Here is a 141,695-nt window from a genome sequence, read left to right as displayed (position 1 = left end):
TCCCCTGATCATTTTCATGGCCCTCCTCTGGACCCTCTCCATCAGCTCCATGTCCTTCCTGTATTGAGGGCTCCAGACCTGTACACAGCACTCCAGGTGAGGTCTCAGCAGAGCAATGTGCCAGAATCACCCCTCTGGATTTGCCAGTAGTGCATCTTTTGAGGGGTCCTGACCTGGATCTTCTTCTCATCTCTCACAGGCTTGTGTGTCAACACAGCCAATTCCTTAATGTATTCCCTGAGATACCCACCATACTGCTCTGCTCTAGTTTGAAGCCATTGTCCCTGGTCCTGTCCCTGCAGGCCTTTGCAAACAGTCTCTCTGCAGCCTTCCTGTAGCCCCCTTCAGGTACAGGCAGTCTGCTATTAGGTCTCCCTGGAGCCTTCTCCAAGCTGAACACCCCCAGTTCCCCCAGTCTGTCCTTGCAGCAAGGATGCTCATCTTCATGGCCCTCCTGCTTCAGACATTGTAAATGTTACATACTTCTTTCATTCTTCATTGCATCTATTCAACTACCTAAGCAATGTGGTGCATTAAATTAACGTTGCTGCCCTTGAAATAAGGACCTTGGTGTTCTAGATGTATCATGAGGCATAAAGCTTTTCCTTCCCTTACAACTCTTTCCACAAATACTGGCTTCAGAAGAAAACTTATTGCTGTGGCTTGAATTAGATTACACCCCACCCCACCTCCCCCCCCCCCCCCCCCCCCCCCCAGCCATTTATCTTTCAGGAAATCTGCCCCAGAGAGTAAATTTACCACTCTCAGAACTTGGAAGTAAACATGGAATTGCATTGCAAAAGAAACTAAATATAACAGTATAAAAGGCAATAAAGATGCATAGACTGTATTTACACACACATACATATAATGTAACAACAGCACAGGATCCCCCTGTACCTTTTGATTCAGCTCTTTCTAGCACAAGCCCTGTGAGGAGAGGCTAAGGAAGCTGGGGTTGCTTAGCCTGGAGAAAAGGAGGCTCAGGGGAGACCTTCTTGCTGTCTACAACTCCCTGAAGGGAGGTTGTAGCCAGGTGGGGGTTGGTCTCTTCTCCCAGGCAACCAGCACCAGAACAAGAGGACATAGTCTGAAGCTGTGCCAGGGGAAGTTTAGGCTGGAGGTGAGGAGAAAGTTCTTCCCAGAATGAGTAATTGGCCATTGGAATGTGCTGTCCAGGGAGGTGCTGGAGTCCCCATCCTTGGAGGTGCTCAAAAAGTGATTGTATGTGGCACTTGGAGCCATGGTTTAGTTGTCATGAGGTGCTGGATGATAGGTTGGACTTGATGATCTCTGGAGTCTTTTCCAACCTGATTGATTCTATGATTCTATGATTCTGTTTCTTGGGGACAAAGACAGCTACACAAACCACAAGCTCCCTCTTGGCTCCCCCTGTACCTTTAGAGGAGTAAAAGAAAGAGGCCCAAGGTCAGAAGGACTACAGCATAGCCTGAAAGTCAAAGCAGAGCAAGCAGCCCTGTAGTGAGAAAGCAAAGAGAGGAGAGCAAACAAACTCTGCTGCAAGGTAAAAGGCTTTCAATATTCCAATGGAATTATTTTAACCTATCTATTGCTACTGTTCTTCAGACCAGTTGAATAACATGGACTTAGATGGATTAGATAGAGCAAAACTAGAAATGGGGAGATTCAGATTGGACATCAGGAAGAAGCTGCTCCCCATGAGGGTGGTGAGAGCCTGGCACTGGCACAGGTTGCCCAGGGAGGTGGTGGCAGCCTCATCCCTGGAGGTTTTTCAGGCCATGCTCAGTGTGGCTGTGAGCAACTTGCTGCAGTGTGAGGTGTCCCTGGCCATGTCAGGGGGGTTGGAACGGGCTGATCCTTGAGGTCCCTTCCAACCCTGACAATTCTACAATCCACCTACTCCCAACTTCTCAGTCCTGTAGACCAATCTTAAATTCCAGTTAACAGAATTTCAGTGAACAGTGTTTTGATTTTCAACACTCATTCTTTTGGTTGGCTACCAAAAGAGAGTTTTCCACAGGAAATATATTCTGATTCTTTGGGTGGTTTGTTTTTTCACTAATTCAGAAGTTTTCCTCCCTCATTCAATCATTTCCTCCATCCATTCAATCACAAAAGTTTCCTCTAGCAACTTATGGATAAAAAAAAACACCGCCTCTAGAAGTCACAACTTTTGCTGTCAAAGTCAGGGCAATAACAGCCACACTAGCATCATTTTGTTGTGCTGTTGTCTTCTAAAGGGAAGGTTTTCCATTTCTGGTCAGAGGTGACTTCTTTCTATAAACAGAAACATTTTCACACTTCCAGTGCTTCAAACAGAAATCCTTTCTGTGTCAAAAGCCAGCCCAGAGAATTCCAGCCTGGAATCTGAATGTGTCAGAGTCCTAACAAAGCTTTCAAGGACTCTTGGTAATGAGGTTAAGGGGAAAAAAAAAAAAAACAAAGAAAGAACCCCAAATTTAGCACTGGCTCCCTAATTCAAACTCTGAGTGGAAAAGGCAGATACAGAAATAAGGAAGCCCTTGGAGGTCTCCAGTTCTGTGGTAGTTTTAGGCTATGCCTTTGAAATTTTTCACAGATCTTGAACAGAAAAGTAATAAAATGTAAATAAGTCACTAGTGGGTGTGAAAAGGGAAATAAAGACTAAACCTAGATGTCCCAACCTTCCCTTCCCTTCCCTTCCCTTCCCTTCCCTTCCCTTCCCTTCCCTTCCCTTCCCTTCCCTTCCCTTCCCTTCCCTTCCCTTCCCTTCCCTTCCCTTCCCTTCCCTTCCCTTCCCTTCCCTTCCCTTCCCTTCCCTTCCCTTCCCTTCCCTTCCCTTCCCTTCCCTTCCCTTCCCTTCCCTTCCCTTCCCTTCCCTTCCCAAACCTCCCCAAACCTCTCCTAACCTTTCCTCTCTGAACCTCTCCTCTCCAAACCTCTCCTCTCCGAACCTCTCCTCTCCTCTCCAAACCTCTCCTCTCCAAACTTCTCCTCTCTTAACCTGTCCTTTCTTCTCCAAACCTCTCCTCTCCAAACCTCTCCTCTCCGAACCTCTCCTCTCTGAACCTCTCCTCTCTTAACCTCTCCTTTCTTCTCCAAACCTCTCCTCTCCAAACCTCTCCTCTCCGAACCTCTCCTCTCTGAACCTATCCTCTCTTAACCTCTCCTTTCTTCTCCAAACCTCTCCTCTCCAAACCTCTCCTCTCCGAACCTCTCCTCTCTGAACCTCTCCTCTCCAAACCTCTCCTCTCTGAACCTCTCCTTTCCAAACCGCTCCTCTCCAAACTTCTTCTCTTCTCACTTCTTTGCTCTGGGAGATACTAACATGCTTCTGCTTGACCTTGGCTGCATTGTTTTGGTATTAGCATTCCTCTGCTCCTTTCTCCTTTCTTTTGTACAGGGAGATAGGGGAGGCAGAGCGGGAGAAGCTAGTAGCTTCCCCTGGTCTTTGACCAGGGGAGGTCCTTGTGCCATCTATTAACTCTAAACACCTGTAACTATTGTAACTCCTGGATGCTTTGTACACATTCATTGCATGCCATTGTAGAGTGTAGTTTTGGCTTGTAAGTACAGCTTTCTTCTGCTTCCAGCTGGGCTGGGTTGGCAAAGTTAATGCTGGGGGGGGAAATTTCAACCCACCACAAGTTTCTATATGCTAAAGGAGGGAATAATCCACTCGGATGTCCTTGAGGAGGTGTTGGGACTGCTGTTGAAATCCAGAAGGAATATGTTAGGAAACAGCCCTCCCACTGCTCCTATGCCCCATCCCTGAACACTTAGCAGAAAATGCTCTGCCCTGTTAAATGCCAGCTCCAGGGGATCCAGCACAGCCTCTGTCACAGCTCTGGCAGTCCCTGGTGATAGGCTGAGATCGGCACTGCGGGCGCCAGGCAGTGCATTCCCAGCAAATGGACTCTCCTGTGCCACTTTGTAGGGGGTGCTGATGGAAGGATGTGGAAGGTGACCTTCCTGAGCTTTGCCTTGGCAGGCAGCACCACAGTGGTGACTCATAAGTTCCAGCTCTGCAGGTGCTTTCATTGTGCTCCATTCCTGCCAGCCAACACTCCAATCAGGGGAACTAAAATCCAGTTCCCATTAAAATTAAGAGTAAAAGGCAGCAGCGAATTTCAGATGCTCTCAGGGAGTACTCTGGCCAATGTATAAGAAATTCTTCAGCCACCTCAGGCCCAATAATCCTGTGTTTGGAACTGCTTTTCACAGAAAATGGTCCTAAACCAAAACCATAGCTGGAACAAAATGGGATTTATACTACGAACTCCTTTAAAAGGTTTGTTTAGGGTCTTGTCTTAAAGATGCTTAATCTTTAAGACTCAACAGCAAGTACAAAAGCCTCAGAAAACAGAAGCAACAGTGTGCAGTAACCGGATTAGATGCATACTACCACGAATAGAATAGAATAGAATAGAATAGAATAGAATAGAATAGAATAGAATAGAATAGAATAGAATAGAATAGAATTAACCAGGTTGGAAGAGACCTTTGAGATCATCGTGTCCAACCTATCACCCAACACCATCTAATCAACTAAACCATGGCACCAAGCACCCCATCAAGTCTCTTCCTAAACACTTCCAGTGATGGTGACTCCACCACCTCCCTGGGCAGCACATTCCAATTGTCCAATCACTCTTTCTATGATGAATTTCTTCCTCACCTCAAGCCTAAACCTCCCCTGGCACAGCTTGAGACTGTGTCCTCTTGTTCTGCTGCTGCTTGCCTGGGAGAAGAGACCAACCCCCACCTGGCCACAACCTCCCTTCAGGGAGCTGGAGACAGCAAGAAGGTCTCCCCTGAGCCTCCTCTTCTCCAGGCTAAGCAACCCCAGCTCCCTCAGTCTCTCCTCACAGGGCTGTGCTCCAGACCCCTCCCCAGCTTTGTTGCCCTTCTCTGGACACCTTCCAGCATCTCAAGCTCTTTCTTGAATTGAGGAGCCCAGAACTGGACACAGGACTCAAGGTGTGGCCTAACCAGTGCAGCATACAGGGGCAGAATGACCTCCCTGCTCCTGCTGGCCACACTGGGTACTGGGTGATAGTAGGTTGAACATGAGCCAGGAGTGTGCCCAGGCAGCCAGGAGGGCCAATGGCATCCTGGCCTGCATCAGGAGCAGTGTGGCCAACAGGAGCAGGGAGGTCATTCTGCCCTGTGCTCAGCACTGGTTAGGCCACACCTTGAGTCCTGTGTCCAGTTCTGGGCTCCTCAGTTTAGGAAAGATGTTGAGATGCTGGAAGGTGTCCAGAGAAGGGCAACAAAGCTGGGGAGGGGTCTGGAGCACAGCCCTGTGAGGAGAGGCTGAGGGAGCTGGGGTTGCTTAGCCTGGAGAAGAGGAGGCTCAGGGGAGACCTTCTTGCTGTCTCCAACTCCCTGAAGGGAGGTTGTAGCCAGGTGGGGGTTGGTCTCTTCTCCCAGGCAAGCAGCAGCAGAACAAGAGGACACAGTCTCAAGCTGTGCCAGGGGAGGTTTAGGCTGGAGGTGAGGAATAAATTTTTTCCCAGACAGAGTGATTGGCCATTGGAATGTGCTGCCCAGGGAGGTGGTGGAGTCACCATCACTGGAGGTGTTTAAGAAGAGCCTGCATGAGGCACTTGGTGCCATGGTTTAGTTGATTAGATGGTGCTGCGGGATAGGTTGGACTTGATGATCTCAAAGACCTCTTCCAACCTGGTTAATTCTATTCTATTCTATTCTATTCTATTCTATTCTATTCTATTCTATTCTAGCCATAAGAACAGGAAGCTTTACTTCCAGGCATCTGCCTTGGTAAACAACCCTCCCATCCTGTGCCTAGGAACAGTTAATGATTTCAAATTCAGAGAAGAGACAGCTTCCAAGACTCTATCCCCATACAAGGATGCAGAGGGGTGAAAAAAACAGCTCTAGATCAGACCATCAGTGCTTTTGACATCAGTGAAATGTCTTCTCTGCTCAGTTAATTAAAGGTTTACTACTATCATTGTGCTTCCTTCATCATTCACCACACTTCATCGTGGGGGGCAGAACACACAAAACCCCACAGAGCACAAAATCCAGCAAGAGCCATATGGCCACAACAAGGAAAAAAGGATCTATATTGGATTTTTTAAGGTAGCATTAGAAGGACTATACAGGAGGTCTCTTCCAACACAGGAGGTCTCTTCCAACCTTGGTGATTGTGTGATTCTGTGCCTGGTGTAAGTTGTTAACATCTCGTCTTAGCTCATTTGTTTGCATGTGTTTTCATGTGCTGGAGCATGTCCAGAGAAGGGCCATGAGGATGAGCAGAGGGCTGGAGCTGCTCTGATGCGGAGACAGACTGAGGGAGTTGGGGCTGTTCAGTCTGGAGAGGAGAAGGCCTAATTGTGGCCTTCCAGTATCTGAAGGGGGCTAGAAGAAAGGTGGGGAGGAACTTTTGAGTGTTTCAGGGAGTGGTAGAACTGGGGGGGATGGAGCAAAACTAGAAATGGGTAGATTGAGATTGGATGTTAGGAAGAAGTTGTTCCCCAAGAGGGTGATGAGAGACTGGCACAGGTTGTCCCTGCCCATGGCAGGGGGGTTGGGACTGGGTGATCCTTGAGGTCCCTTCCTATGAGGAGAGGCTGAGGGAGCTGGGGTTGCTTAGCCTGGAGAAGAGAGTGGCTCAGAGGGGACCTTAATGCTCTCTACAACTACCTGAAGGGAGGCTGTAGCCAGGTGGGGATTGGTCTCTTCTCCCAGGCACCCAGCACCAGAACAAGAGGACACAGTCTCAAGCTGTGCCAGGGGAGGTTTAGGCTGGAGGTTAGGAAGAAATTCTTCCCAGCAAGAGAGATTGGCCATTGGAATGTGCTGCCCAGGGAGGTGGTGGAGTCACCATCACTGGAGGTGTTTAGGAAGAGCCTGGATGAGACACTCGGTGCATTTGTTTAGTTGATTAGATGGTGTTGGGTGATGAGTTGGACTTAATGATCTCTGAGGTCTTTTCTGACCTCTGAGGTGTTTTCCAACCTGGTTCATTCTATTCCATTCCATTCCATTCCATCCCATTCCATTCCATTCCATTCCATTCCATTCCATTCCATTCCATTCCATTCCTACCCTGACAATGCTATGGTTCTATAATATCACCATTTGGCCACTAAAAGGATGTCACTGAAGACTAAATAGGCTGAAGTCTAACAGTCATGGACTGGGCAGGTTTATTTCACATTCCTGTTTGTGTAGGATTCAAGAGACTTTTGCTTAGTGTTACAGGAATTGTGATTGTGTAACACTTTAGTGGAATAGGTCCCTAGATTGCATAATGCACATAAGCAGCAAAACCTTTCCCAGAAGACAGCACAAGTCCTACAGACAGTTTTAAGTTCTCACCTTCACCAGCTCCAATCAGAGTTCTGGCTGCCTCAGCTGAATAAAGATTTGGACCTCCTGGAGGTGAGGCCAGCCAAAGGCCACGAAGAAGACTGAGGGACTGGACCATCTTTCATACCTGATAAGGCTGGAGAGAGAGATCTTGAGGCCTGAAGAAGAGGAGGCTCAGGGGAGACCTTCTTGCTCTTTACAACTCCCTGAAAGGAGGTTGTAGCCAGGTGGGGGTTGGTCTCTTCTCCCAGGCAAGCAGCACCAGAACAAGAGGACACAGTCTCAAGCTGTGCCAGGGGAGGTTTAGGCTGGAGGTGAGGAGAAAGTTCTTCACTGAAAGAGTCATTAATTGGAATGTGCTGCCCAGGGAGGTGGTGGAGTCACCATCCCTGGAGGTGTTCAAGAGGGGATTGGACGTGGCACTTGGTGCCATGGTCTAGTCATGAGGTCTGTGGTGACAGGTTGGACTCGATGATATTTGAGGTCTCTTCCAACCTTAGTATACTGTGATACTGTGAAGAAGAGAAGGCTTCAGGGAGACCTAATAGCAGCCTGCCAGTACCTGAAGGGGGCTACAGGAAGGCTGCAGAGAGACTGTTTGCAAAGGCCTGCAAGGACAGGATGAGGAGCAATGACTTCAAACTAGAGCAGAGCAGATTGAGATTGGATGTTAGGAACAAGTTCTTCACTATGAGGGTGGTGGAACACTGGAAGAGGTTGCCCAGGGAGGTGGTTGAGGGTCCTTCCCTGGAGTTATTCAAGATGAGGCTGGATGAAGCCCTGGGCAACCTGATCTGTTGGGAATGTCCCTGCTGACTGTGAGGAGGTTGGACTGGATGAGCTTTGGAGGTCCCTTCATGCCCAGACCATTTTGTGATTCATTCTATGATTAACACAATAATCTGCAGCAACACACACACAAATCTGTAACTGCTATGTTCCTGTAGATAGAAAATGAACTTTGGCATTGTCATGGTTTTCCTTGTGTATCAGTAACTGTAGCTAGTTCCTATTGATCAGCCTCTAGTCAGTAGCTAATATGAGGAAATGAGGTCAAAGACAGCCACAGAAATGGAACAAACAAATCAGCTGCAGCATTAGCAGCCAGGTAGAATATCTGCAGCTGAAGTCATGCAAAGGACAAATCCTCTTCCTTTAGCATTCATTGTGCTCTTTTAAGAGGTAATCCTGGCATTGTGTGTGATTGCTTTGGTTCTCTACTCAGGAGTAGGACCTGTGTAAAATAAACCTTGTGAGAAAGCATAAACTATGCTAAACATAGAGGACACAGGCCAACATTTCTTACCCATTTTGTTCTTCACCTGAAGAATGCAAATACATTCACAAGCCATTGAGTAACTAAACCAACAAATGTACTTCTGCAGGTGAAGGATCATAGAATCACAGAACTGTCAGAGTTCGAAAGGACCTCAAGGATCATCCAGTTCCAACCCCCCTGCCATGGGCAGGGACACTGTGGCTTGGTTTTACACACTAACATGCACACATACATACTGAGACTACAGCTGGAGCTCTGTGTCCAGTTCTGGAGCCCCTAATTCAAGAAGGATCTGGAGGTGCTGGAAGGTGTCCAGAGAAGGGCCATGAGGATGAGCAGAAGGCTGGAGCTGCTCTCCTACGAGGAGAGACTGAGAGAGTTGGGACTGTTCAGTCTGGAGAAGAGAAAGCTCCAAGGAGACCTAATTGTGGCCTTCCAGGATGTGAAGGGGGCTCCAAGAAAGCTGGGGAGGGACTTTTGAGGGTATCAGGGAGTGATAGGACTGGGGGGGATGGAACAAAATTAAGCATGGGTAGATTCAGATTGGATGTCAGAAAGAAGTTGTTCCCCATGAGGGTGGTGAGAGACTGGCACAGGCTGCCCAGGGAGGTGGTGGCAGCCTCATGCCTGGAGGTTTTTGCAGCCAGGCTGGATGTGGCTGTGAGCAACCTGCTGTAGTGTGAGGTGTCCCTGCCCATGGCAGGGGGGTTGGAGCTGGCTGATCCTTGAGGTCCCTTCCCACCCTGACAGTTCTGTGATTCTATGATACAGCCTCACCAGTGTCAGGGAATGCAGGGATGGGGAAAAGACAATGAGAGGAAAACTGCATCTGAAAAGAGGTAACAGTGCTGTCTGTCTGTCAGGGACACACCAGGACTACAGACCAGACTGCACACAGGTCCAGATCTGTGCAGGGCTCAGCCCATGAACAGATATTTTGGCTCTCACTTGGTGAAGTGTGCACTGTGACTCTCCAGCTCCAGCTGAGACCTTTCAAGGATGGCTCTCTTGCCCTGTCTGAGCTACTGTCATTTGCTGCCTGATGGGAAATCAGCAGCAATGGCTATGTTTTGACCAGCAGGCAGACTGGGATGGAAATGAGATGAAGATGGCTAGGGTGACTTGGAGACCACCTGGATAAGCCAAAACTCCCTAATCACTCATTCAGACAGCTCAGGAGATAGGTCAAGACGTGAGAAAGCTGCCTGCAGGCAAGCTGTTCAACTGACAGCCTAACATGTGGGGTTGGCCAAATACCCGTGCTTTATCAACCAGCTCGGTGCACCCCTGCATCTGATACTCAACCTCACCCTAACAACACAGGCAGCTCCCCCAAGACCCACCTCACAACCTGCTTTCCTCCCTCCCTGCTGCTGTCTAAGCCAGTGGAAACAAAAGGATGCATTGTCTGAAGGGGTGTGCTGGGTGGCTGCATCACGACTTCCAGGAAAGCTGAACACCAAAAGAGAAAGCTGGGCCCTGTGTCAGCCTCCTGCAAGCACAGTGATCATTTACCACACAGAGGGCTGGGGGAACCTCTGTCACTTGTCAGCTGCTGCATAGTGGGGTTTGGTGTTTAGTATAAAATCGCAGAGCCCCAAATTTGTTTTGGTTGGAAAAGACCTCTAAGGTCACCAGGTCCAACCATTGACCTGACACCACCATGGACACCCCAAAGCGCCATGCCCAGACACTTCCAGGGATGATAACTCCACCACATTCCTGGGCAGCCAGCTCCATGTTTGACTACTCTCTCTGTAAAGAATTTTTTCCTAATACCCAGTCTAAACCTTCCATGGCACAGGTTGAGGCTATTTCCTCTCCTTCTATCACTTGATACCAGGGAGAAGAGCCTCAGCCCCTGTCTCATTGCAACATCCTTTCAGAGAGCTGCAGAGAGCAGTGAGATCTTCCCTCACTCTTTTCTTCTCCAAACTAAACAACTCCACTTCCTTCAGCTGCTATTCTCCAGGTCCTTCACCAGCTTCGTTGCCCTTCTTTGTTTGTCCATACAAACTGCAATTTATGTCAGACCATGCACCATGCAGTAAGGCATAGGTTAGAGCTGCACAAGAAATTGGAGGAAAGAAATCATCTTCAAGAGGTGGTGCCCAGGTGAACCTCATGGGCTACAACAAGAGCAAGTGCAGGGTTCTGCACCTGAGCCAGAACAATCCTCACTGTCAACACAGACTGGAGGAGGAGGTGATAGAAAGCAGCCCTGAGGGGGTGCTGATGGAGGAGAAGCTGAACAGGAGCAGGCAGTGTGAGCTTGCAGCACAGAAGGCTAATGGCAGCCAGGGCTGAATCCAAAGCAGCATTGCCAGCAGAGCCAGAGAGGTGATTCTGCCACTTTGCTCTGCTCTGCTCTGCTGATACCTCACCTGGAGACCTCACCTGGAGGGTCTGGAGCCCTCAATATAGAAAGGACATGGAGCTGATGGAGAGGGTCCAGAGGAGCCCATGAAAATCATCAGGGGGTTGGAGCAGCTCTGCTACAAAGACAGGCTGAGGGAGCTGGGGGTGTTCAGCCTGGAGAAGAGAAGACTCCAGGGAGACCTAAGAGCAGCCTGCCAGGACCTGAAGGGGGCTACAGGAAGGCTGCAGAGAGACTGTTTGCAAAGGTCTGCAGGGACAGGGACAGGGACAATGGCTATCTTAATGATAAAAACAGTGGTGGTGGTGGGGAAACAACAACAAAAACCCAAGCAACAAAATAAACAAACAAACAAAACCAACCCATCAGAACACCCTGGAAGCAGGACCAACTGGCACAGGCATGTAATGCTCTTGGGAAAAAAACCTCTGCTGTCCCTAAGAAAACCACACCTAGAGATAAAGATGATGTTGCAAAAGCCTGAAGATTACAGCAAATATTTTGGTTAAGAAATCAAAACAGCTGCAGTTACAGCAATTTATGTTTTCCTGCAGTTTGAAGAGGGTGTATGGAGTGGTTGAAAATGTGTTCAAGTACAGCAAATGTTTTGTATCAGTGCCCAAGTGTTCCTTTCAACAGCAACCAGTGACAAAAGTAGAAATGCTGGAGCCAGGCTCTGCTGGGTGATGCCCAATGCCAGCACAAGGGGCAGTGGTGGAAGCTGAGGCAGAGGAAGTTCCTTGGAAACAGGAGGAAACATTTTTTCCCTGTGAGGGTGACAGAGCCCTGGAACAGGCTGCCCAGGGCAGGCTGTGGAGTCTCCCTTTCTGGAGAGATATTAAAGACCCAGCTGGATGTGTTCCTGTGTGATCTGCTCTGTGTGCTCCTGCTCTGGCAGGGGGGTTGGACTGGATGAGCTTTCCAGATCCCTTCCAGACCCTGGCATTCTGTGATTCTGTGCAACGTCTGCAGAACTCTGCCTTTTCACATGGTGCACCTCTAACTTCATTGTTGTTGCCATCCCTTTCTGTTAACCAAGGATTCACTAACACCAGTTCCACGCAAACCCAGAAATGTTTCTGCTGGAGCACAAATTGTACTTGGTCTAACACTCCAAGTAGTGCAGTAGTGACGCTCCCAGTGCATGCAGAGTGAGTTGCTGTGCAAATGCCACGATTAAGATGTTCTGTATTTTATACAATCACAGAATTGTCAGGGTTGGAAGGGGCCCCAAGGATCAGCCAGTTCCAACCCCCCTGCCATGGGCAGGGACACCTCACACTACAACAGGTTGCTCACAGCCACATCCAGCCTGGCTGCAAAAACCTCCAGGCAGGAGGCTGCCACCACCTCCCTGGGCAACCTGTGCCAGTCTCTCACCACCCTCATGGGGAACAACTTCTTCCTAACATTCAATCTCAATCTACCCATGTTTAATTTTGCTCCATCCTCCTCAAGTCCTATCACTCCCTGACACCCTCAAAAGTCCCTCCCCAGCTGTCTTGTAGCCCCCTTCAGATACCGGAATGCCACAATTAGGTCTCCTCAGAGCCTTCTCTTCTCCAGACTGAACAACCCCAGCTCCCTCAGTCTGTGTCCATAGCAGAGCAGCTCCAGCCCTCTGCTCATCCTTGTGGCTCTTCTCTGGACACCTTCCAGCACTTCCAGATCCTTCCTGTGATAGGGCCTCCAGAACTGGACACAGCACTCCAGGTGTGGTCTCACCAGAGTAGAGTAGAAGGTGAGAATCACCTCCCTTGACCTGCTGGCCAGGAATGCTAACATGGCAACCTCTCGTCTTTGTATGGATTAAAGCTCAAATCACTGAAGATGGTGAATGAAAACAGCTATTGAGCTGGTTTTACATGAGAAAATTCGACCCCTAAGTGACTTCCTTCAGTTCTACCTCGTTGCCACCTCTGTCACTTTGGAAACTGTACCATTGTGAGCAAATATATCTGGTTGGTTGCTGGTGATGGACATATTTTGCTTGCTCAGATTTGCCCTGACATAGCAATGCCCTTTCCCAAAGGTGCAAATATCACATCACCAGAAAAGAGCAGTGTAAAGAGGGAGTATTTGCAGTTTTGCTCTGCACTGTCCTATTTGCCCCTCTGCCTGGTTATCAGAGCAGGAGCACAGAGCACAACAGCTATGGTTTGACCCAGATCATCCTTCCATGCATCACTTTGGTAGGACTATTTTATGCTCTCTGGCACCTGAGAAAAGGGAAAAAGGCAGACATCCCCCTGTTCTCTGGAGCTGTGAAAGGAGTCTGAAGCCAAAGAGAACCACTGTTGCTCTCCCTGAAGGGCCTTTCCCAGAGCCTCTCTCTAGTCATACCTGGTGTTTGCTGACTTTTAATTAGTTTGGCAGTTTACATCTGTCCAATGTCAACCAAATACTAGCTCACTTCCTCTTCTGCTGCATTTTCTAAGCCATCAAACTAAAGAAACTGCCTTAATATGCTTAGCTGCTGGGCCTCAACAACTGCAGACAGCCATGAGACAGAGATAAAGTAATGAAATATTTATGGTTAGATGTAGAAATGGCCTCCATGTCTACTGATTTCAGCTTTGTTTGCTTCCTATGGGCAAGTCAGGAATGCAGCTGCCTACCACACATGCCTACCACCTGTGGTTTTAGAATAGAATAGAGTAGAATAGAATAGAATACCGGGTTGGAAGAGACCTTCAAGATCATCCAACTCCATCTAATCAACTAAACCATAGCACCAAGCACCCCATCCAATCTCCTCCTAAACACTTCCAGGGATGGTGACCATCACCTCCCTGGGCAGCACATTCCAATGGCCAATCACTCTCTCTGTGAAGAATTTCTTCCTAACATCCAGCCTAAACCTCCCCTGGTGCAGCTTGAGACTGTGTCCTCTTGTTCTGGTGCTGGTTGTCTGGGAGAAGAGACCAACCCCCACCTGGCTACAACCTCCCTTCAGGGAGTTGGAAACAGCAAGAAGTTCTGCCCTGAGCCTCCTCTTCTCCAGGCTAAGCAACCCCAGCTCCCTCAGCCTCTCCTCACAGGGCTGTGCTCCAGACCCCTCCCCAGATTTGTTGCCCTTCTCTGGACACCTTCCCGCAGCACAACCTCCTTCCTAAACTGAGGAGCCCAGAACTGGACACAGGACTCAAAGTGTGACCTAAGCAGTGTTGAGTACAGGGGCAGAATGACCTCCCTGCTCCTGCTGGCCACACTGTTCCTGATGCAGGCCAGGATGCCCTTGGCCTTCTTGGCCACCTGGGCACACTGCTGGCTCATATTCAGCCTACTATCACCCAGTACCCCCAGGTCCCTTTCTGCCTGGCTGCTCTCCAGGCACTCTGTCCCCAGCCTGTAGCACTGCCTGGGGTTGTTGTGGCCGATGTGTAGAACCAAGTGTAGAAATGAATGCAGCAAAGAATGGAGGGATGCAACCCCCTTCCACCTGCCACCTCTGCTGTTTCCATACCCAGTACAACTCTGACAAAGAACACCTGAGTAACTTTTATTTAAGCATTTCAGGCTATTGTCTGAAGGCAGAATAGCAAATAATCCAGATAGGAGACTGCTTTTATCTTGCCATGGTCTCTGAGATTCAGCACATGCAGAGTCTGTGCTTTGTCCTTAAGCACAAAATAATACATGGATGCTTAGCTTGTTCATCAATCCAAGACAATTTTCTACTGACTTTCAGATTCAAAGCTTCCCTGGTTTTGCAGCACAAATTGGTTTCTGATGTACAGAGACAGAGATTCCACATTTCTTCCTCCTTTGTCTTCAATCAGTTCTAACAAGTACCTTGGTGTTAATTCTTCCTCAAGATTAACCTTTAATCCAGGGTTTCAGCTGTACAAGTTCATGCCTCATCTGGTATTTTCAATAGGGTTTTCTTATATATATTACACATATACTTCCTTAAACCTCCTTCAGTGTATCAATAGACAAGGAACACAACTTCACAGAAGCACAGAATGTTAGGGGCTGGAAGGCATCTTAAGGTCTCATCCAGTCCAGCCCCCTGCCAGAGCAGGAGCACCTACAGCAGGTCACACAGGAACACATCCAGGTGGGGTTTGAATATCTCCAGAGTGGGAGACTCCACAATCCCCCTGGGCAGCCTGCTCCAGGGTTCTGTCATCCTCACAGGGAAAAAAAGTTCCCCTGTTTCCATGGCACTTCCTCTGCCTCAGCTTCCACCACTGCCCCTTGTGCTGGCATTGGGCATCACCCAGCAGAGCCTGGCTCCAGCCTCTGGGCACTCACCCTGCACATCTTCATCAACATGAGTGAGGTCACCCTCAGGCTCCTCCTCTCCAAGCTACAGAGCCCTCAGCTCCCTCAGGCTCTCCTCACGAGGAAGATGTTCTGCTCCCCTCATCATTTTTGTGGCTCTGCTCTGGACTCTTCCGAGCAGTTTCCTGAGGTCCTTCTTGAACTGAGTGGCCCAGAACTGGATACAATATTCCAGATGAGGCCTCAGCAGGGCAGGGCAGGGCAGAGCAGAGGGGGAGGAGAACCTCTTTTGGTCTACTAACCACAGCCCTTCTAATCCACCCCAGAATGGCCTTGGTCTTCGTGGCCACGAGAGCACATTTCCTTGAAAGTGACTTTGATATTGAATGACTCATCTTGTTGAATCACAAAGGATAGTGTGGAGAGATTATTTTGAGGGGGGAACCTTGACAAGTCAAAGGACTTCACCTTCAGCCTTTCAGTGCATGCCTGTAAACGGCGAGTGCGCTCTCTCTGTGCAGACCCCGTGCATGCTCAGGGCTCCCTAGGGGCTTCCCAGTGAGATCATCCAGTCCTTGCTTACAAAATGAAGCAGCTTAATATTTTTTGAGAAGGCTTGCCTTTCAAAGCCTTTGGTGCTTGCTTGTTAAGTAACACATTGGTGTAATGCTATCCGTCCTGGGGATGGAATCAGGCAGACAGCATATGTCGCAGGACATCACAAAGCTTAGCGTGTCACTAATTGCATTGGCCTGCTTCTGTGAATCACAGATTATTCTCCTGCTCACAGAGCACAGCTGATTCCTGGAGGCAGCCCTTCCTGCAATGTGATACAATTGCAAGAGTTCACCGGGGGCAAAACTAAACCCCTCGTGATTTCACCGTCCAGGAAGACACAAAGCTCCCTCTTATCTTCTGCAGCTTGCACACAGAGACTTATTTCTTAACTCTTCCTTCCCTTACAGGGAGATAACAGAACAGTAATTGAAATTAAAAAAGCAGCTGACTGGCTCTGACTTGTCAGGGGGGTTCCTTTAATTCCATGAAGGAGTTTCTGCAGGATCCAATGGGAAATAGAACAGCAGCACAGAGACCGCAAACAAGTACAGGTCAGCCATCAGCTGACATGCCAAGGACCTTCACCCTGTGTCTCTGTGCTGAACTGCACCTTCTGAAAAGATGGATCCTAAGGCCATTCATCAAGAGCTTGTGCTGAAATACCTTGCATGCATGTAACTCATTGTGAGTTGGGAAGAGGGTCATAGCTCCTCTGCTGAGCCAGAGAAGCTGGCAAAAGAAACCTGTTCTACAGTGAGAGCGATCAGGGGACCTGAGCATCTCCCCTGTGAAGAGAGACTGAGAGCCCTGGGGCTGTTTAGTCTGGAGAAGAGAAGGCTGAGAGGGGATCTGATCAATGCCTATCAATAGCTGAGGGCTGAGGGCCAAGGGGAGGAGTCCAATCTCTTTTGGGTGGTGCACAGCAATAAGCCAAGGAAAAATGGAGACAAACTTGACCAGAGAAGGTTTCAGCTCAACATGAGGAGAAACTTCTTTGCAGTGAGAGTGCCAGAGCCCTGGAGCAGGCTGCCCAGAGAGGTTGTGGAGTGTCCTTCTCTGGAGCCTTTCCAACCCCACCTGGATGCATTCCTGTGCAGACTGCCCTGGGTGATGCTGCTCTGGCAGGGGGCTTGGACTGGATGATCTTTGGAGGTCCCTTCCAACCTCTAATCTGATCCTGTGTCACTGGGTGCTCATTAACCTGGGCCGTTTCTCATAAACAGGAGTGCTAAGAGAAGGAATGTAAACAGTCTGCCAGCTAACTCAGGACTGGGTGAAATGCTAAAGCAAATGCACCAGGAAAAGCAATCTCAAATGCCTTGCCTTAAACAAGCCATTAAGGTCCTGCCCAAATTCTCAAGTGCAAAGCCAGCACCTGGGACCAGAGCCCATTGAAGTTACCACAAGACCCTCACCCTGCTTCACTGACCTTTGTGTTAGGGTCTTTCCTATGCATCCACCTGCACACATGCATTTTCTTATGAGTAAAGCCAAGAGATCACTTCTGAATATGGAAAACTATGCCTCATAGTCTGCTTTTTACTGTTTTTGCTCTCCATGTAGCATTGTGAATATCATAGAGTCATAGAATTGTCAGGGTTGAAAGGGACCTCAAGGATCAGCCAGTTCCAGCCCCTCTGCCATAGGCAGGGACACCTCACACTACAGCAGGTTGCTCACAGCCACATCCAGCCTGGCCTTAAACACCTCCAGGGATGAGGCTGCCACCACCTCCCTGGGCAACCTGTGTCTCACCACCCTCCTGGGGAAGAACTTCTTCCTAACAGCCAATTTCAATCTACCCATTTCTATTTTTTTCCCATTCCCCCCAGTCCTATCACTCCGTGACACTGACAGAAATCCCTCCCCAGCTTTCTTGTAGCCCCCTTCAGATACTGGTAGGCCACAAGAAGGTTTCCTCGGAGGCTTCTCTTCTCCAGACTGAACAGCACTTTACGCACTAAAACTCCCTGGTGTCAGGAACAGAGTTAAAAAGTTATCAGCTAAACTCAAGCCCCTCCCCCCCCCTAATGACGGTTTCTCTCCAGCTGATTACTGCTCTAAGCTGCTCTGCTTCAAAGGCAAATCTCATTAGTGATCACTTAATGATCTCATTGATCATTACACACAGCCTTTTACTAAGCCTACAGGAACACCAGAAGGACAGATAAGAATGGAGCATTTCCCTCAAATGCATTTACAAAGCCTTCTATAGACTTGGTATAGAATATATCAAAAAGAAAGCAATATGCATGGACACAGCAAGCTGCACCTGATAAATTGTGCTTCCAGAATCACAGAAACATTCAGGTTGGAAAAGACCCTGGGAAGAATAAACTGCAGCAGTACAGGCTGGGAGGGGATCTGCTGGAGAGCAGCCCTGAGGGGAAGGAGCTGGGAGTGCTGGTGGACAACAAGTTCTGCATGGGACAGCAATGTGCCCTGGGGGCCAAGAAGGCCAATGGGGTCCTGGGGTACATTCAGAGGAGTGTGTCCAGCAGAGCCAGGGAGGTTCTCCTCCCCCTCTGCTCTGCCCTGGGGACACCTCACCTGGAATATTGCATCCAGTTCTGGGCTCCCCAGTTCAAGAGGGACAGGGATCTGCTGGAGACTCCAAGGGAGGGCTACAAGGATGCTGAAGGGACTGCAGCACTGCCTGGGGAGGAGAGGCTGAGAGCCCTGGGGCTGTGCAGTCTGGAGAGGAGAAGACTGAGAGGGATCTGATCAATGTCTATCGATAACTGAGGACTGGGGGTCAAGAGGGAGGGGACAGGCTCTGCTCAGTTGCATCCTGGGATGGGACAAGGAGCAATGGATATAAACTGGATATAAATGGATACAGCACAGGAGGGTCCACCTCAACATGAGGAGGAACTTCTTCACTGTGAGGGTCCCAGAGCCCTGGAACAGGCTGCCCAGAGAGGTTGTGGAATCTCCTTCTCTGGAGCCTTTCCAGCCCTTTCTTCATGTGTTGCTGTGTGACCTGTGCTGGATTTTATGGTCCTGCTCTTGCAGGGGGGTTGGACTTGATGATCTCCTGAGCTCCTTTCTAACCCCTAACATCCTGTGACCCATGTGCACAGTGGTTTTAAAGCACACTTGCCTGATTTGCCTTTTTGTTTGGTTTTTTTAAGGGTTTAATAACTAACCAGAAAAACACCAAAACAAACACAAAACAACCACCAATGAGGACATTACCTCACAAGAAAAAGTTTTAACAGGGTCATCTTTACACAATTAAAGGGCAACAGAGCTGGGGAGGGGTCTGGAGCACAGCCCTGTGAGGAGAGACTGAGGGAGCTGGGGTTGCTTAGCCTGGAGAAGAGGAGGCTCAGGGGAGACCTTCTTGCTTATTGAGGTTTAGGCTGGAGGTTAGGAAGAAGTTCTACACAGAGAGAGTGATTGGCCATTGGAATGTGCTGCCCAGGGAGGTGGTGGAGTCACCAACACTGGAGGTGCTTGGGAGGAGACTTGATAGGGTGCTTGGTGCCATGGTTTAGTTGATTAGGTGGTGTTGGATGATAGGTTGGACGCGATGATCTTGAAGGTCTCTTCCAACCTGGTTAATTCTATTCTATTCCATTCCATTCCATTCCATTCCATTCCATTCCATTCCATTCCATTCCATTGCAAATCCCTGCCCCTGTTTCTCTGAGCAAAGCTGTTGGTAAACTTCAGCTGCACTTGCCAGACATTAGGTCTGTATGAAGCTGGATTCCTCTGGCTGAATTTGCTGCTTGCTGAAAGGCAAATTGCTGAGCTCTGATCCATGTCAACAAAAAAGGTCCAACACCTTTGCTACATTTACAGCTTGCTAAATGCTGGCCTAAAAGCCCTCCTTATGGGGCTTAAAATTCCAAAAGCCATTGTCAGCCCCTTCCTGTATCTTATACTCAGTGTTCATTTGCTCAAGGTAGGAACAGCAACAAAACATCCTAACTGAAGGAAGGAAGGGGGGGAAAAAGGCAGGGATGGGTCAAGGAAATTGCTAAGAAGTGAACACAAGGGCTGCATCTAAATGTATAGAGCAACTTCTGCCTTGAGTGGGCTGCTTCTCCTGGGCAGAGAAGTAGAGAGACACTAACTGCAGTTTTCCAGTCTCAGTAAGGTGGCCACATACATACTTACAGTTCAGCTCAGGGGAAGCTGGACTCTTACTGTTCCCAGGCTGAGCCAGTAGATCATAGAATCAACCAGGTTGGAAAAGACCTCAGAGATCATCAAGCCCAACCTATCACCCAACACCTCATGACTACTAAACCATGACTCCAAGTGCCACATCCAATCCTTTGTTGAACACCTCCAAGGACAGGTACTCCACCACCTTCCTGGGCAGCACATTCCAATGGCCAATTACTCTTTTTAAGAAGAACTTTCTCCTCTCCTCCAGCCTAAACTTCCCCTGGTGCAGCTTGAGACTGTGTCCTCTCCTTCTGTCACAGGTTGCCTGGGAGAAGAGACCAGCCCCCACCTGGCTACAACCTCCCTTCAGGCTGTTGTAGACAGCAATAAGGTCTCCCCTGAGCCTCCTCTTCTCCAGGCAAAACACCCCCAGCCCCCTCAGCCTCTCCTTACAGGGCTTGTGCTCAATGTTTCTGCTGCCATGCTGAGCAAGCAAGCTGTCTCCCTGTAGAGACCTGCAACAAACCACGGGCAAAAGCATGAGAGGCTGTGTCTTGTTCCAAATCCTCTGCTTAATTGTTATCTCTGGGGTACAAGGTGGAGCAGTAAGTAGGAAAGAAGTGGGCAAGGGCTGATTTGCAAGGCAATAGTCAGAGTGATCCCACAACAGTTAGGGAATCACAAGGGCAAGAGATCAGTTGTGTTCTGATCCTGTAACAGCCTGGGAATGCTCTGAAAGGGACATCTGCTGAACTAAATCTTGGATTTAATTTTAATCCATGTGACTTCCTCTGCATTTATCTGGGGCTTTTGAACCGAGAGGAGAGCCTCCACGCTGACCAAAAAAGCAAGCACGTGATGTAGTCCATGGCTCTGTGTCCCTGTGCAACATGCACAGAGAGCAGCCTCTGGCTGGCTTGGAGACCTGACTCCCCAGACACAAGCCTGCAAAGCTGCTCTCAGGACATGGCTTCCTGCCAGAAACCTGAGTGTTGCTCCATGAACAAAGGGGAAACTGTCAGAATGCAAACCACTGAGTCACAGGATGGTCACAGTACCACAGTACAGTAGAGGTTGGAAGGGACCTCCAGAGATCATCCAGTTCAACCCCCCTGCCAGCGCAGCATCATCCAGGGCAGTCTGCACAGGAATGCATCCAGGTGGGGTTGGAAAGGCTCCAGAGGAGACTCCACAACCTCTATTGATAGCTATTGATAGACATTGATCAGATCCCTCTCAGCCTTCTCTTCTCCAGACTAAACAGCCCCAGGGCTCTCAGTCTCCCTTCACAGGGGAGATGCTCAAGTCCCCTAAGTATCCTCCTGGCTCTCCCTTGGACTCTCTCCAGCAGGTCTCTGTCTCTCTGGAACTGGGGCGCCCAGAACTGGACACAAGATTGCAGCTGTGGTCTGAGCAGGGTAGAGTAGAGGGGGAGGAGAACCTCTCTAGCCCTGCTGGCCACACTTTTCTTGCTGCACCCCAGGATCCCATTGGCTCTCTTGGCCACCAGGGCACATTGCTGTCCCATGCAGAACTTGCTGTCCACTAGGACACTGCAGATCCTCCCATGGAAAAGTCTCTTACAGAGTCAGACAACAAAGTATCTGACCTGAATGGATGTCTCTCCACCCAAGTTTTATACACACTTTAATACAGCCTGATTTTGATCAGTTTGCTCTCTCAGCCCCAAAACTTTCAGGAGTTGGACAGAAGCAAGGATGCTTAGAGGACTTGGGCATCTCCCCTGGGAGGAGAGACTGAGAGCCCTGGGGCTGTTTAGTCTGGAGAAGAGAAGGCTGAGAGGGATCTGATCAATGTCTATCAATAGCTGAGGGCTGGGGGTCAAGTGGAGGGGGCCAAGCTCTTTTGGGTGGTGCACAGCAATAAGCCAAGGAACAATGGAGACAAACTTGACCAGAGAAGGTTTCAGCTCAACATGAGGAGAAACTTCTTTAGAGTGAGGATGCAGAGCCCTGGAGCAGGCTGCCCAGAGAGGTTGTGGAGGTTCCTTCTGTGGAGCCTTTCCAACCCCACCTGGATGCATTCCTGTGTAGACTGCCCTGGGTGATCCTTCCTTGGCAGGGGGGTTGGACTGAATGATCTCTGGAGGTCCCTTCTAACCTCTGCTGTACTGAGATCCTGTGATACTTCAGGTGAAAGGCCTCATCCAACAAACTGATACACAGCCCCAGCTTGGCTGCATACAAGTCAGGTTGGACGTAGCAATTACGTATATTGAGCAAATATTTCCTGCCACCAACAGCTGTTGCAGGCCAAAAGGGCAGCAGAAATGGAGAGCTTAATCAGTAAAAAATCACCAAGAGAGACAGCTAAGGTTAAATCAGTTCAGGGCATTACCAACTTCATTCTTTTAACTGTGCAGGCACACATAAAGCATTTCCCATTTTGGGAAGCCCAGGAACTTGATTGTTCTCCTGCACACTGAGCAGACTCTGGCCAAAAGGAAGAAGTGCTTTTCCTTCAGAAGAAGGAACCTACCTCCTGATCTTGTAAAGAGCTGTAGTCAGATGTGTAATAGATGCCCCTGAGGGTAGCCTCTGTAAATCCCATTCTGGGTGTAACTACGCTCCCTGACAGACCCTAAAGTGTTCAGAGCAGTTCCAAGGTGAGGAATACTGCTACAGATTGAGATTGGATGTTAGGAAGAAGTTGTTCCCCATGAGGGTGGTGAGAGACTGGCACAGGTTGCCCAGGGAGGTGGTGGCAGCCTCATGCCTGGAGGTTTTTGCAGCCAGGCTGGATGTGGCTGTGAGCAACCTGATGTAGTGTGAGGTGTCCCTGGCCATGGCAGGGGAGGTGGAACTGGATGATCCTTGAGGTCCCTTCCAGCCCTGACAATTCTATGATTCTGTGAAGTGCCACCACTAAGGTCAGCCCCAGCAACTTGGCTCAAAATTTGGGATTTACACCAGTCCTGGTTAGAAGACACTTTGAGGGGGTTTTTGGTAGGACTTCTTTTAGATCTAAAGGCTGCTGGGAGTTGAAAACTCAGCTGTTGACACCTGGGACAGCATTGTGCCCTGGTGGCCAAGAGAGCCAATGGGATCCTGGGGTGCAGCAAGAAAAGTGTGGCCAGCAGGGCTAGGGAGGTTCTTCTTCCCCTCTGTTCTGCCATGCTCAGACCACAGCTGCAATCCTGTGTCCAGTTCTGGGCTCCCCAGTTCAAGAGAGACAGAGACCTGCTGGAGAGAGTCCAAGGGAGAGCCAGGAGGATGCTCAGGGGACTTGAGCATCTCCCCTGTGAAGAGAGACTGAGAGCCCTGGGGCTGTTCAGTCTGGAGAAGAGAAGGCTGAGAGGGGATCTGATCAATGTCTATCAATAGCTGAGGGCTGGAGATCAAGTGTAGGGGGCCAAGCTCTTTTGGGTGGTGCACAGCAATAAGCCAAGGACCAATGGAGACAAACTTGACCAGAGAAGGTTTCAGCTCAACATGAGGAGAAACTTCTTCAGAGTGAGGGTGGCAGAGCCCTGGAGCAGGCTGCCCAGAGAGGTTGTGGAGTCTCCTTCTCTGGAGCCTTTCCAACTCCCCCTAGATTCATTCCTGTGCAGACTGCCCTGGATGATGCTGCTCTGGCAGGGGGGTTGGACTGGATGATCTCTGGAGGTCCCTTCCAACCTCTAATGTTCTGTCTTACTGTGAAATGATTCATGTTGTGAGCCTATAATGCTCTGGCTCCTCGTCCTAGGGGAGAGAATTTTGCTCAAGGCAGCAAACAAGGCCCACAAACACTCATACAGAGAAAGTGATTCAGGTCTGCAAGCAGGTTTGTGCAGCACATACCAGAGACAGCTTCTCTACAGCAGTAGAAAGCTGTTCTCTAACACAGCTCACTCTGGTCCCATGTAAAGTGTAAAGCACAGCAACCCGGAATGGACTTTGTTCAAAGTCTAAACTAAGAGTATCACACAGTATCACTAATGTTGGAAGAGACCTCAAAGATCATCAAGTCCAACCTGTCTCCACAGACCTCATGACTAGACCATGGCACCAAGTGCCACATCCAATCCCCTCTTGAACACCTCCAGGGATGGTGACTCCACCACCTCCCTGGGCAGCACATTCCAAAGGCTAACAACTCTCTCTGGGAAGAACTTTCTCCTCACCTCCAGCCTAAACTTCCCCTGGTGCAGCTTGAGACTGTGTCCTCTGGTTCTGGTGCTGCTTGCCTGGGAGAAGAGACCAACCCCTTCCTGCTACAACCTCCTTTCAGGTAGTTGTAGAGGGCAATGAGGTCACCCCTGAGCCTCCTCTTCTCCAGGCTAAGCAACCCCAGCTCCCTCAGCCTCTCCTCACAGGGCTGTGCTCAAGGCCTCTCCCCAGCCTTGTTGCCCTTCTCTGGACACCTTCAAGTGTCTCAATGTCCTTCCTAAACTGAGGGGCCCAGAACTGGACACAGGACTCAAGGTGTGGCCTAACCAATGCAGTGTACAGGGGCACAATGACTTCCCTGCTCCTGCTGGCCACACTGTTCCTGATGCAGGCCAGGATGCCGTTGGCCTTCTTGGCCATCTGGGCACACTGCTGGCTCATGTGTAGCCTACTATCACCCAGTCCCCCCAGGTCCCTCTCTGTTTGGGAGCTCTCCAACCACTCTGTCCCCAGCCTGTAGCTCTGCATGGGGTTGCTGTGGCCAAAGTGCAGCACCTGGCACTTGGATTTGTTAAATGCCATCCCATTGGACTCTGTCCATCTGTCCAGTCTGTTGAGGTCCCTCTGCAGAGCCCTTCCATCCTCTAACTGACCAACATCTGCTCCTAACTTGGTGTCATCTGCAAACTACAAAAGGGGAGGGGGGGGGAAGGAAAAGAGAAAAGAATAGAAACCCACAATCCAAACCTCATCATCCATGGCAGATAAGAAACAGGGTATTCACAGAGCTCTAACTAATCATGTGCTTCCCTTATGCACAGAGTTTGCTCTTTCCCTTTCACTGATAAAGCATAAAATGATTGCTGATATTGTTTTGTGATGCTGATAAAGGCCTGGGGGTTGTATTTTCTTTTCTCTGGTTGTTTTAATTGCTGTACTTTAATTGCTGTATTTAATTCCTGTATTTTAATGAAACTGCAACTATTTCACAGAATTGTCAGGGCTGGGAGGGAACAGGAGGATCAGCCAGTTCCAACCCCCCTGCCATGGCCAGGGACACCTCACACTACAGCAGGTTGCTCACAGCCACATCCAGCCTGGCTGCAAAAACCTCCAGGGATGAGGCTGCCACCACCTCCCTGGGCAACCTGTGCCAGTCTCTCACCACCCTCATGGGGAACAACTTCTTCCTAACATCCCATCTGAATCTACCTAGTTCTAGTTTTGCTCCATCCCCACCCCCAGTCCTATCCTTCCACTCCCTGACACCCTAATTTAAGGCCTTGTTCTATGCAGGACTTCACCTTAGTCAAAAATAATCCAAGACAGACATTTCTTGGCTTGCTCCACATTAAACAAACCAAAAAAAAACCCTAACCAGACAAAACCCAAACCCCATCATCTGGCTTAGCTCCCTCGTTTCCAGATGATTATTGTTTTTATTATCATCATTGTTGTGGTGGTTGCTCTTGAGATTTATTGTTGTGGTGGTTATTATTATCCTTTTGTTTTCCAAACTGCACAGCATTTCTTGCCCTTGAACACAAGCTGAGGAACCTCCAGCCTGCAGTGTGCTGTGCCAGCCTGCAACCTCACGCAGCTTACTCGCTCTCAGGGAGAATGAATTCTCAGCTTTGTGCGTGCCTGTTTGGGGGCGGGGGGGTGGGGGGTGGCGTGGAGCCAGAGTCACGATGGGGAGTGGTTTGCATAGTAATTAAACAGTGGATAAGAGCCTTTCCCACCGAGGCTAGCGCCCAGAGGGAGTCCTGAGCCCTGAGGAGGAGGACCGGGAATCACTGCACCGGAGTGAGTTGTGTTTTAGCTTTGCTTGCTGCCACAGCCTGGCTCCTCTCTTTCCTCTTTCTTCTAACACAACTCTGCCCTCCTTGAGGCTGCTTCTCTGCCAGCTCCATGGGGGTTGTTAGCCTTGCCAGATTATGACACATCCAGAGCAAGTACTCAGAGGGCTTGATTCTCAGGGCTTGGTGGGTTTTGCTCAACAGAGGTCTCTGAGGAGCGCTGCTGTCACGGGCAGGGATAACCTTGGGCTCCGTGAGGCAGCTGGAAGTGTAACTCAAGTGCGCCGTCTCATTATAGACCTGCTTGGCTGCTGACAGGCAACTTTAAACTGCTCTGCTTAAGCCTTCTGTAGAATCACACACACTGCTGTACAGTCTTCAGTACAGACTTCAGAGGTTAGGAGCTGCTTTTGTAGAGGAAGAAGAAAAGGGCAGATCTCTAGGCTGTTGTTACAACAAGCTCCCGGTGCCAGCAGGCTGGAGTTACTGCAAGAATCAGGGTACAGGGCAGAGAGACACTCCACAAAGGGCAAGCAACCTCACCAGCACAGCAGCAGAAAGTTGGCAAGGGGAAGCTCCTGGCATTCTGCAGCAATTTTTAGCAAGTGCCAAAACGTTTTAGAGCAATATTCTGTTAGAGGTAAAGGCTGAGTGATATGCATCCACTTACATAACCAAGCCCAAGCTAGGCTAATGTCAGAGGAGCACCAAGCAGCTCCTCCAGGCCATTTTTGTGCTCTGTCCTGTCAGTTTTCCAAATTCCTGTCTTCTGCTTCACTAATGGATTAACATTCCCTGTCCTAATTCCCACAGCTATTGGGTAGAGGAAAAACTCCTGCATCAGCTTAGGCTGGATTAGGTTTAGGCTGGATGTGAGGAAGAAGTTCTTCCCAGAGAGAGAGATTGGCTGTTGGAATGTGCTGCCCAGGGAGGTGGTGGAGTCACCATCACTGGAGGTGTTTAAAACCAGAGTGGGTGAGGCTCTTGGTGCCATGGTTGAGTTGATCAGATGGTGCTGGGTGATAGGTTGGACTTGATGATCTCCAAGGTCTGTTCCAACCTGGTTAATTCTGTATTCTGTGCTCTGCTTCTATTCTCTCCATTTTATTTCTCAGTAAGTTTTTGCAGGGGTTTTTATGTTTCAGTTTGGTTGTTTGGCTGTTTGTGGTTAGTTTGGTTGCTTGCTTAGTTGGGTTTTGGTTGGTTAGTCAGTTTTTCTTGGTTTTGGGGTTATTTGTTTGGGGGTTTGGTTTGGTTGGGGGGTTTGTTGTTGGGGGGTTGTTTGTCTGTTTTTCCCATCTGGATGTGTTCCTGTGTGACCTGTGCTGGATTCCATGATCCTGCTCTAGCAGGGGGCTTGGACTCGAAGATCTCTGGAGGTCCCTTCCAACCCCTAACATCCTGTGATCCATGTGCACAGATAGTGGTTTTAAAGCACACTTGCCTGTTTTGTGAGCCTGCTTTCCTGTTGATTTTTGTCTTTCACTTCAAAGTGATACTTTGAAGAGCTGTTGAGGATTGGTTTGTCTTTTCCCCCTTTACATCCTAACTGCCATCGTTTGCCTGTTTGCATAATCCCCCTGCACACATTTCCTCTGCTAAAAGCCATCCTTTATTGTCTGCTCCTTTGAAACTGTCCCAGCAAGCAAACCATAGCCCTAAAGTATTTCCCCAGGATTTCTAAGCCCCTTAGAAGCATTTGTAAACACTTTCAATACTCAGAAGCTGCAACTTCAGCAAAGCAAAGGAAGAAAAGAGATAGGGCACTGGGCAAGTTTATTTCTCTTTGTTCTTCTGTTTTCTTCTCTTCTAAAGCAGAACCCACCTCTCCCTAAAAACATGGGCAACTTGTCAGCCCCTGGCTTGGACAGCAGCACTCTGAGCTGGGTTAGGAACTGGCTGGAGGCTGAGCCCAGAGAGTGGTGGTGAATGGTGCCACATCCAGCTGGCAGCCAGGCACTAGTGGTGTGCCCCAGGGATCAGTGCTGGGCCCCATCCTCTTTAATATCATTGATGATCTGGATGGGGAGATTGAGTCCATCATCAGTAAGTTTGCAAATGGCACCAAGCTGGGGGCAGGAGTTGATCTGTTAGAAGGTAGGAGAGATCTGCAGAGAGACCTTGCCAGGCTGGACAGATGGGCAGAGTCCAAGAGGATGGCATTGAACAAGTCCAAGTTCAGGTGTTGCACTTTGGCCACAACAACCCCATGCAGAGCTACAGGCTGGGGTCAGAGTGTCTGGAGAGCAGCCAGGCAGAGAGGGATTGGGGGGGGACTGGGTGATAGTAGGCTGAACATGAGCCAGGAGTGTGCCCAGATGGCCAAGATAGCCAAGGGCATCCTGGCCTGCATCAGGAATACTGTGGCCAGCAGGAGCAGGGAGGTCATTCTGCCCTGGACTCAGCACTGGTTAGGCCATACCTTGAGTCCTGTGTCCAGTTCTGGGCTCCTCAGTTTAGGAAAGATGTTGAGATGCTGGAAGGTGTCCAGAGAAGGGCAACAAATATGGGGAGGGGTCTGGAGCACAGCCCTGTGAGGAGAGGCTGAGGGAGCTGGGGTTGCTTAGCCTGGAGAAGAGGAGGCTCAGGGGAGACCTTATTGCTGTCTACCACTACCTGAAGGGAGGTTGTAGCCAGGTGGGGGTCTGAACACTGACTCCTCTGAAACTCCTCTGACATTACAAAGCAGAGAGAATACAGAATTAACCAGGCTGGAAAAGACCCTTGAGGTCATCAAGTCCAACCTATCACCCAACACCATTTCATAAACTAAACCATGGCACCAAGTGCCTCATCCAGTCTGGTTTTAAACACCTCCAGGGATGGTGACTCCACCACCTCCCTGGGCAGCACATCCCAATGGCCAATCTCTCTTTCTCAGAAGAATTTCTTCCTCACATCCAGCCCAAACCCACAGCTTGAGACTGTGTCCTCTTGTTCTGGTGCTGGGTGCCTGGGAGACCAACCCCCACCTGGCTACAACCTCCCTTCAGGGAGTTGTAGAGAGCAATGAGGTCACCCATGAGCCTCCTCTTCTCCAGGCTAAACAACCCCAGCTCCCTCAGCCTCTCCTCACAGGGCTGTGCTCCAGATCCCTCCCCAGCTTTGTTGCCCTTCTCTGGACACCTTCAAGTGTCTCAATGTCCTTCTTAAACTGAGGAGCCCAGAACTGGACACAGGACTCAAGGTGTGGCCTAACCAGTGCTGAGCACAGGGCACAATGACTTCCCTGCTCCTGCTGGCCACACCATTCCTGATCCAGGCCAGGATGCCATTGGCCTTCTTGGCCACCTGGGCACACTGCTGGCTCGTGTTCAGCTGCTGTCCACCAGTCTCCCCAGGTCCCATTCAGCTGCTGTCCACCAGTCCCCCCAGGTCCCTTTCTGCCTGGCTGCTCTCCAGCCACTCTGACCCCAGCCTGTAGCTCTGCATGGGGTTGCTGTGGCCAATGTGCAGAACCTGGCACTTGGATGTGTTCAATCTCATGCCCTTGGACTCTGCCCATCTGTCCAGCCTGGCAAGATCCCTCTGCAGAGCTCTTCCCACCCTCTAACAGATCAACTCCTGCCCCCAGCTTGGTGTCATCTGCAAACTTGCCGATGATGGACTCAATCCCTTTGTCCATCCCGTAAGTACATCCCATAAGATACCTAACATACCCTGCTTTTTTTTCCCAGGGAAAGTCTTAGTGTTACTTATATCCTGATAAAGAGCTTGGAACAAGCCAGTGGCTTTGCCAGGCAGAGCTGCCAACTTTCCTCACCAGGAAAGAGCCAGAAGAGGATCACCAGCCACCCAGGGCCTGATTCTTGCTGGCACAGGTGGATTTCACACCATCAAATCCTTTTCTCTCCAAAAAGGCCAACCTAGCACAATTCCTCTTCATAATTTCAGCCCTGCATTTAGGCAAAGTATAAACAGAGAGCCTTCAGCATGAATAATTTTTCACCTGAGGGGGAAAAAAAGATTAAGATATTCCTGCAGCAAGTGATTTGATCAGCTGCACCTTGCAAGGTGTGTACCTCTTGTGTAAAGAATTGCTCCAGCAACCCAAATGCTCCAAAGTGAAAGAACAGTTTAATCTTGTAAAAAAAAATAAACAGAGGTGTTCAACAGCTGAATCATCCCTTACTGGTCCTCAGAGGGACTTTTTCACCCTCCTTAGCAGCATCCACCCTTTTCACACACTTCAGCAAGCACTGACTTTGCTCCAGGAGTGCCCAAGTTCCAACATGCTCTTCCAGGGGCTGCTCAGAGGCCCCAAGATCACAGATGCAGCCCTGAGTTGGATTAGTGCTGGGAAAAGAAAGAGACCTCCCTCAAGGATCACACTTCAGTCTAGCGGCAATTCAAGTGAGGACAATGACACTAGGCAGCTTGTGCTATCACAGAAAACATCCACTTGGAAGAGACCTCCAAGCTCATCCAGTCCAACCTTCCACCAAGGCTCAACACTAAACCTTGTCCCTAAGCACCAGCTCCACACTCTGCTTGAACACCTCCAGGGAAGGTGACTCCAGCACTGCCCTGGGCAGAACATTCCAATGGCTGAGAGCCCTCTCTGGGAAGAAATATTTCCTAGCACCCAGCCTGAACCTCCCCTGCTGCAGCTTGGAACCATTTCCTCTGCTCCTGTCCCTTGACACCAAGGAGCAGAGGCTGCCCCCTCCTTGCTCCAACCTCCCTTCAGGGAACCGTAGGGAGCAATGAGGTCTCCCTCAGCCTCCTCTTCTCCACACTGACCACCCCCAGCTTCCTCAGCCCCTCCTCAAAGGCCAGGTGCTCCAGGCCCTTCTCCAGCATCATTGCCCTTCTCTGGACAGGCTCCAGCCTCTCAATGTCCTTCCTGGAGTGAGTGGCCCAGAGCTGAACACAGCACTCCAGGTGTGGCCTCAGCAGTGCTGAGCACAGGGGGATGGTCACCTCCTGTCCCTGCTGCCCACCCTGTTTCTGATCCAAGCCAGGATGCCATTTGCTTTCTTGGCCACCTGGGCACTGCTGGCTCAGATTTGATCAACTGCCAACCAGCACCAAACCAGAGAGGAGCACTGTTCCTCTACAAAGTCTGGCAGAGCACTGATGGTTATTTTCAGGGGGCAAAGAAACAGGTTGGGCAGGACTGCAGACTGGCTGGCAGCAAAATCAGTGTTGCCAGCAGAGCCAGAGAGGTGATTCTGCCACTTTGCTCTGCTCTGCTGAGAACTCACCTGCAGTACTGTGTGCAGTTCTGGAGCCCTCAGTATAGGAAGGACATGGAGCTGATGGAGAGGATACAGAGGAGGGCCATGAAAATGATCAGGGGGTTGGAGCAGCTCTGCTGTAATGACAGGCTGAGGGAACTGGGGGTGTTCAGCAAGGAGAAGAGAAGGCTCCAAGGGAGACCTAATAGCAGCCTGCCAGTTCCTGAAGGGGGCTACAGGAAGGCTGCAGAGAGACTGTTTGCAAAGGCCTGCAGGGACAGGACCAGGGACAATGGCTTCAAACTAGAGCAGAGCAGATTTAGATTGGATGTTAGGCACAAGTTCTTTACCATGAAGGTGGTAAGAACACTGGAACAGGTTGCCCAGGGAGGAGGTGACTGGATGAGCTTTGGAGGTCCCTTCCAGTGCAGACCATTCTATGATCCTGTATTTAACTCCCCCAGACAGATTTAATAGCATGAAGCAGGTGACTGAGTGATTGCAAGTCTGGGCACTAAAATTTTCCCACGAGTAACTTTTTCCAGGGCTTTTATGCCATGATTAAACCTTTGAGAAAATGGAAGTAAAGATTCCTCTGTCCCCTCCAATATAACCAAAACCACAACCTCAAACTTTCTGCGCCAGAAGTGTTTTTTTTTTTTAATCATTTAATCACTTTGAAAATGGTTTTGTTCCTCATGTCCTATTCCTTTACAAACCGGGGAGAAGGAGGCAAAGGAGGATAAGGAGAAAACCCAATGACCAGAGAAGGGCAAGGAGGCTGGGGAGAGGCCTTGAGCACAAGCCCTACGAGGAGAGGCTGAGGGAGCTGGGGTTGTTTAGCCTGGAGAAGAGGAGGCTCAGGGGAGACCTCCTTGCTCTCTACAGCTACCTCAAGGGTGGTAGTAGCCAGGAGGGAGTTAGTCTCTTCTCTCAGGCAACCAGCACCAGAACAAGAGAACACAGTCTCAAGCTGTGCCAGGGGAAGTTTAGGCTCGAGGTAAGGAGAAAGTTCTTCACAGAAAGAGAGATTGGCCATTGGAATGTGCTGCCCAGGGAGGTGGTGGAGTCACTGTCCCTGGAGGTGTTCAAGAGGGGATTGGAAGTGGCACTTGGTGCCATGGTCTAGTCATGAGGTCTGTGGCAACAGGTTGGACTTGAAGATCTTTGAGGTATCTTCCAACCTTGGTGATACTGTGATACAGTGTACAGTGACTTTCTTTGTATCTTGGTCAAACGCTATTCCAAATACAGGCATTTCTTTCCTTTGAAAAAAACCCAACAACCTGTGTGGAATTGTTTAGGAAGCACTACTCCTGACATTTAACAATGAACACAAATGAAAAACGCACCCCACAAACATTTACAGAACCACGCTTACAATAAAGCCATAGAGAGGCCTTTAAAATGCCAAACGCCTCGGGTGAACTCCTGGCGGGGTTGGGTTTGTTGGGTGGGGCTTGATTTGCTCACAGATGGAAGAAAAAAATCATAAGCTGAAGTGTGCACCACCCTGGCAAATATTTGATTATTCTTTATTGTGGCCAGTAGATGTTTGTTTACCTTTGCTATAGGCATTTCAAACAACAGTTTCCACTGCTTGCTTGACAGCAAGCCATGGTCTGCTCCACCAGCCAGAAAGGCTTCCTGATCTCTGGCCAAAATTCCCTTTTCTTTGCATCATTTTGCTCTTTTCCCATTCTACATGTCTTTGTATATAAAGTGACCCCACAGCAAGAATTCCACTCTTTCCAAGCACTCACCACCAGAAATGTTACACTTTGCTCATCTCCAGCCTGCTCTATATATAGCTGCCTGCTGCCTTCCTCACGACTCTACCAGGAAATCACAGAATCATAGAATGGTCCAGGCCGGAAGAGACCTCCAAAGCTCACCCAGTCCAACTTCCCCACGGTCAGCAGGGACCTCCCAAACAAGATCAGGTTGTTCAGGGCCTTCAATATCTCCAAGGACATGGAGTGTGTGTATGTGTGTGCCTGGTCACTGGTCTCCTTTTGGAGTCTGGGAATGAAGGTTGGCCAGAGATCTTAGAATGGTCCAGGCTGGAAGGGACCTCCAGAGGTCATTCAGTCTGACCTGCCTGCAGTTAGCAGGGACATCCCCAACTGGATCAGGTTGCCCAGGGCCTCACTCAGCCTCACCTTCAATATCTCCAGGGAAGGAGCTTCAACCACCTCCCTGGACAGCCTGTTCCAGTGTTCCAGCACCCTCATACTGAAGAACTTGTTCCTGATATCCAACAGGCTACTAGAACAGCAATAGAAGTACCCTGGACTTACTGCACCAGTCACATGTGGCTCTACTATCTCTGCTGCCACTAGCATGGTTAGCTCTTGTGAAAAGTTGTGGGCAGCTGAAAGGCGTTTAAAAAGCACAAGGACACCTGGAGTACTGTGAACAGCTCTGGAGACCTCAATATAGGAAGGACATGGAACTGATGGAGAGGGTCCAGAGGAGGGACACAAAAATCATCAGGGGCTTGGAGCAGCTCTGCTACAAGGCCAGGCTGAGGGAGCTGGGGGTGCTCAGCCTGGAGAAGAGAAGGCTCCAGGGAGACCAAAGAGCAGCCTGCCTGTACCTGAAGGGGGCTACAGGGAGGATGGAGAGAGACTGTTTGCAAAGACCTGCAGGGACAGGATGAGAGACTTCAAACTAGAGCAGAGCAGATTTAGATTGGATGTGAGGAAGAACAAGTTCTTTACTATGAGGGTGGTGGAACAGTGGAACAGCTTGCCCAGGGAGGTGGTGGAAGCCTGTTTTAGAGTCACAATAAAATGAAACAAAAGCTGAAAGAAAGGCCACGAGGATGATTAGAGGGCTGGAGCTCCTCTCCTACAAGGACAGACTAAGAGAGTTGGGGCTGTTCAGTCTGGAGAAGGCTCTGAGGAGACCTTCTTGTGGCCTTCCAGTATCTGAAGGGGACCTACAGAAAAGCTGGGGAGGGACTTTTGAGGGTGTCGGGGAGTGATAGGACTGGGGAGGAATGGAGCAAAACTAGAAGTGGGTTGTGGTAGGTTGAGAGAGGGCCTAGCTCTCCCTCCCCCACAGAGTAAGAAACCACAGCTAAACTCAGTTGGAGAAGCCAACTATATTTACAAGCATATATAGAAAGCAGGTTATATATAACACAATATATACAGTATTTACAAAATATATACAGAAATATACAGCAAAGAAAAATAACACAACAAAATTCCCTCCTCGAGGAGGGTTTCCCTCCCTGTAACCCCCTCTCTCCCCCCCTACCTCCCGTTTTTCCCAAAAAGGGGTTAGAGGGTGAAAGAAAGGCAGTTAGTAAGGAAAAGAGATGTTATTAAACTTCAAAAGCACATGCAGGATTAGTTTTGCTTATCTCAAGGTCAGCTCCAGCTAGTTTGCTGAGAAGCAGATCAGGCTGGCCTGGCAGAATAGGCTGAAACCCAAACTGAGAAAAAATTCCAACTGCCCTACAACTTAAAGTTGCGTTCTGCCCATCCACCAATGAAATTAGTTTAGAATATCATGTTTTCATTTTGATACAAAAACATTCAGCCAGAGTGTTCCCAACACTGCCTCTCTCTTAAAGGCACAGCCTCAAACGGTCACAATCCACCCCTTCTAAACAATTTCATTGGCTGTTCGTACTGTCCATCCAATCTGAAACAATATTTACAGTTCATAAGTAAAGTTCATGGTCCATTCCGGCTATACTCAGATGTAGATGATTCAGAAGTCCAAGCAAATAAAGAAGAATAATGGAAAACAGTTTGTCTCTCCGCAGACGAAGCGAAGAAAAGGGAAACAGGGACTCTCAGTTGACTCAGGGCTCTAGGGGTTCTCAGGGTTTGTGCACCGTAGATTCCTCATGGATTCTTCCTTTGGATGCGATGTAGCTGTACAACAGTCTGAAATTAAACTCTTTCAGCTAAAGTTAAATCTCTTTGTGGAATACACTGAATTTCGCCATTCTCCTGCATTACCCAATAAGTGTGACCCGGACCTTCTGCTGAAACCACCCCTCGGACAGGTTTAGCCTCTCCTGAGGGCGAAAATACCCAAACAGTTTTACCTAACAGATTCTTTTCTCTAACAACAGGAACTCTATCACCTTCTACTTTCTGTAGCAGATCTGAATGTGCCGGTCCAGCTCGGTTCACTGAACCTCTACTATTCACCAGCCAGGTTGCTTGTGCTAAATGTTTCTCCCAGTTTTTCAAAGATCCACCTCCCATGGCTTTGAGAGTGGTCTTCAACAAACCATTGTAGCGTTCAATCTTGCCTGCAGCTGGTGCATAGTAAGGAATATGGAAAATCCACTCAATGCCGTGCTCTTTTGCCCAGCTCTTTACAAGGTTGTTCTTGAAGTGAGTTCCGTTGTCTGACTCAATCCTCTCTGGAGTTCCGTGTCTCCACAGGATCTGTCTCTCCAGACCGAGAATGGTGTTGCATGCAGTTGCATGTGGAACTGGATAAGTTTCCAGCCATCCGGTGTTTGCCTCTACCATAGTAAGCACGTACTGCTTACCAGAACGAGAACGTGGTAGAGTGATGTAGTCAATCTGCCAAGCTTCACCATACCTGTACTTGGACCATCTGTCACCATACCACAAGGGCTTAATTCGCTTTGCCTGCTTAATAGCAGCACAAATGTCACAGTCATGGATGACTTGTGTGATAGCATCCATGGAAATGTCTATGGATCTGTCACGAGCCCACTGGTATGTTGCATCTCTGCCTTGATGTCCTGACGAATCGTGAGCCCACCGAGCTAAGAATATCTCACCTCGGTGTTTCCAGTCGAGATCAAGATCAGAGTCCTTGTCTACTTGGGAAACTCTTGCAGCTAAATCTGCCTGATGGTTGTGCTGCTGTTCCTCAGTAGCTTTGCTCTTAGGAATGTGAGCATCAATGTGTCTCACCTTCACTGGAATTCTCTCGACTCGATCGGCAATGTCTTGCCACAGGTCGGCTGCCCAGATGGGTTTTCCTTTCCTCTGCCAGCCATTCTTTTTCCAGTTCTTTAGCCAACCCCATAGAGCATTGGCTACCATCCATGAGTCGGTGTAGAGATAAAGCTTTGGCCATCTCTCACGTTCAGCTACGTCGAGAGCTAGTTGGACAGCTTTTACCTCTGCAAACTGACTGGATTCTCCTTCTCCATCCTTCGCCTCTGCAACTCGGCGTGTTGGACTCCACACTGCAGACTTCCACCTTTGCTTGTTCCCGACGAGACGACAGGAACCGTCTGTGAACAAAGCATACTTCTTCTCATCATCTGAAAGGTCATTGTAAGGAAGAGCTTCCTCAGCACGAGTTACTCTCTCCTCTGGAGGTTTAGCACAGTTGGTATCTTCAGGCCAACTTGAGATCACCTCCACCAGACCAGGTCTTTCAAGATTTCCCATTCGAGCTCTCTGTGTTATCAGAGCCATCCACTTAGACCAGGTGGAATCTGTAGCATGATGTGGTGTGGAACCTTTGCCTTTGAACATCCAATTCAAAACTGGCAATCTGGGAGCTAAGAGAAGTTGTGATTCAGTTCCAATCACTTCAGAAGCTGCTTTTACTCCTTCATAGGCAGCTAGAATCTCTTTCTCTGTTGGAGTGTAATTAGCCTCTGAACCTCTGTAACCTCGACTCCAGAAACCAAGAGGTCGTCCACGTGTCTCACCTGGAGCTTTTTGCCACAAGCACCAGGTTGGACCATTGTCACCTGCAGCCGTGTACAAAATGTTCTTTATGTCTGGACCATCTCGGACAGGTCCCAGACCCACTGCTTGAACTACCTCTTGCTTTATCTGGTCAAAGGCTGCTTGTTGTTCAGGTCCCCAGTGGAAACTGTTCCTCTTTCGAGTCACATCATACAGAGGTTTCACAATCTGACTGTATCCAGGAATGTGTAGTCTCCAAAATCCCACTATCCCCAAGAAACGTAGAGTTTCTTGCTTGTTCGTGGGATTTGCCATGGTAGAGACTCTGTTTACCACATCCACTGGAATGTGACAGCGTCCATCCTGCCACTGCACTCCCAGAAACTGGATCGCTGTGGTAGGCCCATTCACGGTCACATGGGTAGATTCAGATTGGATGTTAGGAAGAAGTTGTTCCCCATGTGGGTGGTGAGAGACTGGCACAGGTTGCCCAGGGAGGTGGTGGCAGCCTCATGCCTGGAGGTTTTTGCAGCCAGGCTGGATGTGGCTGTGAGCAACCTGCTGTAGTGTGAGGTGTCCCTGCCCATGGCAGAGGGGTTGGAACTGGCTGATCCTCCTGTTCCCTTCCAACCCTGACAATTCTGTGATTCTATGTTCTTAATATTTCTGAATATACAAATAAATGAGTAGAACAAGCCATCTTCTTGCAGCTCGAGAAGGAGGAACTGCAGGTTTAACTGTCCTTGCCCACATCTGAATACTGTGGCTGGAAAATACAGAAAGAAGACAAAAAAAAAAAAATAATAAGGAAATAAAAGTCAGGAGTGCCTCATGCAGGGGTTGCAAAGCACAACACGTAGCACCACGCAGCATGGCTCAGGGCAATGTCCTTTTGCATTGCCCCAGCACATCTTTAAAGAAGCGGCATATGGCTGTTAGGGTTTGAGGGTGGGACTTCCTAAACCCCACCCCACTGGTAAAAAACAAAAACAGGCTTAAGGAGTTGTTACTCCTCCCTAAAGCAAGGTGCTGCCTTCTCTTTCAGGGACCCAAGCATGCCGCAGTACAAGCTGACGTACTTCAACCTGCGAGGCCGAGCAGAAATCAGCCGCTACCTCTTTGAATATTCAGGCAAGAAGTATGAAGACCACAGGATAGAAATGGCTGACTGGCCCAAAATCAAACCAAGTAAGTGAGCCAGCAGTGTGCCCAGGTGGCCAAGAAGGCCAATGGCATCCTGGCCTGCAACAGGAATAGTGTGGCCAGCAGGAGGAGGGAAGTCATTGTGCCCTGTGCTTAGCACTGGTTAGGCCACACCTTGAGTCCTGTGTCCAGTTCTGGGCCCCTCAGGTTAAGAAGGACATTGAGACACTTGAAGGTGTCCAGAGCAGGGCAAGAAAGCTGGGGAGGGGTTTGGAGCACAGCCCTGTGAGGAGAGTCTGAGGGAGCTGGGGTTGCTTAGCTTGGAGAAGAGGAGGCTCAGGGGAGACCTTCTTGCTGTCTCCAACTCCCTGAAGGGAGGTTGTAGCCAGGTGGGGGTTGGTCTCTTCTCCCAGGCAAGCAGCACCAGAACAAGAGGACACAGTCTCAAGCTGTGCCAGGGGAGGTTTAGGCTTGAGGTGAGGAGAAAGTTCTTCCCAGAAAGAGAGATTGGCCATTGGGATGTGCTGCCCAGGGAGGTGGTGGAGTCCCTGTCCCTGGAGGTGTTCAAAAAAGGCCTGGATGTGGCACTTGAAGCCATGGTTTAGTGAGGTGTTGGGTGATAGGTTGGACTTGATCTCTGAGGTCTTTTCCAACCTTATTGATTCCATGATTGTATGTACACAGTGGGAATGGCTCTGTGCTGTACACCATGCATGCCCAGACACACAATAAAATCTGCAAGGGCAGAGATAAGTGAAGCTCTCCAGCTTTTCAACTGAAGATACACACAAAGCCATGGTTTAGTTTTCAGGAGGTGTTAGTTATTAGGTAATAGGTTAGGCTTGATGGTCTCTAAGGTCTCTCCCAACCTTATCGATTCTGGGGGTTCCAGTTTAAAGGTAATTGTCATAGCTTAGTGTCAATCATACTATCGTAGAATGCAATGGGTTGGAAGGGGCCTCTAGAGGTCATCTAGTCCAATCCCCCTGCAGGGACATCCCTATCTAGATAGGTTGTTCTGAGACAGGGAAGGAGCCTCAATCACCTCTCTGGGAAAACCTCTTCCAGTGTTCCACCATCCTCACAGTAAAGGACTTCTTCCTGATGTCCAATCTAATCTGTCCTGCTCCAGTTAAAAAACATTGTCCCTTGTTTTATTGCTACGTGCCCCTGTAAAGACAGTCCCTCCACAGCTCTCTTGTAGGCCCCTGTCAGATACTGGATGGCTGCTATAAGGTCTCCCCAGAGCCTTCTCTTCTCCAGGCTGAACAATCCCAATTTGCTCACCCTGTCCTAACCAGAAACAAAGAATAGAAACGTTCTGGAGAGCTGTGAGTAAAAAGTAAGTAAAATTGGCCATTGGATAGAAAAAGGAAAATATTGATAGGTCTGTATAATCCCACTGGTTTGTTAATGAGGGTAAAAGGTAGCTGCATAAACATTTATCTCTCTTTTCATAGAATCACAGAATTGTCAGGGTTGGAAGGGACCCCAAGGATCAGCCACTTCCAACCCCCCTGCCATGGCCAGGGACACCTCACACTGCAGCAGATTGCTCACAGCCACATCCAGCCTGGCTGCAAAAACCTCCAGGGATGAGGCTGCCACCACCTCCCTGGGCAACCTGTGCCAGTCTCTCACCACCCTCAAGGGGAACAACTTCTTCCTCACAGCCAATCTGAATCTACCCACTTTGAGTTTTGTTCCACCCCCCCCCAGTCCTATCACTCCCTGACACCCTCAAAAGTCCCTCCCCAGCTTTCTTGTAGCCCCCTTTTTGCTTCTTCTCTTTGCTATCTCTGCTTTTGCATTGCTCCCTTATCTTTTTCCTGATGTAGATTGTGTCTGTGAGGTGCCAGGAAAGGAATGGAGAGGGAGGGGGAGAGGGGAGGTTGTGAGCAGCCCCTCTGGACTGTCCAGAGGGGTCTGGGAACAGTTCAAAGGGTTCCTTGTGCTGTTCCTAATATATATTTATTCATTGCATTTTATATTCCTAGGTGTTTTCTTGCTTTGTTAACAGAGCTTCATTCTGCTTCCAAACCTTCTGAGCTACTCTGGTGATTTAATTTTTTGGGTGGGGAATCCTCCAATTTGTTGGTGGTAATTTCAGCCCACCACACAAGGGATCTTAAAGCCAAAGCTGTGCTAGGAATACTGTCAAAAAGCAAAGCCACTGCTGAGGTTTGATGGAGCAGAATTGAAGCCTCTGGGAATGTTGTTGTCTAGACAGGGAAAACATCATCCCTGATTTTCTCACCAAAGTCTGGATCCAAACCATCAAATGTTGTTTAAAATGACTCATCTGCTGTCATCCAGCTAGGCTTGCCTTCCTTATCAGTTCAGCTCAGCCTGCCTAAGGCTCATCTTCTCAGCTTCCTGGGAGAATTCAGCCTCAAAGACCAGACTGCAGCCTTCAACCCTGGTTTCAGAAAGCCAAACTGGAAATCAGGGTCAAGAAGAACAGGTCCATGCTATCAGAAAGGTCTTCAGAGAGGGAGAGTGATTAAGGGAAAGCAAAATAAATCAGCTGATACAGCAAAGAGGAAACAAAATGGTCAAAAAAAGGTGCTAGAGAATAATTGTTCCTAGGTACAAGGCCTTAACAGCTCTTCCAAAAGTATTCTGCAGTCTACTATATAAAATCATACAATGGTCCAGGCCAGAAGGGACCTCCAAAGCTCATCCAGTCCAACCTCCCTGCAGTCAGCAGGGACATCCCCAACTAGATCAGGTTGCCCAGGGCCTCACCTTGAATATCTCCAGGGAAGGAGCCTCAACCACCTCCTCAGGCAACCTCTTCCATTGTTCCACCACCCTCATGGTGCAGAACTTGTTCCTAATAGCTAGTTTAAATCTGCTCTGCTCTAGTTTGAAGCCATTGTCCCTCATTCTGTCCCTGCAGGCCTTTGCAAACAGTCTCTCTGCAGCCTTCCCGTAGCCCACTTCAGGTACTGGCAGGCTGCTCTTAGGTCTCCTTGGAGCCTTCTCTTCTCCAGGCTGAACACCCCTAGCTCCCTCAGCCTGTCCTTGTAGCAGAGCTGCTCCAACCCCCTGATCATTTTTGTGTCCCTCCTGTGGACCCTCTCCATCAGCTCCATGTCCTTCCTGTATTGAGGGCTCCAGACCTGCACACAGGACTCCAGGTGAGGTCCCAGCAGAGCAGAGCAAAGTGGCAGAATCACCTCTCTGGCTCTGCTGGCAATGCTGCTTTGGATGCAGCCCAGGCTGCCATTAGCCTTCTGTGCTGCAAGCTCACCCTGCCTGCTCCTGTCCAGCTTCTCCTCCACCAGCACCCCCAAGTCCTTTTCCTCAGGGCTGCTTTCTATCACCTTCTCCCCCAGTCTGTGTTGATAGTGAGGATTGTTCCAGCCACTGAATAAACACCATTCAAGAAACCTCTTCCCAGCTGCTAAGGGCTGTTTGTTCTTTCTGTTCATTCACTTAGCTTTAGTTCAAACAAAACAGCTCTTCAGCCTGGGGACTGGGGACATGAAATCAGATCTGTGGCTTCATTTCAGGGGTTTAGCCAATGTTTTGCTACCCAGGCTATGACTTTTCACACCTACTATGGAGAATAACAGCTTCAGCTTGGGGCAAAGGCACCACAAACTCACAAGGTGATTCTTTTCATCAAGCAATGTTTCCTGACAGGCTTTTACACCATTTCATAAGCCATTTCATAAGAGGGCTAAGTAATTCTTGTAGGGTGCAAGTACATTTGCTCTTCCCCATTGTTTTCATAGTGCCTTGAACAACAAATACACAAGCATTGCTGCACTCCAAGTGCTACCCATCATCAGTATGTCTGCTGATGACACCAAGCTGGGGGCAGGAGTTGATCTGTTAGAGGGTAGGAGAGCTCTGCAGAGGGACCTTGCCAGGCTAGACAGATGGGCAGAGTCCAAGGGCATGAGACTGAACACATCCAAGTGCCGGGTTCTGCACATTGGCCACAACAACCCTGTGGGGCTATGGTTTAGGGGTGAGCCTTGTAGAGTAGGGTTCATGGTTGGACTTGGTGATCCTGAGGGTCTTTTCCAACCTGAATGTTTCTGTGATTCTGTTTCACAGACCTCCCAGCAAAGCTCTAGAGTCACATTTCACTACAGGGTATAGTCAGCTGCTAAGCCATCACCACCACAAGACTGGCAGCAGAAGCAACACAGAAATCCCAAGTCACACAGTTTGTAGCTGTATGAATGTTGGTCAAGTCATTGAAGCATTGATTGTCTTTGTTTCTCCTTCTGCAATGTGGAAATCAGGAGGTTTACCAAGGATTCGTTAAGATTTTCCCTGTTCCCTGCATTGTGGCCTTTGATAGCAGCCCAGAAGACATTTCAAAGCAGATAAGAGGTTTGGTAAAATGTGAGAGCTGCTGCACTCAGATTTGTGAAATCATCTCAGCAAAAATTTATGCCAGCCTGAGGTCTGTGAGTTTCAGGCCTCCGTAGGCAGCCAGCCAGTAAACTAGTTAGTGGATGGGAACTGGAATGTATCCTGCTGAGTGCCCACATCTACAAAGAAACAGCTGGATGCATGTCTAAAAGCATCATTACCTCCCATCCCAGGATGCTAAACATTTGCTTCTGGTGGGTGAAGCCCCGAAGTAACAGTGACATCTGTCACCAGTGGCACTTGCATTGCAGGTAACATGCAAGTGAAGAGATTCCTCAACTAAAGAGTGTCTTGTTTGTATGTGTAACAGTGCAATGCTGCTACAGAAATTGCCTGGAGACAACTAACTAACTGGTGACTACCTCCTCCTCCTCAGTGAAGCAATCAGTACTTCCAGTACTTGCCCCTAGGCAAACCATTCAGCAAAGCTCAGCGCAAACCATAGCAACAGGGCCCTGCAGTGAACAGCACAACACTCTACAGCAAGACAGCCACTGCCCCAGTCTGCCCCAAGGCCATGACTCAACACCAGAAATGGTTGCCTCCTAGCTAGGCACTAGTCCTACAGGGTGTGGGTGTCCTGGAGCTTCAAGGGAGCTGCATGCAGCTGGGACTCGCCATTAGCCAGAAGGATCACAGCTCACAGGATGTTAGGAGTTGGAAGGGACCTCTTGAGATCTTCGAGTCCAACCCCCCTGCCAGAGCAGGACCATGGAATCCAGCACAGGTCACACAGGAATGCATCCAGATGGGGCTGGAAAGTCTCCAGAGAAGGAGATTTCACAACCTCTCTGGGCAGCTTCTTCCAGTGCTCCATGACCCTTACAGTAAAGAAGTTCCTCCTCATGTTGAGGTGGAACCTCCTGTGCTGGAGTTTATATCCATTGACCCTTGTCCTATCCCAGGGTGCCACTGAGCAGAGCCTGTCCCCTCTCTCTTGACACTCAGCCCTCTCAGCCTTCTCCTCTCCAGACTGCACAGCCCCAGGGCTCTCAGCCTCTCCTCACCAGGCAGTGCTGCAGTCCCTTCAGCATCCTTGCAGCCCTCCCTTGGACCCTCTGCAGCAGATCCCTGTCCTTCTTGAACTGGGAGTGCTGGATGCAATATTCCAGGTGAGGTCTCACCAGGGCAGAGTAGAGAGGAGGAGAATCTCCCTGACCTCCCTGGCTCTGCTGGACACACTCCTCTGAATGCCCCCCAGGCTCCCATTGGCCTCCTTGGGCCCCAGGGCACATTGCTGTCCCATGCAGAACTTGTTGTCCACCAGCACTCCCAGCTCCTTCTCCACAGGGCTGCTGTCCAGCAGATCCCCTCCCAGCCTGCACTGCTGCAGTTTATTCTTCCTGCCCAGGTGCAGGACTTTGCACTGATCCTTGTTGAACCTCCTGAGGTTCCTCTCTGCCCAGCTCTCAGTCTGTCCAAGTCTCTGAATGGCCACACAGCCTTCAGGTGTCTCAGCCAAGCCTCCCAGTGTGGGATCATCAGCAGAAGGAAAACAAACCATATGCAGTCTCTACCACCCTGAGTTTTCAAAGCATGCCTCAGCTGCTCCTATGAAGATGAGAACTGAAGAGGAAGAAACATGAGTTCTCAGGAAAGTAATGAGCAGGAGAGAGGCTGAGAGACCTGGGGCTCCTTAGCCCGGAAAAGAGAAGACTGAGAGGGGATCTTACAAATGCATATCAGTATCTAAAGGGTCATGAGGATGTGGCTGGGCTCTTTTCTCAGTGGTGGCCAGTGGTAGGCAACAGTTGCAAACCAGAAAATGGGAGGTTTCACAGACTCACAGGGTGTTAGGGGCTGGAAGGGACCTCGAAAGCTCATCCAGTCCAACCCCCTGCCAGATCAGGAGCACCTAGAGCAGGTCACACAGGAACACATCCAGGTGGGTCTGAATATCTCCAGAGAGGGAGACTCCACAACCCCCCTGGGCTGCCTGCTCCAGGGCTCTGTCACCCTCACAGGGAAAAAAAATTCCCTCATGCTCCCATGGCACTTCCTCTGCCTCAGCTTCCACCACTGCCCCTTGTGCTGGCATTGGGCATCACCCAGCAGAGCCTGGCTCCAGCCTCTGGGCACTTACCCTGCACATCTTTAACAACATGAATGAGGTCACTTGAACTTAAGGGGAAATGTCTTTGCTGTGAAGGTGCTGGAGCACTGGAACAGGCTGCCACAGAGGTTGTGAAGCCTCCTCCTCTGGGAAGATTCCAAACTCATCTGGACATTGTGATCCTGTGCAATCTGGTCTACATGACCCTGCTTTAGCAGTTGCATGGGACTAGATGATCTATCTGCAGAGGAGCCTTCCAGCCCCTACCATTCTGGGATTCTTGCAAAAGAAGTGCTGTGTTCAACAGTAAACTTGCAATCAGAGGAGCCACCCAGCCCACTGCACACACACAGAGGCATAGAATGGCATAGAATCGAATCAAATCAAATCGAATCGACCAGCTGGAAGAGACATAGAATACATAGAATACATAGAATAAACCAGGTTGGAAGAGACCTTCAAGATCATCGCGTCCAACCCATCAACCAATCCAACACCGCCCAAGCAACTAACCCACAGCACCAAGCACCCTGTCAAGTCTTCTCCTAAAAACCTCCAGTGATGGCGACTCCACCACCTCCCCAGGCAGCCCATTCCAATGTGCAATCACTCTTTCTGTATAGAACTTTTTTCTAACATCCAGCCTGAACCTCCCCTGGCGCAGCCTGAGACTGTGTCCTCTTGTTCTGGTACTGCTTGCCTGGGAGAAGAGACCAACATCCGTCTGTCTACAACCTCCCTTCAGGTAGTTGTAGAGAGTAATAAGGTCACCCCTGAGTCTCCTCTTCTCCAGGCTAAGCAACCCCAGCTCCCTCAGCCTCTCCTCGTAGGGCTTATGTTCCAAACCCCTCACCAACCTTGTTGCTCTTCTCTGGACTCGTTCCAGCAAGTCAACCTCCTTCCTAAACTGAGGGGCCCAGAACTGGACACAGTACTCAAGGTGTGGCCTAACCAGTGCAGTGTACAGGGGCAGAATGACCTCCCTGCTCCTGCTGGCCACACTGTTCCTGATGCAGGCCAGGATGCCATTGGCCCTCTTAGCTGCCTGGGCACACTGCAGGCTCATGTTCAGTCTACCGTCAACCAGCACCCCCAGGTCCCTCTCAGCCTGACTGCTCTCCAGCCACTCTGACCCCAGCCTGTAGCTCTGCATGGGGTTGCTGTGGCCAATGTGCAGAACCCGGCACTTGGATGTGTTCAATCTCATGCCGTTGGACTCTGCCCATCTGCCCAGCCTATTGAGGTCCCTCTGCAGAGCCTCTCTACCCTCCAGCAGATCAACTCCTGCCCCCAGCTTGGTGTCGTCAGCAAATTTACTGATGATGGACTCGATGCCCTCGTCCAGATCATCAATAAAGATGTTAAAGAGCATGGGGCCCAGCACTGATCCCTGGGGCACACCACTGGTGACTGGCTGCCAGCTGGATGTGGCACCATTCACCACCACTCTCTGGGCTCGGCCCTCCAGCCAGTTCCTAACCCATCTCAGTGTGCTCCCATCCAAGCCATGGGCTGACAGCTTGGCCAGGAGTTTGCTATGGGGAACGGTGTCAAAGGCCTTGCTGAGGTCCAGGTAGACTACATCCACAGGCCTCCCCACATCCACCAGGCGGGTCACCTGATCATAGAAGGAGATCAGGTTGGTCAGGCAGGACCTTCAAGATCATCACATCCAACCCATCATCCAACACCTAATTTGCCTGGGAGAAGAGACCAGCCCCCACCTGGCTACAACCTCCCTTCAGGTAGTTGCAGAGAGCAAGAAGGTCTCCCCTGAGCCTCCTCCATAGTTCAGTTTGCTGAGAGATCTTCTACACCGCTGACATTTGCATTCTGCATTTAGATCTTTCTTATGAAGCTCAGGATATAAATTCTTTCTTTCCTTTCCCATTTTTTCCTGATCCACTCCAAAAAGGACAGAAATTAACCAGCAGGTTTCAGTCAGTCCCACCCTGCTAGAAAAGAAAACCACCCAAGGGGGGGGGGGGTCATTAGCAATTAGAAGGGGAATTGCAGCTGCATTTGGTGTGACAGAAGTTGGGTACACTGCTGATTTTGCAACCCTCATGAGTCATCCAAATTGGTTTGCTTAATTGAGCTAATTAGGTAATTGTCTCTTGAAGTGGGATTTAGAAATACCACAGCGTTTGCTAGGCACACTTCAAAGGCGCACAGGATGTTAGAGGTTGGAAGGGACCTCTGGAGATCATAGAATAGAATCATAGAATCAATAAGGTTGTAAAAGACCTCAGAGATCATCAAACCCAACCTATCACCCAACAACTCCTGACTAACTAAACCATGGCTTCAAGTGCCACATCCACTCCCCATTTAAACACCTCCAGGGATGGTGACTCCACCACCTCCCTGGGCAGCACATCCCAATGGCCAATCTCTCTTGCTGGGAAGAACTTTCTCCTCACCTCCACCCTAAACCTCCCCTGGCACAGCTTGAGACTGTGTCCTCTTGTTCTGGTGCTGGTGATCTTTGAGTCCAAGCCCCCTGCCAGAGCAGGGGCACAGAATCCAGCACAGGTCACACAGGACCACATGGCTGCAACAGTTACCTTCAGTCTCATCTCTGTGCCCGGAAAGATCCTGGAGCAGATCCTCCTGGAGGCACTACTGACTCAGAAGAATAGTGAAGAGGTGTAATGGGTTGGGGCAGATCCCCTCCCCAGCACAGGCAGAAATAACGACTCAGGCAAACGGATTGCAAAAGTGATGAAAGTTTAAATAGGAAAAACAATAACAAACAACAATGAAAGTTTTACAGAGACCCACAAGCACCATGACAAAGAGAGAGATCCCAGAACATACCCAAGAACATCCCATCCCCACCTGGGGGTACACCCAACCCCCCCCAGGGCTCTTTCTTCCCCCCCCCAACCCAGCCTTGGGCCTGAGCAGGCCCACGGGAGGCAGCTCATGCCATTTTACCTAGGCAGCAGCAGGGGACGAAAGAGGAAGTGAAGACCCCGCATGGCCTTTTTATAGGGGAGCAGGGCATTATGGGAATGGAATACCTGGTCCCTGTGACCACCCCCTGGGCTGGGCCCACCCCTTGGGACCTCCCAGGTGTGGCCTGCGCAGTGGCATCTGGGCCAGCACCCAGCCTAAACCACCACAGACCACCCCTTATTCCATACCATAATCCCTGCACCCAGAACATATCATCAAATTAGAACTCTTCTTATGACATGTGTAGCAACAGTCCATGTCTTCTTCTGGGCGTCCTTCCACACAGTCTCTCATTCAGGCTCAAGCATCAGTCCATTCCAGTTGTTCTTCCTCATATGATGGAACCTCCCAGCGACGCAGTCCTCCTCCTGCAGTGTGAATTCCTTGTGGACTCCTTGGGACATCCTGGTCACCTGGAAACACCTCACAACTTCTCAGCCAAGCCTTTATCTGCATTTACAGTTTCTCAGCGGCTTTTTCCACCCCTGGGGCAAGCCGGTCGGAGCAATCAGGCTCCACGACCGCTTTTTCCATCCCTCCTGGCCAGTCCAAAGCTACACCAATGCACATCGCAGGCACATCGCCCCCCCACGGGGCGTTCACATACCGAGGCATCACCGCATCCGGTTCACAGCCCTCCCCCGGAGGGGGCGGCTGCAGCACAGCTCGCTGAGAAGAGAGGAGGTGGAGCCAGGTGCTCGGCGCCGTTTTCAGAACATGCCCGAAAACACCAGGGAAAGATTTACAGCTGCCGCCGCCGCCTGAACGCAGCCCGGCTCGGGCGGTGCCGCCGCCGCCGCTTGAACGCGGCCCGGCCCGGCCCCCGCCGTCTCTGTCGCCGCGATGCAGAGTCCGAGTCACCTCCAGCAGTCGCTTGCCCGCTCGCCGCGGGTGTCCGCTCCCCGCAGCGGCCGCGGGCCGACCACGCTCTGCTTGCCGCTGCCCCTCCTCCGCTCCCTGCCGCTCCGCAGAGAACGAGGAGAAGGCAGGTCTCGCCTTCTTAGGCTACTCGAGCATTCTTAAGCCACCCTGGGCAGAAAGTCACAGAAAGAGCCACCCCTCGCTGTTCCCAAGCAACAGGAGGGACTTCCATGCCATCAGCCACGCACCAGCTATCCTTCTGCAGTCCACAGGAGTTCACACAGTCGCCCCGGCAACAACACCTGAGCCCCAACTTTCCAAACCCAAACCGACACCCAGAACTAAATTTAAACTCTCCATCTTTTGCAATCCAAGCTGCAGTTGGCCCCACGTTGGGCGCCAAAATGTAATGGGTTGGGGCAGATCCCCTCCCCACCACAGGCAGAAATAACGACTCAGGCAAACGGATTGCAAAAGTGATGAAAGTTTAAATAGGAAAAACAATAACAAACAACAATGAAAGTTTTACAGAGACCCACAAGCACCATGACAAAGAGAGAGATCCCAGAACATACCCAAGAACATCCCATCCCCACCTGGGGGTACACCCAACCCCCCCCAGGGCTCTTTCTTCCCCCCCCCAACCCAGCCTTGGGCCTGAGCAGGCCCACGGGAGGCAGCTCATGCCATTTTACCTAGGCAGCAGCAGGGGACGAAAGAGGAAGTGAAGACCCCGCATGGCCTTTTTATAGGGGAGCAGGGCATTATGGGAATGGAATACCTGGTCCCTGTGACCACCCCCTGGGCTGGGCCCACCCCTTGGGACCTCCCAGGTGTGGCCTGCGCAGTGGCATCTGGGCCAGCACCCAGCCTAAACCACCACAAGAGGTGATTTGGAACAGTCAGCATGGCTTCACCAAGGGCAAATCCTGCCTGACCAACCTGGTGGCCTCCTCTGAACAGGTGACAAATCAATAGCTGAGGGGTGAGCAACTGATGTCGTTTACCTGGAGCTGAGCAAAGCCTTCGACACTGTCCCGCACCACAGCCTGGTCTCCAGGCTGGTGACACAGGGGTTTGATGGGTGACCACTAGATGGATACAGAACTGGCTCAGCCAGGCAGAGAGGGACCTGGGGGTACTGGTTGACAGCAGCTGAACATGAGCCAGCAGTGTGCCCAGGTGGCCAAGGAGGCCAATGGCATCCTGGCATGCATCAGGTGCAGTGTGGCCAGCAGGAGCAGGGAAGTCATACTGCCCTGTGCTCAGCACTGGTTAGGCCACACCTTGAGACCTGTATCCAGTTCTGGGCCCCTCAGTATAGGAAGGATGTTGAGATGCTGGAAGGTGTCCAGAGAAGGGCAACAAAGCTGGGGAGGGGTCTGGAGCACAGCCCTGTGAGGAGAGGCTGAGGGAGCTGGGGTTGCTTAGCCTGGAGAAGAGGAGGCTCAGGGGAGACCTTCTTGCTCTCTACAACTCCCTGAAGGGAGGTTGTAGCCAGGTGGGGGTTGGTCTCTTCTCCCAGGCAAGCAGCACCAGAACAAGAGGACACAGTCTCAAGCTGTGCCAGGGGAGGTTTAGGCTCAAGGTGAGGAGAAAGTTCTTCCCAGGGAGAGTTGTTAGCCATTGGGATATGCTGCCCAGGGAGGCGGTGGAGTCACCATCCCTGGAGGTGTTTAAAAGCAGCCTGGATGAGGCACTTGGTGCCATGGTTTAGTTAATTATATGGTGTTGGGTGATAGGTTGGACTTGATGATCTCAAAAGTCTTTTCCAACCTGGTTAATTCTGTTCTATTCTAAATGAAGCTGTTTGTACAATGATGGCAAAGGAGTTTCCTGGTTTTCCTTCTAAAAGTGTGTTGTCCAGTGGGAGTCAGAGGCTTTGCAAGACAACAGGGCTTTGAAAAGCATGGAAAGGCCACTCGTGGATACATACAAGGGTATAAAGTGGTTTAAGTGCACAGCAGCCCCTTAGGTGCTCAAGGTTAATGAAAAACTGACAGAGTGACACACTCATCCCTACAGTCCATACTGCTTTGGCTTCATTCATGATTGCTCTCCAATGAATCATAGAAAGGTCTGCATTGGAAAGGACCTCTGAAGGTCATCCAGTCCAACCCCCTCTGCAGTCAGCAGGGACATGCCCAACTAGATGAGGCTGGCTGGAGCCCTGTAGAGCCTCACTTTTAATATCTCCAGGGATGGAGCTTCAACCACCTCCCTGTTCCAGGGTTCCACCACCCTCATGGTGCAGAACTTATTCTCAGGCTGAGAGCCCTGGGGCTGTTCAGTCTGGAGAGGAGAAGACTGAGAGGGGATCTGATCAATGTGTATAAATATCTAAGAGCTGGGGGTCAGGAAGGAAGGGACAGGGTCAGCCTCTGCTCACTTGTGCCCTGTGATAAGAGAAGGGGCAATAGATGGAAACTACAGCATGGGAGGCTTACCTCAACACGAGGAAGAACTTCACTGTAAGGGCCCCAGAGAACTGGAGCGGGCTGCCCAGAGTAGTTGTGGAGTCTTCTTCTCTGGAGACTTTCCAGCCCCATCTGGATGTGTTCCTGTGTGACCTGTGCTGGATTCTATGGTCCTGCTCTGGCGGGGGGGTTAGACTGGATAAGCACCTTGAGTCCTGTGTCCAGTTCTGGGCCCCTCAGTTTAGGAAGGAGGTTGACTTGCTGGAGCGTGTCCAGAAAAGGGCAACAAGGTTGGTGAGGGGCTTGGAGCACAGCCCTATGAGGAGAGATTGAGGGAGCTGGGGTTGCTTAGTCTGGAGAAGAGGAGGCTCAGGGGTGACCTTATTGCTCTCTACAACTACCTGAAGGGGGGTTGTAGTGAGGCGGAGGTTGGTCTCTTCTCCCAGGCAACCAGTACCAGAACAAGAGGACAGTCTCAGGCTGTGTCAGGGGAGGTTTAGGCTGGAGGTTAGGAGGAAGTTTTACACAGAGAGAGTGATTGCCCACTGGAATGGGCTGCCTGAGGAGGTGGTGGGGTCGCCGATGCTGGGGGTGTTCAGGGCGAGGCTTGACAGGATGCTTGGTTGTATGGTTTAGTTGATTGGGTAGTGTTGGATGATAGGTTGGACATAGAATACATAGAATACATAGAATAAACCAGGTTGGAAGAGACCTTCAAGATCATCGCGTCCAACCCATCACCAATCCAACACCGCCCAAGCAACTAACCCACAGCACCAAGCACCCTGTCAAGTCTTCTCCTAAAAACCTCCAGTGATGGCGACTCCACCACCTCCCCAGGCAGCCCATTCCAATGTGCAATCACTCTTTCTGTATAGAACTTTTTTCTAACATCCAGCCTGAACCTCCCCTGGCGCAGCCTGAGACTGTGTGAGACATGATGATCTCGAACGTCCCTTCCAACCTGGTTAATTCTATTCTATTCTATTCTAATCTCCAGAGGTCCCTTCCAATCCCTAACATCCTGAGAGCCTGTGAACAGCACTCAAGAAGAAATGTCAGATACTTGTGTGACGCCCTTACTAAAATGAGAGGAGAGAGAGAGATTCACAGCCTTTTAGGGCTGAACTTAAAAGTCAGTGGAGAAGCAGGTACATACACTTTACCACAGCAAGAAGAAAGAAAAGCAAGCTACATTCATATTCAAGTCTCTCTTGTTCTTTATAAGAAAAAAAAATTCATTTTAAAAGTCAAATGGCATTTTGAAAGCACAGGAAAGGAAGGAACACCTCACATTTACCATCTGTTATACTTTGAATCATTTAGTAATCACAGCAATAGAGAGGCTGCCTTGTAGAAAACAAAACCAAAGTCCTGAGTCCAGTTCTGGGCCCCTCAGTGTAGGAGAGATGTTGAGATGCTGGAAGGTGTCCAGAGAAGGGCAACAAAGCTGGGGAGGGGTCTGGAGCACAGCCCTGTGAGGAGAGGCTGAGGGAGCTGGGGCTGCTTAGCCTGGAGAAGAGGAGGCTCAGGGGAGACCTTCTTGCTGTCTCCAACTCCCTGAAGGGAGGCTGTAGCCAGGTGAGGGTTGGTCTGTTCTCCCAGGCAAGCAGCACCAGAACAAGAGGACACAGTCTCAAGCTGCGCCAGGGGAGGTTCAGGCTGGATGTTAGGAAGAAGTTCTTCCCAGCAAGAGAGATTGGCCATTGGAATGTGCTGCCCAGGGAGGTGGTGGAGTCACCATCCCTGGAAGTGTTTAAAACCAGACTGGATGAGGCACTTGGTGCCATGGTTTAGTTGATTAGATGGTGTTGGGTGATAGGTTGGACTTGATCTGTGAGGTCTTTTCCAACCTGGTTAATTGTATTCTATTCTATTCCATTCCATTCCATTCCATTTCCAAATAAACAAAGGATCAACCCCAAGCCTCATCATAAATCAAAGCATCTTCTGGATGTTTCAGGCTTGTGGGGCAAGATGCCACCAGATCTGCTTTCCTTGATGAATTGCACACTTACACTCTGAAATGGTGCAAGTGCAGGGCAGTTGCTGCCACACACCAAACCAACCTCTGTTTGTATAGTTCTGGTTATCAACTCAGCTTCTTTTCCAGGAGACAATAACCAGATCTTAAGGAGAACAGCTCAGCACTGAGGAGCTGTTTTCAAACAATGAACAGCAGTTCCCTTGACTCCAAGCAAAACAACAAACCAGTCAGTCCAGCCATGGCCAGAGTCCTGAGGATCAGAACATGTTACTGCCACCCTGTCACCTAGATGGCCTTTCATATCTTAATCTACAGTCCTCAGCTGCTGGAAGGTGTCCAGAGAAGGGCCACGAGGATGAGCAGAGGGCTGGAGCTGCTCTGCTATGAGGACAGACTGAGAGAGCTGGGGCTGTTCAAACTGGAGAAGAGAAGGCTCCAAGGAGACCTAATTGTGGCCTTCCAGTATCTGAAGGGGGCTCCAAGAAAGCTGGGGAGGGACTTTTGAGGGTGTCAGGGAGTGATAGGACTTGGGGGGGATGGAGCAAAACTAGAAGTGGGGAAATTGAGATTGGATGTCAGGAAGAAGTTGTTCCCCATGAGGGTGGTGAGAGACTGGCACAGGTTGCCCAGGGAGGTGGTGGCAGCCTCCTGCCTGGAGGTTTTTGCAGCCAGGCTGGATGTGGCTGTGAGCAACCTGCTGTAGTGTGAGGTGTCCCAGGCCATGGCAGGGGGGTTGGAACTGGCTGATCCTTGAGGTCCCTTCCCACCCTGACAATTCTGTGTAACTGTCACAAAGATGCCTTCCTCTTTTGCTGTGATCTATGGCTTCTTATAGCCGAACCAACCAACCCCCACAGCACAGTTCTACACCAGCAACACAAACCATAGTGACTGTCAAAGTGAACCCTCAATCACAGCTGCAGCTTTGGGGCTTTTATCATTGTGTAAACAGGGCAGGAAATAGTTCAGTTTGGAGATGAAGCAATGGCAATTTCCCAACCTGGGCAGCAGCCACCACATTTTGGCAGTTATTGCTGTGGAGGCAGGCAGCAGTCACGTCAGCCGAGCCCACACTGCATCAGCTGTGCCACTGCTGCTGAGGCATCCCTGAAGGGCAGCACTCCCCAGGGATCAGTGCTGGGCCCCATGCTCTGTAACATCCTTATTGATGATCTGGACGAGGGCATCGAGTCCATCATCAGTAAATTTGCTGACGACACCAAGCTGGGGGCAGGAGTTGATCTGCTGGAGGGTAGAGAGGCTCTGCAGAGGGACCTCGACAGGCTGGACAGATGGGCAGAGTCCAACGGCATGAGATTGAACACATCCAAGTGCCAGGTTCTGCACATTGGCCACAGCAACCCCATGCAGTGCTACAGGCTGGGGTCAGAGTGGCTGGAGAGCAGCCAGGCAGAGAGGGACCTGGGGGTACTGGTTGATGGTAGGCTGAACATGAGCCAGCAGTGTGCCCAGGCAGCCAAGGAGGCCAATAGCATCCTGGCATGCATCAGGAACAATGTGGCCAGCAGGAGCAGGGAGGTCATTCTGTCCTTGTTCACTGCACTGGTTAGGCCACACCTTGACTCCTGTATCCAGTTCTGAGCCCCTCAGTTTAGGAAGGAGGTTGACTTGCTGGAACGAGTCCAGAGAAGGGCAACAAAGCTGGGGAGGGGTTTGGAGCACAGCCCTGTGAGGAGAGGCTGAGGGAGCTGGGGTTGCTTAGCCTGGAGAAGAGGAGGCTCAAGAGTGACCTTATTGCTCTCTACAACTACCTTAAGGGAGGTTGTAGACAGTCAAAGGTTGGTCTCTTCTCCCAGGCAGCCAGTACCAGAACAAGAGGACACAGTCTCAGGCTGAGCCAGGGGAGGTTTAGGCTGGAGGTTAGGAGGAAGTTCTACACAGAGAGAGTGATTGCCCATTGGAATGTGCTGCCTGGGGAGGTGGTGGAGTCACCATCACTGGAGGTGTTTAGAAGGAGACTTGACAGGGTGCTTGGTTGCATGTTTTAGTTGATTAGGTGGTGTTGGATGATAGGTTGGACACGATGATCTTGAAGGTCTCTTCCAACCTGGTCTATTCCATTCTATTCTATTCTATCCAACCTGCTGTAGTGTGAGGTGTCCCTGCCCATGGCAGGGGTGTTGGAACTGGCTGATCCTTGAGGTCCCTTCCAACCCTGACCACTCTGTGATTGTGCTGTACCAATGCATACACCCTGAGTAGTGAAACTGTAACTGCTGTAAGCTGTTAAGGGCAATGACTGAGCTATTTTTTCTTTTTTCTGTCTCCTCCAAGCCATCCCCTTTGGCAAAGTGCCCATTCTGGAAGTAGATGGAGTTATCATTCATCAGAGCCTGGCCATAGCAAGATACCTGGCCAGAGAATCAGGTAACCCAGATTTCAGTATGTTCTTGATCTCTTATGCACCTGCCTTTCATGTTTAGGAAAAATCAGCCACAGTAAAAGCAGAGAACTGCTTGGGAAGCCAAGCCCAGTGTGACAGATAGTGGCTCAAAGAAGCAACCTGTGCTGGAAAATGGCATCCTGGCTGGGATCAGCAATGCTGTGGCCAGCAGGGGCAGGGAGGGGATTGTCCCCTGGCACTCAGCTCTGCTCAGGCCACACCTTGAGTATTGTGTCCAGTTTTGGGCACCTCAACACAAGAGGGATGCTGGAGCCAGGGCAAGGGAGGGCAAGGAAGCTGTGAAGGGCCTGGAGAAGAAATCTGATGAAGAGCAACTGAAGGAGCTGGGGATGGTTGGTGTGAAACAGAGGAGGCTGAGGGGAGACCTCCTGGCTGTCTACAGCTCCCTGAAAGGAGGTTGTGGAGAGGTTGGTGCTGATTTCACAGGTAATTAGTGATAGAACAAGAGGGAATGGCCTCAAGCTGTGAATGGGTAGGTTGGGACTGGAAATTAGGAAGAATCTTTTCCCAGCAAGAGTGGTCAGGCATTGGATGATCTCCAGAGGTCCCTTCCAACCCCTAACATCCTGTAAGCCTGTGTGATCTTACATTCAGCTGTCACTCCATGAGAGAAAGCACATACCTGTGGCCTCCCTCAGGCTCTCAAAGGAGATTCCCCTGCAGCTAAACTCTGAGCTAACTAGGCAGAGGTGCAGGGTCTGGAAGCGTTAGAGATTATCACAGTCAGCAGTCACTCCAGAGCCAATTTAGGCAGCAATTCTCCTGAGGTAGTAGCAAGATTAGATGAGATGGGGAGGAACTTTTCAGGGTGTCAGGGAGAGATAGGACTGGGAGGATGGAGCAAAACTAGAAATGGGTAGATTCAGATTGGATGTGAGGAAGAAGTTGTTCCCCATGAGGGTGGTGAGAGACTGGCACAGGTTGCCCAGGTGGAAGCCTCATCCCTGGAGGTTTTTGCAGCCAGGCTGGATGTGGCTGTGAGCAACCTGCTGTAGTGTGAGGTGTCCCTGCCCATGGCAGGGGGGTTGGAACTGGCTGAGCCTTGAGGTCCCTTCCAACCCTGGCAATTCTATGAGTCTATGATTCTATGGTGACTTCACTTCCATAATTAAGTACCTTCATGCTGTGGCAGTACTTGACCAGTGTGATAAAGAGCCTTAGCAATGCTAGCAATCAAAGAGAGCAGTCAGAGCTTGCTTTAGGGCAGCAAGCTGCCATCCCAAACCATCTGCAACCCTGGTCTGGCTGGAGGCAGGTGATGAACAGCAGCAAATGGAAGAGAGGGGCTGGGCAGCAAGTACTGTCCTGCTTTTCTCATTGCTCTGAGCAGAGATGTGAGCTGCCATTCAAAACAGCCCATGCTCTCCAAGGGAGGAAACAAGCAGCCTGTTGTACTTCAAGGGAACAGCATAAGAAATTTCAAGCGTGCCTGCAGCACTCTGCTCCTGTCAGCTTCCTCCAACCCTGATACAAGCTACTGCTTGTAAGACAAGAGAATGCCAAGCGTCAGCTGGTAATGAAACTCATGAGGAAGCCTTCCTACCATCCATGCTGCTTCCCTCCCACCACCTGTCAGGAAGCTGATCTGCAGCTGTGCTCCTTCTACAGTCCAAAGCCCTGACTTGAGACACCTTTTCTGTTGGACTACAGCTACAGGGTTGTGGAGCACACCCAAACCCTGCTGCTCTTCATAGGCTCACAGGATGTTAGGGGTTGGAAGGGACCTGCAGAGATCATGGAGTCCAACCCCCCTGCCAGAGCAGGACCAGAAAATCCAGCACAGGTCACACAGGAACACATCCAGCAGGGTCTTGAAAGTCACCAGAGAAGGAGAGTCCACAACCTCTCTGGGCAGCCTGCTCCAGGGCTCTAGGACCCTTACAGTATCGAGGTGGAACCTCCTGTGCTGTAGTTTCCATCCATTGCCCCTTGGTCTATCCCAGGGTGCAACTGAGCAGAGCCTGTCCCCTCCCTCCTGACCCACAGCCCCAATGTCTATAAATATAGAGACACTGATCAGATCCCTCTCAGTCTTCTCCTCTCCAGACTGCACAGCCCCAGGTCCCTCAGCCTCTCCTCACCAGGCAGTGCTGCAGTCCCTTCAGCATCCCCATAGCCCCCTGTAGGACTCTCTCCAGCAAATCCCTGGGGAGCCCAGAACTGGATGCAGTATTCCAGGTGTGGCCTCAACAGGGCAAAGGAGAGGGTTAATCACACTCAGCTAAGTGCAGGAAAATGAGAATGCATGGAAGTGGACTTTTTCCAACATCATAGTCAAAAGCTTGCTAGTTCTGCCTTTCAGCCTTTAAATTTAAGCCATTAAAATTAAGCAAGGACACTTCTCAGGTCACCACTACCAGCAGCTCTTTCCTGAAGACTCAAAGAACTTGATGTCCAAAAGGAGAGGCACAGGCCTCACCTTCAAAAGCAGAAAGTTTCAGCAAGAGGGATGTTGTAGTGGAGGAATGGGCTGTGTAAGGCTGCAAGTGGATGAGATTGGATCTGGATGTAAGGAGTCAAATGCATGTTGCTGGCATCAAAAATAGAATCACAGAACTATCAGGGTTGGAAGGGACCTCAAGCATCAGCCAGTTCCAAGCCCCCTGCCATGGGCAGGGACACCTCACACTACAGCAGGTTGCTCACAGCCACATCCAGCCTGGCTGCAAAAACCTCCAGGGATGAGGCTGCCACCACCTCCCTGGGCAACCTGTGTCAGTCTCTCACCACCCTCATGGGCAACAACTTCTTCCCCACAGTCCCATCACTCCCTGACACCCTAAAAAGTCCCTCCCCAGCTTTCCTGTAGCCAATCCACCTGCTGATGCTGTCTCTAACCTCCCTGCACCTGCTTGCTTCCCACAGGCCTGGCAGGTCAGACGCCTGTGGAACAGGCACTAGCTGACGCCATTGTGGACACCATCGATGATTTCATGACACTCTTCCCTTGGGCAGAGAAAAACCAGGATGTCAGAGTAAGAGCAGCACCAATTTAAACACAGAGAGCACATAACTGAGTGTACCTGCTTGTATCTTGTCCAAGCAGACTCTGCTCAAACCTTCCTCTTTCTGCTAATTCAGCAGAATTAGCAATCCTATCCTGTCTTCCTTGGTGCACTTTTCTATCCTCACTCCTTCTTGTGGATACAGGACTCCAGGTGTGGCCTAACCAGTGCTGAGCACAGGGCACAATGACTTCCCTGCTCCTGCTGGCCACACTGTTCCTGATGCAGGCCAGGATGCCATTGGCCTTCTTGGCCACCTGAGCACACTGCTGGCTTGTGTTCAGCTGCTGTCCCCACCAGTACCCCCAGGTCCCTCTTTGCCTGGCTGCTTTCGAGTCACTCTGACCCTAGCCTGTAGCTCTGCATGGGGTTGTTGTGGCCAATCAAGTCCAACCCCCTGCCAGAGCAGGACCATAGAATCCAGCACAGGTCACACAGGAACACATCCAGACAGGGCTGGAAAGGCTCCAGAGAAGGAGACTCCACAACCTCTCTGGACTGAATCTGCATTTCTTCACTTACCTGAATTAACTGCTGCTTGCTGTACTGATCCTGGCTTGGATGCTACCACATTCCTCCTTTTAATGAGGAAAGAGTATGCCATGAAGTTTGGGTCAAACCAAATGATATCTCTGTCACCTTCCCCAGATTTCAGCTTTCTTTTTACTAAGTAAGAACCATCCCCCCTGCCCCAAGCCTCCATTTTGCAGGCTGCAGTGCTCAGGGCATTGGTGCCCATCTTTGTCTTTCCTTCCAGAAACGAGCATTTGATGAGATCCTCACCAACAAAGCACCCGAGCTACTGAAAGACCTGGACACCTTCTTGGGGGATAAAAACTGGCTGGTGGGGAAGTCTGTGAGTAGAAGTTTTCCTTTCTCCCATTCCATTCAGGTTGTGAGAAAAATCACAGAATTGTCAGGGTTGGAAGGGACCTCAAGGCTCATCCAGTTCCAAGACCCCTGCAATGGGCAGGGACACCTCACACTACAGCAGGTTGCTCACAGCCACATCCAGCCTGGCTGCAAAAACCTCCAGGCAGGAGGCTGCCACCACCTCCCTGGGCAACCTGTGCCAGTCTCTCACCACCCTCATGGGGAACAACTTCTTCCTAACATCCAATCTCAATCTACCCACTTCTAGTTTTGCTCCATTCTCCCCCCAGTCCTATCACTCCCTGACACCCTCAAAAGTCCCTCCCCAGCTTTCCTGTAGCCCCCTTCAGATACTGGAAGGCCACAAGAAGTTCTTTTCAGAGCCTTCTCTTCTCCAGACTGCACAACCCCAACTCTCTCAGTCTGTCCTCATAGCAGAGCAGCTCCAGCCCTCTGCTCATCCTCGTGGCCCTTCATTTAACTGTTGTTAAGTATCTGGGTTTCATGCCAGCCCAGGATCTACACTCCCCACTCTTTAGTCCCCATGGTTTTACCTATACACCACTGGTTGCTCAACGACTAAGTGAAAGCCATTTTCCATACTATCACAGCCGTGAGGCAGAGACCTCACCTGCAGTACTGTGCACAGGTCTGGAACACTCAGCACAGGAAGGACAGGGACCTGATGGAGAGGGTCCAGAGGAGGGCCATGAAAATCAACAGGGGCTTGGAGCAGCTCTGCTGTAATGACAGGCTGAGGGAGCTGGGGGTGTTCAGCCTGGAGAAGAGGAGGCTCCAGGGAGACCTAAGAGCAGACTGCCAGTACCTGAAGGGGGCTACAGGAAGGATGCAGAGAGACTCTTTGCAAAGGCCTGCAGGGACAGGACCAGGGACAATGGCTTCAAACTAGAGCAGAGCAGATTGAGATTGGATGTGAGGAACAAATGCTTTCCTATGAGGGTGGTGGAACCCTGGAAGAGGTTGCCCAGGGAGGTGGTTGAGGCTCCTTCCCTGGAAATGTTGAAGGTGAGGCTGGACGAGGCCCTGGGCAACCTGATCTAGTTGGGGATGTCCCTGCTGACTGCAGAGGGGGTTGGACTGGATGAGCTTTGGAGGTCCCTTCTGGCCCAGAGCATTGTATGATTTTCCTGAACCAGCTTAGAAGTATGTTGACAGAAAACCCCAGAAATGCCTTTGTGCCAGCCAGTCCAGATGGGAGTTGCTCAGAACTCTGCTTCTAATCACTGATCAAACTACAGCAGAACATGGGGAAAAAGAAACCAAACGCATTTGAACATGCAGTGCCCTTTTCTATTTAGCCCAAACTGTGTGCAAACTAATTCAAACACTCCTGCAGCACACTTTCAGCAGGAAAGGTTAATGTTGCAATGCAGTGCCCATAGCAAGGGGTTCATTTAAGCAATTTTTACTTAAGTTAAGCCTTGCATTGCAACGTAATTACCAGCTCTGTAATCACAGGCTCACCCCTGCTTGCTCCAACCTCCCTTCAGGGAGCTGTAGAGAGCAATGAGGTCTCCCCTGAGCCTCCTCTTCTCCAGCCTGATCAACCCTATACACACAAGCAACCAAAACAAAACAAGCAACCCCTACACACACACCACAAGAAGCTCCCCCAACCAACCAACCCAAACCCACTTCACACCAAAACAAGCAGCAGCTGCCCAGCCAAGCTGGTGACCACACAAGCACTCCCTAAGCTCCCCCTACAAAACCCTTCACAAGCCCAATCCCTTTTTTAGTCAGTAGGAGACACAACTTGCAGGATGAGGAGTGCAAGGGTGGAAATCACAGGCTCAAAGGATGTTGGGGGTTGGAAGGGGCCTCTGGAGCATATCCAGTCCTTGCCAGAGCAGGACCATAGAATCCAGCACAGGTCACACAGGAATGCTTCCAGACAGGGCTGGAAAGGCTCCAGAGAATGAGACTCCACAACCTCTCTGGGCAGCCTGTCCCAGGGCTCTGGGACCCTCACAGTGAAGAAGCTCTTCCTCATGTTGAGGTGGAACCTCCTGTGCTGTAGTTTATATCCACTGCCCCTTGTCCTATCCCAGGGTGCAGCTGAGCAGAGCCTGACCCTGTCCCTTCCTTCCTGACCCCCAGCCCTCAGATATTGATAGACATTGATCAGATGAAATCACCAACTAAAACTTCCTGCTTTCCCTCCCCCTTTCCACCAGGTAACATGGGCTGACTTCTACTGGGATGTGTGCAGTACCACACTTCTGTCCTGCAAGCCTGACCTGGCAGACAAACACCCCAGGCTGCTGGCTCTCAAGGAGAGAGTGCAAGCACTGCCAGCTATTGCATCCTGGATCCAGAGAAGACCCAAGACTATAATGTAGATTGGCTGTTCAGAATGGGAAGAGAAAAAAACCCCAAACCCAAACAACAAATGCATGTTCAGTTTCCAAGGTGACCAGAGTCTTTGAGTTCTTTGAATCATTTCCATTAATTTCTCATGGGTATGCTATACAAACCCTGTCACTTCGACCCATGCATAAGAGGGAACACAAAAAGCAGATTTATCAGAGCAGAGCCTGAGGGAGAGCTGTGGTTTCAACCAGGTTTCCCTCCCTGCTATGGAAGGGCTTGATCAACCCAGCTCTGTGATCAAGTCCAGTGTTCTGGGGGTTCTCAAGAGGAAAAGGGATTATCAAACCTTCCTGGAGGTAGGAGTTCTCAGCAATGCCTTGTTGATTGTAGCCTCTCAACCTGGAGGAAAGCAAGCTAATTGACAGAGAGGAAAAATGCCTGAGAGGTCAAAAGACACTCAGCAAAAAGCTGAAAGGAAAACAAACAAACACCAAACCACACACAGCCAACAATCTTCAAGCCTCCAAAGGACTTTCTTTAGCTTCTAAGTTTATGCTGTGCCACTGAAAAAGCAAGCACACAGAATCACAGAAAGCATCCAGCTGGAAGAGACCTCCAAGCTCATCCAGTCCAACCTTCACCCAGCACTGCAGGGTCAATGCTAAACCATGTCCCTAAGCACCAGCTCCACACACTGCTTCAACACCTCCAGGGATGGTGACTCCAGCAGTGCCCTGGGCAGAACATTCCAATGGCTGAGAGCCCTCTCTGGGAAGAAATATTTCCTAGCATCCAGCCTAAGCCTCTCCTGCTGCATCTTAAAACCATTTCCTCTGCTCCTATCCCTTGACACCAAGGAGCAGAGGCTGCTCCCTCCTTGCTCCAACCTCCCTTCAGAGAGCTGTGGAGAGCAATGAGGTCTCCCTCAGCCTCCTTCTCCAGCCTGAACAACCCCATACACACAAGCAACCAAAACAAAACAAGCAACCCCCACACACACACCACAAGAACCTCCCCCAACCAACCTAACAACCAAACCAAAACCAGTATACACCAAAACAAGCAGCAGCTGCCCAGCCAAGCTGGTGACCACACAAGCACTGCATAAGCTCCCTCCTACAAAACCCTTCAGAAGCCTATTAAGTTTTTCACTGAGTAGGAGACACAATTTGCAGGGTGAGGAGTGCAGAGGTGGAAATCATAGGCTCACAAGATGTTAGGGGTTGGAAGGGACCTGCAGAGATCATCCAGTCCAACCCCCCTGCCAGAGCAGGACCATAGAATCCAGCACAGGTCACACAGGAACACATCCAGATGGGGCTGGAAAGGCTCCAGAGAAGGAGACTCCACAACCTCTCTGGCAGCCTGCACCAGTGCTCTGTGACCCTCACAGGGAAGAAGTTCCTCCTCATGTTGAGGTGGAACCTCCTGTGCTGGAGTTTCCATCCACTGCCCCTTGTCCTATCCCAGGGTGCAACTGAGCAGAGCCTGTCCCCTCTCTCTTGACCCCAGCCCTCAGCTATTGATAGACATTGATCAGATCCCCTCTCAGTCTTCTCCTCTCCAGACTGCACAGCCCCAGGGCTCTTTAATGTTTAAGAATAAATCTTTAAGAACAAAGGAACAAAGAAAGTAGGAAAACAGGCAAGTGGAAATCCTAGCAATGAGCAGAGTTGTAGATACAGTTAGCACAAACTCCAGGGAAGACAAATGCTTGCAAGGGGACTCCACCCTGTGGTGTAAACAGATAAACCACAACAAACCTGGGGAATCCTCTGGGCTCAAAGCCATTCTGTGATTCAGCAACAGGCTTGGTCTGTGCTGGTTTTGTTTTGGTTCTGCCTTCCTGTACATCTTTCCCAACTTGACTCAGCATCACAGAATGGTTTAGGCTAGAGGGGACACTGGAGGTCACACAGAATCACAGAATGTTAGGGGTTGGAAGGGACCTCCAGAGATCATCCAGTCCAACCCCCTGCCAGAGCAGCATCACCCAGGGCAGTCTGCACAGGAATGCATCCAGGGGGGTTTGGAAAGGCTCCAGAGAAGGAGACTCCACAACCTCTCTGGGCAGCCTGCTCCAGGGCTCTGGCACCCTCACTCTAAAGAAGTTTCTCCTCGTGTTGAGCTGAAACCTTCTCTGGTCAAGTTTGTCTCCATTGGTCCTTGGCTTATTGCTGTGCAGCACCCAAAAGAGCTTGGCCCCCTCCACTTGCCCTCCACCCCTCAGCTATTGATAGACATTGATCAGATCCCCCCTCAGCCTTCTCTTCTCCAGACTAAACAGCCCCAGGGCTCCCAGTCTTTCTTTACAGGGGAGATGCTCAAGGCCCCTAAGCATCCTCCTGGCTCTCTGCTGGACTCTCTCCAGCAGATCTCTGTCTCTCTTGAACTGGGGAGCCCAGAACTGGACACAGGATTGCAGCTGTGGTCTGAGCAGGGCAGAGTAGAGGGGGAGGAGAACCTCTCTAGCCCTGCTGGCCACACTTTTTATGTGCTCTCTTGGCTACAAGGGCACATTGCTGTCCCATGGAGAGGTCATCTGTTCCAATCCCTTTGCTCAAACAGGGCCACCTTGCATTCAGGCAGCCTTTGAGTATGTCCAAGGGTGGTGACTCTACAATGTCTTATGACTCCCAGTTAAAGAGGGTCTAAGCAACTAAAAGAAACACCACAAAGGCAGGAACACATAGGAGCCTCGTAGCACTGACGAACAGCTAATGACCCTAGGGGCCTGGGGATGTGACTGTTCAAGGAGTAACTATTGCTGAGCAAGTTGCTTACATATATCAAAAGAAAACTCGAACCAGAGTACTTGGTCAGGCAGCTGTTGTGTTTCAATGCATGTCTGAAGGAGACAGGAGAGAACAGAATTCACAGAAACATTCAGGTTGGAACAGACCCTCAGGATCACCAAGTCCAACCATGAACCCTACTCTGCAAGGGTCACCCCTAAACCAGAGCCCCAAGTATCACATCCAAACCACCTTCAAACACAGCCAGGCTTGGGGACTCCACCACCTCCCTGCCCAGCACATTCCAATCCCTGACCACTCTTGATGGGAAAAAATTCTTCCTGATGTCCAGTCTAAACCTACCCAGTCACAGCTTGAGGCCATTCCCTCTTGTTCTATCACTAATTACCTGTGAGAAGAGACCAGCAGCAGCCTCTCCACAAGGTCCTTTCAGGCAGTTGTAGACAGCAATGAGGTCTCCCCTCAGCCTCCTCTGTTTCACACTAACCATCCCCAGCTCCTTCAGTTGCTCTTCATCAGATTTATTCTCCAGGCCCTTCACAGCTTCCTTGCCCTCCTCTGCCCTGGCTCCAGCACCTCCACATCTCTCCTGTGTAGAGCCGCCCAGAACTGGACACAGCACTCCAGGTGTGGCCTGAGCAGAGCTGAGTGCCAGGGGACAATCCCCTCCCTGCTCCTGCTGGCCACAGCATTGCTGATCCCAGCCAGGATGCCTTTGGCTTTCTTGGCCACCTGGGCACACTGCTGGCTCCTCTTCAGCTGCTTGTCCATGAGCACCCCCAGGTCCCTTTCTGCCAGCAGCTTTCCAGCCACACTGCCCCAAGCCTGTGGCATTGCTTGGGGCTGTTGTGCCCCAAGTGCAGGACCTGGCACTTGGCCTTGTTGAAGCTCCTCTTGGTAACGTTGGCCATGGATCCAATCTATACAAGTGCCTCTGTAGAGCCTCCCTACCCTGGTGCAGATCAACACTGCCACCTCACTTGGTGTCATCTGCAAACTCACTGCTGGCACACCCTGTGTCTTCATCAAGGTCATCAATAAGGATGTTCAACAGAAGCAGTTCCAGAACTGAGCCCTGAGGAGCACCACTTGTGAATGGCCACAGCTGAATTGAACTCCAGTGACCACCACTCTTTGGGTCCCTTCACCCAGCCAGGGCTTTATCCAGCAGAGCATTGCTCAGCCAAGCCACTAGCAGCCAGTTTGGCCAGGAGAATTCAGTGAGAACATATTGATACAGTGGGATAAGAGTTATTAGGATCATGTTCAGCACACTCTGACAACATAATTAACTGCAGCATTAAACACTTGTAGCTGTCTGTTAAGTTTAGGTGGAACTAAAGCAGCACAGTAGAGAATGTGATCCTCACCCTTCTCCCTGCCCATGAAAGTACTTCTCCCCCCTAGCTCAGTTGTGGAGCTTGGAACACACAGCACAGAGGGCAAAACTCTAGTAAACACCAAGTAAAACTGAGTTCCAGAGCTCTGAACACATTTTAAAGGTTCTCATCTTCCATTTTGTGCTTGAAGAAGTCATGCATAAATGCTCACAGGAAAAAAATGCTGACAGCCATAATAAACAAACAAAGACAAACACACCAATGACACACACAAAAAAGCAGATGTCCAACTCCCAGCCCACCTCACTGACGAATCACTACAGGTATCTGCACACAGGCTGAAATACTGAGCAGTCACCCCCTCTGGGAAGAATTATTTCCTAGCATCCAGCCTGAACCTCCCCTGCTGCAGCTTGGAACCATTTCCTCTGCTCCTGTCCATTGCCACCAAGGAGCAGAGGCTGCCCCCTCCTTGCTCCAACCTCCCTTCAGGGAGTTGTTATAGAGAGCAATCAGGTCTCCCCTCAGCCTCCTCTTCTCCAGCCTGGTCAACCCCATACACACAAGCAAGCAAAACAAAACAAGCAACCCCCTGCACAAACCAGAAGAATCTCCCCCAACCAAACTAACAATCCAACCCAAACCAGTGCCCAGCAAAGCAAGCAGCAGCTGCCCAGCCGAGCTGGTGACCACACAAGCACTCAGCCCAGGTGCTCCAGGCCCTTCTCCAGCCTCGTTGCCTTTCTCTGGAGAGGCTCCAGCCCCTCAATGTCCTTCCTGGAGTGAAGAGCCCAGAACTGAACACAGCATTCCAGGTATGGCCTCCCCAATGCTGAGCACATGGGGATGGTCACCTCCTGTCCCTGCTGCCCACCCTGTTTCTGAGCCAAGCCAGGATGCCTTTGGCTTTCTTGGCCATCTGGGCACTGCTGGCTCAGATTTAATCAACTGTCAACCAGAGCACCTCAGGTCCCTCTCCGAGTGGCAGCTTTCCAACCACACATCCCCAGGTCTGTAGCTCACCATGGGGTTGTTGTGACCCAGGTGCAGGACCTGGCACTTGGCCTTGTTAAACTTCATACACTGAACCTTGGCCCTGGGGTCTAACCTGCCCAGGTCCTGCTGCAAAGCCTCCCTACCCTCTAGCAGATGGACACAGCCACCCTGCTCGGTGCCAGCTGCAACCTGACTGAGGGTGCACTCAATGTCCTCATCCAGATCATTGCTAAAGACATTGAAGAGGACAGGCCCCAGTGCTGAACCCTGGGGGACACCACTGGTGACTGGGTGCCAGACAGATTTAGCTCCATTCACCCCCACTCTTTGGGCCCAGCCATCAGGCACAGTTTTGTCCAGCACAGAGGGCACTGAAAGATGATTCTGAGCACCACTAAGGAACAAGACTTGAGACATTCTTCACATGAACCTCAAAAGTCTTTGTGACTGCATAGTAATGGTGTTTTGTTTTAACCCTGGAACAGAACCCCAACACTAGTAACTGGGTGCCAGCAAATGGAACATTTCAGCCACTTTGAAAGCTGCCCATTTAGTTTAGACTCACAGAATCAATAAGGTTGGAAAAGACCTCAGAGATCATCAAGTCCAACCTATTACCTAATACCTAACACCTCCTGGCAACTAAACCACCTCCCTGGGCAGCACATTCCAATGGCCAATCTCACTTGCTGGGAAGAACTTCTTCCTAACATCCAGTCTGAACCTCCCTTGGCACAGCTTGAGACTGCATCCTCTTGTTCTGGTGCTCAGGCAGAATGTCCAAGTCATTACCCTGCTCTCCCCCCACCCCCAGACAAACCACAAACTGAGTAATAATTAAAAAAAAAAAGGAGTAGCTGGTGCACTTTTATTTGACTAAATGGATACAAAACCAGCACAGTACAGCAAAGGAACCAACCCAAGCAGAAAGAGACTTTGAGCACTGTCAAATGAGGCACACAGAAAACAAAACCAAACCAAAAGACACCCACCCCCCCACACACCAAAAAAAAACCCCTACAGGTGTAAAATCCAGTGAAACAGACAGGTTCTGTTGTTGGTTGGTTGGTTTTTAATAGATCTCTATTTATATATATTTGGAGGTAGAAATAATTACAAAAATACTGACAAATCTGGAGCAGAGGCAGATTTATTAAAACAATTCCTGCTTGGGTCCCTGTTTTGAGAAGGGAAGCTGTCAAAGAAGGTTTGACACTCAGCATCCCCCTCCCCCCGCCTCCTACCTTGACACCTTTGGGCTGCTGGGTGGTTTTTTTTCCCTGAAGCATCAAAAGAATGCTTAGCCAGCCTTGGAAAAGTTTGGTTTCAATCCCATGAGGAATACAAGAAAGGAACTACAAAAGGGTACAAAAAAATGTTCAGAAACCTCCCCCATGGTTAGCGTGGTGGTGTCAGAGGCCTTGGGGGTCCAACACCACTCTTCTTCCTCCAGGTCCACAGCCTACTTATTTACATGTTTAGAGGCCTAAGGATGCTTTCAATAGCGTGGCTATATCTGATGGAATAGTTCCTCCTTCTCCTGAGGAAGGAAAGGAAATGTTAGCACAGCTCAAATTTATTTCACATCAGCAGGCAAAAAAACCCTAACAAAACCCCAGATCCACCCCACCAAACTGTACCCAAAGCCTCTATTTGCAGGAGCCTGGCATTGCTTTGCTTGGAAAACATACAGAATACAGAATTAACCAGGCTGGAAAAGACCTCAGAGGTCATCAAGTCCAACCTATCACCCAGCACCATCTGATCAACTAAACCATGGCACCAAGCACCCCATCAAGTCTCCTCCTAAACACCTCCAGTGATGGTGACTCCACCACCACCCTGGGCAGCACATTCCCATGGGCAATTACTCTTTCTGGGAAGAATTTCTTGCTAACCTCCAGCCTAAACCTCCCCTGGTGCAGCTTGAGACTGTGTCCTCTTGTTCTGGTGCTGGCTGCCTGGGAGAAGAGACCAACCCCCACCTGGCTACAACCTCCCTTCAGGGAGTTGGAGAGAGCAAGAAGGTCTCCCCTGAGCCTCCTCTTCTCCAGGCTAAGCAACCCCAGCTCCCTCAGCCTCTCCTCACAGGGCTGTGCTCCAGACCCCTCCCCAGCTTTGTTGCCCTTCTCTGGACACCTTCCAGCATCTCAAGCTCTTTCTTGAATTGAGGAGCCCAGAACTGGACACAGGACTCAAGGTGTGGCCTAACCAGTGCTGAGCCCAGGGCAGAATGACTTCCCTGCTCCTGCTGGCCACACTATTCCTAATACAGGCCAGGATGCCCTTGGCCCTCTTGGCCACCTGGGCACACTGCTGGCTCATGTTCAGCCTGCTATCAACCACTACCCCCAGGTCCCCCTCTGCCTGGCCGCTCTCCAGCCACTCAGACCCCAGCCTGTAGCACTGCATGGGGTTGCTGTGGCCAATGTGCAGAACCTGGCACTTGGATGTGTTCAATCTCATGCCCTTGGACTCTGCCCATCTGTCCAGCCTTTCAAGGTCCCTCTGCAGAGCTCTCCTACCCTCTAACAGAGCAACTCCTGCCCCCAGCTTGGTGTCATCTGCAAATTTACTGATCCAGATCCAGATCATCAATAAAGATATTGAACAGGATTGGGCCCAAAGATGTTTAAAATCATCCAGTTCAAGTACCTCAAATAGTGTTGTCCAATCTCTAGCCCTGGACTAATTGAAACATTTTGGTAATAATTACAGCTTGAATATTTGTGTTGGATCAGCAGTTCCCCTTAAAGAGCATCTTCCTTTCAAGGGGGTTGGAGCAGCTCTTCTAGGAAGACAGGCTGAGGGAGCTGGGGGTGTTCAGCCTGGAGAAGAGGAGGCTCCAAGGAGACCTAATAGCAGCCTGCCAGAACCTGAAGGGGGCTACAAGGAGGCTGCAGAGGGACTGTTCCCAAAGGCCTGCAGTCATAGGATGAGGGGCAGTGGTCTGAAATGAGTACAGATTTAGGTTGGATGTTAGGAGGATGTTCTTTACCACGAGGGTAGTGGAACACTAACAGGTTGCTCAGGGAGGCAGTTGAAGCTCCATTCCTGGAGATACTTAAGGTTAGGCTTGAAAGGGCTCTGGGCAACCTGATCTGGTGGAGGATGTCCCTGCTGATTGCAGGGAGCTTGGACTGGATGAGCTTTGGAGGCCCCTTCCAACCCAAAGCATTCTGTGATTCTAAAATGTTTGGGTCAGGCTCACAGGCTGATTCCTGTCAAAGTGCACACTAATCACCAAAAATACCTAAGGAAAACCCCAAAAGGCTTTGTGTGCATCAAGGAGTTTTTCCTTTTTCCCCAGAAATAATACATTGCAGCAACCTGAATTCCCACAAGTGGACAGAGCTCTGTGCAAGAGGCTTACCTGAATCTGCAGCAGTCATATCCTGTTCTAACTTCAGCTTCTGCTGACTGATTTTGAGCATGGATTCTTCAATAGTGCCCTTACTGATCAGCTTTATGACTTTTACTTCTCTGAAGACCAGAAAAGAGGGTAAATCAATTAAAAAAAAAAAAAAGCTATTTTCTTTGGATTAGTGCAAAAACAAAAGAGGAAGCTGCTCAGCTGCTGGTGGTTTAACACGAGGGGAAGGAAATGAACACAACAAGGCAAGACAAAGAGCTTCTAGTTTTTGTGCCTGCCAGAAAACTGCACCCCCAAGCCACTGCAAAGTCTGGGCAGCTGCAAAAGCTTCTGTTAATAGAAACAACTCACAGTATCACCAAGGTTGGAAGAGACCTCAAAGATCATCGAGTCCAACCTGTCACCACAGACCTCATGACTAGACCATGGCACCAAGTGCCACATCCAATCCCCTCTTGAACACCTCCAGGGATGGTGACTCCACCACCTCCCTGGGCAGCACATTCCAATGGCTAACAGCTCTCTCAGTGAAGAACTTTCTCCTCATCTCGAGCCTAAGCTTCCCCTCAATGTCCTTCCTAAACTGAGGGGCCCAGAACTGGACACAGGACTCGAGGTGTGGCCTAACCAATGCAGAGTACAGGGGCACAATGACTTCCCTGCTCCTGCTGGCCACACTATTCCTAATGCAGGCCAGGATGCCATTGGCCTTCTTGGCCACCTGGGCACACTGCTGGCTCATGTTTAGGTGGCTGTCAATCAGCACCCCCAGGTCACTCTGTTTGGCAGCTTTCCAGCCACTCTGACCCCAGCCTGTACCTCTGTAGGGTGCTGTTATGGCCAAAGTGCAGCACCTGGCACTTGGATTTGTTGAATACCATCCCTTTGGCCTCTGCCCATCTGTCCAGTCAGTCAAGGTCCCTCTGCAGAGCCCTTCTGCCCTCTAACTGACCAATATCTGCTCCCAACTTGGTGTCATCTGCAAATTTGCTGATGACTGTCTCAATCCCCTCATCCAGATCATCAATGAAGATACTAAAGAGGATGGGGCCCAGCACTGATCCCTGGGGGATGCCACTGGTGCTTGGCTGCCAGCTGGATGTGGCACCACTCCCTGGGCTCAGCCTCTAGCCAGTTCCTAACCCAGCATACATAGTATATAGTCATTGCATTTCATATTTGCACCTTGTAGTTTTGCTTGTAAACAGAGCTACTTTTTCTTCTAAGACCTACTGAGTTAGTCTGGCAGTTTCATTTTGGGGGTTGGGGGGGGTTGTTTCTCCAAATTAGTTGGGGGGAGTAATTTCAACCCACCACACCTGAAGAGAACAAACAGTCCCAAAGACTTCAGACCTGCCTTGAAGTAGTTTCTAGCACCAGAGAATTAGATAGAGTTTGAGAGTTGAAGGAGGTGGAAGGAGGAAGAGAATGCAAACGAGGTTTGGTCTAGCAGCACCATGTGCTAAGGCACTGAACGGTTACCTCGCTCCCAACACAAGCCAGAGCTGGTCTGCTCAAGCCTCTGCTTCAAATCAAATTTTAACTCCAACATTAGCCTTCTTGGAGAGCTTGCCCCCATGAAAAACCAAGCATCCCCCCTCAAAGCACCTTACCTTTTCTGCCCTACTCTATGGCATCGGTCCTCGGCCTGCTTGTCGTTGTACGGGTTGCAGTCGATGTCGTGAAGAATAACGACGTTTGCTGACGTCAGATTAATTCCCAAGCCACCAGCTTTGGTTGAGAGGAGGAACACAAATATATCCATATCTGTGTTGAACTCGTCTATTAGATGTATCCTGCAGAACAAAAGAACACCTGCATCAGGGCCAGGGAGAAGCCATCACGCTGGCTCCCGAGGTTGGGCGATCATCTTCAGAAAGGGAGGACGACAGCACTGGAAAAGCAGCTCAAAAGCACACATGGAGAAAAGGCTCTGAGCCCTCAGCAGTAACCAGAGAAGCATCCTCAGAAGGACAGGGTGGTAGCAAAGAAGGAAAAAGCCTTGGAAAGATTCAGTGAGACTTGGAGCTGGGCAGAGAGGAACCTCATGAGGTTCAGCAAGGAGAAGTGCAGAGTCCTGCACCTGGGCAGGAAGAATAAACTGCAGCAGTGCAGGCTGGGAGGGGATCTGCTGGAGAGCAGCCCTGGGGAGAAGGAGCTGGGAGTGCTGGTGGACAACAAGTTCTGCATGGGACAGCAATGTGCCCTGGGGGCCAAGAAGGCCAATGGGATCCTGGGGGGCATTTATAGGAGTGTGTCCAGCAGAGCCAGGGAGGTTCTCCTCCCCCTCTGCTCTGCCCTGCTGAGGGGAGACCTTCTTGCTGTCTCCAACTCCCTGAAGGGAGGTTGTAGCCAGGTGGGGGTTGGTCTCTTCTCCCAGGCAAGCAGCACCAGAACAAGAGGACACAGTCTCAAGCTGCACCAGGGGAAGTTTAGGCTGAAGGTGAGGATAAAGTTCTTCCCAGCAAGAGAGACTGGCCATTGGGATGTGCTGCCCAGGGAGGTGGTGGAGTCCCTGTCCCTGCAGGTGTTCAAAAAAAGGCTTGGATGTGGCACTTGGAGCCATGGTTTAGTTGCCAGGAGGTGTTGGGTGATAGGTAATAGGTTGGACTTGATGATGTCTGAGGTTTTTTCCAACCTGGTTAGTTCTGTGATTCTGTGGATATCTCCAGGTGAGCTTTTGTTCTGGCATGCTGCCACCCAAGTCACCCAAACACACCACAAGCTGCTGAAGACACAACAGCTACGTCTGAAAAGTCAACTTGCAGCCTTGCCCTTACTTAGGCAATATTAAATCCAACATTAAACCTCTTCTCTAGGCAAAGCCCACTGACCACAAACAAAAAAACAGGGGTGACCTCATTGCTGTTGATACAGATGTGCAGGGTGAGTGCCCAGAGGCTGGAGCCAGGCTCTGCTGGGTGATGCCCAATGCCAGCACAAGGGGCAGTGGTGGAAGCTGAGGCAGAGGAAGTTCCATGGAAACAGGAGGAAGAATTATTTCCCTGTGAGGTTGACAGAACACTGGAAGAGGCTGCCCAGGGGGGTTGTGTAGTCTCCCTCTCTGGAGATATATTCATCCTGCCTGGATGTGTTCCTGTGTGATCTGCTCTAGGTGCTGCTGCTCTGGCAGGGGGGTTGGACTGGATGAGTTTTCGAGGTCTCTTCCAGCTCCTAACAATCTGTGATTCTACACACTGGAAAAAAAGGCAGGAGGCTTAATTCACCTCCACAGCTCCACACACACACTCCCCTCCACTCTTGAATTCACCTCCACAGCTCCACACACACACTCCCCTCCACTCTTGAATTCACCTCCGCAGCTCCAGTTTTGCCTCTCATCTCTTCAGCAAAAGTCACATACCGATCAGAGATCTGTGTTTTTCCATCCAGCCTAAGGTATCTGTGCTGCCAGTGTTTTAGGAACACTTCCAAGACATCCAGCATCATAGTAAACTGACTAAACAGCACCACTCTGTCCCCCTGGAAATGACAAAGCAAAACAGGTTTGAACACCACAATTCCACATTGAGGAGCTGCATAAACACTTAGCTGGTGCCAGTATGTGATTTTACACAGAACAAATCTAGTTCCTCAGCTGAACTGCACCAAGTCAGGATCAACTTTTAATGCAGCCACTCTAAGCCAGTATTTCTGAAGCATTATTAACCCAGTACAGTGAATTTGTAGTTGCATTGTATTTAGGGGGCTCAGGCAGCCTGCAGGGTCCCCCAGCAGCCTGCAGGTCTACTCCATCTATAAATATTAACAAAATCCTTTCATTGAGAGCTGAAATTTAAGCTATGCTCCACATAATACAGAGCAGGAGCATTCCTTTCTGTGAAATAATCAAACAGATGCACAGCACACTTGTGCAAATTCAAGACATTCCCAAGGCATCCTGAAGATCAACAAGACCAAGGGCAAGGTCCTGCAGCTGGGTCAGGGCAATCCCAGGCACTGATACAGGCTGGGCAGGGACTGGCTTGAGAGCAGCCCTGAAGAAAAGGACCTTGGGGTGCTAGTGGATGAGAAGCTCAACAGGAGCCAGCAGTGAGCACTTGCAGCCCAGAGAGCCAAGCAGAGCCTGGGCTGCAGCAAGAGAAGTGTGGCCAGCAGGGCCAGGGAGGGGATTCTACCCCTCTGCTCTGCACTCTGCTGAGACCACACCTGGAGCTCTGTGTCCAGTTCTGGAGCCTCTGTTCCAGGAAGGATCTGGAGGTGCTGGAATGTGTCCAGAGAAGGGCCACGAGGATGAGCAGAGGGCTGGAGCTGCTCTGCTATGAGGACAGACTGAGGGAGTTGGGGCTGTTCAGTCTGGAGAAGAGAAGGCTCCAAGAAGACCTAATTGTGGCCTTCCAGTATCTGAAGGGGGCTCCAAGAAAGCTGGGGAGGGACTTTTGAGGGTGTCAGGGAGTGATAGGACTGAGGGGGATGGAGCAAAACTAGAGATGGGAAGGTTTGGGTTGGATGCTAGGAAGAAGTTGTTGCCCATGAGGGTGGTGAGAGACTGGCACAGGTTGCCCAGGGAGGTGGTGGCAGCCTCATGCCTGGAGGTTTTTGCAGCCAGGCTGGATGTGGCTGTGAGCAACCTGCTGTAGTGTGAGGTGTCCCTGGCCATGGCAGAGGGGTTGGAACTGGCTGATCCTTAAGGTCCCTTCCAACCCTAACAGTTCTATGGTTACACTACTTGCTTACTTGCACAATAAGCCAGTTTGAATACATGACTTAAGGCAGTGACCTCTTCTTACCTTTAAACTGGCTTATTCCATACATGATTATCCTAAAGCAATACAGTTCTCATTCAATTGCCAAAAGAAGGTCAAAGCTCATGAGCTGTGAAAATGCTGCTAGTCCTCCACAGACTGAGAAAGCAGTGCTAGCTCAGGATGAATGCTCTGAAGCTTGGAAAAAATGGGGAAGTTCATTTCAGCTGCCCCTGAAGGACAACCAGGGCTACACACCAAACAGCTGCAAGTGTTGCTAACCACTGCTGCACATGCCCTGAACTGCATTGCAAAACTCCACAGCACAGCAGCTGTGCTGCACCTACAGGTAGCAGGTATCTGTTTAACCAGGTTGTGTAGAGCATCCATTAGATAGACAGGAAGGGAAATCCCAGCCATCCTGGAAAGCTGCCTGGCAGAAAGGGACCTGGGGGTGCTCATGGACAAGCAGCTGAAGAGGAGCCAGCAGTGTGCCCAGGTGGCCAAGAAAGCCAAAGGCATCCTGGCTGGGATCAGCAATGCTGTGTCCAGCAGCAGCAGGGAGGGGATTGTCCCCTGGCACTCAGCTCTGCTCAGGCCACACCTTGAGTATTGTGTCCAGTTCTGGGCACCTCAACACAAGAGAGATGTGGAGGTGCTGGAGCCAGGGCAGAGGAGGGCAAGGAAGCTGTGAAGGGCCTGCAGAAGAAATCTGATGAAGAGCAACTGAAGGAGCTGGGGATGGTTGGTGTGAAACAGAGGAGGCTGAGGGGAGATCTCATTGCTGTCTACAACTACCTGAAAGGACCTTGTGGAGAGGCTGCTGCTGGTCTCTTCTCATAGGCAACTAGTGATGGAACAAGAGGGAATGGCCTCAAGCTGTGACTGGGTAGGTTTAGACTGGACATCAGGAAGAATTTTTACCCACTAAGAGTGGTCAGGGATTGGAGTGTGCTAGGCAGGGAGGTGGTGGAGTCCCCAAGCCTGGCTGTGTTTGAAGGTGGTTTGGATGTGGTGCTTGGGGCTATGGTTTAGGAGTGACCCTTGCAGAGCAGGGTTCATGGTTGGACTTGGTGATCCTGAGGGTCTTTTCCCAACCTGCATGTGTCTGTGACCCTCAGTACCAACCTGCTCCTTGAGGTCAGAGAGGATGCGTTCCAGCGCTCGGAACTTCCCAGAATCCAAGATCTGGTCCATGCCTAACTTGAAGTCGGCTATGTGAGAATACTGCTTACAGAGCAAGTGCAGCTCAAAGTCTGTCATGACTGCCATGTCTTCAAAGATCAGGTCAGGGTTAGCATCACTGTGTGTGGGTTCCTGGTAGAGGAAACAGAGGGCAGTCATGGACCAGGTGCGCTCGCCGGGCAGAGCAGAGCAAGCAGGAGGAGCACGCAGCGAACGCCCAACCTGTCTGGAAGAACAAAGCAGCACAAGCAGGCACACAGACAAGTCCCAGAGCGTGACTCATGCAAGCTCCCAAAGATGAACTCTGCAACCCTGTGTTTATGGTCCAGGATCAGTAATTTTCAATGTGTTTTTTATGAGAACCTTGACTACCAAAACACTCAACCTCCACAGCAATTGCCTGGTTCCCATCAAGCCCTACAACCTTTTACCCCTGGAACTGACCTCTTCCCCTGAAGACACATTCCCTGCAAGGCAGACCCAATCCTTGGGGAGCTGGTAGAAGACATGGGAAGATGTAGGGCGGGGAGAGGGAGGCTGTGTTAGTTTTGGGCTACAGACTGAATAGAAAAGTGGTAAAATGTAAATAAATCACCACTGGATGTAGAAGGGAAAATAATGATAAGGTCTAAACAATCTCATTGGTATGACATAACCTTAGTTGTATAGACTAGTTGTCTCTCTTTATTCTTGGCTTCTTTGCCCTAGCTGACACTGGCTGCTGGCCTTTGCTTGGCTGTTGCTGACCTTGGCTGCATTCTTATCGAGGCTAAGTGCTAACAGCTACTCTCTGCTCTTCTCTCTCTTTTACCTTGTAGTGGGGGGAAGGGAGCAGGGAGGGCGAAGCTGTTGCTACCCCCTGGTTTGGTCCAGGGGAGGGGTTCTTGTGTGGTTTTTAAATTGTAAATCCATGTGAATATTGGATACTTTGGACATATTCATTGCATTTTGTATTTCCACACTGGAGATTTGCTTACAAACAGAGCTTCATTGGCTTCCAATTGAGCTGGGCTGGCAATTTTTGTTTGAGGGAAATTTCAACCCACCACAGATGTCAAGCCTGGAGGACAGAGGAAAAGAAAAGCCACATCTGGAGAGTGTGATGGTAGGAGCAGGGAAAACAAGGGATTAAAATCCTTCATAAACCATGGGGTCACTTCTCCCCTTCCACTCAGCCTCAACTGGCTTTGTTTTAAAGCAAAGCTTAAGAGATGAACATGAGCCAGCAGTGTGCCCAGGCGGCCAAGAAGGCCAATGGCTTCCTGATGCAGGCCAGGATTACTGTAGCCAGCAGGAGCAGGGAAGTCCTTCTGCCCTGTGTTCAGCACTGGTTAGGCCACACCTTGAGTCCTGTGTCCAGTTCTAGGCTCTACAGTTTAGGAACGATGTTGAGTTGCTGAAAGGTGTCCAGAGAAGGGCAACAGAGGCTGGGGAGGGGTCTGGAGCACAGCCCTGTGAGGAGAGGCTGAGGGAGCAGAGGTTGCTTAGCCTGCAGAAGAGGAGGCTCAGGGGAGACCTTCTTGCTGTCTCCAACTCCCTGAAGGGAGGTTGTAGCCAGGTGGGGGTTGGTCTCTTCTCCCAGGCAAGCAGCACCAGAACAAGAGGACACAGTCTCAAGCTGTGCCAGGAGAGGATTAGGCTGGAGGTGAGAAAGAAGTTCTTCCCAGCAAGCGAGATTGGCCATGGGAATGTGCTGCCCAGGGAGGTGGTGGAGTCACCATCACTGGAGGTGTTTAGGAGGAGATTTGATGGGGTGCTTGGTGCCATGGTTTAGTTGATTAGATGATGTTGGGTGATAGGTTGGACTTGATGATCTCAAAGGTCCTCTTCCAACCTGGTTTGTTCTATTCTATTCCAGTGCCTGATACAAAAATCAGTGTTAAACACACACAGAGCTTGATTAGAGCACTGGACAGATGCAGAGAAATAAAAAGCAGCAACAGGGAATGAAGTTTGGCAAAGACACACCTCTGACCAACAAAACAAGCAAACATACACTCCCCCTCCCTTTCCCCCCCATTCTTCTTCATCTGGATTAGTAACTCAAAAGAAATTAAGGATTGCTTCTGAATCTCATCATCCTTACCTTGAGCATAAGCTTGGACATGGTCCTAAGCTTCTCATCTGTGTAATACTGACGATGTAAGAGAGGGTGATTCGCCATTTTCCTCAGCTGCATCATGACATTGCCCATGTCAGAATTTTTGTCTGCAAACAAAGCAGTAAGGTCTACTCAGAAGCGGTATGCAGAAGTGTGACGTGTGGCCAGCAGGGCTAGGGAGGTTCTGCTTCCCCTCAACTCTGCCATGCTCAGACCACAGCTGCAATCCTGTGTCCAGCTCTGGGCTCCCCAGTTCAAGAGAGACAGAGACCTGCTGGAGAGAGTCCAGCAGAGAGCCAGGAGGATGCTTAGGGGCCTTGAGCAGCTCCCCTGGGAAGAGAGACTGAGAGCCCTGGGGCTGTTCAGTCAGGAGAAGAGAAGGCTGAGAGGGGATCTGATCAATGTCTATCAATAGCTGAGGGCTGGGGGTCAAGTGGAGGGGGCCAAGCTCTTTTGGGTGGTGCAGGGGAATAAGCCAAGGAAGAATGGAGACAAACGTGATCAGAGAAGGTTTCAGCTCAACATGAGGAGAAACTTCTTTCCAGTGAGGGTGCCAGAGCCTTGGAGCAGGCTGCACAGAGAGGCTGTGGAGTGTCCTTCTCTGGAGCCTTTCCAACCCCACCTGGATGCATTCCTGTGCAGACTGCCCTGGGTGATGCTGCTCTGGCAGGGGGGTTGGTCTGGATGATCTCTGGGGTGTCCCTTCCATGCCCTAACCTGCTGTGATTCTGTAGGATGCTGTTTATTTCTCTGGGTAACTTTATTTGACATTCACCTATTACTTGAACTTGGGAAAATTCATAGAAAGGATATAGTAAGTTTATGACTCTCAGACATTGCTCCAAAGTAAGGGCTCTGCAGTCACATTTGTCTGGGAAGGAAGAGAGTCCAGCCAAAGGAGATGAGCTCCTCACGTACCGTTACCGTCAATAGTCTTCTTGAGTTTGTTTAAGAGGTCACAGTATAACTGCTCCTGGTTCTCTGACATGTCACAGACTTCAACCAGATCTTTTTTGGCAGGCAGCTGTTTAAGGACCTGCCAAAATAAAACCACAAGAGGTAAAACCTCTGCTGTAGTCAGTGCCCAGCATCTCTGCACTCTCTTACAAGCAGAACATGATCTGGATCCTACGCCACTCCCTGCCCACCCCTTCTGACACGGGCTGCACACTCCAAACCATCAGACATGCAGAGCCTGGAACCTACTCCCCTGCTAATCAAAGATACCTTCTTCAAACTTCTTCCTGAAGGGATGTTGTAGACAGGTGGAGGTTGGTCTCTTCTCCCAGGCAACCAGCACCAGAACAAGAGAACAAGCTGTGCCAGGGCAGATTCAGGCTGAAAGTGAGGAGAAAGGTCTTCCCAGAAGGAGAGTAATTGGCCATTGGAATGTGCTTCCCAGCGGGGTGGTGGAGTCACCATCCCTGGAGGTGCTCACAAAAGGCTTGGATGTGGCACATGGTTTAGTTGTCAGGAGGTGCTAGGTCTTAGGTAATAGGTTGGACTTGATGACCTCTGAGGTCTTTTCCAACCTGGTTGACTCTGATTCAAACCACTGAGTCCTCAAGTATGCAAGTACACAGACACTTCCCAGACCACCATCCAGTCTCACTTTCCTCTACACATGCTGTTCTAAATAGCAGAATTCAAATAAGTTTTGGATTTTGGAATGAGAAAGAAACATTTTGATGACAGCAAATTTCCTCATCACAGATGCACACAAATTCCCACATGCACAGACACTGCCTGCATGATTCCAGGGTTAAAACAAAACACCATTACTATGCAGTCACAAAGACTTTTGAGGTTCATGTGAAGAATGTCTCAAGTCTTGTTCCTTAGTGGTGCTCAGAATCATCTTTCAGTGCCCTCTGTGCTGGACAAAACTGTGCCTGATGGCTGGGCCCAAAGAGTGGGGGTGAATGGAGCTAAATCTGTCTGGCACCCAGTCACCAGTGGTGTCCCCCAGGGTTCAGCACTGGGGCCTGTCCTCTTCAATGTCTTTAGCAATGATCTGGATGAGGGCACTGAGTGCACCCTCAGTCAGGTTGCAGCTGGCACCGAGCTGGGTGGCTGTGTCCATCTGCTAGAGGGTAGGGAGGCTTTGCAGCAGGACCTGGGCAGGTTAGATCCCAGGGCCAAGGTTCAGTGTATGAAGTTTAACAAGGCCAAGTGCCAGGTCCTGCACCTGGGTCACAACAACCCCATGGTGAGCTACAGACCTGGGGATGTGTGGTTGGAAAGCTGCCACTCAGAGAGGGACCTGAGGGGTTGACAGTCGATTAAATCTGAGCCAGCAGTGCCCAGGTGGCCAAGGAAGCCAAAGGCATCCTGGCTTGGCTCCTCAGAAACAGGGTAGGCAGCAGGGACAGGAGGTGACCATCCCCCTGTGCTCAGCACTGGGGAGGCCATACCTGGAATGCTGTGTTCAGTTCTGGGCTCCTCACTTCAAAACGGACACTGAGGGGCTGGAGAGTATCTGGGGAAAGGCAATGAGGCTGGAGAAGGGCCTGGAGTACCTGGGCTTTGAGGGGGGGCTGAGGGAGCTGGGGGTGTTGAGGCTGGAGAAGAGGAGGCTGAGGGAGACCTCATTGCTCTCTACAACAGCTCCCTGAAGGGAGGTTGGAGTGAGGAGGGGGCAGCCTCTGCTCCTTGGTGGCAAGGGACAGGAGCAGAGGAAATGGTTCCAAACTGCAGCAGGGGAGGTTCAGGCTGGATACTAGGAAATATTTCTTCCCAGAGATCTCAGCCATGGGAATGTTCTGCCCAGGGCAGTGCTGGAGTCCCCATCCCTGGAGGTGTTGAAGGTGTCACATCATGTGTGTGGAGCTGGTGCTTAGGGACATGGTTTAGTGTTGAGCCTGCAGTGCTGGGTGGAAGGTTGGACTGGATGAGCCTGGAGGTCTCTTCCAGCTGGATGTTTTGATTCTGTGATTTTCTAAGTAAAATTCCCAACTGCCAACAGCCAGACAATACTAAACATCAAACCCCAAAGCTCCAGCAAGTCCCATTTTGACTTGCAAACCTCCGAGAGACAAAAGGTAGCTCAAGTTTCTTGCTCTTCTTCCATAAACAGCTAAAACTGGCACTGACACAACCTGAGCTTGAACTCTGCTGCTAGTCTCAAAAGGTGATCAGGTTTCCTGCTAACAGGAAAACATTGTTTTAGAGATAAAAGCATTACCTCATCCTTCACTCTTCTTAGGATGAATGGCTTGATGATCTGCTTTGCATGTGCAATCCTCTGCTTTTCATATATGCTTTGTTCTTCAGCATTCTTCTAGGGAAATATTGCAAGGATTCAGTCAGACTGCAAAGCTTTCAGCTGTAGCAGCACTACCTTAACTACTGCAACTCGATGGAAAACCCAGCCTGAAGAGACAGGCCTAACAGGACCGTCAGTGTGCCCTCTCAGTTCTTACTTGGCATGGTTTTGTGCAGGGCTTTGACATTGTCCCACATGATATCCTTGTCTCTACAAAGCAGAGATTGGATGGATGGACCAGGTGGACAAGGAGCTGGCTAGAAGGTCCCACTCAAAGAGCTGTGGTGAAAGGCTCAAAGTCCATGTGGAGACCAGTGACAAGTGGAGCTCCTCAGGGGTCTGTTCTGGGTCCAGTGCTGTTCAACATCTTTGTCAGCAACATGGACAACGGCATCAAGTGCACCCTCAGCAGATCTGCCAATGACACCAAGCTGTGTGGGGTGCTGGACTCACCTGAGGGCAGGGATCCATCCACAGGGACCTTGACAGGCTTGAAGGATGGCCCAGTGCCAACTGCATAAGGGTCAACAAGTCAAAGTGCAAGGTCCTGCACCTGGGTCAGGCCAATCCCAGGCACAAATATAAACTGGGTACAGAGTGAGTTAAGAGTAGCCCTGAAGAGAAGGACTTGGGGGGGTCAGTAAATGAGAAGCTGCCCATGTGCCAGCAGCATCCTCATGCAGTCCAGAAGGCCAAACATATCCTGGGATGCATCAGGAGTGTGGCCAGCAGGGCAGGAGAGAGGATTCTCTCCCTTTACACTGCTCTGCTGAGACCCCACCTCCAATACTGGTGTCCCCACTGTAAGAGGGACAGAGATCTGCTGGAACAAGTCTGGAGGAAGGTCACAAAGATGACCCAGGGGCTGGAACACCTCTGCTATAAGGACAGGCTGAGGGAACTGGGATTGTTCAGCCTGGAGAAGACTCCAGGGGGACCTTCTAACTGTCTTCCAATACCTAAAGGGATCCTACAGCAAGGCTGCAGAGGGACTTTTTACAACAGTGTCCACCAACAGGACAAGAGGAAATGGATTAAATTGAAGGAGAATAGGAAGAAATTGTTCGCTAGGAGGGTGGCAAGACTCTGGAATGGATTGTGCAGAGAGGCTGTGGCTGCTCTCTCCCTGGAGATGCTGAAGGCCAGGTTGGATAGGACCTCGAGTAAGCTGGGCTAGTGGCCATGGCAGGAAGGTTGGATTAGATGATCCCTAAGGTCTCTTCCAGCCTAAGGTGTTCTGATTCCAAGATTATTTCCTTATTTCATTGTCTAGACCGTCATAATCCCAGTACCCACTGCCATAAGACCTCACTAACAGAAGTCATGCAGCAACAGCAGCGTTCAAGCACCCCCAACACCAACCCCCAAGAAAACAAATGTAAGAAGTACTTTAGAAGAAGAGAGTGTTCAATACTCACTGTTTTTGAGGAGAACATCCTTCTGATTTCACTGGTGCTACTGCTGAACATGTGTGGCATCACAAAATTCAGGAGGGACATCAGCTCCAGGAGGTTGTTCTGCACTGGAGTCCCCGTCAGCAGCAAGCGATTCTTTGCCTGTCCGTCCAAAGCGGGCAGAGAGCAGTGAGAAACATGAGCTGAACGTGTTCAGAACAAACATTAACAGAAACAGCACAGCTAGGGAGACCAGAAAACAAAATTCATTGGGTTTAAGTCCAACAGAACAAGAGGACACAGTCTCAAGCTGTGCCAGGGGAGGTTTAGGCTGGAGATAAGGAGAAAGTTCTTCCCGGAAAGAGAGATTGGCCATTGGAATGTGCTGCCCAGGGAGGTGGTGGAGTCCCTGTCCCTGGAGGTGTTCAAAAAAGGCTTGGATGTGGCACTTGGAGCCATGGTTTAGTTGTCAGGAAGTGTTAGGTCTTAGGTAATAGGTTGGGCTTGATGATCTCTGAGGTCTTTTCCAACCTGGCTGATTCTATGATTCCAAGTTCCAGCTATTTAAACTCCGCATCTCTTGAGATCTCAAGGAGGAAGTTCCTGGTTAATGAAACACATTGCAGCTCATTGTGGAACTAAGCACATAACAATGTAAGACTATTCCAGAAGCTTAAAACTGACTCCACTAAGCCTTTTCTCTTTCAAAATTCTGCTGACCCATGCCACAAGCTACAAACAAGAAGTATTCTATAGCTAGCTTTTCTTACAGTCCTATCAGAGTCGGTCACTGAATCACAGAACCAACCAGGCTGGAAAAGACCTCAGAGATCATCAAGCCCAACCTAGTACCTAATACCTAACACCTGCTAACTAACTAAACCATGGCTCCAAGCCTTTTTTGAACACCTCCAGTATTGGTGACTTCACCACCTTCCTGGGCAGCACATTCCAATGGGCAACTACTCTTTCTAGGAAGAGCTTTCTCCTCACCTCCAGCCTAAACCTCCCCTGGCACAGCTTGAGACTGTGTCCTCTTGTTCTGGTGCTGCTTGCCTGGGAGAAGAGACCAAGCCCCACCTGGCTACAACCTCCCTTCAGGGAGTTGGAGACAGCAAGAAGGTCTGCTCTGAGCCTCCTCTTCTGCAGGCTAAGCAACCCCAGCTCCCTCAGCCTCTCCTCACAGGGCTGTGCTCCAGACCCCTCCCCAGCTTTGTTGCCCTTCTCTGGACACCTTCCAGCATCTCAACATCTTTCTTAAATTGAGAGGCCCAGAAGTGGACACAGGACTCCAGGTGTTCTAATGGTCAGTACTGAGTATAGGTCCCTAAGTACCACAATATTATAGCACAAATCATTACAATAGCATTTTTACAAACTTTTGTACTGCAAGTCACAACAACCCCAAGCAATGCCACAGGCTTGGGGCAGTGTGGCTGGAAAGCTGCTGGCAGAAAGGGCCCTGGGAGTGCTGATGGACAAGCAGCTGAAGAGGAGCCAGCAGTGTGCCCAGGTGGCCAAGAAAGCCAAAGGCATCCTGGCTGGAATCAGCAATGCTGTGGCCAGCAGCAGCAGGGAGGGGATTGTCCCCTGGCACTCAGCTCTGCTCAGGCCACACCTGGAGTGCTGTGTCCAGTTTTGGGCAGCTCTACACAAGAGAGATGTGGAGGTGCTGGAGCCAGGGCAGAGGAGGGCAAGGAAGCTGGGAAGGGCCTGGAGAACAAATCTGATGAGTGGGTGAAGCAGTTGGGGATGGTTAGTTTGGAAAAGAGAAGACTGAGGGAAGACCTCATGGCTGTCTACAACTACCTGAAAGAAGGTTGTGGAGAGGCTGCTGCTGGTCTCTTCTCACAGGTAATTAGTGACAGAACAGGAGAGATCCATTCCTAATAGCACACCAACTCTTACATCCACTCACACACTGCAATTTCTGGAACTGCTTGAATGAGTCCAGCACAGAGCCACAAAAATGATTAGGGGAGTGGAACATCTTCCTTATGAGGAGGGCCTGAGGGAGCTGAGGGCTCTGTAGGTGGGAGAGGAAGAGCTTGAGAGGTGACCTCATTCATGTTGATAAAGATGTGCAGGGTGAGTGCCAGGCTCTGCTGGTGATGCTCAATGCCAGCACAAGGGGCAGTGGTGGAAGCTGAGGCAGAGGAAGTGCCATGGAAACAGGAGGAAGAACTTTTTCCCTGTGAGGGTGACAGAGCCCTGGAACAGGCTGCCCAGGGCAGTTGTGGAGTCTCCCTCTCTGGAGACATTCAAAACCCACCTGGATGTGTTCCTGTGTAATCTGCTCTGTGTGCTCCTGCTCTGGCAGGGGGATTGGACTGGATGAGCTTTCAAGGTCCCTTCCAGCCCCTAACATTCTGTGATTCTGCATGAGCTGTGAAGCTCACCCTCCACTTTCTCCCAGCCCATAACCACCAAACAGATAACAGCAGGAGCTGTCCCCTGTAACCCATGAGCAAACAAACCTCTTACATTAATGGTCATGAGGTGCTGGTAGCGTACAGAGCTCATGTTCTTGAGCATATGACCCTCATCAAAGATGGCATAGTCAAGCTTCAGCCTGCGAAACAGCCCCCGGTCCTCCGAGCTGCTAATGGCACTGTTGTACCTGGCAGAGAAAGAGAGCACAGCAGGACACACTGAGTGGAAATTTCACATCAGCACACTGTTAGCACTGGCAGATTGAATCCTCTATAGTGTTAAGGCTTAGGGAGGGAACACAGGAGGGGCAGCAAACCTGCCTAGAGGCACCCAACAATGTTATAGATGATTTAGATAGTCTCTGTTAATTACATAACACAAGAGCAAGGGCAGGGTTCTGCAGCTGGGCCAGGACAATCCTCACTGTCAGCACAGACTCGGGGAGGAGGTGACAGGAAGCAGCCCTGAGGAAAAGGACTTGGGGGTGCTGGTGGACGAGAAGCTGGACAGGAGCAGGCAGGGTGAGCTGCAGCACAGAAAGCCAATGGCAGCCTGGGCTGCATCCAAAGCAGCAGAGCAAGAGAAGTGATTCCGACACTTTGCTCTGCTGAGACCTCACCTGGAGTACTGTGTACAGATCTGGAGCCCTCAATATAGGAAGGACATGGAGCTGATGGAGAGGGTCTAGAAGGGCCACAAAAATGATCAGGGGGTTTGAGCACCTCTGCTACGAGGACAGGCTGAGGGAGCTGGGGGTGTTCAGCCTGGAGAAGAGAAGGCTCCAGGGAGACCTAATAGCAGCCTGCCAGTACCTGCAGGGGGCTACAGGAAGGCTGCAGAGAGACTGTTTGCAAAGGCCTGCAAGGACAGGATGAGGAGCAATGGCTTCAAACTAGAGCAGAGCAGATTGAGATTGGATGTTAGGAACAAGTTCTTTACTATGAGGGTGGTGGAACACTAGAAGAGGTTGCCCAGGGAGGTGGTTGAGGCTCCTTCCCTGGAGATACTGAAGGTGAGGCTGGATGAGGCCTTGGGCAACCTGATCTAGTTAGGGATGTCCCTGCTGACTGCAGGGAGGTTGGACTGGATGAGCTTTGGAGCACCTTTCCAGCCAGGACCATTCCATGAATAACTAAAGCATCTATTCCAATACAGCCTATATAACCATTCCCTGAAAAAAAAAGATCGGTTCCCTTCCCACCTCAGGCCACTCGCGACAGTAGCAGGGTTGTACCACTAGAGGGCGGCAGGCGCTAATAAAGCTCACTGAGCACTCCCTGTACTTACGTGGTGATAATCACATTGAAATCAACAACTTTATTACAAATGTCCACTCGGAGATGTTTTCTCTCTTCTTGGGATCCTACAAAAGGGCAAAACACAGAGTGAGGGCAATTATATGCCGTTGTCTACATGTCAAAATGCAGGCAGTACACAAATACATTCCAACAGTAAAGCTCTGCAAGCTTCCCTAAGGAATTCAGCTGGTCTCTTGGGAGACCCCCACCTGGAGCACTGCATCCAGTTCTGGAGCCCCTATTGCAGGAAGATCTGGAGATGCTGGAAGGTGTCCAGAGAAGGGCCATGAGGATGAGCAGAGGGCTGGAGCTGCTCTGCTCTGAGGACAGACTGAGAGAGTTGGGGCTGTTCAGTCTGGAGGAGAGAAGGCTCCAAAGAGACCTTATTACTCAGCACTGGTTAGGCCACACCCTGAGTCCTGGGTCCAGTTCTGGGGCCCTGGGTTTCAGAAGGACATCGAGACACTGGAATGTGTCCAGAGAAGGGCAACAAAGCTGGGGAGGGGTCTGGAGCACAGCCCTGTGAGGAGAGGCTGAGGGAGCTGGGGTTGCTTAGCCTGGAGAAGAGGAGGCTCAGGGGAGACCACCTTGCTCTCTACAACTACCTGAAGGGAGGTTGTAGCCATGTCAGGGGTTGGTCTCTTCTCCCAGGCACCCAGCACCAGAACAAGAGGACACAGTCTCAAGCTGTGCCAGAGGAGGTTTAGATTCAAGGTGAGGAGAAAGCTCTTCCCAGACCGAGAGATTTGCCATTGGAATGTGCTGCCCAGGGAGGTGGTGGAGTCACCGTCCCTGGAGGTGTTCAAAAAAAGGCTTGGATGTGGCCCTTGGAGTAATGGTTTAGTTGTCAGGAGGTGCTGGGTGATAGGTAATAGGTTGGACTTGATGATCTCTGAGGTCTGTTCCAACCTTATTGATTCTATGGCCTTCCGGCATCTGAAGGGGGCTACAAGAAAGCTGGGGAGGGACTTTTGAGGGTGTCAGGGAGTGATAGGACTGAGGGGGATGGGAAAACAAAAAATATAGAAATGGGTAGATTCAGATGGGATGTTAGGAAGAAGTTGTTCCCCATGAGGGTGGTGAGAGACTGGCACAGGTTGCCCAGGGAGGTGGTGGCAGCCTCATCCCTGGAGGCTTTTGCAGCCAGGCTGGATGTGGCTGAGAGCAACCTGCTGTAGTGTGAGGTGTCCCTGGCCATGGCAGGGGGGTTGGAACTGGCTGATCCTTGAGGTCCCTTCCAACCCTGACAATTCTGTGATGCTATGATTTTCCAGGGCTGACCATGCCAGTGACTGTGTTCTTGGCTGCATTTCTACATTAGCTTCCTCACCGTAGTAAAAAAGGACATTCAGGTCAGGACACCAGAGGTGAACTTCTCTTATCCAGTTATCTGTAAGACATCATTAAAAATGAAACCATCAGCAATTTAGACTTGATAACATGTCACATAACTTGAGCCTGAAGCCAAGCAGCTGATGCTAAAGCAAACCCCTGTAAATTCTACTGAAGCTCCATGAAACTTCTGTCTAAATGCTAGAACACTGACAACATTTAGGGAAATTAAGCAACCTACAATAGAGCTTTAAGGAACTCTTGCTTAACCATCTTGCACTTTGTCAACTCCTACAGCAACAGACCTGTGTGGTCTGTAACCACCATGTGAAACAGGAACGTGCTGAACTCCTCATCTCAGCTGCTTCCCTACACAGTTAAATTCTCAGAGAGCAATTCACTTCATTTGGCAGCACTTTGCCTCCAGAAGGGCTTCATCAGGAGACAAAGTGCCTCTGGGACCAGGCAAAGCAGCCTGACAGCTTGATCCAGCTCCAGGTGTGCAGCCAGCAGGGAAGCCACTGGTGACATTGCCATGCCTAAGGGGGAGCTGCTTGACAGGCAACACAAATGCTCACTTCCAAACCACAGCAGGAGGAGGTCGTCTCTGGTAAAAGCCACTTGGCCCTATGAGGAGAGGCTGAGGGAGCTGGGGTTGCTTAGCCTGGAGAAGAGGAGGCTCAGGGGAGACCTTCTTGCTGTCTCCAACTCCCTGAAGGGAGGTTGTAGCCAGGTGGGGGTTGGTCTCTTCTCCCAGGCAAGCAGCACCAGAACAAGAGGACACAGTCTCAAGCTGCCCCAGGGGAAGTTTAGGCTGGAGGTGAGGAGAAAGTTCTTCCCAGAAAGAGAGATTGGCCATTGGAATGTGCTGCCCACGGAGGTGGTGGAGTCACCATCCCTGGAGTGCTCAAAAAAATGCTTGGATGTGGCACTTGGAGCCATGGTTTAGTTGTCAGGAGGTGTTAGGTATTAGGTACTAGGTTGGACTTGATGATCTCTGAGGTCTTTTCCAACCTTATTGATTCTGTGACCCAGCCAAAGGCTGAGGAGATGCAACAAGGAGGTCCCTTCCTGCATCAACTTGCTGCTTTTTCTTCCCTATAACCATTAAACTCCATAGGTAACCAGGTTTTGCTCTAACTCATCACCTTTGCTGCCATACTTTACTCCATCATGTCTCTCCTGCTTTTGACTGAGATCATCAAAAAATTAAAACCCACAGCTAAGAGACAGTCACAGCCTCATCATCTTAGGATCTTGCTCTTCTTGCATGGATTTTAAGTAGTAACTTGGGAAAAAGACAGAAAATGCCACAAAACCACTCTGGTGAGACCCCACTGGGAGCACTGTGTCCAGTTCTGGAGCCTCTATAAGAGGAAGGGTCTGGAAGTGCTGGAATATGTCCAGAGAAAGGTCATGAGGATGAGCAGAGGGCTGGAGCTGCTCTGCTATGGAGACAGACTGAGGGAGTTGGGATTGTTCAGTCTGGAGAAGAGAAGGCTCTGAGGAGACCTAATTGTGGCCTTCCAGTATCTGAAGGGTGCTACAAGAAAGCTGAGGAGGGACTTCTGAGGGTGTTAGGGAGTGATAGGACTGGGGGGGATGGAACAAAACTAGAAATGGGGAGATTCAGATTGGATGTGAGGAAGAAGTTGTTCCCCATGAGGGTGGTGAGAGACTGGCACAGGCTGCCCAGGGAGGTGGTGGCAGCCTCATCCCTGGAGGTTTTTGCAGCCAGGCTGGATGTGGCTGAGAGCAGCCTGCTGTAGTGTGAGGTGTCCCTGGCCATGGCAGGGGGGTTGGAACTGGCTGAGCCTTGAGGTCGCTTCCAACCCTGACAATTCTGTGAAACGCAACACTAAGAGCAGCCTTGATTTCAGCCAACATTCAGTAAGTTAAAGGCTATCTGCTAAAGAAATTCAAAGTGTAAGCAGCAGCTTTATCTTTTGTCATGCATACAGAGCACATTAAAAAAATAGCAACAGAATGAAGTCTGTGTTAGGTCTAATTCCTTCAGAACAAGACTACCTTCAGTATGGTTTGCATTCCAATTCAAGTTGCTCAGAGAGCTGAACACCACCAGAAAATTCAGGCTTTTATTCCCACAAACCTCTCCAGTTTCACAGTCTGCCCATGATCTAATTGTTGGGGTTTTTTGTTGTTGTTGTTTAAACAACCAAATCTTGAAGCTTTGTCACTTACCTAATGTTGAAGCTGGCACAACTATCAAATGGGGACCCTTATTGCCCTCTTGGTAGAGATATGATAAAAATGCAATAGCTTGGATGGTTTTTCCTAAGCCCTAAGAGAAAAATAGGTCAATTCAAAGGAAATGCACAAGCTGTAAAATCTAACAGTGGTCTGGACTCACCAGTAAGGATTACAAACCTGCACAGAACAACAAAATGCTCTCTTGAACTGCATTGCTGTGGAGAAGAAAATTCTTCCTTAGCTACACCTGCAATCAAACTCAGCTGTCTTTTCAGCTAAACATCTGAGCATCAGGGAGCCTTCTCAACCAGACTTATACAGCTGGAGTGCTAGGCAGGGGGACAAGGAATGAAATTCAGCAAGGGCAAGGGGAGAGTCTTGCATCTGGGAAAGACCAACCTCATGGAGCAGGAGAGGTTGGGGACTGACCTGTTGGAGAACAGGGAAGGGGAAAAGGACCTGGGGGTCCTGGTGGATGGGAGGTTGACCATGAGCCAGCAATGAGCTCTGGTAGCCAAGAAGGCCAATGGCATCCTGGGGTGGATTAGAAGGGCTGTGGTCAGTAGGTTGAGAGAGGTTCTCCTCCCTCTCTACTCTGCCCTGATGAGGCTGCATCTGAAATGGTGTCCAGCTCTGGGGCCCTCAGTTCAGGAAGGACCTCAGGGAACTGCTTGAAAGAGTCCAGTGCAGAGCCACAAAGATGATGAAAGGAGTGGAACATCTTCCTTATGAGGAGAGCCTGAGGGAGCTAGATGATCCCTGGAGGTTCCTTCCAACCCTGACAGTTGTATGCATCTATTAAGTTTAATGGTTTAAGGACAACCTGCTTCCATTACTTCAAGAAACACCATGTGGCTTTTAATTTTCAGTGTTAATGAAGGCTTAGGATACCTTTGACTTTCAAATTGAAACCTAAAAGCTCAGCAGCTACTAAACATTTGGAGAACTGGTTTCCAGGTTCCATTAGCTAAAACTTGCAATCTTCTTGGGCTTTCTGGGAAATGAAAGACACCAAGTTAGGGTCAGGTGCTGATCTGTTAGAGAGTAGGAGAGCTCTGCAGATGGACCTTGACAGGCTGAACAGATGGGCATAGACCAACAGGATGGCATTCAAAAAGTCCAAGTGCCAGGTGATGCACTTTGGCCACAACCACCCCATGCAGAGCTACAGGCTGGGGTTGGAGTGGCTGGAGAGCGGCCAGGCAGAAAGGGACCTGGGGGGACTGGTGGACAGCAGCTCAACATGAGCCAGCAGTGTGCCCAGGTGACCAAGAAGGCCAATGGCATCCTGGCCTGCATCAGAAACAGCATGGCCAGCAGGAGCAGGGAAGTCATTCTGACCCTGTACACAGCACTGGTCAGGCCACACCTCGAGTACTGTGTCCAGTTCTGGGCCCCTCAGTTTAGGAAAGATGTTGAGATGCTGGAAGGTGTCCAGAGAAGGGCAAGAAAGCTGGGGAGGGGTCTGGAGCACAGCCCTGTGAGGAGAGGCTGAGGGACCTGGGGTTGCTTAGCCTGAAGAAGAGGAGACTCAGGGGAGACCTTATTGCTGTGTAAAAGTACCTGAAGGGAGGTTGTAGCCATGTGGGGGTTGGTCTCTTCTCCCAGGCACCCAGCACCAGAACAAGAGGATACAGTCTCAAGCTGTGCCAGGGGAGGTTTAGGCTGGAGGTTAGGAAGAAGTTCTACACAGAGAGAGTGATTGCCCATTGGAATGTGCTGCCCAGGGAGGTGGTGGAGTCACCATCCCAGGAGGTGTTCAAAAAAGGCTTGGACATGGCACTTGAAGCCATGGTTTAATTGTCAGGAGTGTTGGGTAATAGGTTGGACTTGATGATCTCTAAGGTCTTTTGCAACATTATTGAATTTCACAAAGTTACTGCCTGCAAGACTTCCAGCAACTCTTAACTCATGGGTTCCACACTTACCATCTCATCAGCCAATATGCCATTCAATCCATGTTTATGGAGGAGTGCCAACCAGTTCAAACCTATCTTCTGATATGGCTTGAGTTCCAAGCTGTTAAGAAACCAAGAGCAGCAGGTTACCATCTTCTCCTTGTTTCTCCATGAAACACAACTGTACTCTTATGGCCACCACAGACCTTTAAGGCTACCCAATCTGCCTATGGGGTGAAAGAACATGTTGAAAAAGCCACACTGGACAACCACAGTGTAAAACACTTCTGCTAAACCTTAATAGGCAGGAGAACTAATCAAGTGGCACTTAGCAGCTGCATCACCCCAGCCCCTACCTGGAGTACTCCCCACTTGGAGCACTGTGGCCACTTCTGGAGCCCCTATTACAGGAAGGATCTGGAGGTGCTGGAAGGTGTCCAGAGAAGGGCCACGAGGATGAGCAGAGGGCTGGAGCTGCTCTGCTATGGAGACAGACTGAGGGAGTTTGGGCTGCTCAGTCTGGAGAGGAGAAGGCTACAAGGAGTCCTTTCTGTGGTCTTCCAGTATCTGAAAGGGGCTACAAGAAAGCTGGGGAGGGACTTTTGAGGGTGTCAGGGAGTGATAGGACTGGGGGGGATGGAACAAAACTAGAAATGGGGAGATTGAGATTGGATGTTAGGAAGAAGTTGTTCCCCATGAGGGTGGTGAGAGACTGGCACAGGTTGCCCAGGGAGGTGGTGGCAGACTCATCCCTGGAGGTTTTTGCAGCCAGGCTGGATGTGGCTGTGAGCAACCTGCTGTAGTGTGAGGTGTCCCAGGCCATGGCAGGGGGGTTGGGACTGGATGATTCTTGAGGTCCCTTCTAACCCTGACAATTCTGTGAATTCACACCTTCTTGGGGTTTTATGCTTTCATCCTTCTCACCAGCTTTTCTGATCCACTTAAAACCACTCAGATTTCCTCTAGTGTTGCACATCACTGTCCAGCTCACAGAGGGCAGCTGAAGTGTCAGACCTTAGCAACCCTGTATTTTCAGGGACTAGAGTTTTGAAAATCCTGGTCTTGAGGCAGCCCTAGTGCCCCCAAAGCCTGGTAAGGATAAGAAAAGACGACATACCTCTGATTCAGAATGGAGGGCTGCTCTATGTTCCATTCACATCCTCCATCTGCAGTGATCTTGGTGACTTGCTTGGTCAGTTTATTTGAAATTTCTTCACATTTATTCATGAGCCTTAGAACCACATCCCTCTCCTTCAGCAGTATCTTGCAGTTCCACACTATGTCTTCTGACAAACCAGTAGTCTTGGTCATTTTGGTAAACTACAAAAATCACACAAGCACAGAATTGTTAGTGGTGGAAGTATAGTGTAGGTTCCACTTCAACATGAGGAAGAACGTCACTGCAAAGGTCCCAGAGCACTGGAACAGGCTCCCAGAGAGGTTGTGGAGTCTCCTTCTCTGGAGACTTTCCAGACCCATCTGGATGCATTCCTGTGTGACCTGTGCTGAATTCTGTGGTCCTGCTCTGCACATCAAGACACTTGAATGTGTCCAGAGAAGGGCAACAAGGCTGGGGAGAGGCCTTGAGCACAGCCCTGTGAAGAGAGGCTGAGGGAGCTGGGGTTGCTTAGCCTGCAGAAGAGGAGGCTCAGGGGAGACCTCATTGCTCTCTGCAACTACCTGAACGGAGGCTGTAGCCAGGTGGGAGTTGGTCTCTTCTCCCAGGCAACCAGCACCAGAACAAGGGGACACAGTCTCAAGCTGTGCAAGGGGAGGTTTAGGCTGGAGGTGAGGAGAAAGTTCTTCACCGAGAGAGTCATTCGTCATTGGAATGTGCTGCCCAGGGAGGTGGTGGAGTCCCCAAGCCTGGATGAGTTTAAAGGTGGTTTGGGTGTGGTGCTTGGGCTATGGTTTAGGGATGAACCTTGCAGAGTAGGGTTCTGGGTTGGACTTGGTGATCCTGAGGGTCTTTTCCAACCTGAATGTTCCTGTGATTCTGTGGCAAGCCCAAAGACTTAGCAAGAACTCTGATTTCTTCACTTCATGACACTGGAGGAGAATTCCTTCCCCAGGCTAATAATATTCACCCAAGTTCTTGATTATTCCACCAACCCCAGCATCTCCTGGGAAATCTATGCAACACCAACTTATACAAATCTACCAGGTCAGAAGCACTTGCCAATAGATTTTCATGGGCAGAACCATCATCCTGACAGGGTTTCAGCACCACACGCTTTCTCCCTTCTCCTCAGAAGACACAGGGCTAAAGCCATCGCTATCCTGATCGTCACAGAGGCACAAACAAGATAGAACACACAAGTACATGGTGTAAATGTACTAAAAAAAAACAGCAGGCAGAGGACAGGTTGAAATGCCAGCATCATACAAAGAACACAAGGCCTGTCCACCACTTCTGAGTGTGCCTGGTTTCCAAAGAAGCAGGCCTCCAGAGCTCGAATCAAACGCTCACAGCAGAGCCACGTACAGGACCCACACTCAGCAGCACTGTGGCTCCTTCCCTGCAGTAAGCATTCTCCTCCCTCCTGGCTGAGAAGAGATCTTTAAGTGCTCCATCTGCTCTGCCAGCATGTGCTCAACTTCTCAAAACACATGTTCCCACCCTGACCAAGGCTAGCTTCTTCCACTGCTTTGCACTCCAAATCGACTACTTAAGAGCAGAGTGTTTCCCACTCGTGCTTGCTAGAAGATGCACCTAAGCTACTGTCAATTTATTTGCTCCATGCTATAACCCATCCTGTAACACAGGATGTTAGGGGTTGGAAGAGACCTCCCGAGATCTTCGAGTCCAAGCCCCCTGCCAGAGCAGGACCAGAGAATCTAGTGCAGGTAGCACAGGATCACATCCAGACAGGTCTGGAAAGTCTCCAGAGAAGAAGATTTCACAACCTCTCTGGGCAGCCTCTTCCAGTGCTCCACGACCCTTGGTTTAGTTAGTCATGAGGTGTTGGGTGACAGGTTGGACTTAATGATCCTTGAGGTCTTTTCCAACCTTACTGATTCTATGATTCCTCCTGTTGAATCCATGCAAGCTGCTTTGAAATCCACAGCATCCTTTGGCAAGGAGTTCAATGCAGCTACTTCATGCTGAGAGTGAAGAAACCATCTCCTTGCGCTCCCTCGTTCTTCCTCACATCATTTGACAGCCCGAGGTTTTGTATCAGATGAACAGGCTCACAGGATGTTAGGGGTTGCAAGGGACCTCCAAAGATCATCCAGTCCAACTCCCCTGCCAGAGCAGGACCATAGAATCCAGCACAGGTCACACGGGAACACATCCAGACAGGGCTGCAAAGGCTCCAGAGAAGGAGACTCCACAACCTCTCTGGGCAGCCTGCTCCAGGGCTCTGGCACCCTCACAGGGAAGAACTTCCTCCTCATGTTGAGGTGGAACCTCCTGTGCTGCAATTCACATCTATTGCCCCTTGTCCTATCAGGGCAACTGAGCAGAGCCTGTCCTCTCCCTCCTGACCCCCCAGCCCTCGGATTTTGATAGACATTGATCAGATCCCTCTCAGTCTTCTCCTCTCCAGACTGCACAGCCCCAGGGCTCTCAGCCTCTCCTCACCAGGCAGGGCTGCAGTCCCTTCAGCATCCTTGTAACCCTATGTAGGACTCTCTCCAGCAGATCCCTCCCTCCTGAGCCCAAAACTGGCTGCAGTATTCCAGGTGAGGTGATATCAATCATCAGCACATGCTTGCTCCTCACGAGTCTCACGCTCACAACCTTTTGTCAGCCACAAACCATGTGACACTGTCTTTAATTAAACCTTCATTTTTCATCATTTTTCCCCTTCCACACTATAAAGCAATATTAGCTTTCACATAGAAGCCTTGCTTCAATCACTCTCTTCCTCAAGTCTGCACTAGTTACTTTAGATTTCCTGCCCCTGAACATCACATCTTCAACACAAGGTGAATTTTCTCTGGTTTAGAGCCAAGAAGCCTGAAGATGTGTCAAAAGAGCAACTCAAGGCCCATCAGCTTCTCCTGGATTCCATGTACAGCCACCTGCAAGATGTGCAAAACCTGCATGGTGCCCTGGTGGCCAAGGCCAATGGGATCCTGGGGTGCATTCAGAGGAGTGTGTCCAGCAGAGCCAGGGAGGCTCTCCTACCCCTCTGCTCTGCCCTGATGAGACCTCACCTGGAATACTGCATCCAGTTCTGGGCTCCCCAGTTCAAGAGGGACAGGGATCTGCTGGAGAGTCCAAGAGAGGGTTACCAGGACACTGAAGGGACTGCAGCACTGCCTGGTGAGGAGAGGCTGAGAGTCCTGGGGCTGTTTAGTCTGGAGAGGAGAAGACTGAGAGGAGATCTGATCAATGTCTACCAATATCTGAACGCTGTGGGTCAGGAAGGAAGGGACAGGGTCAGCCTCTGCTCACTTGTGCCCTGTGACAGGACAAGGGGCAATGGATGTGAACTACAGCATAGGAGGTTCCACTTCAACATGAGGAAGAACTTCACAGTAAAGGTCCCAGAGCCCTGGAGCAGGCTCCCAGAGGGGTTGTGGAGTTTCCTTCTCTGGAGACTTTCCACACCCACCTGGATGTGTTCCTGTGTGACCTGTGCTGGATTCTATGGTCCTGCTCTGGCAGGGGGCTTGGACTCGAAGGTCAGCAGAGATCTCTTCCAACCCCTAACATCCTGTGAGCCTCTAATAAGTTTTATCTCTTCAATAGCTGAGGTTGTGTTTGTTATCACGGTGTTCCCTTGCTCATTTATGCATGCAATTATTTCACTGGAAGAGGAGACAGCTTCCTTCTCTGTTAGTGGATTTAAGGAATTAAGAGTCCAAGATGCTTTGGATTTGCCATTCTTTTGTCAAAGCAGAAGTGATTTCCATACAGATTTTTCTGGATTTCAAAGCAGGCACCTGCTAAAACTTAGCAAAGGCATTTAACCTTCTAGCATTCATCCATTAAAACATGAAGGGTTGGTTTGTTTGGTCTGGAGGAGAAAAGGTTGAGGAGAGACTTCAATGCTCTCTACAAGTCCCTGAAAGGAGGTTGGAGGCAGCTGAGGGTTGGAACCAGCTGGGGGTCATAGCCTGAAGTTGCACCAGAGAAGGCTGAGGTTGGATATCAGAAAAAATGTCTTCACTGAAGGGGTTCTCAGGCACTGGAACAGGCTGCAGAAGGAAGTGATTGAATCCCCACCTCCAGAAGCATTTAAAAGATGCAGAGATGCAGCGCTGAGGGCCACAGCTCAGCAGCACAGCTGGCAGAGCCAGAGAGCGGTTGCACTGGATGACCTGAAAGGTCTTCTCCAACCACAATTAGCATCATAGAATTGTCAGGGCTGGAAGGGACCTCAAGGATCAGCCAGTTCCTACTCCCCTGCCATGGGCAGAGACACCTCACACTACAGCAGGCTGCTCACAGCCACATCCAGCCTGGCTGCAAAAACCTCCAGGGATGAGGCTGCCACCACCTCCCTGGGCAACCTGTGCCAGTCTCTCACCACCCTCATGGGGAACAACTTCTTCCTAACATCCAATCTGAATCTACCCTCCTCCAGCTTGGATCCATTCCCCCAGTCCTATCACTCCCTGATACTTTGAAAAGTCTGTCCCCAGCTTTCTTGGAGCCCCCTTCAGATCCTGGAAGGCCACAATTAGGTCTCCTCAGAGCCTTCTCTTCTCCAGACTGAACAGCCCCAGCTCTCTCAGTCTGTCTCCACAGGGGAGGTTCTAAGGGGCTGTATAATCCATCTATGATGTGTTGAAAACCAATCAACATAGTTACACTGCAGGGCAGAATCAAGCTCTGTCCAGCTGAAGCCTCCAAAGCAGGCTGTGTTGTGACTCCGATGCCCTGCTCTGACAGCCTCCCGTCACAGTCTGGGGCAGCTTGGTTGAGTCATTTGTGGGTTTGCTCCATTTTAAACAAACCCCAGAGAGTTTACCAACACTCCTAGGCTAAACCAGGCTGAGGCACACGTGTCAACACTTGCTAAGAAGCTTCCTGAACAGACACCTGTATTTAGAAGTTAAAAAAAGAGAGACAAAAAGAACAGGACTCTCTTAACAGGCAATTAAAACGTTTCCCCATTTGTTTTGATGCCTAAAGCTTCCCTTGGCACCAGGAGAAGTCCTGTAATCTATAAATAAACATGGGGAGAAGGAAGCCATCTGTTATTAACAGAAAGGGCATTGTTTTGTGTCAGCACATTAATATTCATCTCCCAAGTCACAACAAGAGCAGCCCTGCATCACCGGTTTACACCTGAGCTACCCCGGATCACCCTGCCACGCACGGCACAAAGCAGATGCTCAGCTGGCCTTCAGCTTCACCACAACTGCTGAGAGGTCATTGTGCCTTGTGCTCAGCACTGGTTAGGCCACACCTCGAGTCCTGTGTCCAGTTCTGGGCCCCTCAATTTAAGAGGGACTTTGAGACACTTGAAGGTGTCCAGAGAAGGGCAGCAAGGCTCAGGAGGGGCCTGGAGCACAGCCCTGTGAAGAGAGGCTGAGGGAGCTGGGGTTGCTTAGCCTGCAGAAGAGGAGGCTCAGGGGAGACCTCATTGCTCTCTACAACTACCTGAAGGGAGCCCAGGCAAGCAGCACCAGAACAAGAGGACACAGTCTCAAGCTGTGCCAGGAGAGGTTTAGGCTGGAGGTAAGGAGAAAGTTCTTCCCAGAGAGAGTCATTCGCCATTGGGATGTGCTGCCCAGGGAGGTGCTGGAGTCACCATCCCTGGAGGTGTTCAAAAAAGGCTTGGACATGGCACTTAGAGCTATGGTTTAGCCAGTGAGGAGGTGTTGGGTGACAGGTTGGACTTGATGATCTCTGAGGTCTTTTCCAACCTTATTGATTCTATGATTCTATATCGTCCCAGATCCCATTTTTTTTTTCAAATGAGGGCCAAGAATGTGAGACCATCACAGGCAACTGAACCCAGGAGCTCCCACAGCACTCTGCCTTATCCACTGGAGCCCCAGGCTGCAGCACTACCCCACAGTGTGTGCCCAGCAAGCTGGCACAGGCTTCCTTGACGCTTCTAGAAGGTGCTTTAGGATGGTGGACAAGTTCTGCATGGGACTGCAATGTGCCCTGGGGGCTAAGAAGGCCAATGGGATCCTGGGGTGCATTCAGAAGAGTGTGTCCAGCAGTTCCATGAAGGTTCTCCTCCCCCTCTACTCTGCCCTGGTAAGACCTCACCTGGAATACTGCATCCAGCTCTGGGCTCCCCAGTTCAAGAGGAACAGGGATTTACTCAAGAGAGTCCAAGGGAGGGCTACCAGCACAATTACTAGAAATACTGGAACATGTGACTTATGAGCAGAGGCTGAGGGCCCTGGGGCTGGTTAGTCTGAAAAAGAGAAGACTGAGAGGGGATTTAATAAATGTTTGGAAGTATCTGAGGGCTGGGGGCAAGAGAGAGGGGACAGGCTCTGCTCAGTTGCATCCTGGGATAGGACAAGGGGCAATGGATAGAAACTACAGCACAGGAGGTTCCACCTCAACATGAAAAAGAACTTCTTCCCTGTGAGGGTCCCAGAGCACTGGAGCAGGCTGCCCAGAGAGGTTGTGGAGTCTCCTTCTCTGGAGCCTTTCCAGCCCTGTCTGGATGCATTCCTTTGTGACCTGTGATGGATTCTATGGTCCTGCTCTGGCAGGGGTTTGGACTTGATAATCTTCAAAGGTCCCTTCCAACCCCTAACATCCTGTGAGCCTGTGATTTCACTGCACAGCTTAAGGGTGAAGAGTCAGCCTCCCCCTCAATCAACAAGGTCCAGTTCTCCTTGAAGCAGCTCCCATTTCTAACCTGCTGCCCTTGCTCTTTCCCTTCTGCTTGCTATTGGCAGAAAGTGCTTCTAGATTTGCTGCTGCTTTGATTTTTGAAGCAGTTTGCAGATGTGTGGCCAGGTGAAATGAGAGATTACAAAAAAGCCCAAGCTACCTCATGGGTGACCTCATTGCTGTTGATAAAGCTGTGCAGGGCGAGTGCCCAGAGGCTGGAGCCAGGCTCTGCTGGGTGATGCCCAATGCCAGCACAAGGGGCAGTGGTGGAAGCTGAGGCAGAGGAAGTTCCAAGCAAACAGGAAGAAATTTTTTCCCCTGTGAGGGTGACAGAACACTGGGACAGGCTGCCCAGCAGGGCAGCTTCTAACCTGTCCTGGTGCCTGTTGTTATTCCTCCCCAGATGCAGGACCCTGCACTTGTGTTTATTGATCTTTATTGCCTGCACCCAACTCTCGGCCGGTCCAGCTCTTGTTGGATGGCTGCACAGCCCAATTCCCAGCAAGGAAGGTGGGAGGCCAGCATTGGAAAGGACCCACAAAGAGGAGGGGATCTCCAATGGCTGTCACATCTGTCCGGTGAGCTGTAAAGCATGAAGCCACTACAGAGCAGGGCTGCACTACAAGAGGCAAACATCACTCAACACTGACCCCTGGCACAAAACCTAACCAGCAGATGACATCAGGCCAAGTCACAGGGAGATGTGCTTTCTGCTTCACCCTGCCCTGCACTCTTCTCTGAGCCCTCACCTTTACCTTGCTTTCCACGACCAACCCTGTTCTCAGTGCTCCTTCCTCCCATTCCTTCCAGCCCCCACAGTGCTGCTCTCTGCTGACCACCCTTTAGCTTGCCCACACCTGCCCCTTCACCTGCTCTCCTTCTGTTCTAATTCTCAATTCCCAGCAGAGCAAAGTTGCTCCTTAACAACTTCTGCTCCAGCATCTCCCATCTGGGCATTACACTCCCTCTTTGTCTTGACTCCACAGTTGGGCTTCCTTCTGTAGCACACACATTTGGGCCCATCCTTCCAAAGCACCTGCCTTCAGAAAGCAGTGTGCAACATTAAGTTCTGAGCACTCCTATTCACAAAGGTGCTCTCTCATCAGCAATACCTTCACAGCATCATGGAAAACACCCAGCTGGAAGAGACCTCCAAGCTCATCCAGTCCAACCTTCCACCCAGCACTGCAGGCTCAACACTAAACTATGTCTCTAAGAACCAGCTCCACACACTGCTTCAACACCTCCAGGGATGGGGACTCCAGCACTGCCCTGGGCAGAACATTCCAATAGCTGAGATCTCTCTGTGGGAAGAAATATTTCCTAGCATCCAACCTGAACTTCCCCTGCTGCAGCTTGGAACCATTTCCTCTGCTCCTGTCCCTTACCACCAAGGAGCAGAGGCTGCCCCCTCCTCACTCCAACCTCCTTTCAGGGAGCTGTACAGAGCAGTGAAGTCTCCCTCAGCCTCCTCTTCTCCACACTGAACAACCCCAGCTCCCTCAGCCCCTCCTTGTAACCTAGGTGCTCCAGGCCCTTCTCCAGCCTCGTTGCCCTTCTCCAGAACCTCAACATCCTTCCCATAGTGAGGGCCCCAGAACTGAATGCCTACTACTCTCCCTATGCATATACCCTGAGCAGCAACACTTCTCCAAATGAGAAGACAGACATCTAAAACCTCAGGGACATTCCCAAGCACTATTTATGCAACTTTGTGCCCAAGAAGGAAGTGCTTGGAGCTGGTCATCTCTAGCACTGAAGACATGATGAACCTACCATCCTGGAAAACAGAGCTGGGCTACAGTGTGAGCATTTCAAAACTGCCAAAGGAATTAATCATAGAATCACAGAATTGTCAGGGCTGGAAGGGACCTCAAGGCTCAGCCAGTTCCAACCCCCCTGCCATGGCCAGGGACACCTCACACTACAGCAGGTTGCTCACAGCCACATCCAGCCTGGCTGCAAAAACCTCCAGGGGTGAGGCTTCCACCACCTCCCTGGGCAACCTGTGCCAGTCTCTCACCACCCTCATGGGGAACAACTTCTTCCTAACATCCAATCTCAATCTACCCATTTCTAGTTTTGGTCCATCCTCCCCCAGTCCTATCACTCCCTGACGTCCTCAAAACTCCCTCCCCAGCTTTCTTGGAGCCCCCTGCAGATCCTGGAAGGCCACAGTAAGGTCTCCTTGGAGGCTTCTCTTCTCCAGACTGAGCAACCCCAACTCTCTCAGTCCGCCCTCACAGCAGAGCAGCTCCAGCCCTCTGCTCATCCTGGTGGCCCTTCCCTGGACACCTTCCAGCACCTCCAGATCCTTCCTGGAACAGAGGCTCCAGAACTGGAGACAGTGCTCCAGCTGGGGTCTCAGCAGAGGAGCAGAATCACCTCCCTGGCCCTGCTGGCCACACTTCTCTTGCTGCAGCTCAGGACAGGGTTGGCAAGGATGTGAGCAGGGATGTTTTCAGCTCTGACCATTTAAATTTTGAGATCCATGTTTGCCAATTTTCCACCCCCTTCTGTATTTTAAGTGTTACCAGGTCAAGTCAAACACCCATCTGAAATGCCTGCCCCAAACCATATTCTTAGTAACTGTACAAGTCTGAAACTTGTTCAAATCCATTTAAAAAATAACAATTAAAAAAAAAAAAATCTGAGTCCAACTAAAAATGCTCAGAATAAAAAAAAAGCAATTTTAGTTTCATTTTCCTGGAATAAGACATTACATTTTCCAATAAGTAGGCTTTAGTCCTCATCTCAGGCTGAAAGCCTTGGGAGCTTCCTCAAATCTAACAACAAACAACTGGGAACACTTCTAGGGCTTAACACTGCTCCAAAAGACACTGCCACAGGAAAGAGAGACCTTCAAACTAAGCCAAATTTCCTTCATGCTAAAAACTGAGATCAGCTCTCTCCATTATTCCACCACTCCTACTCATTAGGAGGAAAAACACCAACCCAGTGAATCAAACCAAGCCCACACTTATAGGGAACACCTGCTAAAATATGCTGCAAGCTCCTTTCACCCTGGGCAAGCAGTCACAATCCTCCACAAACATGTGGCTGCTGACAGCAGCAATCTTTAAGACAAGACAAATTTTGGAGGCAAACAGGCCCATGCAGCTTTTTTCTGTCTCCCCCCCCCCACCCTGTTAAATATTTCAAACAGAAAAGGAGAACAGCCCTGTAGCAAATATTTCTGCAAAGAATGAAGCTCAGGCAAAACCCAACAAGTTTAGAAAGGACTAGGAGGATGCCAGATGTTGTGTGAGCAGCCAAAGGCTTGGGGCAAAACAGATTTTCTTCTGCAGCATACCTGCACCTAGACTATTTCTCCCCCACCCCCCCAAGTATTCTCTCTGGTCTCCCCCCCCTTGCAACACAGACAGAGATTCTTTTGTTTTCCTTACAAATCTGCACAGTATCTCTCACTGGGGTTTTGGTACAACACTTTGCACACCAGATCATAATAAACATGATTGTTTTACACACACACAGAGAGACAGAAGGAGTTCTACCCTGCTCTGCAAAAAAAAAACCCACCACAGGCAGAGCTTGCATACAGCAGTGGAGGAGGTTTCAGAACAACAGTGATGAGAAAGTGTCCCAATTACTCTGTGAGAGGGCCTACATACAGTTACTGCTTTGAAAGCCAAAGAGCTAAATCAATTAACCACACAAAATCTGCCCTAGTGAACTTCCAGGGCATTGCTCTTAGCAGGTCTGGTGTCTTGCAGCTAACTGAAACAGCACCCAAGTCAAAAAAGGCAACAAACAAACCATGGGAGACGTCTGACACGCATCCCAGTGCCGGCAGATAAGCTACTCACCAAGAGAGAGCGTTTTCCCCTTCTGCTGTGGATTGTGGTGCAGCCTCCTGATGCATTAACCTTTTGCTGATAAAAATACAGCAGCTTGCTCCACGCAAAAATGGCTGCATTGCTTAGCTAGCAAAACCATGCTCAAGACTAAGCTGCAGTAGATTAAAGAGAGGAGGGGAAAAAAAAGGCAGAAGAAGCAAAGGGAAAAAAGAGGACGACTGAACAACTGTTGCTGGTAGGAAGCTGAAAATATCCATGCTGGCACCTTCAGGCATGGAGCTACCCTGGAAGCTGCTGCTGCTGCTGCTGCTCAAGTGTCTGCAGTAAAGGTCCTGCCACAGTCTCTCCTCCTGCATGGGTTTTCAGCTCCAAGGGCTCAGAAGAGGCCAGCAAACACCTCCTTCCCAAGTGAAAGCTCTCATTTCTTCTTCTGCAGTGAAATCAACCAACTTTCTATGCTACAGAGTGACTGACTGTAATGTCAGCCAATCAGCTGGAGTTTTCCAGGAAAATCACCCCTTAGTTCATTCAAAATCAGGTCATATGACACTATTTGAAATGCTATTGGCTTAGGAGGCACACAGTATTTTAGCCTAATCAGGCTAAGGCCACCCATCTAAGCCTCCCTAGGCTGAAGCCACCTTGACTGGAGGCAGGCTGAGGATAGGAAAAGAAGAATGCAGACCTACCAGAGCCTCCCAGCTGTTAAAGGGCCGGAGCGCGATTATCTTCTGAGCCTTTTTCTGAGAGCACTGGGGAATCAGAGTCAGTTCACTCAGGGAAGCATCCTGCAGGAAGCTGAGGATTTTCGCTTTGTAACCATCCTCCATCACGTCGTCGCCGCTGCCGTAGTCCTCATCCAGGGAGCTGCCACCATCGGAGGCTGCCTCGTCCTCCGAGTCTTCTGCTTCTCTTTTAGGACTCCAAAAGCTCCTTTTGACCTTGTCCTTTTTCTGAAAGCCATTCTGCCCCTTCCTGGCAGATTTCTCCTTTGGCTTCTCTTTCCCCTTGTCAATTCTGCTCTGGGTAGAAGCTTCAGTCCAGTCAGAAGCTTTACTTTTGGGAGAAAATTCCATGCCTATGCATGCAATACATAAAGGCAACAGGTCAACACAGGGGGAATGAATCCTCACTGCTCCTTCAAACTAAAACCTACACACCAACCACAACTGGAGCATTACACAACTACTCAACAGCAAGGTCACCCAGCAGACACCATGCATGTCTGTTTCAAACACAGCAGCCACTGTGAGTGCAAGAGGAGTAATGCTGGTTTGGATACTTTGTGAACAGCAGAAGGCTGTAAGGAACTATCCCCAAAGTACTGAGGGTCACTGCTATATGATCACCTCCCTGAAGGGAGGTTGTAGCCAGGTGGGGGGTTGGTCTCTTCTCCCAGGCAAGCAGCACCAGAACAAGAGGACACAGTCTCAAGCTGTGCCAGGGGAAGTTTAGGTTCAAGGTGAGGAGAAAGCTCTTCCCATACAGATAGACTGGCCACTGGAATGTGCTGCCCAGGGAGGTGGTGGAGTCACCATCCCTGGAGGTGTTCAAGAGGGGATTGGACGTGGCACTTGGTGCCATGGTCTAGTCATGAGGTCTGTGGTGACAGGTTGGACTTGATGATCTTTGAGGTCTCTTCCAACCCTGGTGATTCTGTGGTGGAGTCACCACCCCTGGAAGTGTTTAAAACCAGACTGGATGAGGCACTTGGTGCCATGGTTTAGTTGATTAGATGGTGCTGGGTGATAGGTTGGACCCGATGATGTCGAAGGCCTTTTCCAACCTGGTTTATTCTATTCAATTCTATTCTAATCTGTGACAGACAGAGGTCAGGGCACACAGTGAAGACTGATGTGTGGCTGGGATGAGATCCTGGTTCCACTACAGCTGACTGCAGAGATACCCATTCTGCTGCTTTCAGAAGACGAGCCTCCGGTGACCACGAAAATGCCATATTCCTTTCCATTTGAACACAGCTAATGCTGGGCAGCCAAAGCATGCACTAGTTAAAGGAACTGGGAAAAGGAGGTATTTATTTCAATATAATCCCACTGCCTTGAAGCAAAACAGAGATTATTCAACAGAGTGAGAGCAAGCCACGCTCAGAAATCAGTTTTGTGGGGGTCAATTCCTTCTTTGAAAGCAAGCACCTGCAACACTTTTCTGCCCAATCCCAGCTTGCTGCTGATAGGCTGAAGTCAGCTCTCAGAAGCAGCAGTGAAGGCCCAACCTCTTTAAAAGAATACTTAAGTAGCTGACACAGCAGAACACACACATTTCAGAGTGTTACACAGCTGTCAGAGAAGTAATCAACTCATTAAACGGTATTTAAGTTAGAACTTGTGGATTTACCTGGAGCCACAGTTCTTGCTCTCTCCCCCATCTAATGCACTGATTACATAATTTAGAGGCCTACCAGCACCAGAACAAGAGGACACAGTCTCAAGCTGCACCAGGGGAAGTTTAGGCTGGATGTTAGCAAGAAATTCTTCACAGAGAGAGAGACTGGCCATTGGAATGTGCTGCCCAGGGAAGTGGTAGAGTCACCATCACTGGAGGTGCTTAGGAAGAGACTGGATGAGGCACTCGGTGCCATGGTTTAGTTGATTAGATGGTGTTGGGTGATAGGTTGGACTCAATGATCTCAAAGGTCTCTTCCAACCTGGTTAATTCTACTCTATTCTATTCCATTCTATTTCATGTACTTTTTTTTCTCCTCTCCTATATTACCTTTTGAAAGGCTAGAAGAGCACTTGTCACCTAATCAGTTTTGTCAGCTTTGACACATTTCCAAAGGTCTTCTGTGATACACCCATAGGTAACCACAACCTCATGCAGAGATCTGTATTAACAAATTAAAGATATTTACCTGTGCTTACAGAGCAGAAGACAAAATAATCATAACACTTGAAAACACAGAAAAAAGGCATCCTCCCCTAAAAAAAAGCTTCAAGGGTCTAGGCACAGGGCAACAGACAATATTTGTATCTCAAGTCTGATGGTTTTATCTTGAGATGAAATGAAATCATGAACACCCTCACCATCTTCTGCAAATACTGTCAGGGCCTCCAGTGCTTCATGAAAGACCCAGTTATGCTCCTGAAGTACATCTCTCAGTTCCTAGGAAGAGGAGAAATTTGTTATTGCAGTTAAGAGAAGTAAACCCAACATTCTCTGTGCATAACAGCATGAAGGCAAAAATACACAAAGCATCTGTGAATCAGATGAGCAGGGTGCTGCACTTTGGCTACAAGCACCCCATGCAGTGCTACAGGCTGGGGTTGGAGTGGCTGGAGAGCAGCCAGGCAGAAAGGGATGTGGGGAGACTGGTGGACAGCAGCTGAACATGAGCCAGCAGTGTGCCCAGGTGGCCAAGAAGGCCAAGGGCATCCTGGCCTGCATCAGGAACAGTGTGGCCAGCAGGAGCAGGGAAGTCATTCTGCCCTGTGCTCAGCACTGGTTAGGCCACACCTTGAGTCCTGCGTCCAGTTCTGGGCTCCTCAATTCAAGAAGGACATTGAGACTCTTGAACGTGTCCAGAGAAGGGCAACAAGGCTGGGGAGGGGTCTGGAGTACAGCCCTGTGAGGAGAGGCTGAGGGAGCTGGGGTTGCTTAGCCTAGAGAAGAGGAGGCTCAGGGGAGACCTTCTTGCTCTCTGCAACTCCCTGAAGGGAGATTGTAGCCAGGTGGCTCTTCTCCCAGGCAAGCAGCACCAGAACAAGAGGACACAGACTCAAGCTGTGCCAGGGGAGGTTTAGGCTGGAGGTGAGGAAGACATTCTTCTGAGAAAGAGAGATTGGCCTTTGGAATGTGCTGCCCAGGGAGGTGGTGGAGTCACCATCACTGGAGGTGTTTAGGAAGAGCCTGGCTGAGGCACTTGGTGCCATGGTTTAGTTGATTAGATGGTGCTGGGTGATAGGTTGGACTTGATGATCGCTGAGGTCTTTTCCAACCTTATTAATTCTATTCTTTATATACTCACCCATTGAAAAATGTGGGGGAGAGAGGGAGGGATAAGTTCCTCATGCATTCTTATAATAAGCTATCAAATTAGGCTATGCCAGGCTTGTCACAGGCCCAAAAATGCAGCATTAGAAGTTCCATATGGTCCTGATTGCAGCCAACAGCTCTCAGCTGGGGCAAGTTACATTCCATAAGCAGCAACATTCCTACCCTGAACTCTTTACAAGAGGGCTGTTTGTGTAAAAGCCTTTCATTTAGGCTAATCAACAGCTGCAATGCTCTCAAATTCAAATCTGATGTGCCATCAGAAGACATGAGCTCACCTCCTTATCCAATCCAGGGAATGTATTCTGCAGCTTCTTCACCAGCACCTCTTGCCTCTCCCATTGTCTTTGGGGGTCTGACTCATCCAACTATATTCAATTAAAAAAGATTTAGGGGAGGAAAATAAAGTCAATCCATTAGGTTCAACATAAATGACAAACATAGAACCAACACCCCACAACTGGAACACAACCCAGCCTAATTAACAGTGCTTATCCTTCGAGAGGCACTCTAAACAACACAAGGGGTTAAGACAAATCCAAGTTGCAGAAGTGATTTCTCAGACATAGCCAGTAATAAAAGACCACCAAAACCTTCCTAAGTATAGAAAATGCCTTCACTCATGAAAAAGTGGCATTCCTGACTTGACAGGCATTCACAGTGCTAACTCACACACTAAAACACAGACAGTTTAGCACTAGCTAGCTTGAATTTATTTAAACTAAAAAGTAGTGATTCTGGGGGATATTTAAAGCAGAATACCACAGAATATTAGAGGTCAGAAGGGACCTCCAGAGATCATCCAGTCCAACCCCCCTGCCAGAGCAGCATCACCCAGGGCAGTCTGCACAGGAATGCATCCAGGGGGGGTTGGAAAGGCTCCAGAGAAGGAGACTCCACAACCTCTCTGGGCAGCCTGCTCCAGGGCTCTGGCACCCTCACTGGAAAAAAGTTTCTCCTCATGGTGAGCTGAAACCTTCTCTGGTCAAGTTTGTCTTATTATTATATATGAATAACAGGGTTAAGTCAGTCAGGTTAGATGACCAAGCCTGCAGAATTTAACCCACCAGAGCCTACAAACATATCCAACAATGTGTTTGTATGGAGATTCACAGAGGTGGAGGGGGTGATGGTAGAAATCCACAGATACTGTGTCACAGCATCAGGGAGTCACATCAAAACGTGGCAAAAGCTTTCATCAACAATAACTTCACTAACAGCTCCTATCAGCCAGCAAACAGTGAGGTCTCTTCTGAACAAGTGCCCCAACAGCTCCTGTGTTATGCACTCAACACAGAATTACACAAGCACCTTTGCAGAGCTTCCTGTACAAAGTGGTTACAGAGCTGTTTACCTACAGCAGAGACGCCAACAAGCTTCATCAATATTTACTTTGCTGAAGGAGCAAATCTGCTGGAAGAGCACAAACAGATCATCCAGAAGCACTCTGAGGAACAGAGCACACTGTTCCTTTCCCCAGGGAGTCCATGGTATCAAGGACAGCAACAATACATACCCTAGGCTGCATCAAAAGCAGCATTGCCAGCAGGTCCAGACAGGGGATTCTAGCACTTTGCTCTGCTCTGCCGAGACCTCAACTGGAATACTGGGTACAGGTCTGGAGCCCTGCAAGGCCAGGCTGAGGGAGCTGGGGGTGTTCAGCCTGGAGAAGAGAAGGCTCCAGGGAGACCTAATAGCAGCCTGCCAGTACCTGAAGGGGGCTACAGGAAGGCTGCAGAGAGACTGTTTGCAAAGGCCTGCAGGGACAGGCCAAGGAGCAATGGCTTCAAACAGAGCACATTTAGATTGGATGTGAGGAACAAGTTCTTTACTATGAGGGTGGTGGAACACTGGAACAGGGAGGTGGTTGTGGCTCCTTCTCTGGAGATGAGGTGAGGCTGGATGAGGCCCTGGGCAACCTGATCTAGTTGGGGATGTCCCTGCTGACTGCAGAGGGAGGTTGGACTGGATGAGCTTTGGAGGTCCCTTCCAGACTGGACCACTCTGTGATTCGAGAAAGCTCTGAGGAGAACTTCTTGTGGCCTTCCAGTATCTGAAGGGGGCTACAAGAAAGCTGGGGAGGGACTTTTGAGGGTGTCAGGAGTGACAGGACTGGGGGGGATGGAGCAAAAGTAAAAATGGGGAGATTCAGATTGGATGTTAGGGAGAAGTTCTTTCCCATGAGGGTGGTGAGAGACTGGCACAGGTTGCCCAGGGAGGTGGTGGCAGCCTCATCCCTGGAGGTTTTTGCAGCCAGGCTGGATGTGGCTGTGAGCAACCTGCTGTACTGTGAGGTGTCCCTGGCCATGGCAGGGGGGTTGGAACTGGCTGATCCTTGAGGTCCCTTGCAGCCCTACCAATTCTATGATACCCACCTAAATACAGGAGGAAGGGTAGAGAGGTCAAAGTAACCACTACTTTAATTGCAACCAACTCAATCCTTTAAAAGAAATTCCTCAAGTCATCATGTCCAATATGCACATCACAACAACATTTCTGCAAGACAGGAGAGCAGCAGTAACAACTGCTGAGCTTCATTTGGCTGAGGAAACACCTGATGAAGCAAACTGAACCACAGCCCACAGCTCCCACTCATGTTCATAAGAGTGGCACTCAGTCAGTGCTGTCTACAACTACCTGAAGGGAGGTTGAAGCCAGGTGGGGGTTGGTCTCTTCTCCCAGGCAACCAGAACAAGAGGACACAGTCTCAAGCTGCACCAGGGAAGGTTTAGGCTGGATGTTAGGAAGAAGTTCTTCCCAGCAAGAGAGACTGGCCATTGGAATGTGCTGCCCAGGGAGGTGGTGGAGTCACCATCCCTGGAGGTGTTCAAGAAAGGCTTGGATGTGGCACTTGGAGCCATGGTTTAGGTGTCAGGAGGTGTTAGGTCTTAGGCAATGGGCTGGACTTGATGACCTCTGAGATCTTTTCCAACCCAGCTGATTCTATGAAATTGACTGGATTGTCAGATAAAATACACCAAGGGCACAATGCCACTGCCAAGGACCCTGGACAAGGGTGGGGGAGCAATGGCTGCAATGGCCTCCCTTTGATACCCCTGCTGGACAAGGAGAGGGAGCAATGGCTGCAATGGCCTCCCTTTGATACCCCTGCTGGACAAGGAGAGGGAGCAATGGCTGCAATGGCCTCCCTTTGATACCCCTGCTGGACAAGGGGAGGGAGCAATGGCTGCAATGGCCTCCCTTTGATACCCCTGCTGGACAAGGGGAGGGGATGGAACAGACCAAGGAGGAAAACACCCTCCAGGGAGGGCAAAAAAACCTCTCACAAGCCCTCCCCCTCTGTTTTCAGTATGGGTATAGTCCACCACAATAGGAGGAGGAAACAAAAGGATAATAATAAAGAAAGAAATATCTGTACTTACATAATCAGTCTTTGGCCTTTTTTTGACCTGCTCAGTTTGGTCTTTGCCATTGGGGGGGGATTCTTTCAGTTTCCTTTTGCAAGAGGCAGCTTTGAAAAGAATCAAGGCAGAAAATAATTAATTACTTCCACCACACTCTACCCAAAAAACCTGTAGGATCATTCAAAACAACATGATGGTAGCTACTTCAGTCTGGAGAAGAAAAGGCTCCAAGGATACCTTAGTGTGGCCTTCCAGTACCTGAAGGGGGCCACAAGAAAGCATAAGATCTTGCATAAGATCTTCTCCCCCTCCACTCTGCTGAGACCCCACCTGGAGCTCTGTGTCCAGTTCTGGAGCCCCTAGTACAAGAAGGATCTGGAGGTGCTGGAAGGTGTCCAGAGAAGGGTCATGAGGATGAGCAGAGGGCTAGAGCTGCTCTGCTATGAGGACAGACTGAGGGTTTGGGCTGTTCAGTCTGGAGAAGAGAAGGCTCTGAGCAGACCTTCTTGTGGCCTTCCAGTATCTGAAGGGAAAGAAAGCTGGGGAGGGATTTTTGAGGGTGTCAGGGAGTGACAGGACTGGGGGGGATGGAGCAAAATTAAACATGGGTAGATTGAGATTGGATGTTAGGAAGAAGTTGTTCCCCATGAGGGTGGTGAGACACTGGCACAGGTTGCCCAGGGAGGTGGTGGCAGCCTCATCCCTGGAGGTTTTTGCAGCCAGGCTGGATGTGGCTGTGAGCAACCTGCTGTAGTGTGAGGTGTCCCTGGCCATGGCAGGGGGGTTGGAACTGGATGATCCTTGGGGTCCCTTCCAGCCCTGACAGTTCTGTGATTCCATGACTAGCTGCACAGGACATTCAACAAGTCTCCATCATTTCCTACCATATAGTCCAGTTCCTTCCAACCAAGCAGCTGCTTGAAAGCAGTCTGGCACTTAACCACACAATCGCCTCTCACACAGAACAAGTGAAGGAGCATTTCATTTGACTCCTTTTCTTTCCAACTGCCAAGTGTTTTACACACACAAGCTGCATGAAGGTTTCTGTCTGTTTTCAGTGAAGCTGACTGCTTTGTGCACAGCTGCTATTTGATCAAGGCTGAACTCCAGCCCTTTGTTGAAATAGGTACATCACTGCCAACCTCCAAGTGCTGATGACTGATTTCTGGCTCAGGGGTTACCACCAAACAGTTTTCAACACTGAATCCCAATGTCTGGAAGAAAACTATGCATATTAAGTTGGTGATAACCAAGTATCAGTGATGACTCTATTACTGAGGAATAGTTCTTTTAAGCCAGAACTTGGGAGTATCTGTGGGCCCTGGAGATTATCAAGAGATTATCTTCTTGGCATTGAGGCCTGCCCAGTCAGGAGCATTTCTGACTGCCATTGTGCACAGCTCATGAAGGCAAGAACACATTAGCACTATTTCTGCACATCAGCTTTGCCTGAATCAGCAACTGTTATCAGACCACATCACTGAAAAGATTCCTAGGCCATGCAAGTTAAGTCTTTTTCAGAAGAACAACTGCCTGAAGGACTTTGATGTCTAATACCAGCATGAGGGCACAGAGGAGTGCCACAGAAATGCTCAGGGGGTTGGAGCAGCACTGCTACAAGGACAGGCTGAGGGAGCTGGGGGTGTTCAGCCTGGAGAAGAGGAGGATCCAGGGAGACCTAATAGCAGCCTGCCAGTACCTGAAGGGGGCTACAGGAAGGCTGCAGAGAGACTGTTTGCAAAGGCCTGCAGGGACAGGACCAGGGACAATGGCTTCAAACTAGAGCAGAGCAGATTGAGATTGGATGTTAGGCACAAGTTCTTTACTATGAGGGTGGTGGAACACTGGAAGAGGTTGCCCAGGGAGGTGGTTGAGGCTCCTTCCCTGGAGATATTGACGGTGAGGCTGGATGAGGCCCTGGACAACCTGATCTAGTTGGGGATGTCCCTGCTGGCTGCAGGGAGGTTGGATTGGATGAGCTTTGGAGATCCCTTCCAAACTGGACCATTCTATGGGTCTGTAACTTCCCATCTTTCATTCATACCCATATTTTCCATCTCTCATCATCACACCTGCAAGTCACCTAAAATGCTTCTTGTTTTAACTACATACAACACTGAATTCAAGCCATAAAAGAAAGGTTTCATCAGTCTGAAAGGACAGAAGGAAAATGGAGGCTTCCTTAGCCACATTCATTCAGCTAAGTCACGTTCCACCAAATTGGATCTTGTCCCTTCTCTGACTGTTGTCCCAGTCAATGAGTCCCCATAAGCAAAGCTCAGCATCATAAATTACTAGAGAGAAGCAGCTGCTCAGCACTGTCTCCATTTCTGAAAGCAACGTGTCCAGAACCAGGTGATTTACACCAGCACTTTCAGGCATGCTTGCTCCTAACTAAATATTTTAGACAGCAGCTGTGAGAGGTGAGAATTCTGCTGCCAAGATTTTTCTGGGGGGTTCAGATCAAAACTATGTTGAAACTATGCACTCCCAGAGCAAGACACAAAGGGCTGAAAGGCAGGGGCTACATACCAGAGAGATTTCATCCAAACACTGAACTGCAGCAAAGTTTAAAGATCTGTATTAGCTCAACTTGATACAATTGATACTGCAAAACTCTAAGTAGCCTTTCAGGAAGGGATCTGTCAGAAGCAGGAGCACTCCAAAGCAGTATGTCCCTCAAACTACACCAGCTTTCATCTTCTATTGCCAGCATCGAGGAATGCTGATATATAGAACCTCATGAGGTTCATCAAGGAGAAGTGCAGAGTCCTGCACCTGGGAAAGGAAGAATAAACTGCAGCAGTGCAGGCTGGGAGGGGATCTGCTGGAGAGCAGCCCTGTGGAGAAGGAGCTGGGAGTGCTGGTGGACAACAAGTTCTGCATGGGACAGCAAAGTGCCCTGGGGGCCAAGAAGGCCAATGGGAGCCTGGAGGGCATTCAGAGGAGTGTGTCCAGCAGAGCCAGGGAGGTTCTCCTCCCCCTCTAATCTGCCCTGGTGAGACCTCACCTGGAATATTGCATCCAGTTCTGGGCTCCCCAGTTCAGGAGGGACAGGGATCTGCTGGAGAGAGTCCAAGGGAGGGCTGCAAGGATGCTGAAGGGACTGCAGCACTGCCTGGGGATGAGAGGCTGAGAGCCCTGGGGCTGTTTAGTCTGGAGAGGAGAAGGCTGAGAGGGGATCGAATCTATGTCTATCAATATCTGAGGGCTGGGGATCAGAAAGAAAGGGACAGGCTCTGCTCATTTGCACCCTGGGATAGGAAAAGGTGCAATGGATATAAACTACCACACAGGAAGTTCCACCTCAATATGAGGAAGAACTTCTACACCGTGAGGGTCACAGAGTATCCCAGGGAGGTGGTTCAGGCTCCTTCCAACCTGATCTAGTTGGGGATGTCCCTGCTGACTGTGGAGAGGACTGGAAAGCCTTCTCCACCCAAAAGCTCCAGGGAAGGAGACTCCACAACCTCTCTGGGGAGCCTGAGCCCGTTTCAGTCATAGAATCATAAAATGGTTTGGGCTGGAAAGGAACTCCAAAGGTCATCCAGCCCAAAGTCTCAGAGATAGAATCACAGAATTGTCAGGGTTGGAAGGGACCTCAAGGATCAGCCAGTTCCAAGCCCCCTGCCATGGCCAGGGACACCTCACACTACAGCAGGTTGCTCACAGCCACCAAAACCTCCAGGCATGAGGCTGCCACCACCTCCCTGGGCAACCTGTGCCAGTCTCTCACCACCCTCATGGGGAACAACTTCTTCCTAATATCCAATCTCAATCTACCCATTTCTAGTTTTGCTCCATTCCCCCCAGTCCTATCACTCAAAAGTCCCTCCACAGATTTCTTGGAGCCCCCTTCAGATCCTTGGAGGCCACAATTAGGTCTCCTTGGAGCCTTCTCCTCTCCAGACTGAACAACCCCAACTCCCTCAGTCTGCCTCCATAGCAGAGCAGCTCCAGCCCTCTGCTCACCCTCTTGGCCCTGCTTTGGACACTTTCCAGATCACTGAACTGCCAACAGATGGAGTCTGCTGGAATAGATCAGCTTTTTCATAATGACACTTATATGCATGCCAGCCTTCTACTCACTAAGCTCAGTAAATCAATCACAGAGATCAATATAAGGCAATGAATTTAACCCTGGGCTCAGGTGATGTAAAAAAACCCAAAAGCTCAAGAACGGACACTTTCACATGCTTACTACTTTCCACACACTCCCCATGTCTTGGGTTTTTTGTTTGCCTTTTCTGTGTCTGTTTGGGGCTCCTCCTGTCTGCCTTGGCTTTCGGCAACAGCATGACAATCAGACACAGAGGAAAATAACCTAAACAAGGTGGAGGGCTCAAAGGCATGGTTTGTGGGATGTGGTGCTACAACTGTGGGGATCTGACTAATGTTTCAGATTATTAATTCTTATTTGAGTTCATCATCAGCAAGTTTGCAGATGACACCAAGCTGGGGGCAGGAGTTGATCTGTTAGAGGGTAGGAGAGCTCTGCAGAGGGACCTTGCCAGGCTGGACAGATGGGCTGAGTCCAAGGGCATGACATTGAACACAGCTAAGTGCCAGGTTCTACACATTGGCTACAACAACCCCAGGCAGTGCTACAGCCTGGGGTCAGAGTGGCTGGAGAGCAGCCAGGCAGAAAGGGACCTGGGGGCAGCTGAACATGAGCCAGCAGTGTGCCCAGGTGGCCAAGAAGGCCAAGGGCATCCTGGCCTGCATCCACAAATAGTGTGGCCAGCAGAAGCAGGGAAGTCATTTTGCCCTGGGCTCAGCACTGGTTAGGCCACACCTTGAGTCCTGTGTCTAGCTCGGGGCTCCTCAGTTTAGGAAAGATGTTGAGTTGCTGGAAGGTGTCCAGAGAAGGGCAAGAAAGCTGGGGAGGGGTCTGGAGCACAGCCCTGTGAGGAGAGGCTGAGGGAGCTGGGGTTGCTTAGCCTGGAGAAGAGGAGGTTCAGAGGAGACCTCATTGCTCTCTACAACTCCCTGAAGGGAGGTTGTAGCCAGGTGGGGGTTGGTCTCTTCTCCCAGGCAAGCAGCACCAGAACAAGAGGACACAGTCTCAAGCTGCACCAGGGGAGGTTTAGGCTGGAGGAGAGAAGGTTCTTCACCGAGAGAGTTGATCGTCATTGGAATGTGCTGCCCAAGGAGGTGATGGAGTCACCATCCCTGGAGGTGTTTAAGAAGAGCCTGGATGAGGCACTTGGTGCCATGGTTTAGTTGATCAGATGGTGCTGGGTGATAGGTTGGACTTGATGATCTTGAAGGCCTCTTCCAACCTGGTTAATTCTATTCACAGTTACAAGGAACTCTGCAGCCTGAAGCTGTGATGGGCCTTGACAACAACCAGCACCCAGTCATGAGTACATCCCCGCAAGATTATTTTTTTTCCATACCAACAAATTTCTCACCTACAACATTCAGAATTACTATTGCTAACCCATGAATTTTTCCTCAACTTGTGGGCAAAAAAGAGAGAAGCAAGCACAAAAAACCAACCCAAAACAATAAAAAGAATCATTTCACAATCTAGGTGTAAAGCACTCCTAAGAGTCACAGAAAAAACTCCCCTTGTTTGGTTGGGTTTTTTTGGGGGTTTTGGTCCACATCCTTTTTCCATCTTTCCCCTTGCACAGGATGTGACTCCAGTTCTGCCTTATCAGCATAAACAAAGTTATAGTGGATGCTTTACCAGTTTTTTTCAGTACTTCCCAACCAATTTTACTTCATTGAATTAATCACAAAATCACAGCAAACAGGTGATTGGAATAGAACAGACCAGGTTGGAAGAGACCTTCAAGATCATTGAGTCCAACCTATCATCCAACACCACCTAATCAACTAAACCATGCAACCAAGCACCCCATCAATCTCCTCCTGAAAACCTCCAGTGATGGTGACTCCCCCACCTCCCCGGGCAGCACATTCCAATGGCCAATCTCTCTATGAAGAGCTTCTTCCTAACATCCAGCCTAACATCTTCCCCTGGAGCAGCTTGAGACGAGACCTCCAAGCTCATCCAGTCCAACCTTCCACCAAGCACTGCAGGCTCAACACTAAACCATGTCCCTAAGCACCAGCTCCACACACTGCTTCAACACCTCCAGGGATGGGGACTCCAACACTGCCCTGGGCAGAACATTCCAATGGCTGAGAGCCCTCTCTGGGAAGAAATATTTCCTAGCATCCAGCCTAAGCCTCCCCTGCTGCAGCTTGGAACCATTTCCTCTGCTCCAGTCCCTTGCCACCAAGGAGCAGAGGCTGCCCCCTCCTCGCTCCAACCTCCCTTCAGGGAGCTGTAGAGAGCAAGGAGGTCTCACTTCAGCTTCCTCTTCTCCACACTGAACACCCCCAGCTCCCTCAGCCCCTCCTCACAGCCCAGGCCCTTCTCCAGCCTCATTGCCTTTCCCTGGACACACTCCAGTACCTCAATGTCCCTCTTGTAGTGAGTGGCCCAAAACTGAACACAAGACTTGAGGTGTGGCCTCCCCAGTGCTGAGCACAGGGGGATGATCACCTCCTGTCCCTGCTGCCCACCCTGTTTCTGATCCAAGTCAGGATGCCATTGGCTTTCTTGGCCACCTGGGCACTGCTGACTCAGATCTAATCAACTGCCAACCAGAACCCCCAGGTGTCTCTCGGAGTGGCAGCTTTCCAACCACAGTCCCCAAGTCTGTAGCTCACCATGCCAGGTCACAGAAACCACAGCTACAGCTTATGAAGTTTGGTTTGGTTTTGTTTGAGAGGTTTTTGTGGGGTTTTTTGCTGCTGCTCTACATACCTTCATTACTGATCTTCAAACAAGCTGCTATTGCTTCATCCATTGTCCGTGAGGATTCCACCAACTGCAAGGGAGAAGAGAGCTGCTAAGTGGTGAGATCTACTCCAGCTGAACAGAGAAGGACAAGGATAGAACAGCATGACTGACAAACTCTGAAAAATAACCCAAAAATGCAAGCATTAAGAAATCCAAGAACAAAATTAACAGGCAGCAAATTAGCATAAGAGGGAGAAGGTGGCAAAGATATCACTCATGCTGCACCCAGTCACTTAGCTGCACTCCAACAGCAGCACCAAGCAACTGTCATCAACCAAGACAGCTATAACTAAGATTAAGCATCACAACAGAAAGCTTTCCAATGCATGGGAATTCAGTGTATACACATGGAATGTGTGTATACATACAGTATGTATATAGGGAGCTACAGATCACAGGGACACAGGATGCAAGGGATTGAAAAGGACCTCCAGACATCGAGTCCAACCCCCCTGCCGGAGCAGGGCCACAGAATCCAGCATAGGTTACACAGGAATGCATGAGATTGAGCACATCTAACTGCCAGGTTGTACACTTTGGCTACAACAACCCCAGGCAGCATTGCAGGCTGGGGACAGAGTGGCTGGAGAGCAGCCAGGCAGATAGGGACCTGGGCTACTGGTTGACAGCCACCTAAACATGAGCCAGCAGTGTGCCCAGGTGGCCAAGAAGGCCAAGGGCATCCTGGCCTGCATCCACAAATAGTGTGGCCAGCAGGAGCAGGAAAGTCATTGTGCCCTGTGCTCACCACTGGTTAGGCCACACCTTGAGTCCTGTGTCCAGTTCTGGGCTCCTCAGTTTAGGAAAGATGTTGAGATGCTGGAAGGTGTCCAGAGAAGGGCAAGAAAGCTGGGGAGGGGTTTGGAGCACAGCCCTGTGAGGAGAGGCTGAGGGAGCTGGGGTTGCTTAGCCTGGAGAAGAGGAGGCTCAGGGGAGACCTTCTTGCTGTCTACAACACCCTGAAGGAAGGTTGTAGCCAGGTGGGGGTTGGTCTCTTCTCCCAGGCAAGCAGCACCAGAACAAGAAGACACAGTCTCATGCTGTGCCAGGGGAGGTTTAGGCTGGAAGTGAGGAAGAAATTCTTCCCAGAGAGATTGGCCATTGGAATGTGCTGCCCAGAGAGGTGGTGGAATCACTATCACTGGAAGTGTGTAAAAAGAGACAGGATGAGGCACTTGGTGCCATGGTTTAGTTGATTAGATGGTGCTGGGTGATAGGTTGGACTTGATGATCTCAAAGGTCTTTTCCAGCCTGGTTTATTCTGTATTCAGTAGGATCCTGAAAGTCTCCAGAGGAGACCCCATAACTCTCTGGGCAGCCTGTTCCAGGGCTCTGTGAGCCTCACAGTGAAGAAGTTCTTACTCCTGTTGAGGTGGAACTGTGCTGTAGTTTATATCCATTGCCCCTTGTCCTATCCCAGGGTGCAACTGAGCAGAGTCTGTCCCTTCCTTTCTGACCCCCAGCCCTCAGATATTGTTAGACATTGATCAGATCCCTCTCAGTCTTCTCCTCTCCAGACTAAACAGCCCCAGGGCTCTCAGCCTCTCCTCACCAGGCAGTGCTGCAGTCCCTTCAGCATCCTTGCAGCCCTCCCTTGGACTCTCTCCAGCAGATCCCTGTCCCTCCTGAACTGGGGAGCCCAGAACTGGATAAAAGCATGAGGTCTCACCAGGGCAGATTAGAGGAGGAGAACCTCCCTGAATCTGATGGACACACTCCTCTGAATGCAGCCCAGGATCCCATTGGCCTTGTCCACACTTCCTGAGCTTGCTCACAAGGATGCTATGGGACACAGTGTCAAAAGCCTTACTAAGGCCACAGTAGAATACACACACTGGTCTGCCTGCGGCTACCCACTCAACTAGTGCTTCATAGAATGCTATCAGGTTGGTCAAACATGATTTTCCCTTGGTAAATCCATGCTGATCACTCCTGACAACCTGATCCTGATAACCTTCTTCCTGATAACCACTTCCTGATAACCTTCTTTCTGTGCGGAGCGGGGCAAGGAGCCACAGAGTATTATTACTTGTAATAAATCTTTGTCACTTCTTTGGGGAAAAAGCTCCTTCAGTGTTTGCAGCTTTGCATCCCTGATGTCATCTTCCACATCCCTCTTCCCTTCTGGCAGCTGATCCCCACCATTTTCATAGGCCAGGTCTGAGAGCTCATCTTCAGAGTCTGAGGATGATGAAGACTGTTCAGACCTACAACGCACAGCGGGAGGAGAACAACAATTGTTTATTTTTTGCTTATGAGTGTTTTACTCCACCAGCACATTGCTGTCAAGCAAAATCAACAGGACCACAGGACAGGAAAGTAGCTTAAAGCATACATTACAACTGCATTTCTCCTGGGGGTCCTCTTTCCTCTGGCAGGATGGCGGTTTCTTGGCGGCTCGTCGTCGCTGTCTGAGGACACACCTAGGAACCGGACCCTTTTCTGAGGCTTGAAATAACATTCCTTCTTTGTCCTCTTGGCTTCAGGGGTTTCTGGGATGGCTGAGTGCCCTGTGGAAGGCATTTCAACAGGAGAAAAGACAACAGGCAATGACCTCAAATGGCCAACTTCAAGCATTTATCTGTAGTTACAGCATCAGATAGCTACGACACCTTCCGTAGACACAGCAAACATTCAAACAGAACTTATGCATGGGAAATCCCTGCAAACCACAGGCTCACAGGGTGTTAGGAATAGGAAGGGACCTCCAGAGATCTTCAAGTCCAACCTCTCTGCAAGAGCAGGACCATAGAATCCAGCACAGGTCACAAAGGAACACATCTAGATGGGGCTGGAAAGCCTCCAGAGAAGGAGGCATCACAACATCTCTAGGGAGCCTTTTCCAGTGCTCTGGGACCCTCACAGTGAAGAGATTCCTCCTCATGTTGAGGTGGAAGTCACTCTGCTGCAGTTTTCATTCATTGCCCTTTGTCCTATCACAGGTAACAAGCGAAATGAGGCTGTCCCTTCCTTCCTGACCCCCAGCCCTCAGGTATTGATAGACACTGATCAGATCCCCTCTCAGTCTTCTCCTCTCTAGACTGCACAGCCCCAGGGCTCTCAGCCTCTCCTCCCCAGGCAGTGCTGCAGTCCCTCCAGCATCCTTGTAACCCTCCCTTGGACCCTCTCCAGCAGATCCCTGTCCCTCTTGAACTGGGGAGCCCAGAACTGGATGCAATACTCCATGTGGGGCCTCATTAGGGCAGAGCAGAGGGGGAGGAGAATCTCCCAAATGGTATTCCTTGAAGAAGTAACCTACCTAGCAAAAACTCCTCAGCCCTCAAACAGTTTCTAATACCACAGAGTTGAGAGCCCATGTATTTTAGATTAATAGCCACTTACAAATACTGTCTGAGTTTTGGAGAAATTGTTCATCAGTAAAATTCTCCAAACTGCTTCTGTGCTGATCAAAACATGGATGGAAACAGGAGTGGTGTGTCTGAGGGCTGATTGATGACCTCCTTATCTTGATAGCTTTGCAGCAAGGCAACACCAGTGTTACCGTATCACAGTATCACCAAGGTTGGAAGAGACCTCAAAGATCATCGAGTCCAACCTGTCTCCACAGACCTCATGACTAGACCATGGCACCATACATGCAAAACTTTTATTCTTAGCTTTGTCTTTTAATAAGGACAGGGGGAAAAAACTGTTCTGTTCCTCCAAGCAAATAAATGCCTGTTAACTGCAACAGACTGCCAACACAGTTTAAAGTGCTATTGTTCACTTGACAAACAAGATGCCTTCTTAGGAGTGAAATCACATTCAGCATGAGCTAGTCCATCCCCTGGGCTCTACCCCAAACTGCAACCAAACCCAGCCACAGTAACTGGGCTGCATGATCATCTGCAAGCCCTCAGCAAGATCATCGAGCAGCACAGGGCCCAGCCCAGGAACACAGCACTGATTCTCTGACTAACAGCAGCACAGATGTGGGAAGGATGTCCAGCTCCAGAGAATCACAGAATAGTTTCAGCTGGAAGAGACCCTAGTTTCCACCTCCTAGCCATGGGTAGACATCCTCCATCAGAGCAGGCTGCTCACAGTCCTGTCCAGCCTGGCCTTGAGCATGGGTGGGGTATACACAACTTCTCTGGCCAGCTGGTTCCAGTGCCTCACCAGCTTCACAGTAAAGCATTTCTTCCAAATACCTAATTTAAATCTCCCCTCTTTCAGTTTACCTCTCACTCTGTCACCACACTCCCTGATAAAAAGTCCCTCCCCATCTTTTCTGCAGACCCCCTTCAGATACTGGAAGGCCACAGTAAGGTCTCCTCAGAACCTTCCCTTCTCCAGGCTGAACAACCCCAGATGCATCAGTCTGTCCTTACTGGAGAGAGGCTCTAGCTCCTGATCATCTTCATGGTCTCATCTGGACATGCTTTACTGTGGGTTTTTTAAAGCTGTGGGACCCAGGTCTGAACACAGCACTCCAGGTGGGGAGAAATTTCCCCCTCAGACATCCCAAATAACTGAATTGTGAGCATCTGTTTTTGTTCTAGGGGTGCAGCGCAATGGCTGGTCTGTTCATGTCCCAGCTGATGTCACTGGTGAGCTGGGGAAGATGGCTGTCCTGCCCTGTACCTTCACACACCCCTACAAACTGCAGAATATCAGAAAGCTAAGCCAAGCAACTGGACAGGTGAGTTGCAACTCTTAGATCATCTAGGTAGCTAGTCTTTTTTGCATTATGCCCTGGCCAATTCTTAACAACAGTGAGGAGGAATAGGAACTTGTTACTAAATAGAGTGCAAAGAGTGGTGGGCTGTGGTGCCAGGTCCAGGTGGAGAGCTGTAACCAATGGAGTCCCCCAGGGATCAGTGCTGAGTTCAGTCCTGTTCAACATCTTCACCAATGATACTGATGAGCAGACAGACAGCGTCTGCTCACCAAGTCTGCTGATGACACCAAACTGGGAGGCTTGGCTGAGGCACCTGAAGGCTGTGAGACAATTCAGAGACTTGGACAGACTGAGAGCTGGGCAGAGAGGAACCTCATGAGGTTCAGCAAGGAGAAGTGCAGAGTCCTGCACCTGGGAAGGAAGAATAAACTGCAGCAGTACAGGCTGGGAGGGGATCTGCTGGAGAGCAGCCCTGAGGAGAAGGAGCTGGGAGTGCTGGTGGACAACAAGTTCTGCATGGGACAGCAATGTGCCCTGGGGGCCAAGAAGGCCAATGGGGCCCTGGGGTGCATTCAGAGGAGTGTGTCCAGCAGAGCCAGGGAGGTTCTCTTCCCCCTCTACTCTGCCCTGCTGAGACCTCACCTGGTATACTGAATCCAATTCTGGGCTCCCCAGTTCAAGAGTGACAGGGGTCTGCTGGAGAGAGTCCAAGGGAGGGCTACCAAGATGGTTAAAGGTGGATGTAAATTCCAGCACAGGAGGTTCCACCTCAACATGAGGAGGAACTTCTTCACTGTGAGGGTCCCAGAGCACTGGAACAGGCTGCCCAGAGAGGTTGTGGAGTCTCCTTCTCTGAAGCCTTTCCAGCCTTGTCTGGATGTGTTCCTGTGTGACTTGTGCTGGATTCTATGGTCCTGTTCTGGCAGGGGGGGTGGACTTGAAGATCTCTGGAGGTCCCTTCCAACCCCTAACATGCTGTGAGCCTGTGAAACATGCTTTGTGTTATCCATGAAGTATCAAAATAGACAGAATCTATATCTAATCAGGACATGTGACTGTGAAAATATCTCATAATTGATATACTAGCTTCAGTGACATCTGCAAGATTGACTTACTACACTTGCACTGCCATGCAGTAGCTTGGCAGTTCTTAATATGCTTGTAAGGCAGCAAAAAGCACAGGCAGCCAGTCTGGTCATGCAATACCTGAACTAGTCATGAATCACAGACAACATCCAGCTGGAAGAGACCTCCAAGCTCATCCAGTCCAACCTTCTACCCAGCACTCAAGGCTCAACACTAAACCATGTCCCTAAGAACCAGCTCCACACACTGCTTCAACACCTCCAGGGATGGTGACTCCAGCACTGCCCTGGGCAGAACATTCCAATGGCTGAGAGCCCTCTCTGGGAAGAAATATTTCCTAGCACCCAGCCTGAACCTCCCCTGCTGCAGCTTGAAACCATTTCCTCTGCTCCTGTTCCTTACCACCAAGGAGCAGAGGCCTCCCCCTCCTCACTCCAACCTCCCTTCAGGGAGCTGTAGAGAGCAAGGAGGTCTCCCTCAGCCTCCTCTTCTCCAGCCTGAACACCCCCAGCTCCCTCACCCCTCCTCACAGCCCAGGTACTCCAGGCCCTTCTCCAGCCTCATTGCTTTTCCCTGGACAAACTCCAGTACCTCAATGTCCCTCTGGTAGTGAGGAGCCCAGAGCTGAACACAGCACTCCAGGTGTGGCCTCAGCAGTGCTGAGCACACGGGGATGATCACCTCCTGACCCTGCTGCCCACCCTGTTTCTGATCCAAGCCAGGATGCCACTGACTTTCTTGGCCACCTGGGGACTGCTGGCTCAGATTTGATCAACTGTCAACTAGCACCCCCAGGTCACCTAACAACCTCTCCCCAGACCAGCAAATTCCCTCCCTAGCAGGCAATTCTCCCTGCCCCATACTGTGGCACCTTTTACAGTTTCACACTGCTGCTATACATGGCCACATTACCTCCCACAGCCTGGTGCTGGGGAGTCCCCTGGGTCCTGGAGTCACTCAGTCACACACACACACAGTATCACCAAGGGTGGAAGAGACCTCACAGATCATTAAGTCCAACCCCAGGGAGCAAAGGCCAAGCTCCCTGTGGCTCAAATGTTCCTCCCACCAATGCTGAGCCACTATCAATAAAGACCTGGGGATGAAGGGTTAGAAAGCAGCCCTGAGGAAAAGGACTTGGGGGTGCTGATGGAGTAGAAGCGGACCAGGAGCAGGCAGTGTGAGCTTGCAGCACAGAAGGCAAATCACAGCCTGGGCTGCATCCAAAGCAGCATTGCCAGCAGAGCCAGAGAGGTGATTCTGCCACTTTGCTCTGCTCTGCTGAGACCTCACCTGGAGTCCTGTGTGCAGGTCTGGAGCCCTCAATACAGGAAGGACAGGGAATCATAGAATCAAAGGTTGGAAGGGACCTCAAGGATCAGCCACTTCCAACCCCCCTGCCATGGCCAGGGACCCCTCACACTACAGCAGGTTGCTCACAGCCACATCCAGCCTGGCTGCAAACACCTCCAGGGATGAGGCTGCCACCACCTCCCTGGGCAACCTGTGCCAGTCCTCACCACCCTCATGGGGAACAACTTCTTCCTAACATCCAATCTCAATCTATCCAGTTCTAGTTTTGCTCCATTCCCCCCAGCCCTATCACTCAGAAGTCCCTCCTCAGATTTCTTGCAGCCCCCTTCATATCCTCAGAGGCCAAAATTAGGTCTCCTCAGAGCCCCAACTCCCTCAGCCTGTCTCCATAGCAGAGCAGCTCCAGCCCTCTGCTCATCCTCATGGCCCTTCTCTGGACACCTTCCAGCACCTCCAGATCCTTCCTGTAATAGCGGCTCCAGAACTGGAGGCAGTGCTTCACTTGGGGTCTGATGAAGAGAGTCCAGAGGAGGGCCATGAAAATTATCAGGGGGTTGGAGCAGCTCTGCTACAAGGACAGGCTGAGGGAGCTGGGGGTGTGCAGCCTGGAGAAGAGAAGGCTCCAGGGAGACCTCATAGCAGCATACTTGTCCATGTACATGAAAGGCTCTCTCTTACCACATGTACAAAGTATCCTAATAAACTGCCTTCCACCAAGGGAAAGTTGTAAGCAAAACAAGTGTAGTTAAGTGACACCAACTGATAGGAAGGACATGGACCTGACAGAGAGGGTCCAGGAGGGCCACACAGATCATCAGGGGGTTGGAGCACCTCTACTATGAGGACAGACTGAAGGAGTTGGGGCTGTTCAGTCTGGAGAAGAGGAGGCTCCAGGGAGACCTAAGAGCAGCCTGCCAGTACCTGAAGGGGGCTACAGGAAGGCTGCAGAGAGACTGCAAAGCCTTGCAGGGACAGGACAAGGGACAATGGCTTCAGACTAGAGCAGAGCAGATTGAGATTGGATGTTAGGAACAAGTTCTTTACTATGAGGGTGGTGGAACCCTGGAACAGGTTGCCCAGGGAGGTGGTTGAGGCTCCTTCCCTGGGGATATTGAAGGCAAGGCTGGAGGAGGCCCTGGGCAACCTGATCTAGTTGGGGATGTCCCTGCTGACTGCAGAGGGGCTTGGACTGGATGAGCTTTGGAAGTCCCTTCTGATCTGGATCATTCTATGATCTGTGTATAATTTCCAGTCCCTTACAGAAGGCAGCATGGTACTGAATGCACATCAGCAGATTCAGGAGCCCCTATTCCAAGAGGAATCTGGAGGTGCTGGAAAGTGTCCAGAGAAGGGCCACAAGGACGAGCAGAGGGCTGGAGCTGCTCTGCTATGAGGACAGACTGAAGGAGTTGGGGCTGTTCAGTCTGGAGAAGAGAAGGCTCCCAGGTGACCTAATTGTGGCTTTCCAGGATCTGAAGGGGCCTACAAGAAGGCTGGGGAGGGACTTCTCAGGCTCTCAGGTAGTGATAGGACTAGGGGGAATGGAATGAGGCTGGAGATGGGGAGATTCAGGCTGGAGGTGAGGAGGAATTTCTTCCCCATGAGAGTGGTGAAGCCCTGCAATGGGTTGTCCAGGGAGGTGTTTGGGGCCCTGTCCCTGGAGGTGTTTAAGCCCAGGCTGGATGAGGCTCTGGCCAGTGTGATTCTAGTGTGGGGTGTCCCTGCCCATGGCAGGGGGGTTGGAACTAGCTGATCCTTGTGGTCCCTTCCAACCCTGACTGATTCTGTGATTCTATGATTCTAATTTCATCTCCCACCTTTATTTCAGTTCATTGGTGAGGCTCTGCAAGCATGTTTTTTGAATACAAAGCTCCTTTGGGATTTCATTTTTGTAATTATTCTGATTTGTGCAGTTCTAACACAGCTCTGCTCCATTTCTACAGTTGCAGTCACCAGGCTCTTCACGGAATTACAAACACCTCACTGAAAATCAAGATGACAGCTTCACTGTTTACTTAAGAGATTAAAAGAAACCAAATCTGTGCATCACTGAGCAACCTACAGCACAGCCCTGTGAGGAGAGGCTGAGGGAGCTGGGGTTGTTTAGCCTGGAGAAGAGGAGGCTCAGGGGAGACCTTCTTGCTGTCTACAACTCCCTGAAGGGAGGTTGTAGCCAGGTGGGGGTTGGTCTCTTCTCCCATGCAAGCAGCACCACAACAAGAAGACACAGTCTCAAGTTACCCCAGGGGAGGTTTAGGCTGGATGATGTGAGGAAGAAATTCTTCCCAGAAAGAGAGATTGGCCATTGGAATGTGCTGCCTGGGGAGGAGGTGGAGTCACTGTCCCTGAAAAACTGGATGAGGCACTTGGTGCCATGGTTTAGTTGATCAGATGGTGTTGGGCGATAGGTTGCACTTGATGACCTCAAAGGTCTTTTCCAACCTGGTTAATTCTGTGATTTTTACCCCAAATTGCAGTAAATCCCTCTAATGCATTTCTGACACTCTTCACAGAGAGATCTCTCAGGGATAATTTGGTTTCTCCCCCTCAGTTCAGGGCTGTTCAGAATTACTACCTAGAGCTTGGCTGCCAAGTCACTGGAACCTTGTGCAATTCCGAATGTGAACAAGTGTACAAAGATGACCTGGCCTACAAGCTGCCTGGCCTACCTCAAACTGCTTATTCAAGTGCACATGTGGGTTCAACACAAAGCAACCAGCAGCATCATCTGTGCAGAACAATCTACCAATTGGGAAAACAAACAAATCAACCAACCAGCCTCAAAGGATAACACTGTTTAGTGACACAAGAGACATCACCTCACCATTTTCCCCCTAGGACGAATGAAATTAAAGCAATCAAATCTTTTCATTGCACATACTTCAGGACACATGCCAAAAGAGAAGTCTAAAGAAATCTCTAGGAAATGATTCACAGGCTCACAGGATGTTAGGGATTGGAAGGGACCTCAAAAGATCTTCAAGTCCAACGCCCCTGCCAGAGCAGGACCAGAGAATCCAGCACAGGTCACACAGCAACACATCCAGATAGGGAGGAAAAGTCTCCAGCGAAGGAGACTCCACAACCTCCCTGGACAGCCTGTTCCAGTGCTCTGGCACCCTCACAGTGAAGAAGTTCCTCCTCATGTTGAGGTGGAACCTCCTGTGCTGGAGTTTATATCCATTGCCCCTTGTCCTATCCCAGGGTGTAACTGAGCAGAGCCTGGCCCCTCCCTCTTGGCCCTCAGATATTGATAGACATTGATCAGATCCTTCTCAGTCTTCTCCTCTCCAGACTAAACAGCCCCAGGGCTCTCAGCCTCTCCTCACCAGGCAGTGCTGCAGTTCCTTCAGCATCCTTGCAGCCCTCCCTTGGACTCTCTCCAGCAGATCCCTGTCCCTCTTGAACTGGGGAGCCCAGAGCTGGATGCAATATTCCAGGTGTGGCTTCACCAGGGCAGAGGGGGAGAAGAACCTCCCTGGCTCCGCTGGACACACTCCTCTGAATGCACCCCAGGGTCCCATTGGCCTTCTTGGCCACCAGGGCACACTGCTGTCCCATGCAGAACTTGCTGCCCACCAGCACTCCCCAGGGCTGCTCTCCAGCAGATCACCTCCCAGCCTGTACTGCTGCAGTTTATTCTTCCTTCCCAGGTGCAGGACTCTGCACGTCTTGTTGCACCTCATTAGTTCAATCAATTTTTTTCATTACACACATTTCAGGACACATGACAAAGCAGAAACCCAAAGAAATCTCTAGGAAATGACACTGAACAATCTGTGCTCCTGAGGCCTGACTTGACAATCCTTTTTACATACACAACATGGCTGCATGGTACTGCAAAGGAAACAGCACAAAAATGCCATCCGGCTTTTCAGCATCTTTTTAGTTGCTGTATACACAAAGAACACTCTCCTTTGGCTTCCTGCGGCATGGAGCAGTATTTTGCATATCAGCTACCCTTGCCTTCAGAAGGAATTTAAGGGATTGTTCTCCTCACATGATGTGTTGGGCATGAGGGAAAGTTAGTTTTAGTTAATTCAGTGCAAACTGCTTCTCGTATAAGATACAAGATACTCTGAGTGAAAAGCTTAGCACTGGAGAGAACACACAGTGCCAGAAGCTGCTCATCTTTGTATCTTGTTCATAGCAACACAAGAAAAATAGGTAGCTGGGTGCTTTATTGGACTGAAAGCAAGAACATTTCTATCTTCCTGTCACTGATTAGAAGGACAGGTGATGGCAATCAAATCTCACTTCCTCTCTTCCATTTAAGTACCTCATACCCTGCAGACAAGATTCAAGTGTTTTGTTGTCACTTAACATCTATAGATGTAGAAAGCATTGATTAATGTTTAAAATGTCATTGAATTTGCTGATGACACCAAACTGGGAGGAGTGGCTGGCACACCACAGGGCTGTGCTCCCATTCAGGGAGACTTAGCCAGGCTGAGAGTTGGGCAGGGAGAAATTGAATGCAATTCAACAAGGGCAAGGGGAGGGTCTCACACCTGGGAAAGAACAACCCCGCGGAGAAGGATAGGTTGGGGACTGACCTGCTGGAGAGCAGGGAAGGGGAAAATGACCTGGGGGACGGGAGGTTGACCATGAGCCAGCAATGTGCTCTTGTGGCCAAGAAGGACAATGGCATTCTGGGGTGGATTAGAAAGGCTGTGGTTAGTAGGTCAGAGAGAGGTTCTCCTCCCTCTCTACTCTGCCCTAGTGAGGCTGCATGAGGAATATTGTGTCACTCGGTTCAAGAAATTAAGAGCACAGAGAAATAAGGCACAAAACAAGCAGGTTCTATGATACCTTTTCCAAAGTGCACTTCCTGAGAGCGCCACTTCCTTCATGCAATCCATCATAAAGCACACACCTGCAGAATCCACAACTAGCAGCTGCTTGCTTCTTGTGTTCAATACTCCCTGCCACCTAAGCATTCTCTCTGCCAGTGGACAGGTTACTTGGTTCCAGACTGGCAAGATGCAGAGGTTTCCAGTATTTTCTTTCAATTTAAAGTGCCAATTTGCATTTACTAACATAACAGGAACACTGAAGTCAGTTTATAATGGGCAACCTACACTAAATCAGAACTCAAAAGAGTAAATATTTAGCCACTGAAATACAGATTTTGGTCATCTTGAAAAGAAGAACTTGTCCATGTACATGAAAGGCTCTCTCTTATCACATGTACAAAGTATCCTAATAAACTGCCTTCCACCAAGGGAAAGTTGTAAGCAAAACAAGTGTAGTTAAGTGACACCAACTGATAGGAAGGACATGGACCTGACAGAGAGGGTCCAGGAGGGCCACACAGATCATCAGGGGGTTGGAGCACCTCTACTATGAGGACAGACTGAAGGAGTTGGGGCTGTTCAGTCTGGAGAAGAGAAGGCTCCAGGGAGACCTAAGAGCAGCCTGCCAGTACCTGAAGGGGGCTACAGGAAGGCTGCAGAGAGACTCTTTGCAAAGGCCTGCAGGGACAGGACCAGGGACAATAACTTCAGACTAGAGCAGAGCAGATTGAGATTGGATGTTAGGAACAAGTTCTTTACTCAGAGTGGTGGAACACTGGAACAGGTTGCCCAGGGAGGTGGTTGAGGCTCCTTCCCTGGAGCTATTCAAGGTGAGGCTGGAGGAGGCCCTGGGCAACCTGATCTAGTTGGGGATGTCCCTGCTGACTGCAGGGAGGTTGGACTGGATGAGCTTTGGAGGTCCCTTCCAGCCCAGATCATTCTATGATTCTATATTGTTGCTCCATTGCTAATTAAATGCATAAAGTGTGTCTCACCTCCCAAGCAGCAATGTATCATGCCATCTGTACCAGAATCATAGAATCATTAAGGTTGGAAAAGACCTCAAAGATCATCAAGTCCAACCTGCCACTCAACACCTCATGACTAACTAAACCATGGCTCCAACTGCCTCACCCAATCCCTTTTTTGAACACCTCCAGGGACGGGGACTCCACTACCACCCTGGGCAGCACATTCCAATGGCTAACAACTCTCTCTGTGAAGAACTTTCTCCTCACCTCCAGCCTAAACCTCCCCTGGCATAGCTTGAGACTGTGTCCTCTTGTTCTGGTGCTGCTTGCCTGGGAGAAGAGACCAACCCCTGACTGGCTACAACCTCCCTTCAGGGAGTTGCATAGAGGAACATCCAGGACATATAAAGTTATCAGCAACAAACAATTTCTGTCCTTCCACTCCATCAGCAACAGAACAGCTACTGGTGAATGTGATTTTGCAGTTGACAACCATTCCAGTTGCTTATTAGTACTAATGATTCCTAACAGAAACAGCATGTCTTTAGTGTGTCAGTCAAACCAACCAGTAAATTACTACACAGGCAGGTCTTTCACATCTTCCTGAAAACCACAAGCTATTTATTGCCAGCAAAGAGGACAAGCAGCACTACAAAACTATTAACGCCATCAGCTGACAGCTGCACATAATCTAGAACAGGAGAGCTATAATCCTTGGCTGTTTGGGCTACTGCAATTAAAATGGCAAACAGCATCAGTGGCAACAGAACCAGCTGCAGATCTCAACTCTTTACCATGTCCACACAAAATGGTTTTCCTTCTTCTTAATTCTACTTGTGACATTCCACATTGTATTAGCCTAAGAGTTTGTCTCTAAAGCCTACATAGTGTAGCACTTACAAGACAACTAGGTTGTGGGTTTCCCCCTCAGCCTTTGGAAAACTGTGTTAGTGAGAAATAAGTCTCAGGATGATAATTAATAAATAGGAAAGCATGATGTACTTCCAACATTTACACTGCTGCTTCTTTACTCAAGTGGACAAAAAAAATTCCTTTCTCCCTTAGTTATCAGGAGGTTTCCCACTTGGTTATAAATGCACAGGGGCAGTTAGAGCAAGCACCAAAAGATACTTCAGTGGAAACTGCTGTAACATGTGTGGATAATAAAGTACATTTGTAAAGCAAGCAGAGACAACAACAGGATTCTCTAGAATTACTTACACTTAAGCTACATGCAAAACACCCGACTCACCTGTTACCTCTGTCGCATCTGAAGCTGGCCCGTTGCTATCATCTGCAGCTTCATCCTCATCCCCTCCAGCAGCACCCTCCGCTGCAGCGTAAGTCGCTGCCTGCACCTGGGCCGCCGAAGGAGGCACGGGCTCCTGCTCCGAGCTTTTTGTCTTCCTCTCGAAGCGAAAGCGGTCCAGGTTGTACAGACTCATATCGCTAGACTGTGGCTGCCGTCTGCGGGCCAGAAGACGGGCTCGACTGCGCAGTTTCTGTGGGAAAGGCGAGAAAGAGAGGCGCCACGGCTCATCAGACGCGGCTCGGGAAAACGCCCGCGGCGCGGCCGCAAGGCCCCACCGCTCCCCAGGCGCACCCCCGTTCCCACGGAAACGTGAGCGCTGTCAGGCGGCGGGAAGGCACCTGCCCACCGCCTCCCTCTTCACCCCCACGACGGCTGCCACTCCCCGCACCCCGCTGACGGGCCCCGCTGACGGGCCCCGTAGACACCTGCCGCACGCTGGGGCCGATACCGGCAGGGAGCCGGGATCCGCGGGTGCGACCGGCGGCGGAAGCAGCAGTGACGCCGGACGGGTTGGGCCGGCCCCTGAGGTACCTGACGACCACCGCGACGGGCAGGGACGGCAGAAGCTGTCGGGTCAGCGGGGAGCAGAACGCTCCCCGATGGCGGAGGCGGCGGCAACAGCCCGACCCTCTCCGGAGCCGACGTGCGGCCGCGGCGGCGCCCCGTTATGACGTCACCGCATCCGCCATCGTCACCTCGCCGGGACGGCGCGTGCGCCCTCGTGCTCTTCCCCTGGAGAGGGGCGCGAGCCGCTGGGGAGCCCGCGCGCTGTGGCCGGTGCGGACGGGGGGGGAGGGAGCAGGGCGGGGAGAGCGCGGGCGGGGCACAGGCGCTGGCCGCGGGGCACAGGCGCTGGCCGCGGGGCACAGGCGCTGGCCGCGGGGCACAGGCGCTGGCCGCGGGGCACAGGCGCTGGCCGCGGGGCCTGCGGTCCCCTCCGGTCCTCTCCTTCACGGAGGGCTCCCCGCCGAGCCTCAGCGAGCTGGGCGGTGGCGCTGGGGCCTGGCCAGTCAGGGCTGCCGGATGCGTCCCGGCGCCGGCTACGCCTCGCTCGGGGCTTGGCTTCACCTGCGGCCTCCAGCGGCTTCCAGCCTCGTGCTGTGTGGCGGCCGGTTTGACAGCGAGCAGAGGTGTATTCCCCTCCTGCCACCCCCACCCTGTGCTGCTTTACCACCCCGCCCACGGCCGCGGCACTTACCTGTTGTGCAGAAGCCAATCGAGGCATGGAGGCGAGGACGTGTCTCGGTCCCGTGTGGCACAGGGAAGTGCATCCTGGGCTGCAGCAGGAGAAGCACAGACAGCAGGGCCGGGGAGGTGATTCTGCCCCTCTGCTCTGCTGAGACCACACCTGGAGCTCTGTGTCCAGTTCTGGAGCCTCTGTTACAGGAAGGATCTGGAAGTGCTGGAAGGTGTCCAGAGAAGGGCCACAAGGATGAGCAGAGGGCTGGAGCTGCTCTGCTATGGAGACAGCCTGAGAGAGTTGGGGCTGTTCGGTCTGGAGTAGAGAAGGCTCTGAGGAGACCTAATTGTGGCCTTCCAGTATCTGAAGGGGGCTACAAGAAAGCTGGGGAGGGACTTTTGAGGGTGTCAGGGAGTGACAGGACTGGGGGGGGAATGGAGCAAAACTAGAAGTGGGTAGATTGAGATTGGATGTTAGGAAGAAGTTGTTCCCCATGAGGGTGGTGAGAGACTGGCACAGGTTGCCCAGGGAGGTGGTGGCAGCCTCCTGCCTGGAGGTTTTTGCAGCCAGGCTGGATGTGGCTGTGAGCAACCTGCTGTAGTGTGAGGTGTCCCTGGCCATGGCAGGGGGGTTGGAACTGGCTGATCCTTGAGGTCCCTTCCCACCCTGACAGTTCTGTGATTCTATAATATTAGGCCAGACTAGCTCACACCAGAAGAGCTGTGGTATGTTCTGCAACTTACAACAAAGGGAAGCTTCAAAATGCTTGCTCCTTGGTCACATTACGGTCATCTTTGTAACACTCTTCTTTGTGTGTTAGTCCATGACACAGCAATGGGCTGACATGGCAGGTCAGGGGTGTGATTTTGACAATGCTCATTATTACTCTTAGGTTATTTTTGGTGTACTCTTAGGCTGTCTTATTTCACAGTATCACAGTATAACTAAGGTTGGAAGAGACCCCAAGGATCATTGCGTCCAACCTGTCTCCACAGACCTCATGACTAGACCATGGCACCAAGTGCCACATGCAATCCCCTCTTGAACACCTCCAGGGATGGTGACTCCACCACCTCCCTGGGCAGCACATTCCAATGACAAAGGACTCGCTCCCACCCCCTTCACCTCCTCACCTTCACTTCCTCCTCCTCCTTTGGCCAGGAGATGATTCATCTAATCAGAATTTATCCTATTCCTATGCTACCTTGGTCTTACTTAACTGTGACCCTTTGCTTTGAGGATGTGGTAGGTTGAGAGAGGGCTTAGCTCTCCTTCCCCCACAGAGTAAGAAGCCACAGCTAAACTCAGTCGGCGAAGCAAAGCTATATTTACAAGCATATATATGGAATGCAGGTTATGTATAACACAATTTATACAGTATTTACAATATATATACAGAAATATACAGCAAAGGAAAATAACAAAATTCCCTCCTCGAGGAGGGTTTCCCTCCCTGTAACCCCCTCTCTCCCCTCCTACCTCCCTTTTTTCCCAAAGAGGAGTTAGAGAGAGAAAGAAAGGCAGTTAGTAAGGAAAAGAGATGTTACTAGGCTTCAAAAGCACATGCAGGAATTAGTTTGCTTATCTCAAGGTCAGCTCTGGCTAGTTTTCTGAGAAGCAGGCAGGCAGAGAAGCAGAACAGGCTGAAACTGCAGAACAGACTGAAACTCCAAACTGAGAAAAAATTCCAACTGCCCTAAAACTTAAAGTTGCATTCTGCCCATCTACCAATGAAATTCGTTTAGAATATCAGAGTGTTTTCATTCTGGTACCAAAACATTCAGCCAGAGTGTCCCCAGCACTGTCTTTCTTAAAGGCACAGCCTCAAACGGCAATTCATTAATTAGAGGACAACAAACCCACCCCCTCCCCACAAACTTTAAAGTGTGACTAGGGAACTATGAAAGGACCACTGTAAAACTCTGGAGCTGTAAAACACAGGATTTCAGCATTTTTTTCCGGTTCCTCAGCATGCTTCCGAGGTTTTATTTCTTTGCCTGGGGAAAAAAAAAGCTTTTTGAAGTTCTGGGTTAGGATACTCTGCCCAAATCTGGAGTTTGGCTAATGCTGTGCAGTGGTAGTGCTCAGACAGCTTCATCTGCACAGGCAAAGACACGTGGGTTTAGCTGGCATTGCACTGAGAATGTTGCCAGGGCTGAAGAGGTGTCCTCAAATACTCTGAGCAGCAGTGACAAACAGAAATCGCCTTTACACATCTGTCTGTAAAATGCTACGTACCTGGGAGTAAAGTGCTGGCAGAAATGAGAGCCAGGTGCAACAGGTATTAAAAATGCTGTGGAGAGGTTGTGCTAGCTAACAGGAAAATGGGGGGAAGCCATTTCCTCCTCTGTTTTGCTTGCCTTGTAGCACCAGGTACACAGAGAGCTTCCTTGCCACTGATGCTATTTGCCATGTAAATTGCAGCAGCCCAAACAGTCAAGGATCATAGCTTTCCTGTTCTAGATTATGTGCCACTGTCAGCAGTAGTAGACTGCACAGAGGCACAGCTGTGTTGCCTGACAGACAGGCAGGCAGTAGCCTGAAAGCTGGAGGCCATCCATGTAATCTCCAGAAATGCCACCCACACTTACATTACCTCTGGCTGCAAATTGCTTTCTATCAATGTTAGCTTCTATCACCAGAAGTCAGCAAATTTGGCTACCTCACAGTGAATCATCATCATGATCATAACAAAGATTAATTTTTCTGAAGGAGGCTTTCATGGAAGTTCACAGAACATCCAGCTGGAAGAGACCTCCAAGCTCATCCAGTCCAACCTTCAACCCAGCACTCAACACTAAACCATGTCCCTAAGTGCCATGTCCCTAAGCACTGCTTGAACACCTCCAGGGACTCCAGCACTGCTCTGGGCAGAACATTCCAATGGCTGAGAGCCCTCTCTGGGAAGAAATATTTCCTAGCATCCAGCCTGAACCTCCCCTGCTGCAGCTTGGAACCATTTCCTCTGCTCCTGTGCCTTACCACCAAGGAGTAGAGGCTGCCCCCTCCTTGTTCCAACTTCCCTTCAGGGAGCTGTACAGAGCAATGAGGTCTCCCCTAAGCCTCCTCCCCTCCAGGCTGAACACTCCCAGCTCCTTCAGCCCCTCCTCCTAGGTCAACTTGTTTGGTGCTCCCTTTACCATCGTGCCTTTTACAACTCATCGTGGTGCTTGACAGCCACATTCACCCAGCCTGAGCAGCTGGTTCAACCCATTGGCACCTGATTTCAGTTCTCCTGCCCTTTCCATCAGGCAGATGGCAAGAAGAAGTGGTACAGGTTTTAAAAGGCTTTTGCATTTTTGCCCGTCCAAGTGACAAACCCATCTTTCATATTATACATATCAGTGGTGTCTCTTCTCAATCAAGCCTCAGGGCTGCAGCATAACACTTTGTCATTTTGGTTTGTGGTACAGCATGAAAAATAAACAGTACTGAATAAGCAGATAAGCTTCGAGGGACAAAAGGATTTGGAGGAACCCCTTGCTAAATCAAGCTTCAATGTGCCTTGCTTCCATAATCACATGTTAATCTAACATTTTCATCTCGGCATGATTGGAAGCTGCATCATGTGACTTCTCAATTCCAATAATAATGAATTGAGCAGAAGATGGATTCTCCCCATAGAGGAGGCACAGGGGGATTTGCAGAGCTGGCTAGGTGGTGGGACAGTATCAGAGAATCACAGAATGCCAGGGCCTGGAAAGGACCTCGAAAGCTCACCCAGTCCAACCCCCCTGCCAGAGCAGGAGCACACAGAGCAGATCACACAGGAACACATCCAGGTGGGATTGGAATATCTCCAGAGAAAGAGACTCCCACAACCCCCTGGGCAGCCTCTTCCAGCCTTCTGTCACCCTCACAGGGAAAAAGATCTTCCTCCTGTTTCCATGGAGCTTCCTATGCCTCAGCTGCCTCAGCTTCCACCACTGCCCCTTGTGCTGGCATTGGGCATCACCCAGCAGAGCCTGGCTCCAGCCTCTGGGCACTCGCCCTGCACATCTTCATCAACATGAATGAGGTCACCTCTCAGGCTCCTCCTCTCCAAGCTACAGAGCCCTCAGCTCCCTCAAGCTGTCCTCATAAGGGAGATGTTGCATTCCCTTCATCATTTTTGTGGCTCTGTGTTTGACTCTTTCAAGCAGTTCCCTGAGGTCCCTCTTGAGCTAAGGGGCCCAAAAGTAGACACAATATTCCAGATGAGGCCTCACCAAGGCAGAGTAGAGAGGGAGGAGAACCTCTCTCCACCTACTAACCACAGCCCTTCTAATCCACCCCAGAATGGCACTGGCCTTGGCCACCAGAGCACATTGCTGGCTCATCGTGAACCTCCCATCCACCAGGTCCCCCAGGTCCTTTTCCCCTTCACTGCTCCCCAACAGGTCAGTCCCCAACCTATCCTGCTCCATGAGGTTGTTCTTTCCCAGGTGCAAGACTCTCCCCTTGCCCTTGTTGAATTTCATTCAGTTTCTCCCTGCCCAACTCTCAGCCTGGCTAAGTCTGGCTGAATGGCAGCACAGGCCTGGTAGATGGTGCAAAGGTCATCTGAGGTTATCCACAGAGGAAAGCTAAGTTTTGCTGGGGAAGGGTGAGTGCCTGGGCGAGAGACACAGCACTCTTTCCCTGAGGAGAGGACAACAGAAATTTTTTTAGGGTATCCAGTTCTGTTCCAGGAAGGATATGGAGGTGCTGCAAGGTGCCCAGAGAAGGGCCACAAGGATGAGCAGAAGGCTGGAGCTGCTCTGCTATGGAGACAGACTGAGGGAGTTGGAGTTGTTCAGTCTGGAGAAGAGAAGGCTCTGAGGAGACCTAATTGCAGCCTTCCAGTATCTGAAGGGGTCTACAAGAAAGCTGGGGAGGGACTTTTGAGGGTATCAGGGAGTGATAGGACTGGGCGGGGAATGGAGCAAAAATAGAAGTGGGGAGATTCAGATTGGATGTTAGGAAGAAGTTGTTCCCCATGAGGGTGGTGAGAGCCTGGCACAGGTTGCCCAGGCAGGTGGTGGCAGCCTCCTGCCTGGAGGTTTTTGCAGCCAGGCTGGATGTGGCTGTGAGCAACCTGCTGTAGTGTGAGGTGTCCCTGGCCATGGCAGGGGGGTTGGAACTGGCTGATCCTTGGGGTCCCTTCCAACTCTGACAATTCTATGATAAACATGTGATAGGTGTTTAGCCACACTACCTGACAACGGTTTTAAATATATAGAGTAATAGGCTGGAAAGATGAAAGCCGTAAAAACTAATAATGGAAGATTTGAGGAAAGAAAGATGAAACTGGAGAAAGCAAGTGTAAAGGGAAGCATGCTCTCAGATCAGCCTGTATGTGTGACTCAACAGTCTTTATGGGGGAAAAAAGAAGAGGTGAATTCCAGAATGTGGGAGAGAATAAAAGTGCCACCTAAGAAAACAATGAAAATGGAAGAGATTCAACTCAGGACTCCAAAACATGTCAGATGTAGAAAGCATCGTGTTAACAGGAATTAGCATGAACCTAGAAACTCCTGCAGCAGATTAGTGCAGTTTGTCACACTGCTTTGAACTTGAAAAGAGTCGGTAATTGGTGTTATTAACAAACTGTCCTGAATTCCTGGCAAGCAAGGCAGGCAAAACCTCGTTATTTTTGAGGTGCTAATGACAGGAGTTAACTTGTGCTTACTGAAGAGCTGAGGGATTGCTGTCTGGTACCAGTTTGATGGCTGATTTGTGATACATTTTTGAAAGAAAGGTAGCAGAAATTTGAAAAGGCAGAGTTGCTTGCCATGCAACATTACAGGATCAACATTCAGTATCTGAAGGGGGCCAACTAGAGAGCTGGGGAGGGACTTTTAAGGGTGTCAGGTAGGGACAGGACTGGGGGGAATGGATCCAAGCTGGAGGAGGGGAGATTTAGATTAGACGTTAGAAAGAAGTTCTTCCCCATAGAGTCATAGAATTGTCAGGGTTGGAAGGGACCTCAAGGATCAGCCAGTTCCAACCCCCCTGCCATGGCCAGGGACACCTCACACTACAGCAGGTTGCTCAAAGCCACATCCAGCCTGGCTGCAAAAACCTCCAGGCATGAGGCTGCCACCACCTCCCTGGGCAACCTGTGCCAGTCTCTCACCACCCTCATGGGGAACAACTTCTTCCTAACATCCAATCTCAATCTACCCACTTCTAGTTTTGCTCCATTCCACCCCCCCACCCCCCACCCCCAGTCCTGTCACTCCCTGACACCCTCAAAAGTCCCTCCCCAGCTTTCTTGTAGACCCCTTCAGATCCTGGAAGGCCACAATTAGGTCTCCTCAGAGCCTTCTCCAGACTGAACAGCCTCAACTCTCTCAGTCTATTTCCATAGCAGAGCAGCTCCAGCCCTCTGCTCATCCTTGTGGCCCTTCTCTGGACACCTTCCAGCATGTCCATGTCCTTCTTTTAATAAGGGTGTTCTGTGCCCCCACATATTGTATGGAATTGGTGGGAAGTGTGTCTGCTTTATCATAAATTATGAGCAACAAGCCAAGCTGTCAAATGGAGATGGGTTTGGACTCCATTGTAACTTACCAAACCAAACCACAGTACACACAGCATATTACAGGTTGGAAGGGACCTCCAGAGACCATCCAGTCCAACCCCCCTGCCAAGGTAGGATCACCCAGGGATGTATAGGTTGCCCAGGGAGGTGGTGGCAGCCTCATGCCTGGAGGGTTTTGCAGCCAGGCTGGATGTGGCTGTGAGCAACCTGCTGTAGTGTGAGGTGTCCCTGCCCATGGCAGGGGGGTTGGAACTTGCTGATCCTTGAGGTCCCTTCCAACCCTGACAATTTGGTCTCTTCCAACATGGTCTATTCTATTCTATTCTATTCTATGATTCTGTGATCTGCAATTACAGAGAAAGGAACTGTAAGGAGGTAGAGAAATATCTGTCCCAAATTTTCACGAAAAACAGAAGAAGTGGTGACTGCATTAGGCTTAAGAAATTCTTTCAAACCATGGGGATAATTAAACACTGGAGTATAGCAGCTGCTGAGGTTATGAATTTGTCATCATTCTAAGAACCAGTCAGGCAAACAGCTGTTGGAGCTGACACAGCTCTAGCTGATCCTGCCTTTAGGCAGAAGAAGGGCTGGGTGATCTCCTGCAGCCCCTTCCACCCACGTTTGAAAAATCAGTCTTTCTCTCTTTTCTTCTCTTTCATTAATATGCTTAACCCAGAACCCTAATCTGCCTTCTGGTACCTGGTTTTAAGAGGAACAATAGAGGGCAATTCAGAAAGCCATGCAGGCACCAGGGAGGCTCTCCACAGTTCAGCTGTGCATTATTTTTTACCAAGCAAGGCAACGATATCACACAAATGATCCCCATGCAGGTGATTTTAAGACCTTGCAGCTTCCCTTAGTCAATAGGTACCCACTTCAAATGAGAAAAAGCCTTTGAGCCTGTTTACAGTGTGGGTTGTCATTACAGGCCCACAGGATGTTAGGAGCTGGAAGGGAACGCTGGAGCTCATCAAGTCCAACCCTTTGCCAGAGCAGGACCAGAGAATCTAGCTCAGGTCACACAGGAACGCATCTAGATGGGTCTGGAAAGTCTCCAGAGAAGGAGACTCCACAACCTCTCCAGGCAGCCTGCTCCAGTGCTCTGGGACCCTCACAGTGAGGAAGTTCTTCCTCATGATGAGGTGGAACCTCCTGTGCTGTAGCTGACATCTATGGCACCTTGTCCTATCACAAGGTGCAAATGAGCAGAGGCTGTCCCTTCCTTTCTGACACCCAGCTCTCAGACATTAATAGACATAGATTAGATCTCCTCTCAGTCTTCTCCTATCCAGACTAACCAGCCCCAGGGCTCTCAGCCTCTCCTCACCAGGCAGTACTGCAGTCCCTTCAGCATCCTTGCAGCCCTCTGTTGGACCCACTCCAGCAGATCCCTGTCCCTCCTGAACTGGGGAGCCCAGAGCTGGATGCAATATTCCAGGTGAGGTCTCAGCAGGGCAGAGTAGAGGGGGAGGAGAACCTCCCTGGCTCCTCTGGACACACTCCTCTGAATGCCCCCCAGGCTCCCATTGGTTTTTTTTGCCACCAGGGCATATTGCTGTCCCATGCAGAACTTCTTGTCCACCAGCACTCCCAGCTCCTTCTCCACAGGGCTGCTCTCTCTCTCTTCTTCCTAGCATCCTGGAGAGGGGGAGGCTCAGGAGAGACCTTATTGCTCTCTCCAACTCCCTGAAGGGAGGTTGTAGCCAGGTGGGGGTTGGTCTCTTCCCCCAGGCAACCACCAACAGAACAAGAGGACACAGTCTCAAACTGTGCCAGGGAAGGTTTAGGCTGAATGTGAGGAAGAAATTCTTCACACAAAGAAAGGCTGGCCATTGGGATGTGCTGCCCAGGGAGGTGGTGGAGTCACCATCCCTGGAGGTGTTTAAGAAGAGACTGGATGCCATGGTTTAGTTGATTAGATGGTGTTGGGTGATAGGTTGGACTTGATGATCTCAAAGGTCTTTTCCAAACTGGTTAATTCTATTCTATTCTAATTCTATTCATTCCAGCACCTCCGGATCCTTCCTGTAATAGGGGCTCCAGAAGTGGACACAGCACTCCAGGTGGGGTCTCACCAGAGTGGAGCAGAGGGGTTCAAACATCCTCGTAAGTAAGCTCAGGAAGTGTGGGATGGAAGAACAGACAATGAAATGGGTTAGGAACAGACAGTGAGAAGGATTAGGAACTTGTTACTAAATAGAGTGCAAAGAGTGGTGGGCAATGGTGCCAGGTCCAGCTGGAGAGCTGTAACCAATGGAGTCCCCCAGGGATTAGTGCTGAGTTCAGTCCTGTTCAACATCTTCACCAATGACATTGATGAGGAGACAGACAGACAGCGTCTGCTCACCAAGTTTGCTGATGACACCAAACTGGGAGGCTTGGCTGAGGCAAGGAGACCATTCAGAGACTTGGAGAGTCTCCTTCCTTCTTCCTAACTTCTTCCTGACAGCCAATCTGAATCTACCCATTTCTAGTTTTGCTCCATTCCCCCCAGTCCTATCATTACCTGACGCCTGACTTCCTCCTATATCTCCTGACATTGTTTTTTCCCCACATATTTATGTTCATTGTGGGGGGAAAATAATGCCCACCCCAGAAAACAGGCTATATGGCACAAAAAGCAGGTTCCATTGAGGAGCTGTTGAGAATACAGCTCAAGTGCACCTCTTTAAGTGGGAACTTCAGAAACGTAAAGCAGACATTTTTGAGTAGTTAACATTTCAAGTTAAGCCATAGGTAATTTAACTACTGGAGTTTCCAACTTGCCAGAGGCCCT

General features: G+C 50.2%; 2 protein-coding genes across 3 annotated transcripts; one reads left to right on the top strand and one right to left on the bottom strand.

Annotated features, from left to right (window-relative positions):
• Positions 1-25,746: 25,746 nt before the first annotated feature.
• Positions 25,747-61,126, top strand: HPGDS (hematopoietic prostaglandin D synthase). 2 transcript variants are annotated; one of them, XM_009899280.2, is made up of 6 exons: positions 25,747-25,786; positions 37,656-37,798; positions 54,723-54,815; positions 57,718-57,827; positions 58,615-58,713; positions 60,929-61,126. In XM_009899280.2, the coding sequence occupies exons 2-6, from the start codon at positions 37,666-37,668 to the stop codon at positions 61,091-61,093; spliced, it is 600 nt and encodes a 199-aa protein (XP_009897582.1). In that variant the 5' UTR covers positions 25,747-25,786; positions 37,656-37,665; the 3' UTR covers positions 61,094-61,126. The 2 variants fall into 2 exon arrangements, with proteins under 2 accessions (XP_009897582.1, XP_054019319.1); XM_054163344.1 differs by lacking the exon at positions 54,723-54,815.
• Positions 61,127-67,585: 6,459 nt separating this feature from the next.
• Positions 67,586-131,841, bottom strand: SMARCAD1 (SWI/SNF-related, matrix-associated actin-dependent regulator of chromatin, subfamily a, containing DEAD/H box 1). The gene is made up of 24 exons (XM_054163354.1): positions 131,657-131,841; positions 131,172-131,421; positions 119,467-119,641; positions 119,161-119,338; positions 117,096-117,159; positions 110,330-110,418; positions 107,225-107,314; positions 105,980-106,058; positions 103,625-104,013; positions 92,470-92,672; positions 91,383-91,473; positions 89,446-89,545; positions 87,242-87,301; positions 85,901-85,976; positions 84,665-84,800; positions 82,205-82,342; positions 80,706-80,801; positions 78,440-78,557; positions 77,507-77,628; positions 75,364-75,552; positions 72,894-73,012; positions 71,143-71,325; positions 69,530-69,639; positions 67,586-67,696 (listed from the first exon to the last, which is right to left on the bottom strand). The coding sequence occupies exons 2-24, from the start codon at positions 131,362-131,364 to the stop codon at positions 67,635-67,637; spliced, it is 3,060 nt and encodes a 1,019-aa protein (XP_054019329.1). The 5' UTR covers positions 131,365-131,421; positions 131,657-131,841; the 3' UTR covers positions 67,586-67,634.
• Between the last annotated feature and the right edge of the window lie 9,854 nt (positions 131,842-141,695).

Source organism: Dryobates pubescens, chromosome 1 (genome assembly GCF_014839835.1).
Source record: "Dryobates pubescens isolate bDryPub1 chromosome 1, bDryPub1.pri, whole genome shotgun sequence".
Lineage (NCBI taxonomy): Eukaryota > Metazoa > Chordata > Aves > Piciformes > Picidae > Dryobates > Dryobates pubescens.
The sequence above is the reverse complement of the archived record's forward strand: the minus strand, read 5'-3'. Positions and strand labels throughout refer to the sequence as shown.

Excerpts from the sequence above, each read along its gene's own strand:
- HPGDS (XM_009899280.2), top strand. The coding sequence starts at position 37,666 with ATGCCGCAGTACAAGCTGACGTACTTCAACCTGCGAGGCCGAGCAGAA. Across the intron at positions 37,799-54,722 it reads CTGGCCCAAAATCAAACCAA|CCATCCCCTTTGGCAAAGTG; the intron begins GTAAGTGAGCCA and ends GTCTCCTCCAAG. Across the intron at positions 58,714-60,928 it reads ACTGGCTGGTGGGGAAGTCT|GTAACATGGGCTGACTTCTA; the intron begins GTGAGTAGAAGT and ends CCTTTCCACCAG.
- SMARCAD1 (XM_054163354.1), bottom strand. The coding sequence starts at position 131,364 with ATGAGTCTGTACAACCTGGACCGCTTTCGCTTCGAGAGGAAGACAAAA. Across the intron at positions 110,419-117,095 it reads TTTGAAGATCAGTAATGAAG|CTGCCTCTTGCAAAAGGAAA; the intron begins GTATGTAGAGCA and ends TTCTTTTCAAAG. Across the intron at positions 107,315-110,329 it reads AAAGGCCAAAGACTGATTAT|TTGGATGAGTCAGACCCCCA; the intron begins GTAAGTACAGAT and ends AATTGAATATAG.